The sequence below is a fragment of the Marmota flaviventris genome, chromosome 7 (genome assembly GCF_047511675.1).
Source record: "Marmota flaviventris isolate mMarFla1 chromosome 7, mMarFla1.hap1, whole genome shotgun sequence".
Taxonomy (NCBI): domain Eukaryota; kingdom Metazoa; phylum Chordata; class Mammalia; order Rodentia; family Sciuridae; genus Marmota; species Marmota flaviventris.
Window position 1 is genome coordinate 97709314 of NC_092504.1, and position 131166 is coordinate 97840479.

At 36.2% G+C, this 131166-nt stretch overlaps 2 protein-coding genes and 1 long non-coding RNA gene across 8 annotated transcripts; 2 read left to right on the forward strand and 1 right to left on the reverse strand.

The window, feature by feature from the left end:
* The first annotated feature begins 8815 nt into the window (after positions 1–8815).
* LOC114085522 (alcohol dehydrogenase class-3) lies at positions 8816–24004 on the forward strand. Its single transcript, XM_027926701.2, has 9 exons — positions 8816–8879; positions 11812–11913; positions 13606–13747; positions 14314–14401; positions 18699–18918; positions 19058–19318; positions 21243–21378; positions 23427–23565; positions 23701–24004. The coding sequence occupies exons 1-9, from the start codon at positions 8868–8870 to the stop codon at positions 23723–23725; spliced, it is 1125 nt and encodes a 374-aa protein (XP_027782502.1). The 5' UTR covers positions 8816–8867; the 3' UTR covers positions 23726–24004.
* On the reverse strand, positions 23779–83644 carry Metap1 (methionyl aminopeptidase 1). 6 transcript variants are annotated; one of them, XM_071614519.1, is made up of 13 exons: positions 83435–83644; positions 58017–58068; positions 51571–51680; positions 50281–50341; positions 46194–46285; positions 45226–45309; positions 42736–42804; positions 42485–42623; positions 41302–41331; positions 40788–40919; positions 37618–37761; positions 32950–33015; positions 23779–30731 (listed from the first exon to the last, which is right to left on the reverse strand). In XM_071614519.1, exons 1-13 carry the CDS (start codon positions 83546–83548, stop codon positions 30568–30570), a joined length of 1257 nt encoding a protein of 418 aa, XP_071470620.1. In that variant the 5' UTR covers positions 83549–83644; the 3' UTR covers positions 23779–30567. The 6 variants fall into 6 exon arrangements, with proteins under 6 accessions (XP_071470620.1, XP_071470619.1, XP_071470621.1 ...); XM_071614518.1 differs by having other exon boundaries at positions 51571–51683; XM_071614520.1 differs by lacking the exon at positions 41302–41331 and having other exon boundaries at positions 51571–51683; positions 83435–83643.
* A 276-nt stretch (positions 83645–83920) lies between these two features.
* Positions 83921–91255, forward strand: LOC114085513 (uncharacterized). The gene is made up of 3 exons (XR_003581481.2): positions 83921–84208; positions 90572–90734; positions 91098–91255. It is a non-coding gene; the product is annotated as an uncharacterized lncRNA (long non-coding RNA).
* Positions 91256–131166: the final 39911 nt, after the last annotated feature.

The window sequence follows — 131166 nt, forward strand, 5'->3', positions numbered from 1 at the left end:
ACACACACACACACAAATTCATGGTTATCTGATTTATTTAAATTATTTAATATATCCTCATTCCACTATTTGGTTTCCTATCATCTTTCAGTCAGTGCCCTAATTTTCACATAAGAGATCCAATGTTCCTGTGAATCTGACAACATTATAATCAGAAACCTACAGTATCAAACTCTTATAAAATTTGTTTTTTAGCTAGTGTAGCCTTATGGCTTCAAGAAATGGATTAATCTTCTATTATTGTCAGAGAATACCCTTAGGTTTCAGTACATACACTGAGCCAAGAATATGAAATTTTGAGCTAGCCATTCTTTCATTAAACTATCCAGAACTTTTAGAGAAAACCACCACCTCCACAGAATTTGAATGACCCATCCACTTTAATGTTCCATTGTGGCAACAAATCTATAGTCCCTAGGGCCTTACCTTCAATACTTATTTCCAGGAAATAAGTGCTGAATTTTTTTTTATTAAAGCTCCACTCCTGCATACCTAAAGCTACTCATCCTGAATCTTCTATTTCTTCAGCCTCCACCAGGTCAGGTAACTAATCACATAGTGACCCATTTCATTGATTTTCTATTTTCTCATAACACTCCTGATATTGTTTTTTAATTGATTTCATTGTAAGTCACAAAAATCAATTCTGGCTTATATAAAATAAGAAGGAATTTATTTAAAGGTTATTGGATAGGTATCAGAATTAGCAGAACTAGTGATATACATCTTGAAATTATGTCTAAACTTTGACAGTATAACTGATCTGGTCATCATTTCCCTTGCCCTTAGGCCAGAGGCTGCAGACTGAATCATCAATATCACCCTTGACACAGGATGCTACCACTAGCTGTCATCACTGCCCCATGAAGTTAATCATATTTGCAACCACAGATTTCACCAAAGATCTTCCATCTGAGGTTCACAGCTTTCATTTTGCAGTTTTAGACATGTAAGTTGCATGTGTTCATTCCTTAGTTGTAATGAAATATTTCAGACTTATGGAGAAGTTTCCAAACATAGAAAGGGCATTCTAATGTCAGGTATCAAAATAATGAAATATATCCATCACAAAATTGCTTGTGGACTCATTTGGTCTTGGTTGTGTTTTTCCTGACTTCAATGAAATCTTGGACAGATTTCATAACTCTTCCAGTGAATTTTATATATAATAAAAAAGTGTAAATAAGTCTAAAGCAATATTTCATCCAATTTAAAACTTCTCCCTCTCCCAATCCAGGTCTATCTCAAATTGAAAGCTCTGAAGTAGAGCAAGAGTAAGGGGTTCACTTCTTCTGGTTTCTCTGCTCCATCTCTTCCATCACTTGCCAGTCATTGCTTCAAGCCTCCTCCATTGTGTAACCTGCAATGGATGGGTAACTTGAAGAGATTACATTTTACAGGGACAGCAATCTAATATTAGATTACAGTTGCAACCTAATATTAGTGCTCTTCTGGTGTAGCACCTTGTAGGTACTATATTCCTTTTTGAATGGGATTTTCTGTGAGTTTCACAAGAACCCCTGCCCCATATGGCATCTGTAGCCCATGATTTCTTTATGGGAATGATTCTTTCCATAATCAACCATTCAAGACTCTGCCTTCAGCCCTTGGTCCACAACGGCCACCTTACCTGTCCAAATTATTCTCTTTGGTGAAGTTTCTTTCAAGATAATCTATAACTGTACCTTTCCAGAATCCACATCTGACCCATGGAAAACACACTTATCCTTGTCCCCACTAAACTTCAATCCACTTTATTCTGCCAGCATACAGACATATTGTTCTTAGCTAGCATCTTTCCTTTTTTTTTTTTTTTTTGCTCAGATATCAGGCCTTGAGTCTTCTAAATTCCAGAGAAAATATTTCAGGCTTTCTGAGTGGTTTTCTTCTCTTGGTTTCAGAGGAAGAGGAAGTGCTTCCACCATGATCACCATGGAAGTATAAAAGACATATACACTGACATATACACTGACAACTCTGCAAAGAAATCCTCACTTCCAAATATTTCCACCCCTCCCTGTGAATTCTTTGCCTTCCCTTATGTAACTTGGAAATAGGAATTAAGCCTATGCCGCGGAAAGAAATTTATCTCTTTGCATGTCCTACACCAGGTGGTCTAGCACCTTTCTTTACAATATGGAGGTAATTAGACACCTACATTGCTTAACCTTGAGTTCTTAACCAAAACTAAAACAATATAAAACATCTCATTTTGAGTTCCTGTTATGTTTAATCATAAAATTATTCCTTGTACAACTCTAGATTCTCAATCTTCATAGTATCAAGGAAAAGATATGTTTAGGTTACTTATAATAATGGATACCTTATAATAAATCCTCTCACCTTCTTATTCTGAGTGTTAGTCTCAAAAAGTGACAGAAAAAAATTTTACAACACTATTGAGATTTACAGCTGCAACTAGATTACATCTTCTCTCTATTCCACCTTATGTGTTTCCTAGGAAAGAGTTTGATGTGTTGCTTTGGAGCCTCTCTGTATAGAGTCTCAGTGGTTAGTTGAACTAGAAGCAACCATTTTTGGTTCCATCATGTTCAACCAATCTGTGGCTGCCTTCAGTATAGTTTCCAGTTTCAACTTATTTAAGCTATGGCAATGGCTATCTCTTCTCTCTCTGAAAGAGCATGTATGCAAGTAACGTCATCTAGAGCTAGAGAGAAAGAAACCAACCAGTTGCCCTCAAGATGAAGTAGATAATTGTCTCATAAGTTTTTCCTTCAACTCATTCAGTACTTTCCTTTTTGTGAACTTTATGAAATATGCTTCAACTTTTTGAAATCTGTTGACTGTGTGTCTAGTGTACACTACTTGACATAGTGATGAATCGCTTTCACCTGGTCCTTCAGTTCAAAATAATCTTTGCTTAAGGATCAGAATTAAGTACAAATTAGCAGATTTTCTTGTTTCCTCTTGCTTCTGCTGGATGAAATGGAAAGAGATCAGTCAAGTATTTAATAAATGGTCACTATCAAGTGGTGTCAGGAAGTTGAAGTTCCCCAACACTTCTATCTTTTGTTGCTATGCCCATTTTGTGATCTCTATATGGAAAATATAATCTCTATCATCTACCAGCTCAGGTTATTTCTACTATTGTCCACACTAGCACTGATTCACAGAAGCCTATTCTTGTATCTAAAAGTTATAGAACAACTTCAGGAAAATTTTATAATGAGATTTGTAGCCTCTGATTTCACCTTGTGTCAATTTTTCCTTCTAATAGAAAGTAGATGTGGCTAACCCATTTACTTGCAACTCCTATTTTTTTTTGCAACTCCTATTTTTAAAAAATATATATTTTTTAGTTGTACTTGGACACAATACCTTTATTTTATTTATTTTTATGTGGTGCTGAGGATCGAACCAAGGGCCTCACACACAGTAGACAAATGCTTTACCACTGAGCCACAAACCCAGCCCCACAATTCCTATTACTTTTAATAAATTTTACTTTTTTGGAGGAGTTTTGGGAAAATTTAGCATAAAGTTCAGAGCTCCTGCGTGCCCCCTGCCCCCAACACATGTATAAACTCCTCCACAATCAATATCCCATACCAGAATGATACATTTGTTACCACCAAAGAGCCTACATTAATGTATCATTGGCACCCGAAGTCCATAGTTCAGAATTCTTCACTCTTGGTATAATATATCCAATGAGTTTTGAAAAAAATGCATAATGACATGTATCTACCATTATAGTATCTCACAAAACAGTTTCAGTATCCTAAACATTTCTGTGCTCTGACTTTTCATCCCACTACCAAACTCCAGCAACCACTAATGTTTTTATTGTTTTTCTAGCTTTTCCTTTGCCAGAATTTCATATAGTTGGAATTATACAATATGTAGCCTTTTCAGATTGGCTTATTTCACTTAGTAATTTACTTCCTTAATACTTCCTTCATGTTGTTTCACAGATTGAGAGTTCATTTCTCTACCACTTCATAACACTCTGTTGTCTGGATATACCATAGTTTATCCATCTACTCATCTACTGAAGGGCATCTTTGTTTCTTCTAAGTTTTGGCAATTATGAATAAAGTTGCTACAAACATTGGTGTAGATTGTGTGGACACGTTTTCAGTTCACTTAGGCAAATACTAGGAAGCACAATTGCTGGGTCCTATAGCACAAGTATGATCAGTTTTTAAGAAACTGCCAAACTGTCTACTAAGGTGGCTGAATTATTTTGCATTCCCTCCAGCAATGAATGATTTCCTATTGCTCTACATCCTCACAGGCATTTAGTGTTGTCAGGGTTTTGGATTTGGGCTATTCTAATATGCGTGTAGTGATATCTCATTGTTTTGATTTGCTAATGGCATATGATGTTGAACATCTTTTCACATGATTATTTGACATCTCTATTTCTTCTTTAGTAAGGAGTATGTTCAAGTCTTTTGCTCATTAATAAATCAAGTTGTTAGGGTTTTTATTTTTTAGTTTTAAGAGTTCTTTGTGTGTTTTAAGGAATAGTACTTTATCAGATGTCTTTTTCAAGTACTTTCTCCCAGTCTGTGGCTTTTCTTCTTTTCTCTTGAAATTGTCTTTCACAAAACAGAAATTTTTAATTTACATTTTATTCATCTATCCACACAATATGTCTACTTTTCCCATTAAAACACTCAGCATGTTAATCACAGTTGTTAGAAATGCATGGTCTGATAATTCCAACATCCCTTCCATCTTCTGGAGTTATCAGGTGAATGGTTTCCTCAGTTCTTGTCTTCCTGAAAGATTTCAGTTGAGAAACAGAGTTAGAAAAAGCATAAAGGGTTTATTTAGTGAAATGAAAATAATGGGAAATGGCCCTCCTTCAAAGGAAGAAATCCTGGAACCTCTTTCTCATATATTATATATATTTGGGACAATTATTGTGGTTTCCCACAATGCCAGAATTTTTTCACAATAGATCATATCCATTTTCTCCAGATTGATAGGGAGCTGTCTGACCACAAGAAGGTGATCCTTAGGTGGTGTAATAGCCAGTTGGGTGCAGCCCAGGGGCAGAGACTGAGTTTCCTTTCCTCCACCTCCCTTACTCAAGTCTATCAAAGCTACCTACTTCCACACTGGGACTAGTTTTGACTCTGTCCATTTGAACTGTGTTTAACTTTCTAGAGTTACTGAAATTTTTTAATGAAAGGCAGACATAATGTACTAGGTAAAAGGAACTGCAATAAATAGGTCTTCAGTAGTAATAGCGGTAAGGTATATAAGGGAAGCAAGCATTATACAGTTTTAAGATTTGTTCTCAGTGTTTTAATGAGCCTGTGCCCCTAGGTTGTGAACTTCAGAGTGCTTCCCAGTTGATTTTCATTCTTTTTCATCTCCCTTAGGTGGTACAGGATGACTTCTCCCAGCAATGATGAATCACTGGCAAAAATCACCATAAGTTGAGCCTTGAAGGCAAACCCTGTTAAGAACAGAATGTCCTGTCATATTTAAAAATGGTTACCTTTCTACTTGCCTTTCAGGGAAAAGCAGGGAGTTTTTCTCCCTTCTTCACTGTGACATTAAAATAGAAATTTAAGGGTACAAAAAAAGAAAGATATATTGAATCTGAAAGATAAGAGCCTATAAACCATCGGACTGCAAGAAATACCCATAAACTTTGAATTACAAAACAAGCAACTCAACCCAGACTGTGTCCTTGTCCTCAAAAAGTAACATGATACAAGGGCTATTCACAAGCACTAGGAAAACTGGCATGAAACTGCATAACTCTGCCCTGCCTCCACCTCTAGTCCAGCCCTAGATACTGTCCCACTATAAATATTTAACATCTTAGACCAAGGGGTTGTTATCTCTCACTCTCAATATCTACCTTCAATGTGTATTCCTTGTTTTATCTCAAAAGATAGGTCTCTCTCTCTCTTTATAGACCATGCTCTTCCTGTATTCCTGTATTCCATGCGTATTTGTTCCTGTATCCCCAAAGATGTCTCTCTAGAGATACTCCATGTTCTTCCTTATGTGTATGACTGCTTTCCTAAATAAATCTGGCCACATGTCTGTCATGTGCTAAAATTCTTCTCCATCACATATGCCAAGGACCCCACTTGTCCTGAGCCAAGGTTCCCCTCTCTGGGAACTTCTCCTGTGACGAGAACTGTAGAGGGAAAACTCAAAAGTATGACTGCACCCCTTACCCATTACCGGATGTCCCTAGGGTTCATTAACTCTCAAACTAAATTATGAGACGCTAGCAATTCATCAATTACAGATCAGGTTTTCTTGTCCCAGTAATTGTGCCTGCAGACATGAGTTTCTACTCTGGCAAACTGATTCTGATTCTCTGTGTTCTCCTATCTGTCTCTGATTTGGAGGAAGCAGTTTTCCTTGTGACCTCACTTTCCATCTATCTACAAAGACGTTATTTTCTCCATTTGTTCAGTTTTTCACTGAACTTCTAAACACTTTACATGTCAGACCAAAAATCAGAAATCCTATTATTGTTAAACAAGCTACAACAAAAATACAAATGTCTCTTCCCAGAAGATAAATATATCTTCCATAGGGAAAAGAAAACTACAAGCTCATTTTTTTTTCACTAGAATTGCTTACTGCATTCCAAGAAGAAGCACTGACCCACACAAGGCCTAGAACCAGAAAAAAACAAATACTTTTGAACCATTTTTTTCCCAATATCCCAGATGTGGAACACCTATAAATATGTAAATTGACCTGCTTCCCAGTCCTGGGGCCACCTGTGGCTAAGAAAGCACCTAGCGATTAGCCAGAAGGCATTGCTGTGGGTTGTGATGAAGAATCAGACCACCTGTAGGATAGGCTCAGAACCCTTCTGCCCTCACAGACAGCTCAGACACCCATCTACACCTGTAGGATGGGTGTAGATGTAAATTCTTCCCACCCTGCTGACCTTTACCCTGATTGGCTCCTGTACATTATATTAGCTGTGTGTGTTTTCTCAATAAATGAGATCCTGCTTTGACTGTTAAAAAAATGTAAATTGAGCAATAACTATACCACCTATGGTAATTTTGAAATAATTATTATGTTTTTAAAGGTCTACTCTTTTGAGAAAATAGATAAATGATTAGAGTATTTGAAAATATATATATATATATCATATATATGAAAAAATACATAAAGGCTATCTGAGTTCTAAATTATGATTTCCAACGCATTTTAATGAACATGTGTCGATTTTGTTGCAAATATTCATAGAACTGAAAACTTAGGACTCAAGGGGTTAAAGAATTACAAGTGTTCCATAAGGTTGGTGTGAGACTTGCATGGCAGAGTCATGGGAAATAAGGATGCGGAGGTAAGGAGGTTAATCTGAGCCTGAATGGTCTAGCAGCAGAATTTAGATTTTATCCATCTCTTAGCCCTTGAAGATTTTTAAATAGAATAAGGACATTCATTTAAAACCCAACTTATGTTTAGGGGCAGAAAGGAAATGGCACTGATCAATTTATTTTATAAAGATCACCAAGCAGGCATTAATTTAGAAGTTCATGATTCAGGGATTCAGAGGTCTGGTATCAATGAAATAGATGGGAGGCTTTTTCAGTAACCCTGTAAGAAATAATGAGACTGAACTGAGGCAGCAACAAGGGGGTGGTGGGGGGACACATGATGTGAGAGATACTTAGGGCTTGGAGATATGCAGGGACTGAGGGAGAAAGAGAGTTGTGATTCCCAGGCTTTCTGTGGTTAGTATGGACACACAGATATATAAAGAAAAGTCCCTTTAAGGAGAAAAATACAAGATGAGTTGTGTTTTAAAGACATAAGAATCCTAATTGAGACAGACATCCAGTACATAGCTGTCCACTCAAGCCTGAAGTTTAGGGGAGCCATCCTGATTATAGATAATAATCTGATAATTATCCTTAAATATAAAGAAGTTAAAAGCCATGGTGTAGGTGGGAGGGTGGAGTGAAGGGAGGAAAGGACTTTGGAGAGAATCTTTGAGATCATCAACCTTTAAGGTATATATTCAAGAAATGAACCTTGAAAGAGACTGAAAAGCAAATAGGAAAAGGGTCTGATAGGGTGTCTGGTAGAGCCATTTTAACAAAACACAGTGTATACAACAATCAGACTGTTGTAGAGTAAACCAACAGGGCTGGGATTGTAGCTCAACGGTAGAGAGCTTGCCTAGCACGTGTGAGGCACTCGGTTTGATCTTCAGCACCACGTAAAAATAAAGTTATTGCGTCCATCTACAACTAAAATAATATGTAAACCAGCAAATACTCCAACCTTCTCTACGTTTAAAATGCATACAGGTTCTGGAAACTTTCTGCTGCCCTCGACCCTCCTTGCAAAGTCTCTCCCTATGTACTATTCCCAAAACCTACAAACCTATCAGGTGCTGCTGGAAAAAAAAAAAAAAAAAAAAAAAACCTCCAGAAGCTCCTAGAATGGGCCCCTCTCTCTTTTGTGCACCCTTCATCATTAGTCTCACAAACTTAGTTTCCTCTCTTCGTGGAGAATCCCCTGAGTCGTGGTATCTTATTCATCCAGTGTTCCCCAGGGCCCACAACGTGCCTTGAAAGAAAAGCAGCATTTGCCTACGGGGCACAAACACGCAGCAGGCCTGTCATTGTTTCTCCTTCGCTCTTTTAAGCCTTATCTACCATGACTTGCCCACATCCCACCCCAACCAAGATGCTTCGCAAAGGAGTCTGTGGCAGGACCCCTGAAGGCAGCGCACGCAACCAAGAGGAAACCCACGAACCAAACCCTCTAGTACGACGTCACCAGCAACCCCGAGAGCAGGCAGGCGCCAAGACTCAGGCACGCCCTTTCGGTTCTGGCCACGCCCCCACCCGGCCCCGGCACCGCCCATCTCCTGCGCCGACCGATCCGTGAACATGGCGAACCAGGTAACTGCGTGATTGCCGCGGGCCTTGTGCTAGGGGAAGGAAGAACGCGGGGTGGCGTCAGGCCGCTAGCAAAGGCGCGCGGCTCGGCCAGGGACGGGATCCCGCCACCGAAGCTGAATCAGAGCCTGCGGCCGCCTCGGCCGAAAAGAGAGGAAGGAAGCTTTGTTTTGGCTCCTCACTGGGGCAGTAGTTTTGCTCTCTGCTTCTGGAACCGCCAGAGGTGGATGGGGGTGGGGAGGACCGAAGAGTGGGGGCAGGGGCTGGTCGAGTGCGTGTCCTAATACAAATGGCCTTGGAGAAGCCATTGCTCTTTACAAGTCATTGCTCTTTATGCGAAATTAAATAACTTTCGTGGTGTCACGCTTGCAGGCAGACAAAGCTGCAGCCAGAGCCCTACTCCTACGTGCTAGTGCTTTATGGTTGCAATTCACGACTTGGAAAATGCTCAATTACTGTGCCACTTGAGAGTGTATTTTGGGAAGACTCTTAGGTTCCTTTCTTTTTAACATTTTTTGAGCACTTAGGCACCAAGAGATTTATGCCCTCTCATAATCCTTGTATAACACGACTGCGAGGCATTTTTTCCCTTCTCGGAGACCAAAAAATGAAGCTTAAAAAGTTGGTTGTGCTTCGTGATTACACCAAAGGTAGTGAGTCAGAAGTCCAACTCAGATCTGTCCTTGAGTGAAAAGATTCTGAAATGCATATTAAACTATATAGGCAGAAGTACATGAAAAAGATGAATTATCAATTTAAAGTCGCTGATTGTTTTGATTGTTTTAATGCTTTACAAACTTTAGACATTTTCTGGAAAGATATATGACTGTAAATGGTGAAGTTTAAAACGATAAACTCTTAACAATCTTTCAGGCTTAATATGCAGTTGTTTTTCCTTATTACCAAATATCTTCAGAGACGGTGAAATATTGTAACTCCTACATAGTTTAAATGTTGACATAGGGCAATTTCCCCTGGATTTAGAGTGGGGCTTTGTTTTGCTTTCTCAGTGAAAGGAAAAGGTTAAGCTGCTTTCAGCATTTTTTAATGGGAGAGGGATCAAACTTTGGTTCTGTATAATTATTTATCTGTTGCTTTGGATCTCTGGGTTGGGTGACTAAATTGTTAGCATTCTAATTTGATCCTTTGGGATTTTGTTTTGAGATCTGTGGTACATTAAGGTGGAAAAAGGTGCTAATGGTGTCTAAATTCTTTACTCTCTAATACCTACATTTCAATTTTTTGGGTGGAGGGGGTGAATACTAGGGATTGAACTCAGGGGCACTCGACCACATCCCCAGCCCTATTTTGTATTTTATTTAGAGAGAGAGTCTCACTGTGTTGCTTAGCACCTTGCTTTTACTGAGGCTGGTTTTGAACTCGAGATCCTCCTGCTTCAGACTCCTAAGCTGCTGGAACTACAGGTGTGCGCCATTACCCCTGGCCTTACATTTCAAATTTAAAAGCAATAATTTGCAGCTTCACTAGTTACAGTAGCCATTCCTTATATCTTTAGTTCACCTCTCCTTTTCCTCAACTCTGTTCCACTGCCACCAATAACTACCTATTTTTGCAAAGCTTCACTATGCCAAGAACTGTATTAGGAACTTCATATTGACTTCCATTTACTCATAATCATTCAATCTGTAGGTGTTTTATTTGTAATTACTTCTTTCTCATTCTTCATTAAAATTGATGCTTTCCCAAAACCACCAAGGTTACATTCTTCCTTCATTTTTTGCTTTCTATAGCCCTTTGTTCCTGTTTCTTTAAATCACATTTAAAAATTATTGATGTACACATCTGTCTGCTGTAAACACACTTCATAAGCATTTTGTGAACTGTTCAAAACCTTCCTCATTATGCTTGATTTCATGGTAATGGGGAAGCATGTGTACTGACTATAATCTCTTAACCTCCTATATATACATAATACAAGTCACATATGTAATTTAAAATTTTCCAGTAGCCACATTAAAAAAAGGAACAAATGAAATTGTTTTTTAATAGTATATGTATATGATCCAACATATTCAAAATACTATTTCAACATAATATTTTTAAAGATATTATACAGCTGGGTGCAGTTTTACACGCCTGTAATACCAACTACTCCAGAAGCTGAAATGGAAGGATTACAAATTCAAGGGTAGCCTGGGAAACTTATTGAGACCTTGTCTCAGAATGTTAAAAAAAAAGGTCTGGGGAGGTAGCTCAGTGACAGAGTTCAATTCCCAGTATCACCAAACAGAAAATATGTGTGTATATAAATATATAATATATATGTACATATATGAGATATTTTTACTTTTTTTTTGTACTAAGTCTTCAAAATTCAGGTGTATTTTACACCTATACCATATCTGAGATCAGCCTGTTTTGTTAGTACTGTGTAACCATATGTGGCAAAATGCTTGTATATTGCATTTACACATATTATGTGTCAAAGGGGCTCCTGTATTAGCACAGTTAAAAGTTGAAGTTCTCCCATTCTCATACTTCTTATCCTCCTTCCTATCCTATAGTTTTGCACTAAACTGGTGCTAATTTAACCATTCTGAGCAAAAGTTTAATACGGCATATATTAACCATATAGCCTCATAACAGATCTACTGTATCAGATTCTGTTGGGACCTATATTCTTATTCTGCTCTTTTTTAATGCATCATAGAAGGTCATTAAATGTTTGACAAATAAGACTTCGTAGCCAAAAGAGACTGTTGTATTGGATTGAGTAATCATCTCAAATCTTTTTTACTGTATACTAATTCTGTGAAATCTGAAAACAATTCTACATATCACTTAGGGGTGAATATTTATATTTCTCTGTGAATCTGTAGTATTTCTAAGATTAGCATTCTTGGTATCAGAATTGGCCACTAAATAATTAGTTTAGGAAGATAAACTGCTCATTCTCTTTTTCCCCCCATTTTAGGTTATCAAGTGCAAGGCCGCAGTTGCCTGGGAGGCTGGAAAGCCTCTCTCTATTGAGGAGGTAGAAGTAGCACCCCCAAAGGCTCATGAAGTTCGAATTAAGGTAATGATACACCTTCAGCATTGGGAGAATGAAAAAAAGACTTACAGTTAGGTCTGTGAGTAAATGAGTAGCTCTGAGGTCTATAGGGGATAAACCCCAAAGACAATTCAAGGAGAGGAAACTGAAAGTCATTCAACCTTAGCATCAACATCCTTTTACCTCTCTCACTTTTGTAGTTTAAGTTTATCTCTCTCTCAATTGTAGCTTTGGCTGGCATAGCACCATTCCTGTGGATTACTAGATTCCTGCAATATAACTTTTATAGTTTAATGTGATTTTGTAAGATCTTCCCTTTTCTGCTGATCCCATAATCTATGGTGTAACATTGGAAACGATAAATAATACCAGGTTATGTTAGAAGGGACTTCCAATGAGATTTGGAAAGAGGTTCCTGATTAACTAAAGCAATAAGCAAATAAAGTCTCCTTGCTTGCTTAGAGAGCTTCAAAATGTACTGTCCCTGATGGACCAGGCCAAGGTTCAGCAGGTTGATTAATCCAGTTCCTCTCAACCTCCACTGCAGCAGAGAGGGAAAGTTACACCTGGAGAGGGGTATATTACACAAGATAGCCAGCTGGAGCAATCTTGACATTTATAAAACTCTAACTCTCTACTTGTTTTTTATATATAAAATTAATGTTTTAAAGTAATGGCCATTAAATAATTTTTTTTCCTTTCTACAAAAATGTTACATTTTAGGAAAAGACTCGGCTTTCTTTTGCCATTATTTTAAGTATACTTCCACCACCACCATCCTACTTCCAAATATATACTGCACATACTGGCTCATGCTCCCAAGGATCATACAGATCAGGTGGGGAGAACCCACAACCAAATAACTTTTGGAGGCCCTTTTCAACTGAGACTCAGAAATCTGAAATCTTATAATAGTGTAGTATTTTTCTTCTTCAAGTTCAGAAATTAAACTGATTGTGCTTTTGCCACTGAAGAAGAGTATTTGTCCTAAATAAACAAAGATGAACTGCTTGAAGCACAGTGAGTTCAGATTTCATCCCTGAGAAACTGCTGACAGATAGCAAAGAGTATTACATTGTAAGTGAGTATGTAGGCCAGAAGCAGAGCAGCACAAATACAAATACCCCAAGAGTGTTGCTTTCTGTACTTTTTTGTGCTTTGGAAAGACAAGATACTTGAAAAACAGAGAAACGGGAATAAAAGGTTTATTTAAGTGGAAATAATGTGTGGTGGCAAAAGATTGATTCCAGTAAAATCTCATAGTTTGGGTCCAGACTCAAGCAGACTGGCATATTTCAGAAATAGTACTTTTTTAGACATTCCAGAATCTACAAGGAAGTCAAAAGTGAGATGGGGTACACTTGTTTTGCAATATGTAATGTTCCTCCCCACACCTGCAGGCACAGTGCACATAAAATTACCTTGTTTACCTTCTGCTAACATGCATTGAAAAAGAAGAAAGCCATGCCACATTTCATTGCATATAAATACACCGTTATTTTTATGTACCATGTAAAAAATGCTGCCAATTCTAATCATTAGCATGCTGTGGATTATGAACCCTTGGTGATTTAAACAAGTTAAAATAGAAAAGACTTGTATCTTAAAATCCACAAAGTATAATATTAAAGTAAATGTCATTTATTTGACTTGTACCTCACTCTGACCTGCATGCACACACACACTTCAGTGCTTTTTATTCTAACACCCTGACAGATCATTGCCACTGCACTTTGCCACACTGATGCCTATACTTTGAGTGGAGCTGATCCTGAGGGGTGTTTTCCAGTGATCTTGGGACATGAAGGTGCTGGAATTGTGGAAAGTGTTGGTGAAGGAGTTACTAAGTTTAAGGCAGGTAAGGAGAATATTTAAATTATTTATTTGATGATTTAGGCTTATATCTGTAGGGAAGTTACTTTTCTGATAAACTTCACACTGTTTATAAACTGTTTATATATAGGTTGTCACCTAAAATAAAATGTCAAAATTGATTTCATTCATCTGGGAAGCACAAATGTTTGGATCTCTCTCTCTCTCTCTTTCTCTCTCTCTCTCTCAATTTTGCAGACTGCTCTTCATCTGAAACTGTTTAAGTACATTTCCAAAGTCAATTTTGGAAAAGTCAGCAAGAATTCTTAGAATTATTCTTAGAATAATTCTTATTCTTAGAATAAGTCAGTATTTTGAAGCACATGACTTTGTTCTGCAGTTATTGTTTTAAGAGTTTCATTTAGATGAAAACTTTGAAACATACTTTTTGCATGGTCAGGCAATGTCTAGGTGACATTACATGGGTAAAGTTTTAAACCTTGAAGTTAACTTTGTAGACTACAGCAGAAAGGAATGGAATTTGCAAAGGCTGCTTTATTCATTTAGAAATAGGTACCACCTGTTTAGGATTTCTTTGTATTTGTTTCCCAGGTGATACTGTCATCCCGCTTTACATCCCACAGTGTGGAGAATGCAAATTTTGTCTAAATCCAAAAACAAACCTTTGCCAGAAGATAAGGTTAGTGGCTTTTTATTGTATTCTTAAAACAAGAGGTCATATTAATGGTAATAATCACTTAATTATGTGGCAATTAAGCAGTGCATTTTACATGAACTAATTTCATCTTTAAAGCAGTCTCACTGTCACTGTTATTAATAACCTTATTTTCAAAGATGAAAAAATGAAGATGCAAGAAATTAAGGATTTGCACAGTATCATAGGTCATTACGATATAGAACAGAATTTTATGAACCCATTCTCTTTCCATAATCCTACGCTAGATTTGCAAGGAAGGACATGTTTGTGAGATTAAGTGAAATCATTTTTATGAGCCATTTTATTGTCCATTAAAGTAATAAAACTTACCTCATAAGATTGTTGAGAAGCCTAGAAGAGATAACATAACCCCTTGACACAGAAAAGGTAAGTTATTTTATTATATGTTAATAGCACTTAAAAAACTATTTCTTTGAAGCAATGTAAGATCCCCTTTTGTTTGTTCCTTTTTTTCTTTTTTATGGAAGTAGAACATACCTATAATACTATATTTGCAGTGTACAAATCTTAAGTTTAGCCCAGTGAATATTATACACACACACACACCCCGGATGATTAGAGTCTTTACTCAGATCAAGAGGAAAGATCTCTGATAGCACCCCACAAAGTCCCTCATGTCCCTTACAAGTCAGCACTTGCCTCCATCAGAAGTAATCATTATTCTGGTGTCTTCAACTGTAGAACTTTGTATAAATAGAATCATGTAGAGTGTGCTCTTCTGTCAGATTTTTTCCATTCGTAATACCTGTGGGATACGTCCACGTTGCTGTGTGCATCTCTATTTTTTGTTCTGTCTTATTCCATTCCAGATACCACCATTTATCCATTTTCCTGTTGGTGGACACTTAAGTTTCTCCCAGCTTGTAGCTATAGGATTAATATGACCAGTGACATTTTTACACACACATGCACAACCTGCTTTGGGGTGTTTTCCTGAGATTGGTATTGCTAAGTTTTGGGCTACACATCTGCAGCTTTCAGGTGTGAACAGAGGAGTTTATGCTCCCTCCGCCATCTAATGGGAGATCCATTTGATCATACGTTTGTTTTCTTATGGCGCTGAAAAAATTAGTTTATAGCACATCAAGGTGATGGGCTTGTTAAGACTAACCAGCCTTTCAGAGAAAAAAATTCTATGAAAGATGATGTATCCCGTGTCACATTTGGTTCATGAAACTCCTCTGGTAAGAGTGACTTAACAAGCTTAAACCACTCCTTTGAAGATATACAACAATTATTTTATGTTGAGCTTTGATACTTGTTTTGTTTCTGAGTGTATTTTTTGTTTTTCTCGCAAAAGAAACATACTCTTGAATCTGGAAGCAAACCATTTTCTCAACTGCATATTTATTCATATATGTATTCCAAAGGGTTTACTTAAGAGTGTACATCAAATTAGTGTTTATAAAAAATAACAAATATTTACTAACCATACTCTGCCAGACATAACACTAATATATTAGCTACGTGATGTCTCATTAGATTTTTTTTAGGAATTTACAAGGTTTTCCATGCTTTCTAGTGAGGAAACTTAAGGCACAAAGGTTAAACTACCCAAGATCACACAGATTTGAACCAAGCAATCTGACTTTAGGGTCTGCTCTCCTAATCAAGATGTAGTACCTCTTCTGTTTTAGAATAACACAGTGATTTTTTTTTTTTTTTTTTTTGACATTTATTGTGTTGGTTGCCTGTGTGAGGTTTTTTGAGTTTTTTCCTCTATTAGTGTAACCAACTACACAGGCAGAAAGGGAAGAGGAAATATAACATGAATCCTTGAAGACAGTGAGACTTTTGAAAAGCCTCCAGACAGATCTAAATTAGTCAGTTTGGCCATCGGTTTTCATCTGTGGATCTGGATAATTGCTTGTATGCTCTACTTATATAAATACGATTTGGGCTTCCTCATTTATGAAGTTATCATTTGTTCTCAGAGTTTATGATGGATGTTTTTTTGCGGGGAGGTGGGTGCTGAGGATCAACCCCAGGGCCTCAAGCATGGTAGGCAAGCACTTTCTACTGAGCTATAGCCCCATCCCTTATGGTGGATTTTTAAAACAATTTTCTCTGATTCTTAAGTTGTGCATGTTGAATTCAGAACATCACAGTGCTCCTTTGTCCCTGCTGCTGTAGCCATGAACAGTTTAAGGAGTCAAGCACAGTGTGAAGCACAAGCACAAGCACCCACCAGTGCTTCCATCGCTGGTTTGGCGGTTTGTGGACATAGCAGAAAAAAGCCTGAAAACTCTCTTAACAATGACTGTCACCTTGAAAATGGATTTCTTATTATCAGGAAATTGAGGATTCTGAATTTTGTCAACTAAGGCTGTGAGGATAGTCATGGCATTTGATGAGGGAGACTGAGGCAGGAGGATCGCTATTTTAAGCCAACTTCAACTTAGTGAGACCCTAAAGCAACTTAGTGAGACCCTGCCTCAAAATAAAATATAAAAAGGGCAGAGGTTCAGTGTTTAAGCGCCCCTGGATTTAATCCCTTGTACACAAAAAAAGGGGGATGTGAATCCAGTTTTAATCAATACTTGGGAGTAGTTTTAGTATTACATAGTGACTAATAGTTAAGATGCTGGTGCTGAGACAGCTTTTAATGGTTCCCTGCCTTAACGAGAAGTGTCCAATTAAAATGTGGAAGGTTCAAGAACATTGACATGAACACCATTTCAGAGCTCACAGTGAAGTGCAGGAATTACAATACTTGGAGCCTATGGAAGAAGCCAGCTTTGAACCCAAATTAATGAATTAAGTCAACCTGCATACCATAAAAAAGCCAAAAGGCTGCATCTGGTTTAGATAGAGAGGAAAGGTACTTGCTTTATTTGCCTTGTTTGCCAACCCTGCCCCATAATGACTGTAACCAGGAAGACAGAATAAATTGTCATAGTTTTTGTCGTTATTTCCCTCAGCGAACTTTATGAAATACCTATTGCCCTATTACTGGATGTAATTTTATATATGCACTGAGCACAGATTTATGCTTTATAATTTAAAGGTGAAAAAAAGTGAAGATTAGCTGGGCAAAGTGGCAAATACCTAGGATCCCAGCTACTTAGGAGCTGAGGCAGGAGAATTGAAGTCCAGCCTGGGCAATTTAGCAAGATCTTATTAAAAAAGGGTAAAGATATAGATCTGTGGTAGAGCACTTCCCTAGCATGTGTGAGGCCCTGCATAAATCCCCAGTACCAAAAGAAAAAGAGAAACTAAAGATTTGTCTAGTTAGATAGTATGGGATAGCAATTAGAAACCTCCCTGGTTTCTAAAATTTATTTCCATAAGCAGTCTACACAAATGTATTCTTGTTTTAAAATTTTTTTTAAATTATAGATGACACAGTAACTTTATTTTATATGGTGCTGAGGATCGAAGCCAGTGCCTCACACATGCTAGGCAAGCACTCTGCCACTGAGCCACAACCCTAGCCCCCATAAATGTATTCTCAAAATAAATTTTAAAAGAAAGTCAGGATCAGATGGGCACTTAGAAAATCTAGAATGTCATATTTAATCCCCACAACTATCTGTCTTGAAGAATTTGGTTTAATTATTGTATGCCCAAAGATAGTATGAAAGTTGATTTACAGAAGACCTCAATTCTCTTATCTCCTCTCTACTTTACCAGTTACTCCCTGATATTACTCTGATCAGCCTTAATGTCATTTCAAAACATTCTGTATTTATATTTTCTGACTGATTAAGGTCGATTATCCAAAAGATTATAAAAGATTTTTGATTTGGCCAAGGGAGGCCATCCAACAGTCTGAAGTTAAAGTACATCTATTCTAAATTCAGAATGGTCACAAGAAAAACAGCTTTATAGGGACCCAGAGTTCAGGATGGTATATCACAAAATGGCAGAGAGAACCAGTTCTACTTCCCATATATGGCTTTTGTGCCCTGTGTCCATGTCTCCCTTTGCATTACTAAGAAATACTGTATTACCTTGTAAACCTTACTACAAGACCGTCCCATTGAGCTCTGAGGATAAACCAGTTCCAATCTCCCCCCCCCCCCAAAAAAAAAAATGAGTTTCGTGCTTTGACAATAAGTTCTGGAAAGATACCGAAGAGTATAAATTTCTTACAAGTTCACCAGTAAGGCATTTCTGAAATGTGCTAGATTATTAATGAATACAATAAAAACTAGACTTTTGATCTTAGTACACTTTTCTGAATATTTACTGGTCATTATTTTTAAAAACCAAGAAACCACATTCCATTCTGCTTTTTCCTATTTTTCTTTTTTAGAGTCACTCAAGGGAAAGGATTAATGCCAGATGGTACTAGCAGATTTACTTGCAAAGGAAAGACAATTTTACATTACATGGGAACCAGCACATTTTCTGAATACACAGTTGTGGCTGATATCTCAGTTGCTAAAATAGACCCTTCAGCACCTTTGGATAAAGTCTGCCTTCTTGGTTGCGGCATTTCAACTGGGTATGGTGCTGCGGTGAACACTGCCAAGGTGAGATCAGCCTGGGTTTTAGCTTCTGCCTTCTAATTCACTTCAGCAAAGCTTTGCTAGAAAGTGAAACTGGCCTGAAACCTACTGATGTCCTTGACCCTTGCTGAATGAGTTCCTTACAGACTGTCTTTCCTGTTAGGTAGAACCTGGCTCTACTTGTGCAGTCTTCGGCCTCGGAGGAGTTGGATTGGCAACTATCATGGGCTGTAAAGTTGCTGGTGCATCCCGGATCATTGGTGTGGACATCAATAAAGATAAATTTGCAAGGGCCATAGAATTTGGAGCCTCCGAATGTATTAATCCCCAAGACTTCAGTAAACCCATCCAGGAAGTGCTCATTGAGATGACTGATGGAGGAGTGGACTACTCCTTTGAGTGTATTGGTAATGTGAAGGTCATGGTGAGTATGCTTGTTTCATTCCTTTTTTGTTTGTAGAACTTTCTTTTTAATGTAGTTCCATTAGGATTTAAAATTGATGGATTTGTTTTTTACAAAGGAAGTCTTTTGATAACAGTTCTAATGAAAGAAGGGAAAAATAACTGGACTACAAGTAGAAAATGACACAAGAATGTCTTATGGAAAGATGAAAAGTTGTTTCTTTGCCTTTCAGTGCAACCTAAATATATGTCTCATTAAATGAAAAAGCAGAATATTGAAGTTGTAGAGAGTGTGGGCTTTGGAGTTACGTATTCATATACTTACCAGCTCAGTGACCTTGAGCCATGGACTGGTTCTCTAAACCTAGGTTTCATTATCTGTCAAATGCAGATAGTAACAACACCTGCTTGACACAAGTAGATATTGAGTGAAAAATACTGTTACTTCTGCCTACTTCTTATACTAAATTCCTTAGAACTTTGAGCTAGGATTTACTTTTTGTTTAAACCAATACATAAAAACATAAAAATTGTACATATTAATGGAGTACTATGTTAATCAGGTTAAACATTATCTCTCAAACACTTATCATTTCTTTATGGTGAACACTTCCAAAATCCATTGTTCTAGCTTTTTGAAATGTATAGTACATTACTGTTATTTGTACAACAGTATACCAAAGCCTCTTGCTTCTATCTAAATCTGACTTAATGTCCGTTGATCAACCTCTCCTCATCCCTCCTCCCACCCTACTCTAGATAGATAATCACTATTCTACTCTCAACTTCTGTGAGATCTTTTTTAGATTCCACACGGGTACTCGTCTTTCTGTGCCTTATTTCACTTAACATAATCATCTGCAGTTCCGTCCATGTTGCCACAAATGACAAAATTTTATTCTTTTTTATGGCTGAATAATATTCGATGGTATATATGTACCAATTTCTTTATCCATTCATCAATTGATGGACACTTCAGTTGTCTATTTTCTGGCTGTTGTGAATAGTGCCACAGTGAACATAGGAGTGTAGATGACTCTTCAGTAAAATGATTTCATTTTTCCTTTGGACATATACCCAGGAGTGGGATTGCTAGGTCATACAGTAGTTCTATTTTTAATTTTTTTTTTTTCTATTTTTAATTTTTTGAGGAATCTTCATACTGTTTTCCAGAATGACAAGGTTCCCCTTTTCTGCACATCCTCACTACATTTAATCATTTATCTTTTTGGTAATGGACGTTCTTACAGGGTGAGATTATATCTGATTTGCATTACCCTAATGATTAATAATGTTAAGCATTTTTTCATGTACCTGTTGAAAATTTGTGTCTTTTGAGAAACGTGTGTTTATGTCTATTGCCAATTTTTTAATTGGGTTATTTTTGTTTTTGGAGTTCTTTATAAATTCTGGATATCAACCCCTGTCACATACTTTTCCCATTCTCTAAGTTTTCTCCACACTCTTATTTGTTTCCTTTTCTGTGCAGAAGCATTTCAGTTTGATGTAATCCCATTGGTCTCTTTTTGCTTTTGTTTCCTGTGCTTTGGGGATCCAAAATTCAAAGCATTTGTTCTTTTTCCCCCCTAGGATTTTCATAGTTTCAACTCTTACCTGTTTTGAAATTTTAACTGGTAAGAGATAAGGAGTCTACCTCATTCTTCTACATGTGGACATACGATTTACTTTTAGAGTACAAAGCAAATGAAAGCTTTACATTTGTTCAATTTATGTTAATATTTATCCAGGTTAATAATTTTTAAAATACCTGTTAGAATGTAATTGTTCAATAAAATTACATGAAGTTTGGACATTAGTCGGCATTTTTTTTTTTTTAAAGCCCCGTGTCACACACACCAGGCCCACCCACATAAGTTTCCGGGAAAGAAGTTATTCTGAACAAAACGTACTGACTCTTGTGATTTGATCTTACTCTGTGCTTGCAGAGAGCAGCACTTGAGGCATGCCACAAAGGCTGGGGTGTCAGCGTGGTGGTTGGAGTAGCTGCTTCAGGTGAAGAAATCTCCACCCGTCCATTCCAGCTGGTGACAGGTCGCACATGGAAAGGCACTGCCTTTGGAGGTAATTCAGTAGATGAGTCCCTTTTCTCTCGTTACTTTCATTGACAGAGTTTTAATCCCAGACTAGTTTTCCTGTATTAATAAGAATCTTCAAGTCATGAGCTACGTTATCATAAATTTATGCGTACAAGGTTCCTTTTAAAGAAGGATTTCAAATTCAATCAGTGTTTACCCCTGGGGCTGGGAAGTTGCTCAACTCCTTAAGCACTAGCCACTTATTACCCACTTACAAAAAAAAAAAAATTCAATATTCTGTTAATGAGAAAGAAGTTGGGGTAGAACATAGGTGAGAAGTTGACTGCAGAGTAAGCAGGCAATATTGTCAGACCTGCTGTTCTCACGTTTTTACTTATATTTTCCAGAGTGCAGTGATCACTGGTTGTGATCATACTTCTTTCTGAATGGTACAGATTTTCATCAGTAACTGATTCTTAAACTGAAAATATTTGATAAATCCTCATAACAAAATTGAAAAGCTCCCAGACTGATCATTTTTCCCTTTGTGATCCTAAAAAGTATGGTTATTTGGGTTGCCTAACTACCAGTGGAAAGCTCAAATAATTTCCATCCTTTCATGATTGCTCAGTTAGGGAACAGGCATTAATTTATGTTTACATATCACAACTATTAACTATTGTGAATAGATGAAATCTAATGTTTTTATAGGCTTTTTAAAAAACATATCTTACCATCTTGTTAGGCAAAACCTTTTGAATGATGTGTGTTTAACAAAATGCCTGCCATTCTCATACCTCATATTATGCCATCTTTTTTGTAGGCCAGAAGCAAATACCATGGTACTCACCTTAGAAAATGTCACTGATCAGCCCTCCTTTCCAGAGCCCTAGATGTGTATTGTGTCTCAACAGAGCTTCCTAGAACAGGCTCTGTAAGGCACACGTGCTTCTTGGGGGCATCATTCACAGCTGAATTTGGAAGGACATTCATTCTAAGCCTGGTTGACTGGGCCAAGGGGGTCTTGGTATCGACCTCTAACTGAAGCCTCCCCCTAGCACTTGCCAGCTGGGAAATTCACTAGAGGGATGCAGCTTTGTGTTGCTAAATATGACTACCCAAAGATATAAATAGAAGTTTTGGTCTAGACAATAGGGGTAGCTATGATTGTCTCAGTTACTAGGAGATTGAAAGGAAAAATAACAGATTTCCACAAAGAGGTCTGAAATATGCTCTAAAGCATCCTTAAAATTTTGGGGGAAGATATTTTTGTTGATTTATTACTTATTTTGATATAAGTGAAACATCAAGGCCACTAATTTAAAATTTTGTTAGTTAGCTACTTTGTTCTTAATACTTTTCTGAGATGCTATTCTTACTTCATTGTTGAAGTCAAAACTCAGGGAACAAAAGTACTATATTGCATCAGTTTTTTCTACCTTGAATATTGTGATTACATAATCTTTGCTATTGTGGAATGGATCTAAATAAATTTGTTATTAAGAAATATAGAGAGCTTGCTGTCTCACATAGTTTAAAAGTCTTCATTGGCCAAACTTGAGAGATTTTAGTAAATTCTAATACAAAAGCAGGAAAAAATAACAAGTATTTAACTCTTTCATAACAAAAGATGCTGTGTCAAATTCTCTGCTTCAGGCTAATTTTGGAATTTATCATTCCTCTCGAACTCATCAAAAAAATCATTCTCTTGGCTGGGCATGGTGGCACACACCTGTAATCTTGGCAACTACAGGAGCAGATAAGAGGATCACAAGTTCAAAGCCAGCCTCAGCAATTTAGCAAGGCCCTCCTTGAGTAACTTATTAAGACCCTGTCTCAAAATAAAAAGGGGTGGGGATGTAGCTCAGTGATAAGTACCCCTGAGATTCAATCTCCAGTACCCCCCCCCCCAAAAAAAAAATCCTCTTGGCTCTATGGTAGACTGCTAACCTGGCATGTACAAGGCCCCAGCACTGCCCCCACTTTATCCCCTCCCACACAGAATTATCCTCTTAAATATCTTTTGTGTAACCAATAAGCATACTGTAGAAACTTGTTGCATGAACTAATGAATAAATGTGTGATTTCTTTTAGGTTGGAAAAGTGTAGAAAGTGTCCCAAAGTTGGTGTCTGAATATATGTCCAAAAAGATAAAAGTTGATGAATTTGTGACTGGCAATGTGTCCTTTGACCAAATTAATGAAGCTTTTGAACTTCTGCATTCAGGAAAGAGGTAAGCTTCCTCTTTAGCTCTTTATTACAGAATGTAATGATCTGGGGGTTCTAGGGGAGAACCAAAAATGATACAATTTTAGTGGTCTTAAAAGGTCACCATTTACAATCTGTTTATTGCTTCCTTCTCTTACAGCATTCGAACTGTTGTTAAGTTTTAAATTCCAAAACAGAAAAATGTATCCACCCATTCCTGAGTCTTGTGATCTGATGGAAACAGCCAGACCAGCGTCTTCCAAGCTCATAGCTTCTTGGGCCTTCAGTTAACTATTCGAGGGAATAGTGTTACTAAGGGAATAGTGTTACTAAGTATAATTCATAAGTCTGCAATCAAGGACAAGGCCAATACAGTCACAGATCTATTTTCTAGACTCTCCTTCACATAAATAATCATAGCTCATTAACAAATATTACAACATAATAAAAGTAATTTCTAGCAATTATAAGTTGTCATTTTTTTTATACTACATTCTTCATGGTTCCTCTGCATAATATCTTCATTCTGTAAAGGAAAGTTAAAAGAAACTGGGCAGTGCTGTTGTTTTTTTTTGTTTTTTTGTCTTATATTCAAGATATATGTGAATACTAATGGCAAACATTTTCATGTTCAATAATAAATGACAGAGCAGTTTTAATATATTATTATTCCAGTTCTTATAACTGGCTGATTTATTGAGCTTGCTTTTTATTTGTCATAACTAAGTACACAGTCCTAAGCCAGTCCATTAAGTTTAATATGTATTAACATTTCTTGAATGAAAGCAGTTCTCTTTCAGATTCAGTGTAACCAGTTTTGTAAGATGCTTACCATAAGAATTCCTGCATCATGGGACTCAACCATATGTATAAAAAGTTTTGGGGTTTTTTTTTTGTTGTTGTTCTTTGTTTTTTTGTTTTCTGGTAAGATTCTTTTAACATATTCTCCTGGATTGAATTTTGGATGCTGTGTATGTTTCTGAACCAAATAGTTTTGGGAACAAAATACAGATAAAGCACAGGCATAAATCTATCTTGATTGTCCTCAATTAGGATTCTACCAGTGTGAAAGGGTTGAGGAAAATTTTTGAAAATAGACAGATGAATGTCTATAATTTCAATACAAATGGATATTAATAGCCTCTGTATACTTCATGAAAGCCAGTAAAATAGATACCTCTTAAATTTAGGAATCTAAAATCTTGCAACACTAGAAACTAACTTTAAGCAAGTTTATCAGGTTTAACTGGAATACTTTCACATGCCTAGCATTTTTCAAATCTTACCTGCATTTCCATTTTTAGCCATGTTAGACTATTCTGTATTCAGTTTTAACCTACCTAGTAATATTTGCTGGAGAAAGAAACAAGCTCTTTATTACATGCACAGGAAACTAACAAAGTAGAATGTATGGGATGATGAGGAGGTCATTTGGAATGGAAATAAGGGAAAAAATGACATTACATCCAAAACACTACAGTGGAGCCAGTTAATATGTACAATCAACACCAGAAATGTATCCCAAAAAATAGTTACTTCCATTTATCTCATTGGAATGCAAGATAACACTTAGCTGATAATTCTCAAAATGTTTTGCTGGTTTGGGTAAAAAGAAACATTTTTACATGCACAGAATGCTACAGAAGCTTTCTGTTAGCTACCAATCTGCCCAGTAGGCTGATGATCAAAGTCTTGAATAACTGACAATTCTTTGGGGGCCTAGAGACACCGCTAGAAAGTCAATTCACCAGGTTTTTTGTTGTTGTTGTTGTTCTGTTTTTTATTTATTTATTTTTACCTTTTTTTTTTAGTTGTAAATGGACACAATACATATATTTTTAATTTATTTATTTTTTCACATGGTGCTGAGGATTGAACCCAGTGCCTCACGCATGCAAAACAAGTGCTCAACCACTGAACTACAACCCCAGCCCTGGTTTTAATTAACATGCAGTATCAGATTGTCAACCTATAACCCTTGAAAGTATCCCACAAATACATTTTAAAAACATTATTTTGATAATATATGCACAGAACTACACCAAGGAAATTGTGCCTTTACTAGGAGGACCGGACACAATCCTCCTACCTTATTTCTTTTAGTGGAACTTTATGGTAACAGCAGCAGAATGGGCTCTTAAGCAGATTTTTATCCAAATGGTCACTAGCAGAATTCTATGTATATAAGCTAAATATGAGCATGCTCCTTTTAAGAAAGCATGGTTTAAATGTGTACAGAAACATTCTTGCCTTGTGGAAATATCAATATTAAGAGCAGAAGGGAGCTGGGGTTATGGCTCAGCGGTAGAACACTTGTCTAGCTCTTACAAGGCCCTGGGTTCGATCCTTAGCACCACATAAAAATAAATAAAATACAAGTATAACAACAAAAAAAGAGCAGAAGGACTGGAGTTGTAGCTCAGTGGTAGAGTGCTCACCTCAAATGTGGAAGGCACTGGGTTTGATCCTCAGCACCACATAAGGTATTTTATCCATCTACAGCTAAAGAAATATTTTTTTAAAAAGAGTAGAAATGTTGTTTTACAATATTTTCATTCCCTTCCCCTGTTCTACGTTATAATACTAAGGTTCTCATCCTTGGCTTTAAAGTTTTCTCAGACTTTCCCAGGGCTCAAATACACTAAGTTTAAACAATTATACCCTAAATTATCTGGTGACCTGACCCAATTACTGAAATAAAGTAAATCTGTTATACAGTCACATTACATATAAACTGTTGCTAATTTGTGTTATTACCACACAAACAGAATCTCTGCACAGAGAAGTGTGGTGATTTGTTCTAACCATGCAATCAATTAAAAATATGTTGTTAGTTGTGTGCTCCTCTTAAGAAACCACAGTGCAAATGTGCTTACAAGTTTGGGAAAATAAGTGTCATGAGTTTCTTGTTCAGAGTGGGATGACAAAAACAGAATAATAATAAAGCTGAGGATTTTATTACTCAAGAAATCAATTTTGGGGTTGGGGTTGTGGCTCAGTGGCAGAGCGCTTGCCTCGCATGTGTGAGGCACTGGGTTCGATCCTCAGCACCACATAAAAATAAATGAAGATGTTGTGTCCATTTATTTTTTTAAAAATCAATTTTGTAACTAAAAGCTTTACAACAGTAAAAAAGGTTAGACATCATAGGAATTTCCATAAAATTACTAACTAAAACACTGAACTATTAAACACATCAATGGTAACTGAAAATCTTCATAGGAAGTCCTTGAATGCACCACATACTGATTTTTTTTTGACACATTTTAAAAATAACCACAGAATTGCCATATTGAGGCAGTTCTATTGTTGCTCAATACCCAAAATGAAAAGCAGCAGAGAGAATGCAGCCAAGGGCATTTTTGCTTTCTCTTACAAAACATTCAAATGCATTTTTCTTACTTAGCTCCAAAAAGGCAAAAAGGAAAGAATGGAGGCTGCCAAAAAGTTTTCAGAGCAGCCACTGAAGGCAACTTGACCCTCAAGGAGTCAAACAGCATGGCCCGAGTGAGAACTTCCAAAGAACAGATGGTGTGCTACCAAGCTAAACTTTCCATAGATACTCATTTTTAAAATGAGACAAAAGTTAGCCTAATGCAACCTATATCTTGAAATAAACCTAAAACATTTCTTTTTTAATGAGTTAGACAATGGGCCACATCCCCACATTACAAAATGGTATAATTTGCTCCTCTTATAGTTAGAGCTTGGTAGAAGTTAAGACCATCTCATATCATCTCATATTACCCCAGTGTTTCTAATTCCCAGATGACTTAACACCATCTCATATCATCCCAGTGTTTCTAATTCCCAGATGACTAAGATATCCTTTCTATTCCTACTATGTTTTGCCCCCAAGATTTACTGCTTTGTTTAAAAAGTAGTTCAGAATTTATAAAATTTAGAATCCAAATAAAATCAAATTATGTTCTAATAAAGAAATGCACATATTTTGTACTTAGTAGTTTATTGTTGGTGATGAGATAATTTTGAAATTTACATCTTACAGGATCAAGCAAGTAAGTATTGGTGTTGTTTGGAAGCAAGTTCTCATCAAGGGAAAATAAGATCATAAATGTAGAATAGGGAAAGAAGAGGAAGATCAGTGTTTTCATTTTGATACTTAAGAAGCATCAAAATGAATTTGACTTTTTTAAAATGTATTTGTTCCTAAAAGGGCCTAGACACAATGAGATCCCAGTAAAACACAAATCCTGATTCCCAAACACCATTCCCTGTGAAAAGAAACCAGGGGTCTTGAAGAAAGCCAATTCTTAGTCTGTGTCAGGAAAAATACATAGTAAGCCTATAATATCTTGCTATGGTACAAAGCAAAAACACACTCAGACTGATGGTTCAAAATGACCCACTGGTCAAATCTGGGACAATTATAGTAATTAAACAGAATTTTCAAAATGTTGCGATTCCACAATAATACTCAAAAAGGGGAGGGGAGACAGGGACTAGAGGGAGGAAAGTTTTTCTTTGTAGAATGTTAGTTAATAAATGTAGATGGGATGCCAGCCTTAGAAAATGCCAACTTGCAGTCATGACTATAATAAAATATTGGATTCAGGTGAAAACTGTCAGTGAAAGCTAAAACCACCAAGTGAAGAGGATATGCAGTATTTTCCAAATCTTTCTCCCAAGAATAAAAAAGAATATACTTTTACAATTTAAAAAAGCCTGACAGACTACCCTACTATCAACTTTAAAAAAATCCAATGAAAACCTCGAAGACAGACTGACAAATCAAACTAAGATGGCAAACAAATTGCTAAACCTCCTCTTGCCTATTAATTTATACACGTGGGTGGCAAGTAGTATAAATGTTGCTGAAGGGGTTCTAATTCCAACAACCTATTTTATCAGCATAAGCCACAAAAAGAAGATAAAGAGCAAACACGTTTCCCTTTTAAATTATAACTTCAAGAGAGTTGAAGACTGGCAAGAAACAAGGATTACCCTAAAAGTTAACCTAAAACAAGTAAATAAATTGATTTATAAAAAGTTGGTAGATGATGAATAGATGTTTTGGTTACCTAAATCTAATACATAATTTGATATATGTAATTAGACTAGAGCACACACTGTTCTAAGAAAACTCCCAAACCAAGGAAAGCATTATTTTATCTTTTTACCACAAAATTATCCCACAAAAATTTCCTTCCTTAAGCTTATTTTTAAATGCTATACAACAAATAAGCCCACGCTGTTAATTCCACTATCAGAACGTAAAATGCTCCCTTAAATATTCCATGTGCTCAGTCTTAAAAGCTCCCAAAAATATGACTGCCATCTCAAATGCTGCTTGCACACTCACCTGGATTAAGCACAATACTACAATTATGGTATAGCCATTAAACCTGAAAGAAGTATTTGTACCAGATGGTAGTGAGTTTTATTTTAGATTATAAAATCAGCCTCCCCATTCACACCAATTCCCTGTGACATACCAAACAAATGGAGCAAAGTTAATGACTACATGGTGGGATAATCAAACTTTTTAATCTCCCTTTACACATTATATTAACATCCATATTACAAGGCATTCCATTCACAAATATTACAAATTGATAAAAACTTCACACATACCCCCAAAAAGTCTATACCAGATTCAGTCACTTTAGTAAATCATTAAAATAATAAAAGTAATGAAAACATATCATAATTCTCTTAAAGCAATAAGGTCTGAGGCACTCTGGGAAAGATGTTCTCTTACAAGGATATGTGTCAGTGGCATCAAATTGTATTACCAGAAAGTTATCAGATACCCAGTAATCAAGTACACACTAACAAGGACTTGATGATCTGATTCCTCTTCACTGGATAAACTTCTATTTGGACAGTTGCTGAAAGGAACACAGACACTGGGCAGCTGAGGTCACTGCTAATGAGTCAACTAAGCATAGGTGAGGCGGTTTTTTTATTTTTATTTTTATTTTTTAATTCCCAGCAAACCAAGGACAGCTGCATCCCTACTGCAGGTTACAGTACTCAAAGAAGTTCCTTTCTCTTCACTGTCAGGATTACTCTCACAGCCCACCTGACTTACTGTGCTCACAGCTAGAGACATCTCAGAACTCTTTACCCATCACCCTCTACAGTGCAACCTCCACCCTTCTCTGAGTATCTTCAAGGTATGCCCTTGAAATAAAAGAGGGAAAAAAGGAGGTTTTCTACCTCCCATTTCTGACCAAATAAAGGTCTGAAAATAGTGTATTACAAATTCCTGTGCCCCGCAACAGCCAGCCACCACATGGAGCATAGCTATTTTTGTCATAAACTAGACTTTAAAAAGCCTGATAACCTTCTTCCAAAGTGAATTTTACCACATTCATTCACTGACACAGAGTCCACATTGGAGAGAGAGTCTCACTGAGTGAGTGCTTCCCTACACACAATTACCAGGATAAATAATTAGCATTAGGAAGGGAGGAGGCCAATTCCCAACTAGGAATTAAATCTCTACAAACTATAGATCCACTTATGACAGCAAAAAACCCTGTCAGAGCAGAATCAACCCAAACCAAGGTCACATAGTGTTCGGTAATTACATACATGGAATTTAAAATGTATGCATATATATTTCCATATATATATATATAATTTAAAAAATCTGGAGCAACATGTGTTGCTAAAGTTTCAAGGATTCTCATCTTCAACATTCGCCTGGAAAGCAGCTGGCTCCTGATAGCCAGTTTGTGGCAGTGATTAAAGCAACTATAGAAGCAGGTCTAAGAAAAAGTGCTCAAGGGGCAAATAAGAAAACGGGTATGCAGAGAATGGGAAGGGGGCTGGGATGGGGAGGGGGTACTGAAAGGAGTTGAACAAGGTTTCCTTTATTCTTCTCAGCTTTTTCAGACCCAAGACAAGCTCTTGAAGATACATATCAAATGCTGTGTCCTTCCTTATCTATAGTCAAAACAAAACAAGTGATAAAAAATTGCCTCATCCTTTCTGTACTCTCAATAAAATGCATAGTACAGTAAGAAGGCATTACTGAGATGTGCCATCTTAGGAGAAATTAAAATTGGGACATGAAGTGAGGCCGCGCACTATCAAGTCGCCGGGTTAGGATTTCACAGCCAGTGTCCGTTACCAGCAGCGTGTGCTCAAACTGAGCAGACCGTTTCCCGTCTCTTGTCACTGCAGTCCAACCATCTGGCCAGGTTTCATCCTGCCATCCACCTAAAACAAAAGCAATTTCTTAATTTGATTGCTCAGTCGTCTAAAAATTCTAGGTAAATACATAGAAAACTACTATGATCCCTATTTATACATGGTTTTAGCTAAAGCCTTTCCAACTTCATTTTGATCTTTAATACCCATGAAGTAATGATGATGCTGAAACTTCTTCAGGTGGGCTGCAATGTCACATTTTGTATATTTCCCCATATCAAATATTTCTGAACTAAGACACTGGACTTCAATTTAGAAAACACATTGATAATCCTCATCACATAACTATGAGTGAAGACTTGAACTAATAAATTTAGTTCTTTCCTGATACAGCTTTGGCTTCTAACTAAACTATGGCCAGTGTATACTGTGAAGGAAATAATGTAAACATTTAAATTTCCATTACAGTATTTATTTCCTGATATAATTTTTAAATGGCAGGCACAAAATCAAATGGTGCCAACTGATCATTCTATAAAATTTTTGTAGACCATACAAATGTAACCATAAAGAGGGGCAAAGAAAAAGAAATAAGGATTATCAAGAGAATAAGAAAACACTAGAAATGAATTAGAGGGGGGAGGGAACTATGAAAAGGGGAATGAAGGTTCAGAGAAAAAAGCTGAAAAACAATGACAGAAAACTCAAGGATGTGATGAAGGAAAGGCAGAAAGGTAAAGCCCCAGAGAATCAGAGGCAGAGGTGGAATGAGAAAGTCAGGCAATTCTAGACACTATTATAAAAATATGCATTTATAGAGACATTCTCATTTCAAAATTAGATGTCAAAAAAACAACACATTCTTCATTTAGGTAAAATATTATTTCTAGGCCTAACTGACTCAAACAGAAAAACTTTAGAACAAAAACTGTAGTGAAGTGTAACCTTTTCAATATTAAATTCTAGGATAAAAAGAAAATACGAGAAGGCTTTAAAAAAGTTAACCCATGCTGCATCAAAAACCAAAAGATGAGTAAACAGGAATTTCCAATATAATGACCACTACAGAACTGGATTTAAAGCAAATTATTCTGATTATACTGTGATCTGATGAAACAGGTTCTGTTGTACAGTCAAGTAAAATATACTTGGCTACTATTCTAAGGAAATATACTTTACAACTGACTGCTCATGATCAACACCTTATTCTTATTCTACAAGAATGACAAAAAAACACTACATTTGTGTGGTCTTTAATGTAATAAAGTACTTTCATTAACATAAACCAGCTCACTTAATTCTTACAACAGCCCTGGGGTAAGATAAGGGTTACAATGTTCATTTAAAGTGACCCCCACCTCTTGGTTGAGTCCTGGTGATCCCTTGAGTGTGGGCTAGATTTAGTGACTAACTTTAAAGGAAGAGAAGATGGAAGCCACTCCTAAGATTAGGTTTCAAAACAATTACAAGGACCCAGAGAAGAGGTATCCTTTAATACAGGGCTCAGAGCTCACCAGCCCTACTGTTACTGCCTCACTATGCATCCACTAAGCCCAACAAGGAGCTAGCAGAAAGCATGTTCCTGTTATTAAATGACAACTGCTCTGACACTCTCATAAAACTGAGCCTACCATCACCACCATTTGCCTATCACAGAGAGTAACATGGTGACAGAACAGCTGCCAGAGCAAAGTGTAGTTGTCCTATGTTTTCTTCACAATGCTATATGATACCACAGGACAGGGTGCAGACTCTGAAGAGCCGGACTGTTAATGAGATGAGACTCCGACAAATTCTGCCATGTAAGCAGCTAAGAAACCGAGGCAAGTTACCCTCTTCAAGGATAAGTCTGATTCTCTGTGTGAAGAGGAAAATACCTTCCTCGTAAATTGTGGGAAAATAAATCCATAACTGTCTGCCTCAAAGTAAGTGGCTCAACAAACCCTCTCCTCCTTGGTTTCTCCTTTTCCCCTTCCTCCATCAAACAAACACTTTTACATAGGTTTGATGCAGGCTTCTAATATTACAATACACATTGTGACAAGATCTTAATGAAAAGGGACCAGGATTCATGTACTTCAGTGCCTTCTGATGGCTAGAGAATTACCATGTAGGAAGTACACCTTCTTGCTAACCTTACTATGTTAATTCTCTTTGTGATAATCAAATTCAAGATGGGAAAGGGAATGAAGCTCAAAGACAGAAAGTATAACAGACTACTAATCTAAGAAGTAACAAAAGTAATAAAAACTAAATTAAAAAATGTCACAGCATCATTTTTTCTCACCTTCACAAATCATTGGCTCAATTGTAAACACATGGCCCGATTTCATCACTCCAACTGCTTTGTTTTCTGAAATTAAGGAAAAATATCCAAAGTTAAGCAACAATCAACATTGTACTATTGAAAATCTCATAAGAAAGAGTATACAGTTAATATTCTTATTGTGTATCTTAATTATTTTCTCCTGGTTCTCTTCCTTAAAATAAGTCATTCAAACAGGAAGTATACTAATAACCACCTACTTTGGAAGAGATATTGTTCTACGCACAGCTCATTTGCTTATGCTTTCTACATTAAAATATAGAGATGTCCACAGGCTAGATTTCAGGTATCATTATCACTTCTGTAAGAGGAAAGTGATACCACTTATATTACTACAGATTAGAAATGCAATCACAGAACCAAGTAGAATGCCATCACTCATCCATGTAAAAAATTTGAACAATAGTATTTAAGATCATGCAAAACGTCTCCCAACTCTCTGGGAAGAGCGAAGTGTGTGGGAGCACAGCCCACAAAAACAATCACATGAATTTCCTGAAAAGTTTTTTTATAAGTTGTCTTTTTTTCTGATCTTCAAATGGGAAGAAACCCTTTGCACATTAGCCTATTTTTTAAAATGCTGAAGAGACCTTCATTTCTATTTCAAAAAAAAACTCCATTTCTCCCTCCAAATACTTTTTTATCCAAACTCCCTAATATGAGAGTATTTTTCAGGACCTTCATGAGAAAATTATAAATTAAAATGTGTCCAGACCTGATATTCCTCAAAAAAATGCCAAAAAATAAATAAAAGTTTAGACATGCATTTTTAGACAATCTTTGACAACAATGGACACCTAACTAATCTAAATTTCAAACTAAAATACCTGAAAGGTGTCAGTTAAATAAGTGACTGCACTTACTTAGCCTGACCACCAGGTGGCAAACACCAGCTTTTGGGGTTCCTTTTCCTCTGTAAACAAGCTGCGCCATCAGGATCATTACTTAATGAATGGTGAATGTATGCACAGAAGCTCAACAACTAAATGCAACTCCTTCTAGGTGTGATCTAACCTCATCTACAGGTTTACATTCCTGCACCTTTCCTGGTGAACAGCCAGCAGTGCTGCTTTCCATTATCTCGGATTCTGTCAAAATACACTCACCAAAGGCTCCAAATCTAGTTTTTAAACTCATATAAAAAACTTAAAAGAAATTAATTTCACTTCTAATCTCACAAACTTTCTCTCATTTTAAAATGATTTATAATTTACTACATATACAGAGTCAGTCTATAGTCCCTTGGGGAATCCAAAGAAGATGTCAGAGTGTCCGTATGGTGTCACAAAAAGAAAAAAAATAAGGATCTGTGCTGTCCAATGGCAGAGCTGGCCACGTATAGCTGCTACCAGGCACCTGAAAAGTAGCTAATCCAAACTGAGTTGGGATAGTGTAAAAATATTGCAAATTTTGAAAACTAAAGCAGCATGTAGTTATATATTATTACCCAGTGTAGTGCCTATATCACCTAGCTAAGTTTCTACCCGACCTAATCTTATCTTTAATGACAGGGCTCCTGAAGGCCAGATGAACCTCTGCAGGTAGGCTAGCCAAAAACAGGCTGGATTTCTAAGGCTACCCAAGTGACCTCCAGGCAGCTTCCATACTAAGAGATACCCATACCAGCTGCAATGCCAGGAAGCACAAGACCATACAAGGAGTAAATGCAGATAAGATAATGCCTGAGTTCTGGGAAATCTCTTGCCTATTCCAGGGAAGGATATGAATATTCCTCCCCTTTATTACTTTACCCTCCCCCATTTATTTTACCCTGTATCTATGACTTTCCCACACCAACAAGTTGAGGAATTTGATTTGCGAATGTGCTTCTCCATTCTCTGGTCATTGAATAAACTTGTGCTGTTGGTACTCAGCATTTGGCCCTCGTTTTTAGCTTTCACAACACCCAAATGAAAAAGACCCTGCTCTGGGGATCTCCCCTTTTTTTAGGAGATAACAACATCTCAATAATTTTTGTTCCAATTAAAATTTTAAATGATATGTAGGATGTAATGGCATAATTATTTTAAAACACATACCTACAATGTTTTACTTTTTTAATGTGACTACTAGAAACTTATATCATTTATGTGCTTCATAATATATTTCTCTCGGACAATGCTAACACAGAAAATCTATCTTCCTTCCATATTCCATTCCTATTTCTGCCACTGATTTATTATTATTCTAGAAGTTACAACCCTTACTCATTTCTTAGAATCTTAAAGTTTCCATTTCTCAACATAGCTCACGAAACAAATACACATTATCTGTGTAACTGTACTATTGCAGAGTAGTTTTTTTAAAAACCTGAACCCGTTCTATCATCTGTATCACAGAATTATTTAAAGTACACTGTAAATGTTGGGTATTGTCATCGTTACTTTCCAACCACTAATGACTTAAAGAAGAAAACTCACCTAATGAGGACTTTTCTTACATTAGAAGGGGTGGAGAGAAGTTATTCAACAATTTCTGGTTCCTCATTCATTTGGGTCAAGATCAGTTACAAATCAAAGCTGAGATTACTTACATTTCAAATGGTATCTCTGCTATACAATTAAAAAACACCCTCAGCAGTTTCCTTTAACAATTCCCTAAGCTACCACAATATTTTTTTATTTTTGGTAGTGCTGGGGACAGAACCCAGGGCCTTATGCATGCCAAGCAAATGCTCTACCACTGAACCATGTCCCCTATCACAACATATTTTGATTTATATAAGCCCAATTTATGCTGGACTTTTCATAAACATATTGAATTTATACAATGAAGTACACTTGATCCTTGCTTCTTTATCCAACATAGTTTTTCCCATCTAATTAAATCCTTCTTATAAAACTCAGGTGGCATATCTTTCATGCCAATGACACCATTTTTATCATATTGCCACCAATGACCCTTATTGCCTTCTCCCATAAATGTTGTTTTCAGTCTCTATCCAAACCTAAACCCAAGTTTAATTGCCCTTGCATGTCCCCTTAACATTCTTACTTACACACACCCCCACCACTGTAATCACAATAGCTACTTCCTTTCCATGAAAGAAATGTACATTCAGGAGATAATACGGCCTAAGAGAAATAAAGTCAGTTACTTGTTTTCTGTTGCTTTTATTTCAAGCATGATTCACAGAATGATGCTGTTAATGAATGCTGATATACATCAGATTCTGTGCTATAGAGGATTGCTCCAGCTTCTCCTATTAGAGAGGTTTTTCATGCATTTCACTCCCTCTTCACAATATGCATGCCTAGAACTTACCACTTCATACCTGGACTCCAGAAACAACTGTCCATCATGCTGACTACACTGAGTAGCTTTCATCTGGAATATTAGATACCACTACCAAATTAGTCTTCCCCCAAATACAGGATTTATCATGTCATTTTCTGCTCCATAATGTTTCTGAAGAGTCCTAGAGATGAAGTCAGATTTCCTCAGTCTGGTATTCCTCTACCCAGCAATGCCTACTGTCAATCCTCAAAACATAATACTCATCCAAGCTTATCTTGTCTCTGTTCAGTCTCAACTTGAAGAACCTTTCCAGACTTCCCTCCACCTGGAATGTGTTATCATTTCCTTAACCAAACCAAAATCTCAACCATGCTTTACTTATCCCCCAGAACCTAGTACCAAACTGCTTCAATCCTTGCTTCAAGAGAACAGGAAGTACAGGAGAAAAGACCAACTACAGAAAGCTCAGAATACAAGTACCAATGCTCGCTCTGGCATTTGTTTACTGGATTGTGTGACTTTGAACAAACAGACTGCTTTCCACGAGTATTATGTCGCTTAATCCTCATAACAATTCTAAGATAGGTATCATTCCCTATTACACAGATGAGAATACTTAAGCACAAGGAAATCTGTGAGAGTATTTATATAATAATGGCTCAATAAGTGCATGCGTGTGTGTCTGTTGAATTTCTTTCTAGGTCACTTATGGTGGATAGCTTTCAATTCTGGCACTAAATATCAGACTTGTTGCTACACATATCTAATCTCTTTCAGAGAAAAGTTTTGTGAAAGACATTGTCTACCAGTTCCTTTTTTATTCTTCCATACAGTTGTCACTTGAGTAAAAGTACTTTGTTTATTCCCTTCTATTTATGCCAATATACTACAGTATCTGACATACTCTAACCACTCACACCAAACCAAGCAAGATGAACTGATTTCACCTAAGGAATCAGAAGAGAGATGACTACACATATGGCAGATTGTTGAACATTTCCCGGAACAGATTACTTTCAGAGTACTCAGATTACGTTTCCCAACTTCCCATGCTGTTAAGTTACAATTATGTGAAAAATTCCTGCCAATGAAAAACAAATGTGCATGATTTATGTCACTTCCAGGCTGGTTCATTAAAACTCCCAAATATACCCCTCCAAAGCTTTGTCCCTTCCACCCTATCTGTTCACTATCTGTTCACAGCGACTGTCTTAGACTGTTATGTAAGCATGACCTGAACCTGACCTATGTTTAAACAAATACACATTCCGGGGGTCTATTTGTTACAGCAAATAGATTACTCTAATGAATACAAAATAGTAGGCCCTATTATAGGTTTGAATAAATATTTCTTGAGTAAGTTGTTAGCACAAATCTTTAGACAGTACTTACTGGCATAGTGGGGTACATTGGGAGCTGTATGAAAAAGCTTGTGTATTCCATGCCCACAGTAGCTTCGAACAACTGAAAATCCATTTGCTTGAGCATGCTTCTGAATAATATTTCCCAATTCTCTGTATCGAACACCAGGTTTCACTGAAAGAAAAAGAGAAGATTCAGGACAAAGAGTAGTAATAACCAACATTTTCTAAGCGATTCGTATCTATGTGCCAGGGACCTTTGTAAATACTTTATATGTCTTCATGCCTAAATTTACAAATGAGGAAACTAAGCCACACAGAGGCCACACAGTAAATAGCAAAGCTCTGATTCAAACCAAGAGCACCTGAAGTTCCTCCTCTAACGCCAAACAGAACACCTTGGGTGCTAAAAGGGTAAGGACAGCACCATTTATTCTCTCTAATAACAGATATGGAACAACAGAATGGAAAATACATTTCCCTTTATAGGCTTTCCTAAGGTCAAGATCCATACTATTCTATTCCACTCTATTCTATTCTAAAAATCAGAGGAAATAAGGAAAGCAAGTGTACCAGAAGAAAAAGAAGTGTCCAAGAGTGTCCAAACTTGTCCCAAGTTTCATTCAGGTCAACTTCTGAAAGAAGTACTTCTCCCCTGGGCTGTTTCATTCTCTAACAGTGCTTCTCAAACTATTCATAATTGAATCTAGAAAAGGTCCCAGGGTACAGGTCCTAGGGTATACCTTTCACTATATACATACTGCCCTGTTTAATTTTTATAAATTTAGTAGTGCCTTAAGGGGAAAAGAAAAAATAATAATAAGTGGTTCTCATGTTAATAAGGCCATTCTGGCACTAAAACCCCAGGAGTGGGGCACTGCCAAATTTCTGGAACAATGAGGCAAATTCCAAGGGTCCTCTAACTCTTAGCCTACCTGATTTCCAAAGAAACATTCAGATGCAATCTACCTGCCCCCATGTAATTAATTTAACAGCTTAAGGAATCAGAATTTAATAATTTTACTTGCTCTTAACCATTCCAGCTTGATGTTTTCGGCAGAAGGAAGGTAACTTCTGATTTTGAGAAAACATGCTGACTTTCACAATGTTTTTCTTTCATTCCTATCCAGGTTCTCCAATAAGCCCTGGGTTGGAAAGCTGGGGGCTCATGCAACAAATTGCGCAGTACATAATAAAGAAAATCCCCATTCAGCAGTAATAACAGAAGGTGAGAGAGTCTTCCATAATTGTCAAACTTGAGCAATTTTGGTTCAGAGCGTGTTATCTGGAGACATATTTGGACATCACACAGGAGATGGTGGTATAACTGATATCTAGTGTGCAGACAGACACCAGAGATGCGGCTAAGCATCTTACAATGCACAGGACAAGCCCCCTGTCACAAAGCATTATCAGACCCAAAAATGTCTTTAATTCATACATTTAAACATACTACTCTAGAAAAGTTAATTTAACAACTTCACAAACTCGCTAGTACTCTACACTAGGGTGAAAAACAATTAGTATTTTTAAACTATGGGAACAAAACATATATAATATTGTTAATAGCACTTTCCAGAGTTCAAGAAATTTTTGTTCTTTCTTGACTATTGCTATCAAGACTAGTTTCTCACAGTTTCTTAAGTTCTAGTCATATGTCTTTTTGAAACAACACTGCAGCTTTCTGATTATTTCAATTACCTCACAGAGAAGAAAAAGGATATAAACACTGAATATATTATCTGACAGAAATCCTAAAAATTATTTAAAACTGAAGCTTCTACAAATGATAAGCACAGAAATTCTCATTTCACAATTCCACCTACTATATTAAAAGTTTTAAAATGATCAACAGTGAATTATAAATTTCTAAAACCTTCAGATATTGATACATGAAAATATTGTCTTTCATTTTCACACATCCAACATTATATAAATTAGTAAAAACTTCATCATCTTCCATGCCTGTTAAAGAGTAACTAAAAACGATAAAAATAACAAACCAATGTTATTACAGATAACTATCTATGTGTTAAATAACTCTGTCCTGTTCAATACTCTGAAGAAGTGGGGGAGTGGTAGCAATAATACATTGAATAATACAGTTCAAACACTATGGATTTTAACAGAAAACAATTTGTCCTCAAACTATCCTTTTATTAGCAATGTGTTAACAACTTCAACAAGACTTTCCTTTTCTTCTCCCATTCCCAGAAAGTACTGAGTAAACCAAAAAAAGGATAAGCTGCTGTCATGAAGACACCATGGAAAAGATCCTACAGATATGCACATATTTCCACTCAGTACTACAACAGAAAGATATCTAGAGACCACCAAAATCCAGTAGGAGAATAGTTACAGAAATTTAGATACTGTGAAATATAATCTGTATCTATTAAAAGAACGGGGTGGCAGGTGCAGTGGCACACGCCTGTAATCCCAGAGGCTCGGGAGACTGAGTCAGGAGAATCACAAGGGTTCAAAGCCAGCCTTAGCAATGGTGAGATGCTAAGCAACTCACTGAGGCCCTGTCTCTAAATAAAATAGAAAACAGGGCTGGGGATGGGACTCAGCGATTGAGGCCCCCGAGTTCAATCCCCAATACCAAAAAAAAAGAAAAATGGGGTAGATCTGCTACTTTAAAAGATCCCTAAGATTTAACTGAACAACTGTCAAATTATAGAAAATTACAAATATTATGATTCCATTTAACCTAATTAAACCCATACACATATCTATATGTCAAGACATAGAAGAGAGGGGAGAAAAACCTAAATGTTAACAATGGATACCTCTAGATAGAAAAGAGATGAAAAGTGAAGTGGGGAGGCAAATGCAAAGAAGGATCATTCATTCTCCTCACAAAATCGTCAGGCTTGTTTCAATTTTCTGTAATAGAAACTAATACTAATGTAGTTGAAAGAAAAAAAAGTAGAAATAAAAACTACACAAAAGAATCACCCACACACTCCTCTTTTAAAAGAAAAAAATATCAGAAGAGACAGAGGATCATAAGTAATCACCTGGTCCATTTGCATCAAGACATTCCCACATCATCTTTAAACACATTAACCATTAAACACTAAGCTAACTCAGGTAGGGCAATGGAAAAGCTGTTAGGTACAAGAAACGCACAACAATGCAGTGATAAAATGCGTCACTGGCAAAGCAGTGCCAATGGGGCCCAGCACTGAAGCTGACCTGCATCGATGGCTTGCATAAGACACTCGTATGTGGTCTGAACTAATTTCCGTGCTCCCTCATCCACATCTCCAACAAAAAAGGTCTCATTCAGGTCCCCATGATAACCATTGCGATAAAGAGTGATGTCCACTGCAAAAAAAAATGTGTAAATATTAAGACATATTTATTTTCATTCCACAATAGAACTTAGTTTTTCCAATGTGACAGCATCAAGTAATTTAATGGAAAAGATGACTTTTGCATTGTCAAATTAGACACCAGTGAATGTGTAGTTACTCCCTAACAAAAATTCCTTGAGGGTAATTAAACTAAACTCACTGTGGAAAACAGATATACGGCTTACAGCACAAGCCAGATGGTGGGTTTTTATATTCTTATAGTAATTAGATAATTTGTGGCAGAGGAAAAAGTTATATGGGATACAATCATGCAAGATAAACATCCAGGGTTAGTAACATTAAACTGAGGACTCTGGTAAATTTTTCCATTAAATAAAAAATGCTATTTTCACTTGTCATCTTTAATGAGTTTCTTCCTTCTCCTAAAAAAAAAAAAAATATGTAAATAGCAAAACTTAAGATAATCTCTACACCCCAATACTCTCTTGACCACCACCCCGCCACAGGACTGAGGATAGAACCCAGGGCCTTGGGTGTCCTATGCAAATGCTCTACCACTGAGCTAAACTCCCAACCTTTTTAATTAATTAATCTTTCATTTATTTGTGAATACTCATCCTTCTCTTCATTTCCATGCTGTAAGAACACAGATTACTAATATGTCACTATCGTAACATAAATGACTATCTAGAGAACATATTGAATGTACATTTTTACTGTGGATTTCAACCAATCTCCAACATCACAGTACAGGTGTTTCAACTCCAGCACAAAGTACACATGTATAAAAAAATCTCACACATTTTACACATAATAAAAATAGCAAGTTTTACATAAAAACAGATGCAAAATCTGTGGAACTTTATAAACACATCATCTAACTAAAGCAATAACAACCATAATAAAAATATTATCACAATTAAATCTCTATTCTCATTCTTGACCAGCATCACAGTTGGTCTATTCTGTGCAGTCTTCAACCCTGGGACTCATGTTTCCTTGGATTCCTTTAATATCCTAAACAGAATAATTTCATTAATACTAAAAGTACCATCAAGGAGATGCTTCTTCATTAACACTTATTTAATCCCAGAGGAAAATGCCTTTGGAGCTTCTTCTCTACACCTGCAGCTTCCTAAGATAACACAACACAGAGGTCCTTAAAGGCACTCCATTCAAGTAAGGCACTTCTGTGAAATTTTTAGCTTTTTTTTTAAAGTCTTCATTTATTACTAAGGATTTTTCTTACCTGTTAAGAAAGCCTATTCTGATCTCTTAAAACCCACTGAGGGACTTAAATGTAAAAACTGCACTATACTCAACACTGCTTCCATATTACACTGACATCTGTCACTTATTTACCAGTCACATATGAATTAAGCACCAAACAAATGCATAATATAAATATTTAAGACACATCTAATATGATGTGTTTTAAAAGAACATGCACAAAATTGTAAAAAAAAAAAAAGAGGCTTCCACAGACTTTCAAATAATACTAAGTTTTAAACAGGAAAAAGCATAAATATAGAAAGCAAGTCAAGAAAACAAAACTCACACTAACATATTTCTTACCATTAACAATATCACCTTCTTGCAAAGGTCGTCTGTCTGGAATTCCATGGCAAATGACTTCATTCACTGAAGTACAACAAGACTTTGGGAAATTATAGTAATTCAGGGGAGAAGGATAGCAATTTCTTGCAATGCATGCCTATAATACATTAAAATAAAATAAAATAGTTTGGAATGTGCAAAGAGGAAAAATCTGCATGCATAAGATTTTAAAAGGGCTGGGGATGTGGCTCAAGCGGTAGCGCGCTTGCCTGGCATGCGTGCGGCCCGGGTTCAATCCTCAGCACCACAACAAACAAAGATGTTGTGTCCGCCGAGAACTAAAAAATAAATATTAAAAAAATTCTCGCTCTCTCCCTCTCTCACTCTCTCTTTAAAAAAAAAAAAGATTTTAAAATCTGAAGTTGGACAAATGCTAATGTAAATAACTTATTTAATATTTTATCTTTAAAACAGTAGTGGATATTATGTCTTCCTTTTAAATGAGATCACACAAGGTTGCCCAGGTTGTCCTGAATTCACAGGCTCAAGTGATCTTCCTGTCTCAGCCTCTCGAGAAGCTGTGACTATGCCCCACCATGCCTGGCCGGTGGATATAATTTTAAAGAGCATACAACAAGTTTTATGCCAGTCAGATATGCTGTATGCAAACCAGCTTTATTGGTACTTGTGTAAAGAAAAACCAAATTCACATTCTACAAATATATACAATTGCTACTATGTGAAGACTCTACTTTAGAATTTACTCCTTGTGAAAAAAATATTTAAAATAAGTAATAAGTATTTTTATGTGATTACAATTTCTTATATAGAAATAAGCCTCTATCCCTATGACCAAAAAATGAATAATAGTGTAATTAAGAAATGATAAACAACTCCCTGAGACATTTTCACCATTCACTACATTCATTTCATTTTCATTGTTTACTTCGTACCAGTGAACAACAAGAAATCTTAGAAAATGGTCTGGTTTCCAAAACAAATTTTACCATGGATGTTTTTACACAATCGTAATCACAGCATACATCATTTGTTTCCATACTGACACACAAGTCTTCAAGCTAATAATTTTCTAATACTTGCATAAAATATCATTTGTGGAATATATCATAATTTTACCAGAAATTCTACCATTATTGGAAATCTAAATAAACTTAAAATTTTCTCAATTATAAAAAAAAAAGCTTACAACTAATAACTACATCCCTTTGGCTTTTCCCTTATTTAAAATATGCTTCTATATTTCACAGAGCATTTTAAATAGCAGTTTAGAGAATAATGAATTCAGAACATTCTGACTGAAAATGCCAACTCCATCATCATTTACAAGTTGTATAACCTTGGACAACTTAATTAACCTCTCTCCTCAGTTTACTTTTCTATAAAATAGAGATGATAACAGCATTTACCTCAAAGGGCTATTGGGGAGATTAAATGAGTTTATTTGAAAGAAAATACTTTTTAGGAGTTCCTGGCTCACAAGAAGCCCTCAAAATGCTTAATGCATACTAGACATTTTATGCTAACATACGTAACAATAGCCCAAAATCAAGATATAAAAATCTGAATAAAAATATTTATAAACATCTTATAAACATATTATCAAATTCTTTCACAAAGGTTGTCTCCATTTATAATATCATCACCAAGTAAAAAGAGTACCAGAGTACCAATTTCATCCTCACCACACTATAATAAATATTAACATCTTTAAAATACTTACCATAAATTTACTATGTCTTTATAATTCACATTAATCTGATTACCAGAATAATTTTAATACACATTCCATGTTTTAACTGGACAACACTTCTTTTATGAACAATTTAATCATATAATGCACGCACATACCTACTAGATTAAGGTCTCTCTGACAGGCAATTTTTATTTAAAAGAAAAAAAAAGATCCCTGTATCATATTTACTACAAATACTTATCTGTTTGTTGCCTTTTTTTGCAAGATATAAAAGACAATATTGATTTCAACCAATCTAGCTTCAGAAGTCATATTGTTCATGTCAGAATATTGGGTGTAAGACATTTAAAAACATTGATAAAATTTATCATTTTGTAAAAGCACTACTGAAATGCTGAGGCTTCTAAAATACCATATTTCAAGCTCATCTCAGACCTCAGTACAACAAATACAGTCATTCATCTGCATCAATGGGGGACTAATTCTAAGATAAGCCCGCACCTAATGGGTACCGAAATCTGTAGATGCTCAAGTTGTTTATATAAATAGTGTAGAGTTTGCATATAACTCACAAAAATCCTCCCACACACTTTAAATCATCTCTACATTACTTATAATACTAATACAATGTAAATGTTACATGAATAGTTATTACACTGCATTGTTCAGGAAATAATGACAAAGAAAAAGATCCGTACATGTTCAATACAGATGCCATTTTTTCCCCAAATATTTTCAATCCAGAGTTAGTTGAAACTATGGATGCCCATGATCCAGAAGGCAGACTTAAACACTGGCATAATGATTGCTGAATGCTTTCTATATTTGAAACAAAGCAAAAATTAGCTTTCAACTCAGCTTAATAAGGTTATTGTAGACATTCTGAACATAAGTCAAAAACACCTAATAATGTCATTCCCCCCCCCCCACCCCCAAGTGCTGGGAATCAAATCCTGGGCTTCACACATGCTAGCATGTGCTTTACTATTGAGCTACATCCCAAATTCTAAAAGTTTTCCAAAATAAAAAAAAGTAAGGTTCTTACTAAGTGTACAGCATGATCTATTTCTTCAGTAGTTACACCTGGTTTAATCATCCCAGCAGCAATATCCAGCACTTCTCTAGCAAGCTGTAAAAGAGGAACACTTGGTACATTGAAAGAGAAATTTAAAAAAAAAAAAAAAATAGAAATCTGTATCCTTTGTACTATCTTAGATGTTTTTGGGAAAACTGATGAAATGAATTTCCCATTCAATATAACTTTATATAAAATATAAAAATATTTAATATAAAGATGCAAACAAATTTATATAAAAATTGAGCTTATTTACTAAGTAAGCTTGACTGATTTCTACATGAAAATGTACATTCTAGGTTTATCTGAACAATAATCAACTGACAGAGGTTGGGTCTTCTCACACTTCTATAATGAAGAAGGGTGGAGGGAAATAAAATAGACAAATGAATTTCCTCTAACAATCTTAGTAACTAAGTAAAAGGAATATGAATTTCTCCAGATTATCAAAACAAAGTAGTATCAAACGACTTTTAAAGTGCTGCATAAAAACCTAAATAAACACTATCAATGTATCAATTATTTTTCTTTAGAAAAATATAAATATGCGATTTTACCTTGTTAATATCAACCACTATCATACATCATAGGTATTTCACAATAGGACCTTTAGTTTATCTTGTCTTAGGACATTAGTGAAAATAAAATGACAAAAACCTAGTTCTTAAAACACACACACACACACACACACAGAATATAGAGAAAAAAAAATTGCAAGCAAATATAGATTACTTGCCATACTAATTTTCATACTATTTAAATAGAGATTAACTGTTGTATTAAATGATACAGTAGCAATAGTTTAATGAAAAGTGTGGCTAAGTCAGTCTTAACAAAGTAATAATATTGGAGACCTTTATAAATCCAGCAAATCACTGACTTCCTGTCCAAGCAATGCTCAAACATATCTTACCCTAAAGGGAAAAAATAATTCTTACCCTACATACAAGTCGCATCCCTTCTATGTCTTCAGATGAGAGTAATTTAATTTGAGAAGTACCTTTAAGAGCCTGTTCAGATTCAGACATTCCTGTAACAAAAAAAATAAGTAAAATTAAAATGAATAGAAAGACGTAGAATTCATTAGCATAATAATAGTCAAGTCTTCCTAAATCACACAATATTTCATTTTGAGAGGTACAGGTTAATTTATTTAAAAGACATTTTTTAATATGTAAAAGCAATTTGCTAAACAAATTGATGAATTCTACAGAATAAATTTTCAGATATATTAGAAATCAGTCAATATTTATAGAGTACTTATTATATGCCAGGCAGTGTGCTAATAAGCTCAGTAAACAATTCACATTTGGATAATAACATACAATTTACAAATTGCTTTCATGATCATTGTCTCATGAAGCAGTTATATACAAACAATTGATGAATCAATTACACTATTTTTCTGAAACAAAAACCCAAGTCAATGTTTTTTAAACTGTAGTTTTTGATCTTTCAGTGGGCTATAAGTACTTTTTTGAAAGTGAAAAAGGGAATAAAAATTACTAGGTTCTATTACACAGACTAAGGTAAGTGCTGCTGTGAAATGTTTGACTGCTAACTTATGTATACATACCTGGACCAATCATGATATAAAATTCATTTCTCACTCTGGGTCACAATCAAAAAGTCTGAAAACTTTATCGCCCTAGTAGACTTCACTAATAAAATTTGTCTAATTCAAGTTTCACATATATTTAAAAGAAACAGACATTATAGCAATTATTTCAAAATTCTGAAAAAATAATGTAATGAATGAATTACCAGCCAATCTTGTTTATAAGCACTAGTGAGAAAAACTCCAAATACTGCAAACAGAATTTGAAAGAAAGAAAGGGGGGGGGGGGAGGGAGGGAGGGAGGGAGGGAAGGAAGGAAGGAAGGAAGGAAGAAAGGAAGGAAGCCAGCCAGCCCGCCCGCCCGCCCGCCCGCCCGCCCGCCCGCCCGCCCCAACTTAAGGGAGATTCATACCAAAAAGGCTGAGATAGTTCAGTATTAGCAATTCTATTAATCTAATTCATCAAAGACAGATTAAGGAAAGAAAAATAAATGACCATCTAGAAGATAATTCTGATAACATGGCCAGCTACCATCTTATTATGACAAATAAATCTCTGGCCAAGAACCATCCTTACAGAATGCCCACTATCAACACTATTATTTAAGACTGTTCTGGTGATACTAGCAGATTTGAGAGAAAGAAATAAGACATATGAAATGAAAAAGAAAGGACAAAATCTTTTAACAATTTCAGACATGATTACATATCCCTAGAACAAATGAATCATATGAAAAATTACTAATAATAAAAATTCAGCAAGTTGACACACTGTATAGCGAATATATCAAAATCAGGAACTTTCCCATATACAAACAAAAGCTAAAAAATACAAAACATACTATTCACCCAAAAAAATAAAAATTAATTAATTAATTAAAAAACACTTTAAAATGCTGAGCTTGCTTACAGGTGCACACCTGTAATCTCAGCAACTCTGGAGGCTGAGGCATGAGATCACAAATTCAAGTCCAATCTTAGCCATTTACCAAGACCTTGTCTCAAAATCAAAAATAAAAAGAGCCAAGTATATAGCTCAATAATACAGCACCCCTGGGTTCAATTCCCAGTATCACAAAAATAAACAAATAACTAAAGTACCCAGAATTTTCAATAAAAGCCCTACAGGAAGAAAATCTGAAAATATCATCAAAAAACATAAGAGGTAACAAGTAATACAGGAAAAAAAATACCCTGTTCTTAGATAGAAGGCTCTATATTGTCAAGGTATAAATTCTTCTAAAATTAATGTACTAATTTTAATACTACCCCATTAAAAATTACAAGATATTTTTAGAAATCAAGCTGATTATAAATTTTACATAGAAAAACAAACATACAAGAATGGCCAGAAAAATGCTCAAAAAGAAGAAAGGTAGGGGCAACAAGGCCTACCAAACATGAATACGTTATGTAGCTACAACACTTAGAGTTTGTCAATGGTACGTAATTAGACAAATGGGTCAATGAAGCATAACAGAATCAAAAACAAACCCCTAAACATGTGAGAATTAAAGGATGCATTTCAAATATAATACAGGTTACATTTATTTTACTATTTAAGAATGTTTCGTTTATCACAAATGTAGATAGTCAATTGGTGAAAAAATTAACACATCAAAGGAGTATTTTCCTTAACAAAACAATTATAAATGAGGTTAAAAAAATAAAAGTAATGAAACGGGAAAAGGGATAAAGATATGAATACACAGTTCAAAAGGAAAAAAATACAAATAACTGAACATATGAAAAGAATCTTCCTCATAATTTAAAAATGCAAACTAAAATAATAGCAAACTATCAATTTCATCTTTCAGATTAGCAAAGATCATCACGCTTGATTACCCAATGTAAGAGAAAAGAGACTCCGGTGTTTTTCAAATGGGAATACTAATTGGCAAAAAGCTCTGAAATTTTTAAGATCCCTCCAAATAAAAAATGTATGTATCCTTTGATCTAAAACTATTTTACTTTAGGCAATTAACCTACAGAAATACTATCACATGTGGACAAAGATGTAAACACAAGAATAGTTACTACAGTCAAATGGGTAGAAGCAAAAACTTGGAAATAATCTAAACATTGATTAGTAGGGGCCTGCTTTAATAAATTATAACATATCCACACACTGAAATCCTTACACACTAAAATGAAAGCAGTGGCTTTATATGGACTCACATGAAGTATTTCCAAGATACCTTAACATATTAGAAAGCATAAAAAGGTAAAAGGATGTACATGATGTATTTCTTTTTTGTTTATCAGTGGGTAAAAAGGTTAATGTACACATACACAGATTATCTTGGATAATTCTACAAGAAAACGGTAAACAGTGGCTACCTTTAAAGAGTAGAACTTACTTTTTACTGCATAACATTTTATTCTGTTAGAATTTATCTTTTCTACACATATTTTTAAAAATATAAACTAGTATTATATTCATAATATTAAATAGAGAATAATTAAGTCACACATCCTCAGCAGTATTCTATAATTCAGACTGTCTTTTCCTTCAATGGGTTTAACTGAATTTTAGAATTATATAGAGAAGAACTTAACATAGGTCCCTACATCTTAAAGAACAAAGCAAAGGCAGCTTGGCTTATATTAAACCATGTGAAATTGCTGATATGGAACTATTTTTGACACACATAAAAACTTCAATAATTTCACATAGTCCAATTTTAGTTATATTGTACAAGCCTTAAGGTCAGAGACTACTCCACTGATCTGTGCTGCAAATTACTCTGGATGTCTATCAGTATCTATAAAATAGAGAAGACAACAGAACCTACCTCAGGAATGTTGAAAGTATTAAATGGAGTAACACGTGCAAAGAACTTAGCACAGTGCCTGACATACAGTTAAGCAAAAATAAATATAAGTTACTATTACAAAATCAGAAACAACACCATCACCATTATCACCACGATTACTATTTCTTATTGTTACAGTCTTTAGTCAACCTGAGGTCTCCACAATCTGTTTCTGCCTTAACTTAGGTAGAAGGACATATTAAATAAAATCTAAACTATTCTTTTCTTCCATCTAGAAACTGGTATAACCCACAAAATACAGTATTATTCTGTGTGTAGTCTTTAGCAGTTACATAAACAATGTTTTCTGAACTGCATAGATTTCTAGTGGTGGCAAAGAATTTTTAATTCTCTTAAATGATCTACTATGGCTTGAAAAAGCAATGTTTAGGGCCCGGGGATGTAGTTCAATGGTAGAGTGCTTGTGAAAGGCCCTGGGTTTGATCCCCAGCACACACACACCACACACACACACACACACACACACCACACACACACACACACACACAGAAAAAAAATGTTTTGTTTAACAGTAATGTTAACACTTATTAGAAATACAGCATTAAAAACTCTCTATAAGAAAAGCACTCCTTCCTTTGCAGTAGTCATCAAGCCCACAACCTGAAAAATGAAAAACCAGCACAGAACTTACCTAAGGGATGATCAGCATAATCCGGTCTTTGAATATAACTTGGCACTGGCCTTGTTGGCATCTAAAAACATCAAAGAAGTTAGTTAAAGCATATTACCTAGAAAATAAAACTGGAAAAACATTATTAAGTTCAAGCAAAAGTTTTTAAATGAAAATATCTTTAAGTGACATCTTAATTATCATATCTACTTTGTTAAGACTAAGGTTCACTTGCTTAGTGTTAACGCTACCCCCTTTCACAGATATTTAAGAATGGGGAAAGTGGCCAAGGCTACCAATGATTTAAGATTAGATACAGACCACAAGTTACCATGTTGTTCCAAACAAACTCATAAGCTGACAGTGACAATAAAATAATGTCTCAAAGTAAACATATGCTTATATGTTCCTAGTTATTAGCTCTGGGAAGTAGGATTAAAGACTTTCTTATATATTTAATATTTTTCAGATTTAAAAAAAATTAATAAAATCTCTTAATAATAGAAAATCATCAGGGCTGGGGATGTGGCTCAAGCAGTAGCGCGCTCGCCTGGCATGCGTGCGGCCTGGATTCGATCCTCAGCACCACATACAAATAAAGATATTGTGTCCGCCAAAAACTAAAAATATTAAAAAAAATTCTCTCTCTCTAAAAAAAATAGAAAATCATCAATAAAAATAATTTAAATATCTGAAGATAGCAAACAGATTTCAACTTAAATGAATTCCTATATTAAAACTCCACAGAAGGGGGCTGGAGTTATGGCCCAATTGGCAAAAAGCTCTGAAATTTTTAAGATCCCTCCAAATAAAAATGTATGTATCCTTTGATCTATCAAGTGTAAGGCACTGGGTTTGATCCTCAGCACCACATAAAAATAAAATTAAGATATTGTGTCCATCTACTATTTAAAAAATAAAAAATAAAAACCTCTACAGACAGGATACAAATGGCAGAAAAGCTGCAGCTATTAAGGTAGGAATATATTATATTTTAAAATATTTTAGAAAAGTATAAATATACACTACTTATAGTGCCAGCCAGAAAATATTAAGTCTACCTTACCCTACTCTTTTTATAAATTAATATCTTTAGTCCTTTTCATCTAATTTTTCTCCACTTCCTCCAATTATCCCAACTAGCTCCCAAATAATGTACCATAAGAGCTAAACAGTTAGAAAACAAGTTCCTTTGTAAACTTAATTCTGTCTACATAGTTAACTGTTGTAATACAAAATTATAACTACTACTTCTAGGACACTGAAATTGGTTTAAAACAACGTTGAATTCTTATTACCTTAGTTACTCACCAGTGGATAATGTGGTCTGAGTTTACCAGTATATCGATAACCTGCCCAGGGGTCAGTGTTTATATCACCTTCTACAGTCCAGGAAGACACTTCCCGCTTTGCCTTTTCATCTTCTGGGAGACAGACAGATGGAAAGACATGAAAGGTACAGGAAGGAGAAAGAAAGGAAAGCTTAGAGACCAAGTTCATGAGGAGCACATATTTCAATTCTCTCTTGTTTACAAAACAGCCAGAGCAACTCAGGAGGCTGAGGCAAAGGATCACAAGTTCAAAGCCAGCAACAGCAACCAAGAGAGGGCCTAAGGAACTCAGTGAGAATCTGTCTCAAAATAAAAAATAAAAAAGGGCTGGATATGTGGCTCAGTGGTTAAGCACCTCTGGGTTCAATCCCTGATACCAAAAAAAAAAAAATTATGACCATCATTTGCCTCTTTTTAGAAGGGTTTCTAAAGGAGGCAGGAGAGACAAAGGGAAGGAAATAATCTGTTTGAAGTTACCAAATTTTAGTAGAAAACTTAAGAATCATATACACACCTAATAATGTGATTTGTTAATATATAATGCTGTGTATAATGAAATGCACCTAAGAATCCTTTTCAAACAGAGTAGAGAGATCCTCTATAGTATCTCATTTCAGCAGACTAGAGGCACCTCTTATCCATTAAGCAAAATGAAGACGCTAACCCTGGGACTTGAAATACCAGGAATTCAAGTCACTCCTAGACCAAGAATTGACCCATACACTTCCCGTTACACACAGATCTTTCCCTGATTACTGTCATGTATCACAGGCTTTGAAATTCAGGTTTCATTAGAAGTATATAAGAAATTGAAGGATATCTAAGTTAGTTCCCCAGTTTGACTATTGTGAATTGTGCTGTTATAAATACTGATGTGGCTGTAACACTGTAGCATGCTGTTTTTAAGTCCTTGGGGTATAGATAAAGGAGTGGAATAGCTGGATCAAATGGTGGTTCCATTCCAAGTTTTCTAAGGAATCACCATACTGCTTTCCAGATTGGCTGTACCGATTTGCAGTCCCACCAGCAATGTATGAGTGTGCCTTTTCCCCCACATCCTTGCCAACATTTACTGTTGCTTGTATTCTTGATAACTGCCATTCTGACTGAAGTAAGATGAAATCTTAAGAGTAATTCTGATTTGCATTTCTCTAATTACTAGAGATGTTGAACATTTTTTCATATATTTGTTGATCGACTGTATATCTTCTTCTGAGAAGTGTCTGTTCAGCTCCTCAGCATATTTATTGATTGTGTTGTTTCACAATGAAATATTACTCTGCATTAAAAGAGAATAAAATTACGGCATCTGCAGGTAAATGGATGGAGTTAGAGAATATCATGCTAAGGGAAGTAAGCTCCCAAAAAACCAAAGGCTGAATGTTTTCTCTGACAAGTGGAGGCTAATCCATAATGGGAGGACCATAGGATGAGTGGAGGAACTTTGGATGGGCCAAAGATGGACATCATTACCCTAGGTACATGTGTGCTTGCACAAATGGTGTGATCCTACTTTATGTACAACCAGAGAAGTAAAAACAATGGTGCTCCATCTTGTACAATGAATCGAAGAGCATTCTGCTGTCATGCATAACTGATTAGAATAAATAAATAGATAGATAAATAAATAAAATGGTAATTTACATTGTGTGCATTTCACCTAATAAAAAATTATAGCTTGCATTTTTATAAGAACTCATGTGTATAATGGCATCATCAAAATTATTTTTGTTTTTTAATGAAGCAAAAAATGTATATAATGTGTTTTTAGTGCATATCAATAACAGTAGCTATTTTGTGAAAAAAAAAAGAATAAAAAGAAGAAATAGTAGTAGTAGTAGATGAGAAAAATAAACTTCCCTCCTTAAAAAATCTATTCAAAATATAAAATGATGCATGAGGCCCTGGGTTCAATTCCCTGAATAAACAGATAAATAAATAAATAAACATGAAAAGAGGGAGAGCAGGGTCTGGGGATGTGGATCAGTGGTAAAGTGTTCACCTAGCATGCATGAGGCCCTGGGTTCAATCCCCAGTGCCAAAAAAAAAAAAAAAATAGGAGAGTAGAAGGAATCATGATGTTAAGCTAAAGAAGATCTTAAAGGATCTAATTTCCTCCTTTTGCAAACCAGGAAACTAAGATGTATTTCATATGGGCAGTGAGGCAAGAATACAGGTGCTCAATCCAATAATTCTCCAGAGAGCAAGGGGTCACCTGTGGGATGAAGGCCCTTTGAGGCACAACTGACAAGAATGCAAAAACATAGTCATTTTAAAAAATAAATAAACTTTTTTTAAAAAAACACAGCCAATCCATCCATATTACTTTGAAAGAGAATACATTTATACTAATCACATAAGCAGAAGAAAAGAAGATTTTATTATGCAACTAATTTTAAATACCTTTCTCCTCTCCAGAATTCAAGAAACCAATGTAAATATTAATAACAGAACAACAAATATTTATCATCCCAGAATAAAAATGGACTCAATTCATTGTCACTTGGATTAAACATTATAGATAATTGTTCAAAATGCAGGCCAACTAATGACTGCATCAGCTGTCTTATCAAGTGATTTTTGCCGGAAACATGCACCTCAAGAATAATTTTCTCCTAAATCCTAAGACAGAATATCAATCAAGATTCAGGCTTTCTTTAACATACTTCTGGGGAGGAAGCAGAAAGAAGGGAAATATGTAAAATTTTTCAAAGCTTCCTGCTGATCTGAATTTCTCCCCCTTCCACATTCTATTTTCAAAAAAGAACTGAAAGCAGACTTCGAACAACATCTACACAAATCAGGCTGAAATATGGCAATTTCTTTTTTAATCTCGAAGCATAACTTACTTAAGGTTTTTACACTTGAAAAGTTAAGTTTATATTTTGGAGTCAATCTGATCTCAGCCCTGATGCTAGCTAGACACATCGCAGATACTCATTAAATCTGAACTGAGCTGAGACTGGTAGCAAAACTGTATGATAATTTGTTTGTTTGTTTAATGACTGTGAAAGCACAGGATGCTATTAACAAAACCTATAAGCTTTCTTTCAAACATCTCAAGGCAATAGGCCCAGGGAACACAAAGTAGTGCCAATGAGATATCTGATTCATGCAAGGTCTGACCCAAAGTATATCACATCCAGGCTTTGTTCTGTAAAAGGTTCCATCAGGATGCCTCATCCAGTTAGTTGACATAAAATAACCATACATGTATAAGCTTTCTTTAGGATGGGATTTTTGATCAAAATTCTGACTCAGTTCTTCACAGATATGGCATGGACTTGCTTGTATCTAGGCCTCACAACAAACCTGATTCCAGCATTCTGGAGATGAGGCTCACAGTAATCCATGGTCACAAAGATTGGTGAAACCAGTTCTGAAACATTATATAACTTTCTCTCTACAAGCCCAAAACTCAAGCATGCTAGTGTGGAAGGTTAGGATAGAAGAAAAAAGTATTATTGAGTTATTTTTTTAAATAGGGTTTCTAGTATCATATTTTAGGTGGTCAAATTCTTCCACCTTTTAATTCAGAAAAATGAGAGGCAAACATACTGAACAGTTTTTTTGTTTGTTTGTTTTTAATACTGAGGATTGAACCAGAGGTGTTTTACAGTTGAGCTAAATCGCCAGTCCTTTTCATTTTGAGACAGTTTTGCTAAGGTTGTTGAGGCTGGCCTCAAACTTGTAAACTTTCTGCCTCAGCCTCTCAAGTCACTGGGAGTACACATGTGTGCCAATGTATCTGGCTAAAGTACAGTTTAGAGATGTGAAGTTCTACAACTTTTATAGATTAGATTAAAAGTAACTTCTCTTAAGTTTACTCTGGTAGGGCTGAGGTTGTGGCTCAGAGGTAGAGCGCTTGTCTAGCATGTGTGAGGCACTGGGTTCGATCCTGAGCACCACATAAAATAAAAAATAAAGATATTGTGTCCACCTGTAACTAAAAAATAAATATTTTCTTAAAAAGTTTACTCTAGTAGAAGATAACATTATAGAAAATGCACACACAAACATCAGCAATATATCTTTGAACTAAGGGCTTGGCTTAGTTCAAAGATATATTGACTGGTCCTCTCTGATACACAAAAAAATATATTCTGTGCCTGAGTCACTTACTTAACTCACATTTGAAAGTTTGCTAAGCCCACTGAAAAGAACTGAGCTTCCACAATTAATACAACCCTGGGTCCAGATGTTTTACTGGTGAATTCCATCAAACATTTAAGAAGAAATAATGCCAAGTCGACATAATCTCTTTCAGAAAAAAGGAGGAAATATTTCCCATTTTGTGAGACCAGAATTGCTCAAATACCAAAATCAGTTAAAGATATTAAAAGCAAATTGTGGACTAAAATTCAACATGAACTTAGATATAAAACAGGTATCTTTATTCAGAAACCAACATACAGCCTAGCATGACTGTGCACGCTTATAATCCCAACACTTTTTCACTGATTCTTTTCTCAATGCCTCCTGAGCTCTAGAGATCACAGTTTCCCACCGTTCCCTCCTCCAGGAGAGTCAACTACAACTGCATACCTGAGGTCAATTTGTTAAGATGTGAAAGATACAGGTCTGGCCAGCTGAGAGCTATCTCCAACCAACACAGCCAAAGCGGATTGAGAACACTGGGCACATCCACTGAAGAAAACTACCCTGAAAGGCGTTACCTAAATGATGGCACCATATTAAATACCAGAAGTATAAGTAAACTCTCAACAGCTTATGTCCAATGCTGCAATAATTATGTTCTTTTTTATGTAGGGAACACCTGCTGTTTAGTCCCCTGTGGTGAAGGGCAAAATAACTCCACTCTTAGAAATCCAGTACTGATGAAATGGGTATACTTCAATCATTTAGCAAACCTCAGGGTAGAGAACCATTCTAAGCTTTTTTACTACATACTATTTAACTTCAGCACTTTATACTTCCCTATGCTTTAACTTCCTAAGCATAAAATTTCAATAACTGGCTCAAAGAAATCTTCAAAATTTCTATTACATTATAATTCAGTATGTAAGAATGAAAACCATTAAATGACCTTATTTAAACTTTCTCTATACTTTGAGGTAACACATCCAAATCAACAAACCCTGCCTTTTGTACTTTGACAAACTTTCATGTATTCATATCATTTTCCCTCACTCTAACCACATTTCCTCCCTAAACAGTCTAGGATTTCCATTAAACATAGTCACTTTATACAACCAAAAAAAATATCTACCTTTTTTAAATTTTTATTTCCTTTTCCTTCAGAGATGATTTGGCTGACCTCAGATTTTGGTAAAAATAATCTATCAAACTCCACTAAATAACTAACTCCTAAAAAAACACATGGAAATGAACACAAGATCAGTAAATTAAAACAAAAACCTATACCAAGAATTATGTGCCACCTGCCAAGCCTTCATCCATCAGGACACAATGATGTAAAAGCCCTTGTCTGTTCCAAAGTAATTATGATGGGGCCATCTTAAACCAGCCACACCAATCACATAAATCTATGAGTAGATGAAGCAGAAAGCCTATGTGAATAGCAGGTATATCAGTATAGCTAACAGCAAGAGCTGAAAAGCAGGCAATAGTTTTATTTTGTGGTGTCACATGAAGTAACTTCAAAAGTAAAATTAAATATCAGGCTATGAATAATAGCAGTAAAAAGAAGTAAAGTAAAAAAAGCATAGTCATCCCTCAGTATCCCCAGGGGGTTGGTTCAAGGACACCCCTCACCCAGATGCTCCATTCTCTACTATGAAATGATGTAGTATTTGCATATAGCTTCTATACCTCTTCTCATATACTTTATATTATTTGTAGATTACTTACAATATCTAATACTATGTAAATGGTGTATAAACAGTTATACTGTATCGTTTAGAAAATGACCAAAAAAAGTACATGCTCAATAGATACATTTTTTTAATACTTTCAATATGCAGTTGGTTGAATCTGTGGATATGGAACATACACAGACATGAACCTCAAAGATAATGAAGGCTGACTGTACTATAACTCTCTTGAGTAGAAAAGCAATATGAACTAAAATTAAACAAAAGCAAAAGGTGCCTGGCTCATGTATCCTCTCTGCCTACAATATGCAAACACTTCTAGCAAATGTAAGAGAGTAACAAAAGATTTGGGTACTACCAGTATCAGTCAAGCAAGATCCCATCAATCCCAGCTAAGATCTCATGTTTTCATGTTAAAAACATGAAACAAGATTAACAAAGATATTATTCAGCCATGTTTTTTTTTTATCTTGAATACATATATTACAAAGAATAAAAAAGCATGTTATAATTCTAGCTATCAGGATTACTCTCAGAACATTTAAATACACGTGTTCATAACTAGAAGAATCCCTGTCTTCTGGCACAAAAGCCACTTCTAAGCCAAATAAGAATAAGTAATTTTACTTACTTGCTTTCTTATGTAGTAACTTGTGCGTAGCCCAACTTCCTTTAAAACATTCCTAAAACAACAAACAGGGAAATTAGTGTCAAGCCTTCCTTAATTAGAAACATCTTTACAGAGCGTTATTTATAAGAAATAGCTACTGGGCTGGGGCTGGGGCTCAGCGGTAAAGCACTCGCCTCGCACGTGCGAGACCCTGAGTTCGATCCTCAGCACCACATAAAAATAAATAAGTGAAATAAGGTATTGTGTCCACCAACAACTAAAAAATAAATATTAAAAAAAAAATAAATAGTTACTGAAAAATTCTTGTAAGAAACAAAAATTATGGGAAAAGCTTAAGAAATGACACCTACTCAAAATTTCACTTCAAAAAGCAATCTAAACTTTACTTCAAATAAGCAAAACTAACCTATATATAAACTGAAATACATAGTTGTATTTCAACTTCATCTCACAAAATTATTTTAATTTTTATTTTGTTTGCAGTACTGGGGATTGAACCCAGGGCATCAGGCATGCTAGGAAAGTATTCCTCCTACCTCATTCTCATGAGTAGCTGGAACTTCAGATATGTGCCACCATACCTAGTTTTTGCCAAGTTATTTTAAAGTATGTGAAAAGACCCCCTAGCCAATTAATCAAACTAGAAAAAAATAACAAGGATAATTTCCAGATTCTTCCACTATTTATAGCAGAAGCCAAATCAGTCATTATACACATTAAGTAACCCAACTGAGCAGTTGTGTTCACTATATGACATCAGCCCTCAGACAACAAGCCTTGCAAAGGAAGGGACTGTATTAAAGTTCACCAGTACTTGTAGGTTTCAGTAAGCACTTGTTGACTAACTGATCAGAAAGGATGAATGAAACAGAAAGACAAAACTTCTCATTTAGGAAAATGGTACATGTTTCAGATACCAGTAAGAAGTAACACATTGTGAAAATGGAGTAATAAATTGAATTCAAGTAAAGAACTTAAGTAATTAAAAAATAATTCAACAAGACATAGACCTTATTTATTCTTCAATTTTTATCGTCTCTTCTAACTTTAACTTTGTAAAGTTACTTAAGTCATTAAAAACACTAAGAAAATTCACAAATTCCAACAAATGTTTTATCTTTGAAACATGAACAAGAGAAAAGCCAAGAAAGACTCCTTACAATATGTAGTAATCAAAAAACATTACAGCAGTGATACTAAGGCTGTCCTTTCTAAAACACTGATGGAGGTCCTCTGTAGGTCAATTTCTCTCTCCTGCAAAACTTGCAATGGAACCACCATTTGACCCAGTTATCCCACTCCTCGGTTTTTATAAAAATTAGCATACTATAGTTACACAGCTATATCAATGTACAGCAGCTCAATTCACAATAGCTAAAATTATGAAACCAACCTAGGTACTCTCCAACAGATGAATGGACAAAGAAATTGTGGCATAAATACACAATGGAATATTATTCAGCCATAAATAAGAATGAAATCATGGCATTTGCTGGCAACTGGATGGAACTAGAGATTATCATGCTAAGCCAATCCCAAAGACCAAAGGCCAAATGTTTTCTCTGATATGCAGATGCTCACAACAAAGGAGGGTAGGAAGGGGAAGAATAAGAGTTCATTGAATTTAAAAGGGGAATTAAGGGAAGGGAGGGGAGATGGGAATAGGAAAGGCAGTAGATAACTTTCATATGTTCACGTATGTGTGCACAACCAGTATAACTCCACATCATGTACAACCACAAGAATGGGAAGTTATACTCCATGTATGTACGATATGTCAAAATACACTCTACTGCCATGTATATCTAAAAGAACAAATAAAAATAAGAATGCTATAGGACTTTATGCATCTAACTAAGGTTTATACAGAGTGAAGTGGATACTCAACATGAATGGTATTATCCAATATTAAAGATGTTTATTTTCTAGTTTCAAATTGCAGTTGGATATCTGGACATATAAGTTATCACTTGCTATTATGTACATGCACTATAAATTGTTACATTCTAGAACATGAAATTAATGTTACAAATGAGTGTGTAAATTTTATTAATATAGTGTTTAAGTGATTTAGTTTTAGTATATGATTTATATAGTGTGGTAGTAGAGTAGAGCTGCTGCGGTATGGGACACTGGCAGCCTGGCAAACTTCGTCTTATAAAGTTGTACATTTCTAGTTTTAAAAATCTTTGTTTTCCTTTTAAGATTCTGTATTGATTTTTATTAGATACTAATTCATATTTTAAGCTTAAGTATTTCTAGTTGGACATCTACATACATTTTTAAATCTATTTTATGTTGTATTGAATCTTAATTCACAATAAGAGTTTAAATGTTTCTTGATTTGTTTGCTATTCTAATATCATAGATGCAAAATGTCTGTTGTTAGTTAATAATGTTTTTGTAACTTTAACACTAAATCAAGTTATTTCACATACCTGGTCAATTGCTTCTAGCTTAGAAATCCTTTTTCCCCTTTTTTATTTCCAAATACTAACAATTTTCTTTGATTATTTACTCATTTATTTCAACACTCTCACAGTTGTACAAAACTCCTGTTGATAGTTTTATGTACATTGGGCATTTTGTCAATTTCATCTTAGAACTTTCTCTGAGAGCTCTCTGACTTCCTCTAGTCAGAATTTCTTGATTTCCTGGAAGTCATCCTTAAAGTCTTCTTTAAGCATCATCTTTGAGAGTCCATTTATTTTTCTTGTCATGTCTTATTTAAATTGATCTCCCTCTTTGTTAATTCTCTTGTTTTTGTGTAATGTTTCCTCCAGTAGCTTCCTGAGAAAGATTTTTGAGATTCTGCATAAATGAAAATGTCTTGTGATAGTCTTGACACTTGAAGTTTAGCCAGATATAGAATTCTAGATTGGAAATTATTTCCTCAAATTTTAATGCTATTGCTCCTTAACCTTTTAGTCTCTGGTGTTAACAATTCTGATGCCATTGGGATTCATAATCTTTTGTACAGTGTAATTTCATTGTCACTTAACATTTCTTTGCTGCACTTTCATCTTTGTTGGTCAGTTCTTCCTTGTGATTGATTATCCAATAGTAAGCTTATGATTGGGAAACAAGGCGGCAACACAACTACAAGCTTTTCTGTCTGCATGTGAACTGAGTGGTAAATACACAATGACCAGTCACTCACAGGCTTTCAAAGAAGTGAAGGGACTAATCAATGACTAAGATGAACATCTATTAGTTTACATAGTGATTTACAGACAGAAAAGCTAACAGCAAAGTCTATTTTATGTAATAATTACTTCACATTAATGTGCTATGGTAACTGCCATCTGTATTACTGTTAGAGGACTGGTTTTAAGTAAATCATGAAAACTAAGTTCAGGCATATCAAAACTACACAAAATGAGATCTGTTTTTATACAGTTAGCAACTTGACACAACTCATTTATGAAACTTTTCTAAATAGGTTATGTGAACATAATATTTTTTCATAACCCAGCATTGTTTTATTCTCACAGAACTGATACACCTTTCCTTAAATAAAGCTCAATTCTATCCCAGATGACTCATTTAGAGAACACAGGAGTTTTACATACCAATTTAAATTTTAAAAGGAGAATGTAGGAACCATCAGGGAGAAATGGAAAAAGATACATTTAAAATGTTACAGAGGCTGGGGATGTAGCTCAGGGGCAGAGCACTTACCTTCCACGCACAAAACCCTGGGTTCAATCCCTAGTACAGCCAAAACAAGCAAGCAAACAAACCACAAAATGTTACAAAAATAAATATGTCTACCTAACTTATACCATGTCAGAGAAGAAAAGCCTACTGGATAGAGGTATTTGAGCACTGCGTATAACCAAGGTTTGCAGATACAAAAGCAATCCTTAAGAAAATTGCTCTATGGGGCCGGGGTTATAGCTCAGTGGTAGAGCACTTGCCTTGCATGCGTGAGGCCATGGGTTCAATCCTCAGCATCACATAAAAAAATAAATAAAGATTAAAAAAAAAAGTTTGGCACATGACTTGATGTGATGTATATACTTTAAAAAACTGTTCTAAAAATTAAAAATAAATAAACTCAGTGAGCAGAGATATCAGTGGACACACACGACAAAGGAGACAGACATCACAGATTTAGTCCAACTGTAAAATCTGAAGAGAATACGAGGATCAACTTTTGAAAGCTCAGAAAAATAAATAATGGCAGGCAGATTAGGGAAATGCAAAAATCAAAGTACCACTGAACTGGTAATGAGTTTAGTATGTCCCTGGCTTTGAAACCCTGTGGGCAGCATTAAATGACCACTGAAATACAAAATGCTCAGAAGAAACCCTACAATTCTTTCTCAAGGAAAGAGAAATTTCCATGCTCAGAGAGTACAGAAATTTATCTTCCTTTCTGTTCTCTCACATCTCAGCCCCCGCACAATCCTAAGGTGCTGCCCACAAAAGCTTGTATGAACCAAAATTCTGAGGGATGGGCATTTTCCACAGTGATGCTGTGGTCCAAGGAAGGTGAAGCAAAAACCAATTGCTTTTTCCACTCTCCACCTCCTGCCACTTAGCCCCAGACATGGGCACAGTCATGAAAGGGCACAACAATACAGGTAACTAAAACCCCAGTTTTCTGGACAGAGAACCAAAACAAGGATCCCCAAGGAGCCTAGAAATACCTCATGAAGTTGTTCTGATGCTTGTGAGAACAGAGCTAACAAATAGCCTATCATCTCCATTTCAGGTTGAGCTCTGGGACAGATGTGGAAGTACTGCAAAAGCCTTGAAAAATGAACTTACATGTGAACCACAGTCCACAGAACTTGCAACCTAAATCCAACCAGATTAGTAGCCTGCTAAACAAAAATAACAATATTCAAAGAATTTATATAAGACCCAAGATCTCATAACACAGTTACTTGTCCTGCAGTATCCGGGGATGATTCCAGGACCCTTCCACAGACACCAAATATGTGGATGCCCACGTCCCTTTATAAAAAGGCATAATATTTGCATATAACCTACGCACAACCTCCTTTTTACTTTAAATCGTCTCTAGATTACTTATAACCCCCAATTTAAAGCAAATGCCATGTAAATAGATGTTGTACTGTATTGTTCAGGGAATAACAAGAAAAAAGTCTATATGCGTTCAATACAGAGATAATCATTATAGGTCCAACTGCATAGTACATAACAAGACTCAAGGCAAACAATGCTTAAGCAATGAGTGGTGGAGCAAGATGACTTGTGAAATGGTGAGAGACTATAACACAGTATGCCTACATGTCACTTCATGTAGGTAGATTCCACATAGCATAAATTCCACATAGTACAAATTCCAGATTGGCTTTTGGGAACTCTCTGGAATTTTCCCCTCAAATATCATCAGCTGGATGAATCTGTGGATGTAGAACCCGTGGAATATAGAGGTATCACAAGTTATACCAGGCAGAACCTAGCTGCCTTCAAGGGCTAAGAAGCTCAGTACATCTCAAATACACCTTTCATCCATTCTCAGCACACCTATGCATACCAGAAAGAGGTTCCGACTAACACATACCTCGTATTAGCAAAATTAATAGTTTGGCAATTATAATTGATGAATTACATATTCCAACCAGTGCCATAATAAATATATATACTCTATTAAAATTAAGTGTTGAAAATGCGGCCAGTTCCTACCAAATAATGATAGTCACTCTTAAAGTGCAAGGACCTAGGTTTGATCCTCATCACCACACTAAAATAAAGGTATTGTGCTGGTCTGGGGTTGTGGCTCAGTGGTAGAGCACTCGCCTCACACATGTGAGACTGTGGGTTCAATCCTCAGCACCACAAAAAAATAAATAAGTGAAATAAAGGTACTGTGTCCAACTACAAACTAAAAAATAAATTTTTTTTAAAAAAAAGGTATTGTGTCCAACTACAGCTAAAAAAGAGAAGATTCATAGAAAAATCACTATTTATAAACTGTAATAAGCACTAGAAGAATAGGACACAATGTTATAAAGGCTCAGAAGACCAAGATCAGATTCTGACACAGAATCAGAAGGAAGACGTATTTGAGCTGCAACTTTCAAGGAAAGGCAAATTCTGTATAAATGAGGCTATTACTTCACAAAGCAAGGAGAGGTGCATTCAGAAACAGAACTTTGCCTAACACTTGACAACTTTGCCTGCAAGCTCTGCTCCTAGATACTATATAAGCCAAAATCATTGAAAATCTTTTTCCTCTAACTTGGACTTGCACAACCTCAGATGGAGCCAATCCTGCTTCGGTAATTTTGCAAGATTTCCATAAAACCAGTCCCCGTTCAGTAAAGTCAGTAATAGTACATCACCAGAATCCAAGAGCTTGAAAAGGAGAGACTTGGGTTTTGACTTAAGAGCAATACTTGTCCTTGGGTAAATTTTTTTGCTGCACTAATAAGTATTTAATAATACCACCCTCATAGGGTTGCTCAGAGGATTTAACCAACAAGACTCTGGATGTGAAGAATCTGGCACACCAGTAGAGGTGCTGAACACACACAAGTTCCTTTCCATTCTTGTGAGGAGAGAAAACAGAGGCAATATTTTCAAAGGGACTGTTCATTTACATATACCCATTAATACACCTACACCATCACTCAGTCTCCCTCTCTCTCAGCTCATTACAGCAAAGGTTAAAGGAGTCTTTGAGAATGCCATGGACCTATTTTAACAAAGATGCAGTAGACCTGTCCAAAAGTGTCTCCTTATCGACAAAGCAAACAGACTTCCAATTTCTGTTAATTTTACTTACTGAGCAGCTCTCAAATCATCCATCCTTACCATCTTTGTATGAATCAGCCCAGTCCCTTCACTAGCATACAGCAGCAACATTTCTATAGCCAACAAGGCTCTGGGCAACCTGGCCACAGGTTTATTTCCCCATCTATTTAGCACCACCCACACTCCCCCTTTTCTCTGTCCATTCCCGATGCTTCTCTCTGGCTCCTCACCTGTTCATCCCAGTAACCTGTCAAATCTCAGCTCAGATATCACTTCCTCTATGAGGCCTTCTCTGACCAGCATCCAACCACCTCTTCAACGAATTACGTGCCTTTTTTACCTGCAGTTTCTCACAAGTACCAGACACTGCTTTTCCTTTGTTGTACTTATCATTCATACTATCTGTGATTATTTAATGTAGCTCTCCTTGAAGACTGCAGACCCTCTGGGACAAAGCCCATTTTTCTCTTACTGTTTTATCCCCAGCACTTAGTATAGTGCCTGGAATATAATATGGTAGGCACTTAAATTTGACAAATTCAGGAAAGGATGATACAGCTTTATGAAATACCTACAAGTAAACCCATCATCTAAGAAGCCCCAGACTGCAAAAGAAGGTTCACTAAATGCCACCATCACGTGCTATCACAGGACCAAAGCAAGGTACTAAAACCTCTAAAACGATGAGCCAAAATAAACCTTTACTCTTTATAGGGTGATTAGTTCCTGATTATAGTGACAGAAAGCTAAAACACCTTGAGACAATAACAAAACCACCAAACATCCAGGTTTGTGGGATGCAGCAAAAACAATGTTAAGAGGAAAGTTGATCACTATAAACATGTTACAAAACAAAGATCTCAATCAAATTCACAGCCAAACTTTACACCTCAGGGAACCAGAAGCAGAAATAAAAACAAAAAGCTAGCAAGGGCTGGAGCTGGAGCTCAGTGGTAGAGCACATGCCTAGTACACGTGAGGCACTGAGTTCAAACCTCAGCACCACATAAAAAAATAATAAAGATATTGTATCCATCTATAACTAAAAATTAATTATTTTTTTAAAGCTAGCAGAAGGAAGATAATAATACATGTTGGAGAACAACAAACAAAAATTTCAATGAAACTAATTTTTTTTAAGATCAGCATAAGTGACGAACTTTCCATTAACTAAGAAAAAAAGAGAAAAGCAATCCCTATCAAAATACCAATGATATTCTTTAAAGAAATAAATAATCCTAAAATTTATATAGTACCACAAAAGAACCAGAATAGACCAAAGCAACAGTGAGTAAAAAGAAAAAAGCCAAAGATGTCATAATACCTGACTTCAAAACATACTATAAGCCACAGCAACCAAAACAGCATGTTACTGGCATTCTGACACACAGGCAGGGCCTCATGGTGTATACCTGTAATCCCAGCAACTCAAGAGGCTGAAGCAAGAGGATCACAAGTTTGAGTCCAGCCTCAGCAACTTAAAAATGCCCTAAGCAATTTAGTGAAATCCTGTCTTAAAATAAAAAATAAAAAGGCTGGTTCAGTGGTAAAGTGCCTCTGGGTTCAATTCCCAATATTAAAAAAAAAAAAAGACACACAAACCAATGGACAGAATGGAGAACTCAGAAATAAATCCATATCTACAGGCAACTGCCTATTGACAAAGACACCAAAAACTCACACTGGAGAAAAGATAGTCTCTTCAAAAAATGGTGCTGGAAAACCTGCACATTCATATGCACAACAAAACTTAGATTAGACCCCCCCCATCACTCACCATATACAAAAGTCATCTCAAAATGGCTTAAAGACTTAAATGTAAGAAAGACATGAAACTATCAAAAGGAAACAGTAGAAATACTTCAGAGTATTGGTATGACAGACTTTCTTGAATAAGACTTTCTCAAAAACACAGGAAACAAAAAGCAAAAATAGAAAAACAGGACTATATCAAATTTTAAAAATTTTGAACAGCAAAGCAAACAAGAAAGTGAAAAGATGGCACGTAGAATGGGAGAAACAATGTAAACTTCATCCAACAAGAGATTAATATCCAGAATACATTAAAAACTCAAATCAATAGCAAAAAACAAGTAATCCAATTTTAAAACAGAAAATGACCTGAATAAAACTTCTCAAAAGATATGAAAATATCCAACAAATATATGAAAAAATGCTCAACATCACTACTCATCAGGGAAATGCAAATCAAGACCACAACAACAAACCCCTACATCATCTCACCCCACTGAGACTAGAAAGACAAAAAAAGTAACTAATACTGGAGAAGATGCACAGAAAGGCTGTAGGTGAAAATGTGAATTAGTACAGTCAATATGGAGATTCTGCAAAAAATAAAAATAAAATTAACGTATGATCAAGCAATACTACTACTGGATATATTACCAAAAGAAAGGAAGAGATAGCTGCACTCTCATGCTTACAGCAGCACTCCCTGTAATAGCAAATTTATAGAATCAACCTAAGTGTCAACAGATGAAGGAAGAAAGAAAATGTAGTATAAACACACAGTGGAACATTATTAAGCCATAAATATAATAAAATCCTGTCACCATTTGACCCAGCTATTCCCCTTCTTGGTCTATTCCCTAAAGACCTAAAAAGAGCATGCTACAGGGACACTGCTACATCGATGTTCATAGCAGCACAATTCACAATAGCAAGACTGTGGAACCAACCTAGATGCCATTCAATAGACGAATGGATAAAAAAAAAATGTGGCATTTATACACAATGGAGTATTACTCTGTATTAAAAAATGACAAAATCATAGAATTTGCAGGGAAATGGATGGCATTAGAGCAGATTATGCTAAGTGAAGCTAGCCAATCCCTAAAAAACAAATGCCAAATGTCTTCTTTGATATAAGGAGAGTAACTAAGAACAGAGTAGGGACGAAAAGCATGAGAAGAAGATTAACATTTAACAGGGATGAGAGGTGGGAGGGAAAGGGAGAGAGAAGGGAAATTGCATGGAAATGGAAGGAGACCCTCAGGGTTATACAGTGGAGGGGGTAGAGAGAGAGGAGGGGAGGGGAGGGGAGAGGTGGGGAGGGGGGAGGGTGGAGGATGGGAAAGGCAGGGGAGCACAACAGACACTAGTATGGCAATATGTAAATCAATGGATGTGTAACTGATGTGATTCTGCAATCTGTGTATGGGGGTAAGGTGGGAGTTCATAACCCACTTGAATCAAAGTGTGGAATATGATATGTCAAGAAATTTGTAATGTTTTGAACAACCAACAATAAAAAATTAAAAAAAAGTAAATAAATAAAATAAAATCCTGTCATTTGTGACAACACAAATAAGCCTAGAGAACATGATATTAAGCAAGGCACAGAAAGGCAAATACTGTGTTCTTACTCATGTGAAAGTTAAAAATTGATCTCACAGATATTAAGAATGAACTAATGTTTACTGTAAGTTGGGAAGCGGGGGGAGGAGAGGACAGACAGAGGTTCATTAACAGCTACAAAATTATAATTTGGTACAAGGAATATGTTCTTAAGTTCTACAGCAGGGTAGGGAGATTACAGTTAATAATTTATCCTGTTTCAAAACATCTAGAAGATAGGATTTTAAATGTTACCAACAAAGAAATGATAAATGTTTGAGGTAATGAATATGCTAACTGATCATTACACAATATATCACAAACAAAATACTATACTGTACACCACAAAAATGTACATTATGTATCAAAAATTTTTTAACTATATTAATCTTTTTTTGTACATTACACACACACACACACACACACACACACACACACACACGTTACCAGTAAAAAGAGAGAAGACTCAACAACAAAGATGAGGGGAAACTTCCAAGATCATTCTATGAAGTCAACATTACCCTGTGACCAAATCCAACTGAAGACACTAATAAACACACTCACACACACACACACACACACACCCCAACATTCCTTATGAACACGAAAGCAAACTACCCCAACAAATACTAACAGAACAGATTAAAAAGGATTATATTCCATGACTAAGTGAAATTCACTCCTGAATTCAGGGGTAAATAGTTCAACGTACAAACATGTAATATACACACATATATATACACATATACACACATTATAGATTATATATTCAATGTAACATCGTATTATGTGTATTAAATATATAAATACATAGTCATTAACTGAATGAAGAACAAAATCACTTAATCATCTCAATTGAGGGAAAAAAAGAAAGATTATTGATATAGGAATAAAAGTAAACTGGGCTGGGGATGTGGCTCAGTGGTGGAGCACTTGCCTCGCACATGTGAGGCACTGGATTTGATCCTCAGAACCACATAAAACAAATAAAGGTATTACGTTTATCTATAACAAAAAAAGTATTTAAAAAAAAAAGTAAACTACTTCAGCATAATAAAGGTCATATACTAACAGCCACAGCTAACATCAAATTCAATGATAAAAAACTAAAAGCTTTTCCTCTGTGACTAAATAAAACAAGCATACCAGCTCTCACCACTTCTATTCAACATTGTTTTCAAAGTCCTAGCCAGGACAGTCAGGCATGAAAATGAAATAAAAAGCATCCAAAAAGGAAGTAACTTGATCCTGTATTTTAAAAGCTATAAAGATTCCACATACACACACACAAAAAAATAGACACCTGTTAGAGCTAATAAAACCAATGCAGCAAAGTTGCAGATACAAAAATCAACGAGCAAAAATCATACATTTTACACACTAATAAGTAACAAACAGAAAAGTAAATTAAGAAGACAATTCAATTCACAATAGCATTAAGAAGAATAAAATAATGCCAGGCACAGAGACACACGCCTGAAATCCCAGCGGCTCAGAAGGCTGAGGCAGGAGGATCTCAAGTTCAGAGCCAACCTCAGCAAGGCCCTAAGCAACTCAGCAAGGCCCTAAGCAACTCATCAAGGCTCTGTCTCTAAATAAAATATTTAAAAGGGCTGGGGATGTGGCTCAGTGGTTAAGCACCCCTGAGTTTAATCCCTGGTATCCCGCCCCCCAAAAAGGGCATGTTTTGTAGAAACTGAAAATATTCTCAAACAACATTTTTCAAAAAAAAGAGCAAAGTTGGAAGACTCACATATCCTGATTTCAAATTTCCATTATGCAGGGGCTGGGGATGTGGTTCAAGCGGTAGCGCGCTTGCCTGGCATGCGTGCGGCCTGGGTTCGATCCTCAGCACCACATACAAACAAAGATGTTGTGTCCGCCAAAAACTAAAAAATAAATATTAAAATTCTCTCTCTCTTAAAAAAAAAAAAAAACATTATGCAGCCACAGTCATCAAAACAATATGGTCCTGACATAAGAACACATACATGGACCATGGAACAGAATAGTGGTCACAAACAAACCTCTGCAAATAGCTGATTGATCCTTGATAAGGATGCCCAGATAACTAAAAGACAGTCTCTTCAACAAATGGTACTGGAAAACTAGATATCCACATGCAAAATTAACTTAGAACGGATTAAAGATCTAAATGTCAGAATCAAAACTATAAAACTCTCAAATAAACATAAAGATTTGACACTGATTTCACAATGATTTCTTGGAATTAACACCAAAAGCACAGGCAACAAAAGCAAAACTGAACCAGTGGGAATTCATCAAATGCTAACTTGTTCATCAAAGGACATAGGCAATATAAAGAAAAGACAACCTACAAAAGGAAGGCAAGGATTTACAAATCTCATAAGATGACACAGGGTTCATATTTACATTGTTTTTAAAAAACTCTTACAAATTAACATAAAAAAACAAATAATCCAATTAAAAACTAGGTAAAGGACTTGAGACATTTTCCCAAAGATGATATACAAATAGCCAACAACTGTATGAAAAGGTGCTAATATAATTAATCATCAGGGAAATACAAATCAAAACTACAATGAGATATCACTTCATAGCCATTAGGGTGATTACTACAAAAAGAAAAGAAAATAGCAAGTGTTCACCGGGATGTGGTGCAACCAGAACCCGGGTACGCTATGGGAACTGTAAAATAATTCAGTCACTATAGAAAACAGTGCAGCAGTTCCTCAAATAATAAAAATCGAGCTATCATATGATCCAGCATCCCACTTCTGAGTATGTATCTACAAGAACTGAAAGCAGATGCTCAGAGATTTTTGCATGTCCATGTTTATAAGCACCATTCATAATAATCAAGAGGTTGAAACAATCCAAATTCCCATTAAAGAAAGAACAAGATAAACAAATAAAGCATGATACATATAAACAATGAAATAGTATGTAGCCTTAAAAAGGAAAGTTATCCTGTCAGATGCCACAAAAATGAATTAACCTTGTCAAGCAAATAACAAAAGGAAATATGGTATCATTCCATTTTAAGGTAGGTGCAGTAGTCAAATTCACGGACATAAAAAATAGAATGGTGGTTACCAGGGGATGGGGGGAGAGGGGCAAAGAGGAGGTATTTAATGATACAGAATTTCAGTTATGCAAGATGAAAAAGTTCTGGAAGTCTGTTTCACAACAATGGAGGGGGGGCATGGGAAGAATGAAGGAACTTTGGGTTGGGCAAAGGAGGTGAAGGGGAGGGGACATGGGGGTAGATAAGAAGATGGAATGAGATGGATATCATTACCCTAGGGACATGTATGATTGCACAAATGGTGGGACTCTGCACCATGAAAAACCAGAGAAATGAAATGCTGTGCTCCACTTGTGTACAATGAAATGCATTCTGCTATCATGTATAACTAATTAGAAAAAAATAAAAATAAATGTTTTTTAATGGAAATGCCCTAAACACTATTGTACTGAATCCTTAAAAATGGTTAAGATGATAATAGTTACACTTTTTGAAGAAGATATCAAAAAATGACTGTATATAATTTACAGCAGTGATTCTATTTTTATTTGGAAAGAATGAAAACAAAAGCTAACATGTGTTTACCATATAGCAAATACTAACTTAAGGATTTACCATTTATTAACTGTTAATCCTCACAATAAATCTAAGAGGTAGTACTATTATTACAGATATTCCATTCTAAAGATAAGAAACCTGCAGTACAGATTAATTATCATGTCCAGAAAACACACAGCTAATTAATGACAAAGCTATGCAGACCCTCTTGACACAGTACCAATGTTTTTAAGCTCCATACAACACATATTCAAAAGTCTGGACAAATAATAAACCAAACTAAGATGCTTTTAAGATGTTGAGATTATGATAGTTTTCAACTTTATATACTACTATGTTAAATTTTGCAAAGATAATGTACTGTATCTTATAATGAAAAACAATAAAATATTTACATTTTGGAAAAAAATAAAGTTTTCAATGGAACAACAAGGCCTCTATTCCCACTAACAATCCTTTCAATTCCTTATGTTTCTACATTTCTATTACTTGTGCTCTTCACTCAAGTCACGATTTTCTACTTGCCACACACAAGACTCAACTTGCTCCTTCCTACTTCCATAAACACATCCATCCCCTGGAGAGAATGTTCTCTCCTCCACCTCAATACATGCCTTTTTATTTATCTACCTATTTATTTTATTCACATACCTACTTTACTCTCAAAATCCAGTTCTTAACTCATCTCCTTCTGGAGGTCTTTAAGAATCTATCATTACCTATCCCATTTTTTGACTATTTACTGTGACACTTGAACAACTATCCTTTTGGCCTGTCTTGTGTTCTCCACATCTGAAAAGTTCCTTAGAATGTCATTTCCCTTCTCCTAGAGGCAAGGATATTCCAATAGCAATATATTCATTTTTTAAATAAAATTAATAATTTTTATTGCTACACAAAGGACATACTTAAGTGAAACTGGCTTCATTACTACATAGCAATAGAGAATACAACACTGGCACAGTATGTAGCTACTGCTTGATTTATGCTAAGAAACCAACAGTTTTATCCATCACTTTCACAAAACAACAACAAAATATATATACTTCTAATAAACATTACTACCAGAAACCAGGGACTTTTTAGAAATAGATTTATTACAGATCTGGGGTAGGAAAAGTATAAGGTAAATCAGATTTGTCTTGTGCCAAAAAGAGAAGCAATCAGAAACTAATGGAGAAGGCTAAGAAGAAGCCAATTTAAGGTAGTATCACTGAACAAATGAGACAATTTGAATATCAAAAAGAAAAAGTCACTAACCTGAAAGATTTTTTAAAAAATTTGTAATCACTGAAGTAACTAGGAAACTACCATTACCTGTGTTTCTAGTGGTAACATTAACACTACCATTTTAGGTGGAGCACACTTATTTTATCAATTGATTAGAAAGTTCTACCTTACTGCAGGGGGAAAAAAATTCAGTTATTAAATGACAGAACTGGAGGGAAATCACCTCTTGCAGCCCACATGAAATAATTATCAGGCAAGGAACATCAAAGATGCTAACACCACTTTAAGAAAGATTACTAGGGCCGGGGTTGTAGCTCTTGTCTCACATGTGTGAGGCACTGGGTTTGATTCTCAGCACCACATATACATAAATAAAATAAAGGTTAAAAAAAAAAGAAAGATTACTGAAGAAACACATATTTCCATAGTGCCAGAGTATCCTTCCATTGATTATGTACAAAGTAAAAAATGTAAACTTACAATGATTTGCCAGCAACCTTTTAGCCAAGTGATCAAATTTAGAACCATTAGGACTGGAATAAACCAGGCATTCTATGACTGCTGACACGACACAATATGAAATACACAATATCACCTATGGATCTCATCAGTGTTTCACTAGAATCTAACTGGACATTTGGACTTAATTCCTAGTTTACAGAAAATGCAAGAGAGACAGCCATATATGGCGTTGCACAATCATGTACCCAGGGACTACAGATACAGGAGACAGGAAGATGGAAAATTTGAGGCCAGCCGTGGCAACTTAGTGAGATCATCTGAAAATAAAATATAAAAAGGGCTGGGGATCCAGCTCAGTAGTAGGCCACCTCGGTTCAATCCTCAGTACCACAAAAGGCGAGGAAGGCTAAAAGAACAAAACATTATGAAAAAATAATCAGATAACCCAAAATGCGTAACATTCATTTGGACACAGCAGTACACACCTGTAATCCCACACCTACTCTAAAGGTTAAGGCAGGAGGATTACAAATTCAAAGCTATCTTTGGTAAAGACTATTTGTAAGCTTGTAACTTTGGTAAAGAAGACTCTCTGTGCCTACTAGAAGAAAAATGTAGGCCCAAATCTCCATCATGTTGGCTTAGGAACCAAATTCCTTAACAACACTCCCAGAATAAAGAAATAAAATCAAGTATCAATAAACAGGATTTTATCAAACTAAAAAGCTCCTTCACAGCAAAGGAAACAATCAAAAATGTGAAAAGAGAGCCTACAGGATGGGAGAAAAATCTTTGCCACCTGCACCTCAGATAAAGCATTACTCCCCAGGATATATAAAAAAGTTAACACCGAAAAAACAAATAACCCAATTAATAAATGGACAAAAGAAATAAAAAGACACTTCACAGAAGAAATACAATCAATCAACAAATATATGAAAAATGTTCAACATCACCAGCAATTAGAGAAATGCAAATTAAAACTACACTGAGATTTCACCTCATTCCAGTCAAAATGGCAATGATCAAGAATACAAGTAACAATAAATGCTAGTGAAGATGTGGGGGGAAAGGCACAGTCATGTAATGCTGGTGGGACTGCAAATTGGTGCAACCACTCTGGAAAGCAGTATAGAGATTTCTCAGAAAACCTAGAATGGAACCACCATTTGACCCAGTTATCCCACTCCTCAGCATATACCCAAAGGACTTAAAACCAGCATATTATAGTGATGCAGCCACATCAATGTTCATAGTAACTCAATTCACAACAGCTAAGCTATGGAACCAATCTAGGTGCCCTTCAACAAAAATGGGTAAGGAAAATGTGATACATATACACAATGGAATATTGCTCAGCCATAAATAAGAATGAAATTATGGCATTTGCTGGTAAGTAGATGGAACTTGAGACTATCATGCTAAGTAAAATAAGTCAAACCCAAAACACCAAAGGCGAAATGGTTTCTCTGATATGTGGATGCTGACTCATAATAGGCAGGGGGGAGGGAGGAGTGGAGGTTCATGGAACTGGAGGGGGATGGGGGGAATGGGGGAAGGAAGGGAGTAATGGGGGAAGGAAGAGGGTAATGGGAGACGGAAGGGGAGAATGGGGGAAGGAAGGGAATGGAAAACAATAGAATGAACCAGACACAACTTTTGTTTATATATGAATACATGACCAGTATAACTCCATATCATGTACAACCATAAGAATGGGAAGTTATACTCCATGTATTATGATATGTCAAAATACATTCTACTGTCATGTATAACTAAAAAGAATTTTTAAAAAAAATTTAAAAAGGCCCCTGTCTCAGGCTGTGGCTGTGGCTCAATGGTAGAATGCTCACCTAGCATGTGTGAGGCACTGGGTTCAGTCCTCAGAACCACATAAAAATAAACAAATAAACTCCTTGTGTTCATCTACAACTAAAGAAAAATAATTTTTAAAACAATAGCCCCCCCGGTCTCAAAATAAAACAGACTGGCAATGTAACTCAGTGCTTATCTAGCTGGGTTCAATCCCCAGTAGTGGGGGAAGGTGGGGGGGGGACGCTAATGTGCACCATTCTACAAACAAATGACTACTGTCTTCAAAAAGTTAGCATCATGAAATACAGATAAGATTGTTCTCAATTTTAAAAGACTAATAAGCAACATGACAACCAAGTTCTATGAGAACTGATAAGATTCTGATTTTTTAAAATAATAATCCTTTTATAAAAGATGCTTGGATATTTGAAAAGGACTGGCTGTTAGACAATATTAGGGAATTAATATTGTTAATTTTCTTAGGTGTAATAATATTAATATAGTCTGGAAAGAATGCCCTTGCCTTGAGAAGATGCATGCTAAATATTTAATGAATGCAATGCCATGCAATCGGTGGAATTCTCCAATGTATCTCAACAAACACACACATACAAGTATACATAAATTAAACAAACAAAGCAAAGTGGTACTTTTAGGCAATGCATACTAATTGTATAATGCAATTAGTTACACAAGTTGAGTAGTACCCCCTTATTCAAACAGTCTGGGAACAGTGTGGTAACATTTGCTCAGACTTTACCAGATGAACATCCCTAATCCAGAAATCCAAAATGTGAAAGGCTCTAAACTCTGAAATTTTTGAGCATCATGCTGACACTAAGCTTCAGATTTCAGATTTGAATTAAGGATGCTCAACTTGTATTATTCTTCAAACTTTCCTATTTGTGTGAAATTTTTCACAAGCCACTCAAGAAACTCAATAGTACATTTTTTAAAATTCAGGAAAAAACTCCATAATTATAACTTTGACTAGCACTTTGTTGGCATTTATTTAAGTATTTCCTATCCATACAAGTATAGCTCCTTAATGATACAAAAACTTAAGTGTTTCCAAGATAATGAATATGAAAATAGCCCAATAAATGCTGCTATTCCTAAGTAACACAAATTCTGTATTAATCAAAAAACCCAGGATAGGAAACTATAATAATATATTAATATAAATATTATACATTACAGAATATATAATATAAACTTACAGATGATGGGAATATATATATAACCACTTGGAAAACAATTTGTCATCATCAAAGTAAAACTGAAAATATATCCTGTGGCCCAAGAATTTTTTTTCCTACATGTATACCTAAGAGAAACTTGCACACAGGCTATCAAGAATTAGCTGCAATCATATTTAGGGCAGCACTGTTAATAATAGCAAAACTTGGAACAGCAAAAATCTATATTAACAGAAGAACAACTAAAGTATAACGTATTAATTCATTGGAATACCAAATGGCAATGCAGTGATTTCATTTATAAAATTTTTAAAACATAAAAACTGTAATAACACATTATTTAAGGACTCAAACATGGAAAAGCAAATGAAAGATAAACACAAAATTCAGGATATGGAGTACCCGACACATAAGAAGAAAGGGACAATAGGTAAGGAACATACAGGAGCCTTCTATTTTTACTTGTTTTCCTGATGACTTTTTTTTTTTTTTTTAAATAAGTTATTGTAGGAATACAGGCATTTACTACAGCATGTTTCTTTACAGGCTAGAATGAATTACTAATTTTTTAAATTCTTCTCAACACCAAAAATTTTAGAATATACATAGATCCTGACTTTAAGTACTTAAGACCTCAATTCAAAAGCATACTAAATGACTTGTGTAATAACTTAATATGTGTTTTTTCTACATTTGTTTAGTCACAAACAGTACAAAGTTTTCAGTATTCAAATGGCCAAACCAGTTAACAAAATCAGAGGAAAAAAGTCATGTCATTTCTAAAATGTATGACCCACATATTTACCTATCTTACTGACTGATTTAAGTTCGAAACTTTGATGGAAAAGACTTGGTTACCTTCATAATCTGATACAAAGGGCTGCCTTTGGCATTTACGTCAGAATAATATAATACAGCACTACAATTTGGAGAAGTCGTCTTTGTTACCTACCATTTTATGATGGCAAGGGAAATTGCTATATTCTTTTTTTTTGGTGGGGGGGGCGGGTAGGGGTAATCAGGATTGAACCCAGGGGCACTTAACCACCAAGACACATCCCTAGCCCTTTTTATTTTTAATTTTGAGACAGGGTCTCTATAAGTTCTGAGGCTAGTTCTGAACCTGTCATCCTCCCTGCTTCAGCCTCTCAAGCCACTAGAATTACAGGCATGCCACCACACCCAGCTTACAGTCATAAATTTATTTACTATTTATACTGAACCTCTCTAGAGAGGATTGAGCATATGATCCAGATAAATGCACACTAGCTGACAGCAGACCCCAGCTGATTAGGTTTTGGAGAATGCTTTCCAAGATATTTGTACCAGCTCTGGCATAGCAGGATGAAAGTCTCTACTAAGCCTTGCAATGAAACAGATTCCTGGAGACAAAACTAGGAGAAAACTTACTACAATATATAATACAGTGGATATTTCACAGAGTCTCTTGCACAGATTTAACTACAGCTACCAAACATAGGAAAGCATGCCTGACTCATAGAGTATTCTGAATTATTGTTTATTCAAAACCAGAGGTAAGACTGGTACTAATCAATCAAAATAAGCAAAATAAGCAATCAAAATAAAATGACATAACTGTTGGACTGTGAGCACTACATACCCAAGCATGAAAAGAATGCTTCAAATTAAAACTGTGAGGACAGAAGTGGTTCAGGATCAAGCAGAAAAAGTCACAATCATACTTAAATCCTATTAAAGGATCATTCTGAAGAGAAGCCCAGTGGTTATTCTATAAAGTACTCACACCTATGTTACAAGTTTATTATCAACACTAAAGAAAATCCCTCATCAATACAGAAGCAATCACCATGCCAGTGCTTCTCCTTCTTAATGTCTAAAGTTGGGTAGCACTTCAAGCTCATCCATGCACTTACATTTGTCATTCTACCAAGCTTAAAATTCTGCAAACATGCCAAACCCGAAAAACACTCACCTAAAAAAACCTGTGACTAAAACCTTTTCAATCCACAATCTAAGTGAACAATAGAAGGTTGTTTCCATTTCTAATAGCCTTCCAATTTCCAAAAAGGTAACTCAAAAGTTAACACTTGTGGGGCTGGGGTTGTGGCTCAGTGGTAAAGCACTTGCCTAGCATGTGTGAGGCACTGGGTTGGAGTCTCAGCACCACATACAAATAAATAAAGGTCTACCAACAACTAATAAAACATTTTTTAAAAAGTTAAGACTTGTCTGATTCCTACCAACAAAAATAATGTTCACTATTTACAAGTTCTATGATAAGAATAAGTCATGCCAAAACCCCACTGACTACAAGAAAGCTCTTGCACCAACTATTCTGTGAGAACTGTGTGCTTGATAAGGACATAGACTCAGTTTGGAGTTGTTCCATCTGGGTTCATGCATCAGTTCTATTATTCTACACTCAATAAATAAATATTACTTAAATTTTACAAGAACTTATTGAAGAGTAAATAGCATTTTAAAAAAAGTGGAAAAAACTCAAGTCAATAATCAGTGAATAAATGACAGTTTATGAATAACAATTTACCTCATCCTTTACAGAAGATAACATAAATTTAACCACAACATGATACTCCCAATATATTGGTTAAGATATAAGGATGAAAAAAATCCCCTACAATTATGTACATCATGGCATAATTTCTGTAAAAACATATATAAACATAAGCATACAAATGTGTGTAACAATATACAAACATGTTCATAAGGATAAAAACTAAAAAGTTCCCAGAAATTATCTCTGCATAATTGTTAACCTACATTTTCTATTTTTATGCAATAAACAATTAGTAAAATTATTTGCTTAAAAAATAAAACAATCCTTCTATACCTTGTCCTGTGCTTTTATTTAAACTCTTGACAGTTGTACCCAAATTCGCCTAACTTGCAGCATTATCTAGGAACGTGAGGAATTTAAAGAAAATGCCTAGAAATTTAAAAAGCACAATATGTAATATTTCTATTGATGATAAAGACAAGTTCCAGAAATACTCTGCATTGTCAGGAACTTTGTTGCTGAAAAAGAAACAGTTTCAGAGGGCTGGGCTACATTTCAAAGCTGCTGCATGTTGGCTTCCTGGAGAGTTAATTAATCACATTACTTTACCACCTCTTCTTTCAAAGAACTTGAAACAAGAATTTGTCCAAATATTCATAAATAAATAATACTTCCCTTCAAACATCTTTGATACCTTCTTTAGGTATAAAATTAACTGATTTAATAATGTATGAGGCTGTAGGCATAATAAAATAATTTATGGAACACTGTGCTAGGCACTTAGCATGCTCCCTCTTACTCACCCCTCCCCTCAACTCCAAGAATAGGACACTCCAATAAACCTCTCTTACAAATCAGGAGATATCTCAACCAAGGACATGAGAGTAAAGATTCCAAAATTACATTATATTTACTATCTTCTTTCTTTCTTCCCTTTTTTTGGGGGGCTGGGGGGGGGGGGGGGTTGCGTCTCTCACTATGCTACTCAGGTCTCTAATTCCTGGGCTCAAACAACCCCTTCCACCCAAGCCTCCCAAGCCCCTGGTACTACAGGTGTGTGCCCACCTTTACTATCCCTTTTCTATTAAGCATAAATGGTTACATATCACTCAGGTCCTTTCCAACTGATCCTTTAACTCAGAACAAGACAGCAAGCATCATCACAGGACAGTTGCTAAATTAAGCAGCAGCTAAAAAATTTAAAAGAAATTAAATTCAATCACAAGTAAATAAATGACAGTACATTCTTAACCCAGTATTTTATTGTCTGTATAATGGATAATGTAAATGCAGAATTCTTTGCTTTCCATAGCAAGTCAATTGTTTTTTTGGTTTTTGTTTTTTACTTAATGAACTGTGAACCTACTATGCTCAAAATGCTTCAGAAAATACAAAAATGAGCAAAGCACAGACTTTATCTCCAAAAAACCTTATATATAACTAAAAATATATAACTACTATTAATTTAATAAGAATGAACATTTCAAGAAACACAATCAAACATAAGGAACTTTTGGAAAGTTCAATTTCAAGTGAAACATGTTTTACTCATATAAGTTTTTCTTAAAATTAAGCCCTTATATATCTCTATCTTCTTAAACATAAAACCCAGTATAACAATAAAATGCTAATATTTATCAAGTTTGTGTGTTAAGTGCTTTACATGCTTAGCATTTAGTCTTTACCAAAACCCTAAGTACTGCTGATGGTTCCATTTTAAAAAGAAAATATAAAAACAAATTTTATTTGCCCAAAGTCATCTAGCTAGTAAAGGGTGGAGCTGTAACTCAAATAGCAGTCTACCCTCTATTCTATTCTGCTTAACACTTTTATTCATTGATTCAATCAAACATATGTTGACCACTTGTTACACACGGAGTATCATTAGGAAATGAGCATAGGATAATAAACAAGATAGCTTATTCATGAAGTTCACCTTTTGATTGAAAGACATTCATATCTGTTTTCTAATAAGATAATTACAGACTATAAAATGTTACAAAGGAAATAAAAAGATGATTTGACAAAGTAACTGGAAAAGGTTTACATATCTTATGGTGTTAAAGGCATCTTATAGTTGTTTTCTATTTACTGCCAAAGACGGGCCAGGCAGGATAGGGACAAAGAGAAGATAGGCCACTTCTAGTGAAAATGATCAGAGAAGTGGCAAGGGAAAGTCTTGGTTTCATCACAGATGTGGAAACAAGCTTAAGAAAAGTTACAGTGACTTGACTGATCAAGATCTCAAGCTAGGACTGAATTAACTATAATATCAGATGACAAATGATATTTTGGATAAGATAAGACTACAAAGATATCCCCTGACTGGCACAAGGAAATAAGGCTAGACACAGGAGGTACCTTAATGGTGGGAACAAAATCCTGAAAGCAATGGGAACTCTATTATGAAGATAAACACAATCAGACTGTGGGGAAAATAACTTCTATACAAAAGTCTTGTTTGGGTTGGTTGTTTTTGTTGTTGTTTGTTTTCTTTTGGAGTGTGTTTGCAAGGTGAGGAATTACAGCAGAGAAATTAATGAAGAGGCTACAACAACTGACTTTGTGACAAATTTTAAAAACTGACTATAGGAGGTGGTAATAAGAATGAATAAAGCTGAGAGCCACTCTGGATATGAGATAGAATAGTGGTACCAGAAATACACATGCAGAATCCAATATGGAGTTCCCCCAATCCTACAATACAAATAAGTCCTTCCTGCTTTCACCAATGTGTCTGGCATTTTTCCACAAATGATTCAATGTTCTTTCTGACAACTAGTTACACTTGATAAATATGGCTTCCTAGTATCTTTTTAAATTTCTAACAGAGAAGTGTCAGTACATATTAATTAATTTATCATCACAAACATGTCACCAAATTTAATCATGTTGTAAACCACATTATTCTACACACATAGTACACAAATTGTCCAAAGCAAACTATTGTTTTTGTTTTGTTTTGTTTGTTTTGTTTTAAGTCCATATCCCACACAAGCCTCAACTAATTAGAGAACCTTAAAGAATCAAGAGGACCTGTGGCAGGTTTAGCATGTTGAGTAGCCCCAATGCTATTTTTAGCTCAAGCAACACTTCTCCTTGTGCAAGTTTTTCCAAACGATACCAACAAGGTCAAGGATCATATCCTATCTAAAAACAAGACCTACATAACAGCTAAGATCTCTCAGAATGGCTTATCTAACAAGTGTTATGACCTTAAGGATTTTATTTGTATTTTTATTTTTACATATATCTTTGGTTTTTATATATTTTATATTTGAAAATACTCACTTATATTAATACATTGTTTTCATTCTTATTTACACTTTATATATGGCAGTGTTAAATTCTACTTATCATCCTTTTAAAAACGAAAAGCCTTACTTTGTACCCAGCACTTCACGTTCAAAGGGATAATCTAGGTCTCCGAACAACTATCATCCACTCTATATAGACAAACGCTGGAACTCAGAAAGATTAATTAAAATTAAGTTCACTAATTCAAGATCGCACAGAAATTGTTAAGGACAGCGCCAATATCAGGCCTCTGAACTCTGACCCACTCTTCTCCACCCAGGAAACTACCAATTTAATATTTGAATATTCATGTGCCTCTCTTCAACAAACCTAGACTCTAACTTAGAACCAAAACTATTGCCGCCCTGAGTCTCGAAATACAGCAGAAACACTAGCATTCCTCCGTAAACACAAACACTGGAACACACGCTTCAGTCGGTACCCCCATGCAAAGCTGGGTGTGCTCCGCTGCACAAAACTTAGTAAAATACACTATGGCCTTAAAGCAAAACCCTCACCTGAGCTATCCTCCTCACTCCGTGGGAAATTGTCATGGAGAAGTGAGTCATCCCGTTAAGGTTTTCTAAATTAATAATTTTGGATGCCTAAAGAATGAATTACACAAACCCCTTTCTACCCTCACCCCGAAGTTGCTTGAGTGTCAAAACGCGGTAGATTACTACACAAAGAAGTGGGGCTGGGTCTAGCTCTGCCCCTCTCCACCGCTCCAGCGGTCCTGAGGCAACCCACTCCCCCAAGCCCAGCGGGTCGCTCCCGCCCCTTAACCCGGACGACACCAGACACAGCCGGCCCGAAGCCCCCACGCCCCTGACCGGAGCCCTGCGGGAATGCGGCTTAACCACTTCGGGCTGCCCCTTTTCCCCCTACCTGCGCGGGGCAGCCGAGCTGCCCACACCTGGCGTCACCGACCCCGCGGAGGATGCGCGGCCGGAACCGGCCCCTAAACGCGTCGCCCTGGGGCTGCCGGGCCACCCGGGGCAAGTCGGCTTCCGCCCTCAGCTTGCATGGCCGCGGCTGACCGCGTCCCCGCCCCCGCCTGCGTCCGGAGTCCCCAGGGCCCCGGACCCTGAGAACCCAGAGGGGGCGGCGGCGGGCGGCGGGGGTGGGGTAAGAGGAAACGCAGCCGCGGGAAGAGGAGGAGCGCGACCCGAACCACCGCGAGGGCGCGAGGGGAGACGAAGGCAGAGGAGGAAAGGGGTCCGCAGAGCAGGCAGCGCTCTGGGGGAGCGGGGTCTACCTGCGAGCAGAAGTACGAGCCCTGGATGCCCAGCTTGATGCAGGTGGGACACTGGAGCTTGGCCTCGCTGCTGCAGCCGTCCGTCTCGCAGACCCGCGTCTCCACGGCCGCCATGCTGCCTGCCTGCCGGAGGAGCGCCTCACCGAGGAAGAGGAGGGAGGGAAGGAGGAACGGCAGGGCAAAGGGGAGGAGAGAGCGACCGAGTCGGGGGAGGAGCTCGGCCCGCTGCGGGCCTGGGCGCGGAAGGGGGAGGAGCGCAGGCCGGGCCCGGATCACGCTGCGCGCCCCGCCCTCGCCCCGCGCGCGCAGCTGGCGCCCCGCCCTCTCCTCCCCACCCCTCCCCGCGCCTTCCCACCCCTCCCCGCGCCTTCCCACCCCTCCCCGCGCCTTCCCACCCCTCCCCGCGCCTTCCCACCCCTCCCCGCGCCTTCCCACCCCTCCCCGCGCCTTCCCACCCCTCCCCGCGCCTTCCCCCGCCTCCGGGGCTGTGCGCACGTGGGGGAGGCTGGGGAGTCCAGCCTCGATTTTCGCCGGGTCTGCGCAGTTCTGCGTTTGCACGCTGCTATCCCAACCTCGCGGCTCGGGGCGGTGTCGGCCAGGTGGGGTCAGCGAAGAGAGGTGGTCACGCCGCGCCCTTTCTCGGTGCCCTGGAGACCCATACTCGGACGTCCTTACGCACCAAGGCTCTAGAGCCCTGCACGTCTCCAAACCCAGAGGCAGATGAAAAGGGCGCTCCGCTCTTCTGCTTTGGTTCTACCGGCCGCTCCGTGGAAAGTAATTTCCTTTTCTATTTCTCACCGGTAGTGTTTGTTCTGAGGCCTAAGGACCACCGCTTGCCACTGAAAGGAGGATCACTGAGCTGTCAATGGGGCGGCGAGCTGGGGTTTGCATCTGTCCTCCCTATTTTCTTTTTTTTTTTTTTTTTTTTTTACTTTTACACACACCACCGCACGCCGTTCAAAATGTATGATGCTAATAACACAAATACCACATATTAATACACTCAATTCTTATATTATCCTAGTTGACTATCTAAGAAGAGGGGAAAATTGTGTTAATTATGAAAAAAGTTTTAAGGGTTATAAGCTGCAAACCTGTTGCCTTAAAACGTCAACTACATTCCAGATCTGCCATTTTCTAAGTTGTGCTTGAATATCTGTCACTCGAAAAGATAAACTGGTATTTATTGATCACCAACTAATGCCGTGAACTTTGTTATTTTTTTAACTTTCATGTTTAATACGCCAGAAAAGCTTATATTACTTTTTAATAACTTTGTTTTGCTCTATAAGCGTTATATATAAGAATGAAATCAAACAATAAAAATATTCATATACACATAAGCAAAAACTCAATAACTGTGTGTATATACATGTAGGTAAATAACATTTATATGTATATATAAAATATTTTTTCTTAAAAATTGAACCATGCCATGAATGAGTATTATTCCCAAATACTCTTTTTAATATTTAAATTTTAGTTATAGGTGTACACAATATATTTTATTTTTATGTGGTGCTGAGGATCGAACTCAGGGCCTCACGCATGTGAGGCAAGCACTTTACCACTGAGCCACAATCCCAGCCCCCTAAATACTCTTTTATCACATAATTTTAATGGCTGCATAATATTGGATATTACTGAACCAAATCCACTAATAATAGAAACTTGGCATTATTTTTAATAATTATTTACCATAAGGCTTCAATGAATATAATTTTAGCTAGATCTCTGCATACATCCTTACTTAAGATATATACTTAAAAAAGTGGAATTGCCGCATCAGAGGATTTTTACTGTCTATTGTTCTTTATATGGTTTGCCTTTTTTTTCCATAGCTCATTGTAATTCCCTAAAGAACATTTATCAATTAATAAGGAAAGATAAGTTTACAGTGGAGAAACCTACCAGATACTCTTGTAACAATGTTATCAAAGTGAAAATCACCAATGAAGAGCAAATTTATTTCATACCCCCTCCTTATATAAATCACAGAAGAATGCAGTATGTCTTTTGTGGCATTTCTACCAAAAATGCATAATGGATTCTAATCATGAGGATATATCTGAAAGACCATACTGAAGAGTCTACAGTATAATTGACCTGGGCTCTTCAAAATGCTAGTATTCTAAAAGCTGTTCCAGATCCAAGGAGACTAAAGAGACATGACTAGATGCAACCTGTGATCATGGGTTGGAATTTATACCAGGAGGAAAAAATAACTGTTTCTGCTAGAAAGAAAATTAGTTTGTAGTGTATCCTTATCATCTTCTGACTTGTACATTATGGTGTAGTTAAGTATACATTGTGTGTGCTTATAATGGGAGAGAGAAAATGAATAAAATGAATGTGATAGAGGTGAGGTACTTCCTAGATGTTCATCACCTGTAAATCCAAACCAAATTGGGTCTAACCCTGGCTTACCTCAGCCTCTACTCTCGCTATTCTTTATGTCTAGGCCTTATGTCTAACCCCCTAGCAATAGCTAACTGCTCCTGGTTTCCTGAACTCATAGTGCTGTTTCATTCTTTCATGTACTTGCACATGCTATTCCCTTTACCTGGACTGCCTTTTCCCATTTGATCTTTGGATAAAATTACTGTTCCTTTACAATCCAGCTCCAACACCACTTTACCCATTAAACTTTTGCTGACCTCAACTCTAGTTATAATCAGTGTCACCTCTGTGCTACCTCTAAACTCAGTACAAAGTGCTAATTAACAACAATTTTTGCTAACGTTTGTTAATTTATTAAGGATTTAAGATATCCCAGGATTGGGCTGGGGATGTGGCTCAAGTGGTAGCGCGCTCGCCTGCCATGCACGGGGTGCTGGGTTCAATCCTCAGCACCACATAAAAAATAAAATAAAGATGTTGTGTCCACCGGAAACTAGAAAATAAATATTTAAAAAATTCTGTCTCTCTCTCCTCAAAAAAAAAAAGAAAAAAAAAAAAAGATATCCCAGGATATAGTAAGATGAAAAACTATGTTTCTTTTATTTTGAGACCGGGACAGGGTCTCACTAAGTTGTGAGGTTGACTTTGGACTCACAATCCTCCTGCCTCAGCCTCCCCAGCCGCTAGGATTACAAGTATTACAGGCATAGCCACCACACCTGGCAGTGGTTTTATTTTTAACCCTTACAACTACACTATTGCCGCAGTCTGGCTGGGCACAAAATCACGAGCCACTCAAACAGGAACAAACTTTATTTTTTAAACTCCCGCCAATGCCCTGTATGCTCCCAGGAAAATATGCCGACCCACACACACTGCCTTCTCCCGGGCCACACTACCCCAACAGCAAATCCCTCCTCCGGAATTCCCTCCTACTGCACTTTCCCAACCAATGGGAACGCTTTGGGAGTCCTGCTAGAGCTCCAAAGTAGCAGGCTGAGGTGGACAGCAGGGGTCTAATATCCATTTGAATGCAGATCTTAACATAATCATATCATCTCAATGGCTTGCTGGCGTCACCTTTCAACCAAAAATGCATTACTATTTGGCTATGGCTCTTAGCACACCATGAGAAAGGTAGCAGTATTAATCCCATTTTTAACTTTTGTAACTCAGGGTCAAGTAACTAGGAGGTGACAGCCTGAACTTGAGCTCAGCTCTGTCTGGCTAGAAATTCCATGGGTTTGGTTTCTTTTTTATTTTGACATGGAGTCCCACTAAGTTGCCCAGGCTGGGCCCTCCTCCCTCAACCTCCCCAGTAGCTGAGATTGTAGGTGCACATCACCGTGCCCTGCTCACACCCCGTGTTCTTAACCACTGTAGTTCATTCCTTTTTTATTTTTTTTTTAACCTTTCTATCTTACAATACTGTAACTTCATGTAATGACAGACTTAATTTGTTTTCCACTCTATCCCTAACCTTTAACCAAACCATGGTGCTTGAAATAAAATAGGTACTCAATAAAAGTTTTTTCCTTCTTGATTTTCAGATTATGAATTATTTCAAAATGTGAAGAGAAAAAAGATTTGTTTTTAGAGAGAAAAAGAGAAAGGGAGAGAGTATTTATTCTATTAATCAGAACCCAGAAAGAAAGAGATGAACTATTGAGCTCGATTACTTAGGGAGTAAAGAGTTTAATAAAGTGACAATAAATCAAGGCATGGGCAGAATCTAAAAAGCATAAGGAGGGCTGGGGTTGTAGCTCAGTGGCAGAGCACTTGCCTCACACATGTGAGGTACTGGGTTCGATCTTCAGCACCACATAAATAAATAAAGATATTATGTCCATCTACAACTAAAAATATATTTTTAAAAAAGCATAAGATATATATCCCCCATAAGAAGGGCTGGGGATATAGCTCAGTTGGTAGAGTGCTTGCCTTGCATGCACAAGGCCCTGGGTTCAATCCCCAGCAACACACATGCACACACACACAAAACATAGGGAATGATCCAATAAATTAATGTTAACAATGAGGTAACATCTCCATTCTTAGATCTGAAAGAATGAGGGAACTGGGCAATTACCAAGATCTTCAGAGAGCTAGGTAGAGGCCTCCTAACAGGAGTTATGACCTTTGGTTAAGAAACCTTACCAGTCCAAGGCCACCATAATGTTAGGACCTCATTCTTCCCCCAATTTCCAGTCTTCTGAAAACTAGAACAAGGAGCCCATTCATCTATAGTAGACCACACAAGATAGCTTCCCTGGGCATAATGCAGAATTCAGAAGGGCGGGAAATGAATTCAGACAGCCAAATGCCAGAAAATCCAGAATAATGTGGCACCCTCATCCAATTTAAGAAATGCAATATAGGCAATACAGTTGAAGTCCCCAGCATACTCACCCCAATTGTACCCCCTTGCCTTCCCCAGAAATGGGAGTTATTTTCCTAAATTTTGTATTTAACATTCCCATAAATATCTTAAACTTCACAAGTGACATTATAACTGTATGCAGTCTTACCTTCATCATTCTTGATCATGATCAGAAGATTCACCCTTTTTTAAATTTTTTTTAGTTTTACATGGACACTAAATACCTTTATTTTATTTATTTATTTTTATGTGGTACTGAGGATCGAACTCAGTGCTTCGTGCCAGGCACTGAGTCACAACTCTCGCCCAGAGAATTCATCCTTACTGACACTTATAGCTCTAATTGGTTTTATTTTCCCTACCATATAACATTGTATTATCTGAATATACCACAATGTATATATTCCCATTCTCCTGTTGATGGACATCTACTTTGGGTTTCATATTTTGCTCTTACAGTTAGTGTTGCCACAGGGATCCTCATACCTCTGCATAATACCTTATTTTAAAAAATAAAATTGAACTGGGCATAATTGAAGTGATGCACACCTGTAATCCCAGCAACTGTGGAGGCTGAGCCTGGAAGATATTGAATTCAAGATCAGCCTGGGAAATTTAGTGAGTCCCTATCTCAAAAAAGAAAAAGGACTGGGGATATGGCCCTGTGGTAGAGCACTCCTGGGTTCAATCCCCAGTATCATAAAAATTAAAAAATTTTTAATGAAACCTTCTGACAAGGTCTAGAGTTTTCATTGCTCTTGTCTTGTCTTCATATTTGAGAAGCATCCTGGTTCAGGGGTATGAACAATGGGTTGTGAGTGAAGAAAACGGAGTCATATGTCTCTTTCCTGTTTGATGAAAGATGCTTAGGCTCTTTGAACTTTTGTTTCCTCATCTGTGAAATATTGTTATAAAAGCCAAATGAATTGGTGCCTATGAGAATACTTTATAAACTGTAAAACACCATAAAAATGTAAGTTCTTACTACTTATCACCAGCCTCGCCTGGTATAAAGTATGACCTCCTGGAATAGAAATCCTATACAAGTCTCTCTTGTTTGCCATTGTATCCCTAGTATTCAAAATGAGAGTTGACACAGAACAGGCATTGCATTTGCATTGATTAGGAAAGACTAACTGCTGTTTTGTTTTGTTTTATTAAATAATAAATTGCAAAAAAGGAGCTTAAGCAAATGAAAGTTTGGTTCTCTTATGGCAGAGTCAAGCTGAGGCCAGCCAGGAAAGCCCTGCTGTATCAGTCTATCAAAAATCTGAGCTCCATCCTTAAGCCCCTCCACCTCCAAAGTTCTTGGAATCCCCTTTTGATTAGCCTGGCACATGGGAGTGGAAGATCACACATGAGATTTAATAGGTCAAATTTGGGAATGGAGTATTCCACTCAATCTCATTGGCCAGAGCTCATTCATTGTTCACATCTTATGCCAAGGGATGCTAAAAAAAAAAATATGGTTCATCTGTGGTCTCAAGAATGAAAGAAGGGGCTGGGGCTATGGCTCAGCTGTAGAGCACTTGTCTTGCACATGTGAGGCACTGGGTTCGATTTTCAACACTACCTAAAAATAAACAAACAAAATAAAGGTATTGTGTCCATCTACAACTATATATATAAAGAATGAAAGAAAATTGGCCAGGCGCAGTGGTGCACAACTTAAATCCCAGAAGCTTGTGAGGCTGAGGCGGGAGGATGATGAGTTCAAAGGCAGCTTCAGCAAAAGCAAGTCGCTAAGCAAGTCTGTGAGATCCTATCTCTAAATAAAATACAAAATAGGACTGGGGATGTGACTTAGTGGTTGAATGCCCATGAGTTCAATCCCTGGTATCTGCCCCCCCAAAAAAAACAAGAATGAAAAAAAATCGTTTGATCCTCACCTAGTCAGTCTTTGCTATAGCAATAAAAAAAAAAGTATAAATACATCAATAAATGAATGAAATGTACATATCCAAATGCAGCTTAATTCCCACTTATCATTTTAACTTCTCAATAATGCCTTAAGGTTGAATTTATGTCAATTAAAATGTTTAATTAATAATGTCAATTAAAATGTCTAAATAATTTCATAATTGTGCTTCCTGTAAAGGCCCCTTGAGAACCTCATAATTTCTCAAGAGTTCCATTTTCATGAAAGATTTGGAGAGAGATTAACCACTAAATGCTGTTGTTGTCCCATTATTAGACCCATAATAACATTTAATAGCATTGTGGTAACATCTGCCTTCTTTACAAAACAGAGCCAAAAGCCCTTTTTCTCTGAAATCTTGTTTCCAAAATCTCACTTGGATGATTTGTAATATGGACCTGCTAGCCAAGAAACTAACTAAGTTTCTATTCCATTCCAGAGCAAACATGGTTATAGTTGAAGATTTGTTTCTTCTCCATCTCGGTCTTCTCAGATGGGTGCCCCTGAATCAGGTGAAAGTCAACACTTCTGCAGTCAATCCTTGATGGAACTGTAGCTTCAACTTTTTTTGAACACTCCTTTCAGCACCATAAAGTTTTAAGGTATTTATAGGAATGATAAACACCAAACTTAGTGTAATGGCTAATTGAATAGTTGACTTGATTGGATTAAGAGAAGCTAAGGATTAAGAAATTTATGGGTGTGTCTATGAGGGTGCATCTAGGAATGATTGACGTGTAGGATAGCCAACTAAAATGGAACCCTCCCTAAATGTGGGCAGCATCAGCCAATAGGCTCATGGCTTGGATGGAATAAAACTTGGAAGGAAAAAAAAGCCTCAGCAGATGCAAGCTCCATTCTTTTTGAAGGGGTTCTTGATTGCTGCTGCGATCTTCTGAGGCTATTAGATTATCACTTCTTCATTCTTCCAAACCTGGACTCTGCCAATGATTCTTCCGTTTCAGACAAGGGCAACACAGTTGATCCCTCTTGTTCTGGAGCTTCAACCTCTTGGACTGCCCATCTGCCGGTTCTCCCAGCTCTCCAGCCTGCAGATGGCCATTGTGGACTATTGAGCTTCTGGTCGCATAAGGCAAACTAATAAATGCCCTTTTTATAATTATACTTCCTGTTGGTTCTGTTCCTCTAGAAAACCCTGACTAATACACTTAGGATAATGACTCCTTTTTCTGGAGAGGAAGAATGGGGGTGCAATTGGGAAGAGTACACTGGCGATGTCAACTGTATTGGCCATATTGCATTTCTTAAACTGGATGGGGGTGCCACATTATTCTGGATTATCTTCCATTTGCCCCAATTACCATATAATTAGCTATTTTGAGGCTTTGGTAGGAGACACATTTCTTTTCTTTTTTTTTTTTTTCTATGTGGGGAATTACATAAAAATTGATTTTGGAGGGATAGTAGCTCTAAATATTAAAGGAAAAATGTGGCTCCTGGATAGTAACATTGTAAAATACCTTTATGACTTTGTGGAAGACAATGACTTCTTAAAGAGAACAGAAATTTTTCATTTATTGCAATCTACTCTATCCCTTTGCTCTGCATGCCATCTTAGTCTTATATCAAATGCCTTGATACTGTATATCCACTTTTTTTTTTTTTTTTTTTTTTGGTGGTGCTGCTGCTGGGGATTGAACCCAGGGTCTTGTGCATGCAAGGTGAGCACTTTATCAACTGAGCTATATGCCCAGTCCCCTGTACATCCTTTACTGTAGCTTTATAATAAGTTTTGATGTCTAAAAGAGCAAGTCTTGGGACTGGGGTCGTGGCTCAGCAGTAGAGCGCTTGCCTAGCACGGGCGAGGCCCTGGGTTCAATTCTCAGCGCCACATAAAAATAAATAAGTAAAATGAAGGTTTTGTGTCCAACTACAACTAAAAAATAAAAATATTTTTTAAAAAGAGCAAGTCTTCCCATTTAGGTTTTTTTTTTTTTTTTAAGAGAGTCTCAGTCCTTAATGCCAAGCAGGGTGAAGATATAAGAGCACAAGAGTGGGGAGGAAAAGGCTCATGCAGGGGTGGCATCTATGAGGTCAGAATAGAGCATCAAATCCTACACAAGTTGTAGAGGGGGTCCATGCAAAGAGGCAGTTCAGCTCTGAAGCCAAGCATCAGAGCCTGACACACGCATCCCACTCAGTCTCTGATACCCACACTACCCTGCCTTCTTTTGGGGAGTCCCTTTCCATCATGGTCAGGCTTTAACATTTAGTGTGAAAAGGATGTCCCTAAAGGAAATAGCCTAGAGTACAATGTCAGAACCCCAGCACAGTCATGAGGATACCTCTGCAGAGTGACGGCCCAGGCTGAGGTATCATACGATGAACAGGGTGAGAAAGGCATCCCCACGGAGAGGCAGCCTGGTGAGAGGAGTTAGCCCCTGAATGTGAGGAGGACAGTGTCTACAAGGGAAGGCAGCTCAGCATGGAAAGGCAAATCCTAATGGGGGTCAGCAGGATGTCTCCCAGGGGTGAACCGGCATGGGGAGTCAGAACCTGAACACTGTGAGATGTTGGAGTCTAGCCAGGTAAAGAAGTCATCATATAGAAAGGGGATACCAAAGTGCAGTGTTGGAGCCCAAGGATGGTAAAAATAAAATGTGCACAGAGAGGGCAGCAGCAGCAGCATGGAGAATGGTTTTGTACAGGAGGATTGACAAATAAATATGTCAAGGATAATTGAAGTCTATTTTGTTATATTCAGAGAAGGGAGTTGCAAATATGGAAAGGAAGAAAATGAAAACAACCCCTGTAATGTTAAACTGGAATTGCAAGCAATAGTTTTCAATATATAAGTGGATAGAGATAAATATAGATATGAATGTGTAAGTATAGTGTGTACATGAACATATATATATATATACTCCCTAACTCTGTCCACTGAGCAAGTCTGATATCCCAATAGTGAGGAACATCCTAGGGCCCAAATCTGACCTTCTTAATATCAGGCTCTGCTTAAAGGATCCAGGATACATTGGAGAAATGACTGGTCCCCTAGCTGGGATGAGGAAAATACAAAATCTGAAAATATCTTATGCCAGAAATCAAGGGAGCTCTCAAAGAATGGTGGAGACGTGTACAATAAAGAAACAAAAACAAAACAGAAAAGTCTGCTTGAAGAGGTTCCAACCGACTGGCCAATCAGAGGTAATATTAACATCAAAATAAATAATGACAACAATAAATTTTAGCCCATCAAAATAGGCTATGATTTCATACTGATGGAAAATGGTGAGTCATACTGATATAAAATAAGTAAATAAATTGACAATTTAATGAGAAACAGATTATTTATATGATTTCAAAGTATTTCCCCACAAAATGTTTATTGATTATAAAAGGGAAAATTAACTTCAGAGTTGACAAGTAAAGCAGATATCATCTTCACCAAGTAATCAAAGTAAACAACATCAGCAAGGGGACAAATGTAAACTGTGCTCTCCACCTGACAGGATGCAGTGACATGACTGTGACATCACTTCTGTAGTGTCCCTTCCAAATGCATAACCTGAATTATGAAAACACATCAGAAAAAACTAAAATTGAGGAACATTATATAAATAACTGCCCTGTAATTGTCAACAACTAATGTCATGAAAATAATGGAAAGACAAGGAAATGTTTTGGACTCGTTATGAACCAAATATTGTGTCCAAAATGTGTATGTAGAAATCCTAAATTTCAATGTGATCATACTGGAGGAGGGTTTGCAAAGTAATCAAGTCATGTGATAGAAGCCCTCATGAATGGTATTAGTGCCTTCCTAAGAGACAAGACTTGCTTCCCATCTGTCTCTTTTCCCACCATGTCTCTAGAACTATGAGAAATAAATGTTTATTGTTCAAGCAGCTTAGTCTGAACTAAGATAAGACTGAAGGAGACAAAGAGACATGGCAACTAAAAGTTAACTCATGATTCCAAAATGGGTCTTCTTGCTCAGAAGGACATTATACTAACATTTGGCCAAATTTGAATGGGATCTGAAGATTCAGTGGTAGAAATGTATCAAATAGTAATTTCCAGACTTTTATGGTAGTGCACCGGTTATGTAGGAGAATGTTCCAGTTGTAGAAAGTACATTCTCAAATTTTAGTGGGTAATGGGACAAGGTTGACAATTTACTCTCAGATAGTTTAAGAAAATAATTTTTGTACTATACGTACTACTTTTCTATAAGTTTGAGATTGTTTCAAGAATCAGCCTCATCCCATACAAATATACAAGAAATTTATAAAATAATATTTTATGTATATTAGTATATTAGTTAATGTACTCATGTATTATTTTCTTCCTTTCTTTCTTTCTTTTTTCCCTTGGTACTGCAGGATATTTAACCACCTCAGCCCTTTTTATTTTGAGACAGGCTCTCACTAAGTTGCTCAGGGTCTCCCTAAGTTGCTGAGGCTCGCTTCAAACTTGCAACCCTCTTGCCTTAGCCTCCCAAGCATCATTAATGCATTTTTTAGTGCATAGTACGATAAATATTTTTTAAATTATGGGCCAAGCTAGTGCTTAACTCACAGACAGTGTGAAAATTGCATGACCTACTTTGAAGAGATTTCTTGAGCTTGATTGAAATACCTTTCATTTTGCACATATTTTCATTCTACCAGAAAATGTTTGTTGGTTTACTAATTTGTTGGGATTCTTTTTATTGTCGGTGTGCTCTTTTGCAGTGCTGGCAATCAAACATAGGGCCTCATACATACTAGGTAAATACTCTATCACTGAGCCATATTCCCAGTCAAATATGTTTTTTTAACATTAATACTATATGTGTACAGAGTAACAAAAAATTCAAAAATGAAATCACATGACTGGATATTTTAGCTATGAACTACATAAAACATACCTGTAAGTATGTACATCCAATATCCATGGATTTATTAGACAATGGATATGGTCAATTGTATCTCCAATAATGATTTTTACCTATGCATTTCAAAAGAATCAGCATGTTTGCTAAAACCTTACCAAAAGGCAGTTATTTCCTTTACTGTATTGCCATAAAATACAATTGCAATATACTTTAAATTTTCTTTAAAAAAAAACGTTTATCATAGACTATTTACAATTCTGAGCAATGACATTTTGTTCTTTTTATTACATTGTAAAGAACTGAATCCATTTTAATAGCAACTTTGATCAAATTCTATGAATAACAAAATTTCTGTTGGTCTCAATTTACCACTGTTTATAAGGAAACATCACAGGGGTAAAAATTCCCAAATGCTTGTAAAATATTTAAAAGATGGCATTTGAAAACAATAAAACTAATTCCAAGGGGCTGTATAGATCAGTGGTAGAGCACTTGCCTAGCATATGTGAAGCCATGAATTTGATTCCCAGCACTGCAAAAATAAATGAGTAAGTAAATAAATAATGGCATTTTTATTTAAAATCATATACAAAGTGGATACTCAGTAAATATTAGCTGATATGCATCTATGTTAGTCAGCTTTTCATCACTGTGACCAAAATGCCTGACAATAAAAACTTAGAGGAAGAAAAGTTTATTTTGGCTCATGATTTTGGAAGTTTCAGTCCATAGTCAGCCAACTCCATTGCGCTGGGCCTGAAGTGAGACTTCATGGCAGAGGATCGTGGTGGAGAAAAGCGGCTCAATTCATGGCAACCAGGAAGAAGGGAGAGAGACAGAGCACAAGGAGCCAGGGACAAGATGTAATCCCCAAGAGCACATCCCAGTGACCTACTTCCTCCAGTCCTGTCCTACCTGCTTAGAGTTACTACCCAGGTATCCATTCAAAATTATTAATTATAATTAATATTATATGTGTACTGATTAACAGAAAACACAACAACGGGATCATGTAAATGCATACTTTAACCATGAACTACATGAAAAATACCCCTGTGTATCTAGATTCAATATCCATGGGTTCATAAGACAATGGATATGGTAAATCATATTCTCAATAATGGTTTTCACCCATGCAATGCAATAGAATTAGCATGTTTTGCTAAAATACTCTTAGAGTATTTCTTTTATTGTACTGCCGTTTAGTATAATTCCAATATACTGACCCCACTCAAGTTTGGCCAAATGTTTGAATAATGCCCTTTTTGTAGCAAAAGAATTCATTTCAGAATCATGGGTTATTTTAGTTGGCATATCTCTTTAGTCTCCTCCAGTCTTGTCTTAGTTCAGACGAGGCAGCATGAATAATAAATATTTATTTCTCACAGTTCTGGAGACTAGGAAGTTCCAGATCAAGGTGCCCACAAACAATGAGGTTATAGTTCTCATAATCTATTTTACCTATGAACATTTCTGCATTGCCTAACATGAGCTTTGCAGGGGACATCTCATATCCAAACCATAGCAACACCTTTTAGTGTTTTTAAGAGGGTTATTTTACCAACAATATCTACTACATATAACCTAAAAAATATAACAAAAATATTTGTAATAACAATTTTTAAAAAAGCAACAAGAACTGAATGAAGAAATTTAGAAAAATTTGAGACTTAAATAAGGAGAAAGACACATATTTATATATAAAAGGAGAATTTTTTAAAAAAATGTTAGTTTGTTCCAAGTTAATATATAGTTAGTTATAATTACAATGTTAGTGAGATACATTATTATTGTTTTGGGGGGGGTTCTTTTTTCTTTCTTTTTTTTTTTCTTGGTACTGGGGATTGAACCCAGAGGTGCTTAACCACTGAATCACATCCCTGTCCCTCTTTAAAAATATTTTATTAGAGACGGGGTCTTATGAAGTTATGAAGTTACTGAGGGCCTTGCTAAGTTGCTGAGGCTGGTTTTGAACTCTAGATCCTACTGCCTCAGCCTCCTGAGCCACTGGGATAAGAGGCATGTGCCATGACACCCAGCCATTATTATTGTTTTGTTGACTATTATGTATCTGATTTTAAATTTTATTTATTTTTTAAACAAGCAATGAAAGGGTGGTGGTATAACTTAGTGGCAGAGCACTTGTCTAGTATATGCAAGGTTTTGGGTTCAATCCCTGGCACTGCAAAAATAAATAAATAAAAATTTCAGGCAAAGATAACCACAAAATTATGGAAGAAAAATAATAAAACAAATCAGAAGCCTAATTCTGGCATGTATAAAAATATAGATGCCACCATAATAATAATATAATACCATGGGACAACATAGTCTAAAAAGCACAATAATAAAGTAGAAAAAAAGTGGGTATATCTGAGTTCAAATTCTGATTCATCTCCTTTGTACCTAGTTTCTCCTCATCCCTTTCCCATATATGAGAATTTACTCATATACTCTTGTCTTAATCCAATTTCTGTTGCTAATAACAAAATCTCAAAAAGGAAGTTGTAAAGAGGTTTATTTGGCTCACAGTTTGGTTCAAGGTCAAGGGGCTACATCTGGTTATGGTCTTAAAAAAAATTTTTTTTTTCAATGCTGGAGACTGAACACATAGCTTTGTGCATGCTAGAATAGCCCCTAAGCCATATCCCCAGCCCTGGTGATGGTCTTCTTGACTGCAGAGTCCTGAGGCAATATGTACAAGAGACAGGAAAACCACATTTATTTCTCCCTTTCACCTTATTAAGCCACCAATATTAAGCGTTGGTGATCCAGTCTGATGACCTCTTCTAATCCTGACATCTCTCAAAGACCCCACCTCTAAAGACTACAGTTGGATTAAGTTTCCACCTTTTCAATACTTCACAATGTTGTTAAATACAACTGAGGGGACAAACCATATTCAAACCGTGGCAATTATGTACGATAAAAATATTGCAGGCAGGGCTGAGGTTATAGCTCAGTGGTAGAGTACTTGCCTAGCACATGTGAGGCACTGGGTTCAATCCTCAGCACCACATAAAAATAAATAAATGAAATAAAGGTTCTGTCCACCTACAACTAAAATTATATATATAAAACATTTTCAGGGAACACATATTCTATTTTATGGAATGAAATGTTGTCCAATCTAGAATGAAAAATAAAGAGAATTAAGATCTTTAAAATATTACAAATTAATACAAAACAGAAGAATGATTAAATAAATATCCTTAGGAAAATTCAGTAGCAATTTGGGGGAAAATTTTTTTAATAATAAACTAAAGTGCAAAATAAGAACTAAAGGTCATAACGCTAGTCAAAGTATGATCCAATGAAATAAAATTGGATATTCAGAAAACCTTTAGAGGTTTTTCTAAAATTCTATTTTTAAAAATTATTAAAAACAATTATATGTCCAAAATTCAACCTTATATATATTTTTAAACACCTACCATATTCTAAAGCACTGTTAGGTTCTCAGGATACACAGGTGAACAAAAAAACAAAATAGACTTTGTAGTCTGGAAGATCTGACAATTAACAAATAGAAAGGTGTAGATAACATTAACAAGAAAAAGAAAAAAACATTGTACTGACTTACAGACAGGTAGATATAAATCAATGTAATAGAATCCAGAGTTGGGGGGCTGGGGATGTGGCTCAAGCGGTAGCGCGCTCGCCTGGCATGCGTGAGGCCTGGGTTCGATCCTCAGCACCACATACAAACAAAGATGTTGTGTCCGCCGAAAAAACTAAAAAATAAATATTAAAATTCTCTCTCTCTCTCTCTCTTTAAAAAAAAAATTATATGTTAGAATCCAGAGTTGGGAAATAGACCTAAACATTTACTTTCCAAAAAAGATGGAAATGAGTATCTATATTTGTGTCCTCACAAAATTCAAATGTTGAAACTTAATCTTCAATGCAAGAGTATTAAGAATACTCTTAATATTCCTGTAGGAAGTGATTAAGTCTCAAAGGTTTAGATCTCATGGGTGCCTTTAGAGGTGGGAGGGAGCTTATTCACAACTTCTGCCATCTGAGGACACATAGAAAGAACCATGTATGAGGAAGAGGCCCTTCCCAGACATTAACTCTGTTGGCACCTTGATCATGGACTTTCCAGCATGGGCTTCCCAGCTGTGAGCTATAAATTTCTATTTATAAACTACTAGCCTAAAGTATTTTGTTATAGCAGTCCAAAAAGAGTAAAACACAACCCAAATGTCCATCAACTATCAAGTGCATATATTTGAAAATATATTGAGCTGGGGGTATTGTTCAGTGGTAGAATGTGTGCTTAGCATGAGCAAAGCCCTGGATTTGATCCCCAGTACAAAAAATTAAAAAATTTTTAAAAAGTATTAAAAATCCCAATAGCTCATAATTCAGCTATAAAAAGGAACAAGTACATGCTAAAATATGGATGGTCCTCAAAAACATTATACTTAGTGAGAGAAGTAAAATATAAAAAGCCACATATGATATGATTCCATTTATATAAAATGTCCAGAATAGGCAAATCCATAGATACAAAAAGTAAAATAGTGGTTTCTAGGAGAAAGTGGGGACTTGCTAAGGGTTTCTTTTTGGGTAATAAATTCTAGGATAAAATGTCCTAGAATTGGGTTCTCTCTTTCTGAATCTTACCACCATAGAAGTTGACATCTACCATAACAAGGACCAAATGTTGGAGTGCAAGGAGCCCAAGAGCCAGGACATCTACCTAAGTTGCTGATAAACTGCACAGGTTTCTCACCAGGCAAAACAATTTCATTTTTAACCAAGCTGTGCTGAAGAGATTGCTTATGAGATACACCAACAAGGCATCTCTGTCCCTTTCCCACATTGATCCATAAAATGAAGCTTCCTGATTGGGGAAAAACAAACAAACAAACAAAAATGGCTGTGATTGTGTGCCACAGTCTGGCTGGGCACAAATGCCGCAGTCTGGCTGGGCACACAATCACGAGCCACCACACAGCTTGTAGATTCAAACAGCAACTCTTTATTCCCGAACTCACACCAGCCGTCTACAATCACGTTCTCTGCCCAAATCCACGTTCTCTGCCCAAATCCACCTCCACTGGGCTTCTATCTCCAAAATATACTGTCTAAATCCCGTTCAGGCAGCAGGATACGCCCTATTCCCAGCAGGAATAATCTTAAACCTTAAACCTGGAACTTAAACTGGGAACGCCCTAAACAGGATTATCTTAAAACCGGGAACACCCTAATCTGCCTTGGTCCTTGAGCAAGGTCACCTACATTCAATGTCGCTGCAACATGTCAGCAACATGGGGTACGCTGGCAAGGAAATTGTCATACCTACTTGGCTAATGGCTCCCAGCATCTCCCCCCTTCTGATTAATTAAACAACAAGCAATGTGGCTTAAGGACCGTGCCTGGTAGGTTGTCCAATTCAACATATGGTTCTTACCCGTCATCGGAAAACTGACCTTTAGGCGTCAGCCTCCTGTCTTAGGTTGATACCACTGCAATTGAATCATACCCGTCACTGACTACCGGTCCAGCATACAGCCATACTTGTGGATAGGTCTATGCACCAGTGGGGGGGTGAGGTTCTTTGCCTCACCTCTGTTGGCCCCCAAATTTGGCCTTGGTGCCAGTGGGGGAGTGAGGTTAATGTGGCTTATGGACCGTGCCTGGTAGGTTGTCCAATTCAACATATGGTTCTTACCCGTCATCGGAAAACTGACCTTTAGGCGTCAGCCTCCTGTCTTAGGTTGATACCACTGCAATTGGATCATACCCGTCACTGACTACCGGTCCAGCATAAGCCATTGGCCCCCAAATTTTAGACCATCACTAGCAGAAGGGAGGAGGATACAGAAATGCCACGACACCAAGCCAATTGACGGCTCCTTGGGAAAAAATTGCATCACTGGTGACACCATCAGCAAAGATATGTCAGCACTACCACAATTAACATGGGGTGCGCTGGCAAGGAAATAAAAATTGCATCACTAGTGACACCATCAGCAAAGATATGCCAGCATTACCACAATTCGCTGCACCAAACGATAGTTACATAGTCCAGGCAACTTCTGCAAGCAGTTCAAAGCAGAGGAATCTATCAATATGTCCATTTCCTCCCAAAATCCGTTTCCTCCCAAAGTAAGTTGACTCTTTGATTGAGCATTACTTGTTGAGTTCTTCACCGGCACTGGGATGGAGATGGGAATTCTGGCAATGATGCTAAAAAGACATTATCCTGAAAAGAATTATCAAATATAATGAAAAGGAAAGGTGAAAGTAAACAAACAGATCTGTTAACCTACTTTAAAAACGATCCTTAACAGCTGTTTACCTAATTTAAATTAGTAAACAAACAGATCTGTTAACCTCCTTTAAAAACAATCTTTAACAGCTGTTTACCTAATTTAAATTAAACCATTTAAATCACGTGAATAAAAATAATAATAATTCGGATCCATTTTTTCATGAGCGCTCCTCATATAAGAAATATGGACATACGCACATACAGACATACAACACAAAACACAAGAGTGTACACAAACGTACAACACATAAGAAAATAGTAAAGGCCTTGTAGCTTTACCTGGGTGAAATCTCCATTGCAATGTTTAAAAACTCCAGTCAAAAAATAAAACTGATCAGAAAAACATTAACCTAGGTTTGTATGAGCTCAAAAAATAAAAATAGAACCTTATGATGTGGAAAAATGCAATAATAAAATAGCTATTGAAAAAAAGCATCCTGGTTAATCACTGTCGCAGATGTAAGAATGGCCAAGCTGGAGTTCTGGATATCAGCTGTTATGGATTTGAGTCAAATCATCTTCTTTTCAATCTGTAGAGACTGTTTTAGTTAATCTCTCTGGAATCCAAATGGGCTGCTGTTCTCCCTGTGGAAAAACACAAACAGACCCCCGACTCCAGACAATCACTGGGTCAGGACCTTTCCATTGTCCTGTTAGAATATCTTTCCAAAGTACTTTAGGCTTATGTACATTTTTTGGATACATATGTCTTTCTGCAGCACTAAGTCCTGATGAATCCAAATTTAAAAAGTTTAGAGTAAAAAGCGTTATTTTAAGTTTATCTTTGGGGGATATATACCCCTTTCCAATTCCCTCTTTTTGCTTTAATAAGTATGTTTTAATAGTTTGATGAGCTCTTTCAACTATGCCTTGTCCCTGTGGATTGTATGGGATTCCTGTTATATGAGTAATACCAAATGATGAGCAAAATTGTTTAAAAGAGGTAGAGGTATAGCCAGGACCATTATCGGTTTTTAACTGTTTAGGAACGCCCACAGTGGCAAAATTTTGTAAGCAATGAGCTATAACATCTTTAGTTTTTTCTCCGGCATGAAGGGAGCCCATCAAAAATCCAGAAGAAGTATCGACTGTAACGTGTAAATATTTTAATTTTCCAAATTCTGGCAAGTGTGTGACGTCCATCTGCCAAATATGGTTAGGTATCAGTCCTCTAGGATTGACTCCAAGATTAACTTGTGGTAAAAATGTCACACAATTTTGACATTGTTTTATTATATGTCTGGCTTGTTCCTTAGTTATTTTAAAACGCTTTTGTAAAGTATTAGCATTAACATGAAACCTTTTATGAAAATTTGTAGCTTCTTCAAATGTAGAGAAAATATGTATGTCATGTGTAGTTTTATCTGCTAAATCATTGCCTAAACTAAGGGCTCCAGGCAATCCTGTATGTGCCCTAATATGTCCTATGAAGAATGGATCTTTTCTGTCCCAGATTAGACTTTGTATAGTGGAAAACAAAGAGAAAACAGTAGAAGAAGGGGAAATCCTACCAGCATCTTCAAGAGATACTATAGCATTAACTACATACTGACTATCAGAAAATAAATTAAATACAGAATCTTTAAACATCAAAAAAGCTTGTAAAACTGCATTAAGCTCTACCTTTTGAGCTGATTGTTTGGGTACTAAAAATGTAAAAGTTTGATCTGGGGTAACTACTGCTGCTGTACCATTATTAGACCCATCAGTGAATATATTTGGAGCATTCATGATAGGTGTTTTTCTTGTCATTTTAGGAAAAACTACAGGATGCTTAGACCAAAAAGACAACAAAGGATTAGATGGTAAATGATTATCAAATGAAATATTAGATTTACACATGATTATTGCCCAAGTATTTAACTCATTAGCTAACTCATCAATTTGATCCATAGTATATGGAGTAATAATTTTATTGGGAGAAATTCCAAACACTCCCTTCGCTGCTTTTATTCCTTTGAGTATTAATTGTCCTACAGCCTCAGGATACCTAGTAAGAATAGTGTTAGGAGAATAAGATAAATGTATCCACAATAATGGACCTTCTTGCCAAAATACTCCTGTAGGAATATTTTTTGTTGGTAGTACAATAAATAATAAAGGCAAACTTATATCAATTCTATCCAAATGCATATTTTCCATATATGTTTCAATAATTTTTAATGCCTTTCTTGCTTTAGGAGTTAACATGCGGGGTGAATTTGGATCTGATGGACCTTTTAGAATATCAAATAAAGGTCCCAACTCTCCTGTTGGTATACCTAGATAAGGCCTTATCCAATTTATGTCTCCCAATAACTTTTGAAAGTAGTTAAGTGATTTGAGTTGATCTACTTGTATTTGAATTTTTGGTGGACGGACCATGGTTGAGGATAATAGAACTCCTAAATAATTAATTGGAAAATTTAATTGTACTTTATCTATTGCTATCTCTAGATTATAATTTTTTAATAAGTTTGTAAGTGTGGCATAACATTCCAGCAATATGTTTTTATCTTTATGTGCCAATAATACATCATCCATATAGTGAAATATTTGTAGTTCAGGATTTTGATTTCTAAGTGGCTGGATTGCTTTGTTAACATATATTTGGCACATAGTTGGACTGTTAGCCATCCCTTGAGGGAGTACTTTCCATTCATATCTCTGATCAGGACCTTCATGATTTAATGCAGGGATAGTAAATGCAAAACGTGGACTATCCTCGGGATGAATTGGAATTGAAAAAAAACAATCTTTAATATCTATAGCTAAAACATGCCAGGTTTTTGGCAAAGCAGACAATTGAGGAATCCCTGATTGAGCAGGTCCCATAATAACCATCTCATTATTAATGGCTCTTAAATCTTGCAATAATCTCCATTTACCAGATTTCTTTTTGATGACAAAAATGGGAGTATTATGGGGAGATATGGAAGGTTGTATATGTCCTTCCGCTAATTGTTGTTTGACCAGATCATGGGCTACTTGTGTCTTTTCTTTAGTCAGGGGCCACTGAGGAACCCACACTGGTCTTTCTGATTTCCAAGTAATTTTGATTGTCTCAGTGGCCCTTTCTGAAAATCCAACCCATGTCTGTCTGTTCCTTGATCTATTTGTACTGGTGCTGCTATACCTTGCCCTTGTTTTCCTAATCTTTTTTCTTTCCTAAAGCCTTGTCTAGCCCTAGTAGTGGGCGCATTAGGATTGATGTTATTTATTAACATCAAACCTAATTGATCTAGGACATCTCGTCCCCATAAATTTATAGGAAGATGATCCAATACATATGGCTGTATAGTTCCTTCACATCCTTCAGGATCCTTCCAATCTAATATCATAGAACTTCTATGGGGATTAGTCGCCACTCCTAGGCCTCGAAGCGTTTGAGTGGCTTGTTGTAATGGCCAATGTTTTGGCCATTCTTGATGAGATATGATGCTAAGGTCAGTTCCTGTGTCCAGTAGCCCATTAAACTCATGACCTTGAATATTTAGTTTTAGCATTGGGCGAGAATCTAAATTTAAAGACAACATAGCCCAATCTACACCTGTGGAGCCTAATCCCCTGGAACCTCTTTCTACACTATGACTAGGAAATTTATTATGTAGGCTGGGTATTATTAACAACTGTGCTATTCTATCTCCAGGTGAAATTACTGATATACCTCTTGGAGAACTAGCTATAATTTTTATTTCACCTACATAATTGGGATCAATTACCCCAGGACTTATCATAAGTCCTTTTAATGTAGATGAACTACGTCCCAATAATAAGCCTACTGTTCCTTGGGGAAGAGGTCCTTTTACTCCTGTGGGAATGATTTGAACTCCCATCTCTGGAGTTAATACTGCTCTGGCAGAGGCGCAGATGTCCAACCCTGCGCTCCCTCGGGTTTGTCTGATGAGGGATTTAATGGACAATGTGTCCTGGGCACTACCCTGATGGTGTTGCTGGGATCCTCCACTGCCCCGTATATTTGTGGTTGTGGGCCCCGGAGCATTGGGCCCCCCTGTCCGTTTTTTGGCAATGGAGCCTGATGCCTTTCTCCACGATATCTTGGATAAATACCTGGTCTTTGTTCGTTTTTTGATAAGGGAGTACCTTCTATGGTGGTTTGAGAACGGCATTCATTAGCCCAATGTCTCCCTCTACGGCATCGTGGGCAAATACCCGGTATTCTATTCCTTTGATACCTACTTTTGTTAAACCCTCCTCCTATGGGGCAATTCCTTTTAAAATGTCCTGTTTGTTCACAATCATAGCATGTTTTTGGCCTGGCATCTAAAGCCTGTTGTACTGCAGCTGCCAAGACTTGCCCTTGTTCATTAATATCTCTACATAATTTAATATATGTGTTTAAATCTTCATGTCTCCATGGTCTAATAACCTCTCTGCAGCAACGATTTGCTTGGTCATAAGCCAGTTGTTTTATTAATGGCATTGCTTGTTCTGTATCCCCAAAAATTTTGGCAGCCGTTTGAATTAGCCTATCTACAAAGTCAGCGTAAGGTTCATTAGCTCTCTGTATTACCTTAGATAGCTGACCTTGTAAATCTCCATGTCCTTGTAAAGTCTTCCATGCCCTAACTGCGTCTGCAGCAATTTGTGCATATATAGCAGGATCATATTCAATTTGTTGCCGTTGACCCTCATAAGGTCCTTTTCCTAACAACATATCTAGATTTCTTTGAGGGTAACCGGCTGCTGCATTTCGCCTAGCTGTCTCCGTGCAAAATTCCTCATTGGCAACCTTCCATAACAAATATTGTCCTCCATTTAGTACAGATTTACACATGCTAGCCCAATCTGCTGGCGTCATGTCCAAGTTAGTAATGGACTCAACCATGCTTACCGTGAAGGGAGCTTGGGGACCATAGGTTGTTACAGCCTCCTTTAACTGCTTCACTGTTTTAAAATCTAATGCACGGTGAATTCGCTGCCCTCCTGCCTGTTCAAGTACAGGGCATGCTAATCTTTGAGGTCCTGTCTCAGGATCCCATTTATCAACTACGGGGTTTGAGGGCCACTCAGCTGTCTCCATCGGTGGGGCTGTTGGTTGAATTACGCCCTCTTGTGATAAAACGGAGTTAGTAACAGCCTCCTGTTGTGGCCTTTTTCCTAACAACCCCTTTTCCTTTAAATTTTCTTCCTCTGTCTGACTAGCTCGAGAGACCTTCTCTTTTGCTTGATCTAAAATGTCTTTCTCCATGGTCTGAACCTCTAACAATTTACTTAACATCTTTTCAGTTTGTTTTTTACTTATTTCTAATCTACTATAAAGATAACGCAACCCAATAAGATAGCACAAAACAAAGCCGAAATTGAATGAAACAAAAACGGAATAAAAAATCATTGTATCAATTTTCTCTTCCTCAGGGCCGACAAACTTCAAACCTTTAGTCAACCATTTTTTCCAGTTTGCCTGAGAAATTTCTAGGGATAGGCAGCTTGAAACAAAAACAAGATAAATCAAAACAATAACACATTGTTTTTTGAATTGGTCACCCATTCTTTCGCTCTTCCTCAGGGGCGAGCAATTTCACTTACCTCCAAGCTTCAGAAGTTCCCCGTACGAGCCGCCAAATGCCACAGTCTGGCTGGGCACAAATGCCGCAGTCTGGCTGGGCACACAATCACGAGCCACCACACAGCTTGTAGATTCAAACAGCAACTCTTTATTCCCGAACTCACACCAGCCGTCTACAATCACGTTCTCTGCCCAAATCCACGTTCTCTGCCCAAATCCACCTCCACCGGGCTTCTATCTCCAAAATATACTGTCTAAATCCCGTTCAGGCAGCAGGATATGCCCTATTCCCAGCAGGAATAATCTTAAACCTTAAACCTGGAACTTAAACTGGGAACGCCCTAAACAGGATTATCTTAAAACCGGGAACACCCTAATCTGCCTTGGTCCTTGAGCAAGGTCACCTACATTCAATGTCGCTGCAACATGTCAGCAACATGGGGTACGCTGGCAAGGAAATTGTCATACCTACTTGGCTAATGGCTCCCAGCAATTGTGGGGAATGCAGGAATGATGTGTGGGTTCAGGAAGTGTCCAAACAAAAGTGTGTACTCTGCAAGTGATTAACCCAGCGGCAGCCACATCATCAATGCAGAGGACAAGATAGTTACCTTAGAGCAGCTGTCTCTGGACTCCCCCAAGGGCTGTGGCACGGTACTGCCCTATGATCCTCAGAAGGACACAGAGGTTTACCAGGCATTTCAGCAAGGCCCTTGGGAGACCCACACAGCCACACCAAACCCTGTGTCTGCACCAAAGGCAGGAAGTTTCAGGGCCAACCTCAGCTACAAAAACTAACACCAGATCATTTCCTGTCATTAAAAAATTTTTGGATGCTAAAAAATAAAATAAAACCCAGAAGTCCTACAATTAGACAGTAGTGATGGTTGTACAGCCTTGTAAATATACTAAAAACCACTGAACTGTACATTTTTAAATGCTGGATTTTATAATAGATTAGTTATATCTCAATTTTTAAAAAATTTACTTTGATAAGAAAAGAGAGAGAGAAAGGAAGAAAGAGAAAGAAAGACATTGGTATCAATAATAATAATAATAATAATAATAGTAGTAATAGTAGTAGTAGTAGGCGGTGGCAAAGGATCTGACACACATTTCTCAAAAGGCATACAAATGACCCACAGAAATATGACAAAATGATCAACATCACTAATCTTTAAGGAAATGCAAATTAAAATCACAATGATATATCATCTCAAACCTGTCAGAATGCTGTTATTTCATCAAAAAGATACAAGTAACAATTGTTGGTAAGGATGTAGAGAAAAGGGAACCCTTTACACTGTTGGGTTGTAGTGTAAATTAGTACAGCCATTAAGGAAAACTTCAAAAAATCTAAATATTGAATCATCATATGCTCAAAGAGTCCATTAGTGCGTCTTTATCTAAGAGATTTGAAATCAGTGTATTAAAGAAATGTCTGCACTCCAGTGCTCATTGCAGCACTATTCACAATAACCAGATTATAGAATCAACGTAAATGACCATCAACAGACGAATTAAAAAAAATGTACATATACTCAGTGGAATACTACTCAGCCTTATAAAAAGAAATTATTGTAATTTGCAACAACATGGATGGAACTGGAGAATATAAGTGAATATATCAGGCACAGAAAGAGAAACCCGTCTGCTCTCACTTATATAAGTAGAATCTTAAACAATCAATCATACTCTTAGACACAGAGAAGAAAATAATGGTTACAGAGACCTGGGCATTGGGGGCAAATTGGAAGATAATGGTCAAAGTGTATAAAATCTTAGGAGGAATTTCTTTTTAGATCTATTGCACAGCACGGTGAATATAGTTAATAATATTGTATTGTATATTTTAATATTGTATTGTATATTTTAATAATATTGTATTGTATATTTTAAAATTGAAAATTTCAAACGTTCTTACCACAAAAAAAAATAAGTATTTGAGGTGGTAAGTCAATTAGCTTGATTTAATTATTTCATGTTGTACTCATAAAACAAATAGCACTTTGCACTCCATACATACATCTGCAGTTGTAAATTGTCAATTTACAATAAAATACAAACTTTAAATGAATAAATTCCTATTATACCTATATTCAATTTTCTCTAGGCCCCATATGGTTCTCTATGTCCTTTTCCATATTTTTTTATCATCTCTTCAAAGTTTCCATTTGAATATTTCAGACAAAAAGTCAGTTCTTTTGTTGGAATGCTGAAATATTATTATGTGGTGGTCTTTTCTTCTAATATTATAATTCAAGAAAATAATTCTGCTGACTCCTGTCAAGAAGGAATATGTCTGATGACCTGTATTCTTATAAAGGAGGTTTGGGAGTCCTGGCAGGAGTTTTTCTATTTTTCACTGAATTCTCTTAATAAACTCCTAGTTTCACAGCTTTCTCTGCTCCATATATCATGTTTTCATTCCCATTTTCTTTTCTTTTTTAAAATTTTTATTTTTTATTTCTTACATACATGACAATAGTGGAATGCATTACAATCATAATTATCCATTCACAGCACAATTTTTGTAACTCTGTATATAAAGTATATATACCAAATTATGCCATTATACATGAGCTCTCCTCCTCCTCCTCCTCCTCCTCCTCCTTCTTCTTCTTTTCTTCTCTCCTCCTCCTCCTCCTCCTCCTCCTCCTCCTCCTCCTCCTCCTCCTCCTCCTCCTCCTCCTCCTTCTTCTTCTTGCATTACAATTCTTAACACACCTTTATACCACAATTTATCATATCTCTGTTTGTATACAAGGTATGTTGACACAAAATTCACATCTTCAAACATGTATTTTGTATAATGATGAGGGTCATTCCCATTTTCTTTGACTTTATGAGTCTGCACATATGTTTTATTCTTTTTCTGCCTCTTTGGTAAAGCTTTGAGAATAAGAGAAATAGGAAATCACATATAGACATATATGATACTGTCCAATACTAAGAGGAGTGCCACAAAACACTGTTACAGTTTTCTGACAATAGTCTTCCCCCACCCCATGCTGGGCATGGAACTCAGAGCCTTGTGTTGCCAGGCAAGTGCTCTACCCTGAGCTATGCTCCCAACCCTGACAGTTTGGGCTCAAATTACACAAAATGATTTTTCATGTTCTTCCAAGTGGATAGCAGAATAGATAACTACATTATACCAATCAGTTCAAAAACAAGCATCCATTGGCTCTATAAATTAATTGACTCAAATTTTGTGTTAAAGTAAGTAGTATCTTACTTTAAAAGTCTTTAAATCTGAGGCTGGGGTTGTGGCTCAATGGTAGAGCGCTTGCTTAGCATGCTTGAGCACTGGGATTGATCCTCAGCACCACATAAATGTAAAATAAAGATATTATGTTCACCTAAAACTAAAAAATAAATATAAAAAAGGCCTTTAAACCTGATTTCCTTCTGAGAAAAAAAGCCTAAATAAATCATTCCTAAATGCAATTAAGAATATTTTCCATGCATAAAAGATACAGTAACATCCTTTATGAGAGAGTAAATTTAGATCAGCCTAAATTTCTAATTATCTAGGACTAAACAAGTGAACTGTTAGTCTATGTGTAAAGAAAAATATTACTATCCTTTAAAGTTTTGTGTAAAGGTAAATATTAGCATAGAGAAAATATTTTTATATAGTGTTAACTGAAAAGATAAGAATAAGTAACTTTTATTAAAACAAAAATAACTCAAAATAGAAGCATGTAAAAAGTACAGAGGAAATATACCCCCCTAATAGGTAATATCTATCTTTGGGGGATGATGACAAATTTTTTTCTGTATATTTTTCTCTATTTTCCAGTATCTTTTAAAGAATATGTGCTTTCTTAAAATGAAGGGAGAAAGCTCTTCACCGAAGGAGAAACATTATTTCACAAAAAGAGAATACATTATTTATAACAATCTAAAATCCACATTATTTGTCCAAAAGTTTCTATTTCTTTTCAATTTATTACAAGTTACAGGTTTCAGTTCAATTATAAAGATGGGGGATTTTACATTGAAATATATGTGTGTGTGTGTGTGTGTGTGTGTGTGTGTATATATATATATATATATATATATATATATATATATATATATATATATATAATTTTTTTTCCCTAAAGAAGAGTTCTAGATTCACAATCTTAAAAACTCCTGGGACCATCTTCTCATCTTTTTCATAGAAAACATGTTTCATTCTACAATTCAGCCTCAAAATTAATTGACTCAAATTTTGTGTTAATGCATTCTATCGTCTAAAATGCAATGTCTCCTATAAATATCAACCAAGCACTACAAAATTTAATTGGAAATATGTGTTCCACATCTGGTTTTTCTGATTACCATTTAACAAATTAAAATGGCAAGTAGCATCATCTGCTATCCCTGTGCGGTTAGCAAGAGATACTGAAGAGCTGCTTGAATTTATTTGTGCTGACATATCCCACAATGTATTACAAAACTGTTCTTGCACAGGCAAATTGGACTAAAAGTAATTTTGTAAAAAGTGGGTTTGAAAATGTGGTATAAAATAAGCATTGTTCAGGATTTTTGTCTTGAGTGCTTCTGATAAATTTAAAAGAAGTGGAAACTTAAGTAATTATAGTTAGATGAATATCCATAAATTGTGGAATACTTGACAATTTAGGGATATTCATAAATGTTAAGGCATAAATAACATGCCTTAACACCACAGCCTTATTACAAATTTTGAACTTTCTCATTTGAACTGTGAAAGTAATGCACCATGTCCAGGCTAGCAGGAAATAAAAGATGCATACTTGATTTCCTGAGAACATACATTTATATGTGAGGAAATAGCAGTTTATATTCTGCTTATGTTCACAGCAACCCTTTCAGCAAAGAGAGGCCCAGGAAAGATGCAAGGGGAAGTTTAATTTTTTCATAGCTTCCAGTTTGGGCTCAAATTACACAAAATGATTTTTCATGTTCTTCCAAGTGGATAGCAGAATAGATAACTACATTATACCAATCAGTTCAAAAACAAGCATCCATTGGCTCTATAAATTTATCACCTTCCTAAGAACCTCTCTCCAGCATCCTCTTTACACTGCATGGTGGTGCACTCACATAAGTGAGCTTACTGATTTCTCTTGCTTTCTTTCTTAGCAAAAAAAAAAAAAAAAAAGGCCTTTTATGTCAGTGCTTTCTGGTTATTCTATTTGCATAGCTTTATGTCTCTTAAAGGAACACACACCATGTAGCATATAAAATAGGAATTTTATAGTATCCATTCATAGCCATTGATTTATGGCAAGACTCCACTTCAGCCCTACTCTGGGCATGTTTGAAGGCGGTACAAAAGGTAAGATCAATAGGGGCTGGCAGAGAGGGCTCAAAGGAGAGGTCAGACACACTACTAAGGTCAAAATGCCTTTGTGAGAATTCTACTTCCTGCAGTTATGAGTGCTGCTGCTGTTGTGAGCATGGCCACCACAACTGTGATGCTCTTTAATCTAGCATCTTGGTAACTCAAAATGTGGAAATGTGCAAAGGGGATTACATAAGCCATCTACTTTGCTTTATTCCAGTCTCATGAACATCAAAATGAAAAATGCAACTGAATAATGCAATTTAGCCTCTTACTTTATAGTGAAATTATATCTCTTCTCAAAGCACTTGCTACATTTAGGCAATTTTTTTCAATAATACTCCATACTACAAGAATATTAGTAATGTATCTCTAGGGATTCTCAAATAATTTCATGTGCATTACTGTTTATTCCATGTATTCTGGCAGGTTTTATAAAGATGAACAGGGTGGTCTTCCAAGTGCTAACATCATTTCATCTTATTTGAAGCATCAGTGTATCTATAAATACTTAATCCTATAATTTCTTTTTTTTAGTTGTAGTCGGACACAATACCTTTATTTTATTTATTTTTATGTGGTGCTGAGGATCGAACCCAGTGTCTAACACGTGCTAGGCGAGCGCCCCTTAACCTATAATTTCTAAAAGCTGAATAGGATGTGATAATAACATACTTTTGGAGGATTCTGAAAGGTTTGATATTAGTGAAACTGCTCTTCTAAGGCTTCCATTCTCTTTGAAAAAAAAAAAAAGACAAACAGACCTTGTTATGCTCTTTATAGTTTGGAATACTGAACACTTTTACAAGAAAATATTTACCATATTAAAAACATTCTTTTCCATTCTACTTAGCAAGGAAGCATTTGATGAATTTGTGGAATTACAAGAATCTTCCTTTCTAACACTGTTAGTGATATGCAAAGATTGAAATACAATCAACAGCTTAGTAGGGATATTCCTGACTTAATTGAAGAGCTGGATTATCTATCTCAGAAAATAAAGGAACAGCTCCTAATATAAAAGTATTTCATAGGATACAAGCAGAGTGCTCTTGCTAATGGAATTAGTAAAACAAAACAAAACAAAAAGTTTGTGTTCATACATTTAGATGTTGGCTAAGATATAAAGAATCCTGCCAATACTCTACGAGATTAGATTTGTGGTGAGTTAGAAGATTTAAAGATTCAGGATATTCTGAGGGACAAAGGGCCTTTAAGGTTTATTAGTTTGCTATGTTTGCCATAACAAAATGCCAGAGGCTGGGTGGCTTAAACAATAGAAGTTTATTTTCTTACAGTTCTGGAAGCTAAAAGTCTAAGATCAAGGTGTTGGCAGGTTTGGTTTCTCTTGAGTCTCTCTCCTTGGCTTGTGGATGGTCACTTTCTTGCTGTATCCTTTCACAATCATGCATCCATACGTGCTGAGTCTTAATCTGTTCTCATAAGGACATCAATCATATTGGATTAGGTCCATTCAAATTACTTTGTTATACCTTACTTACCTCATTAAGGCCCTCCAAATACATCCCCATCCTAGGCTCTGAAGATTAGGACTTCAATTTATTACCAAAAAACCAAGTACTTTCCACTTCAAAAAACTGCCATTAAATAGGTGGGTTCTAAATTTTCCATGGAAAGGGAATGGACCATGAGGAAGGCACAGCCTTGATTTGGAGGTGAACATATCAGTTCTGCTCACCGGGGCTAGGCCCAGTCATATGTTCCTACTTACACTCTAAGGGACTGAAAAATGTATAGTCAGTCCTTGCTTGGGTAGATTCTTCCTAGTAACACCTTCAAATGGTGAACAAAGAATTGAAGTCTTTGGTAGTTAGCTAGCCCACAGAATTCTGCTACACACAAAAACTCCAACAGCAGTTTTTTGAAGTTCAGTCCCATTGGAAAGGCAGTGGTTAAAAGCCATACTGCCTGGCTAGAATTCTAGTGCTGCTAACAACTGGCTGTGTTACCCTGGAAATATTGCTCCTCACTAACTACCTTAGCTTCGTCATCTATAAAATGGGAATATTATTTGATAAAGCACCTGGAAAAATGTCTGTCCGGGTTAACATCCTATAAGTGTTAGCTGCTATGGTTACTATTATTATCATTATCATCCCTCTGAATCTGCACAACCTCATCTTCTTGTAAGGTAGGCTAAGAAAGGTAGGGGAGCCCTTGGCCCTGGATGTAGCTTGGTCCAGGTATAAGTGAATGATCTGGGGTGACAGCTCTGTACTATAGAGGTGGCCATAATTGAGCGAATAGACCAATATTCCCTCTTGCAAAGCTGAGTGTATCACACACAGATTAAGTCAGCAGTTTGTTGTGGGGGTAGAATTCTAAAAATGAAAAGAACAAAGCCATCCAACACCCAGAGAATAGGCAATGTTCAGAAGCTATGAGACAATAAAAATCAAGAGTAGTCAGAAACTATGAATGGCAAAAGCTAAGGAATACAATGGAGAGAAGTCAGTTCATTGCTCAGTAGCAGGAACAACAGCTGCAGAGAGTAGAGAGTGGCTGAGTCACCAGAAAGGTATAGGACAGCAATAGGGATCCACAGCAGCAAGAGATGACAATGGTAAGAACTGTTAATTTCCCAAATGGTCTTCCAGATTCATTTTAGTGGAGAGTGGGACAGGCTATAATCCACATATTTGTCTTCTTTTCTTTACTTTAGACTCCATTAGGTAAGATTGTCCTAACATAACATTTTTGTTTGTGACTTAAAAGAGCCTGTCATTGCAGCCACTGTGATTCATTTGAAACTCAGAAGCAAGGTTGATTCTTTTCTCTTTTCTGATAATGCAAATATAATAATGGATGTGAATCTCATATAGATGCAGAAAAAAATGTTCTATATCCTGATTCTTGGTACCACACATCCAGCAATTCTACCAGGTATACGGAAATCAGAACTTGTTTACTCTTGGAGCTTCAACAAGGGTTCTTCATGGTTCTGAAATCCTATGGGCTACCAGAGCATCAAGGATACAGAGAAGAGGCAGCCCTGCTGGTCCTTGGTCATCTCTTCAGAGCCTTGAACATGCTCTGTTTGCATTATCCTTTCAAGTGGCTTTTAGTTGTTTCTTTATGAGATTTGCTGCACAGATATTGTCAAGGCTGAGAATTCTGTGCTTAGGATCTCATGTAACCTGTAGCCATTCATTTCTGTGATCAGCCTTTCTTTCTTTCTTTTCTATTTTTTTCCCAGTGCCAGGGATCAAACCAGGGACCTTATACATACTAGGCAAGCACTCTCCCACTGAGCTTCACCACCCTCAGCCCCTGGGGTCAGTCTTGTTAACTGTGAGAAAGCATGATTCAATTCCCCATGTCCAAACCCAAGTTCCTCTGGCCTTCATTGAGCCTATAGAATCTTTTTTTCCCCCATAAACTGAGTGAACTCCTTTCACTTCAACTTTCTGTTTGGCATTTGTCACTACCTGTATACTCTCCTATTTGTTGAGGCATATCTTTTGAAATAAAAGCCAGAAAGGTTCTCCAGCAACTTCAATATCCATCCTTACTACAGACTTCACCTTGAAGAAGAAAGCAAACACTTACCTACTTATATCAGAGGAAAGGAAAGAGAGAAATAAAGATAAACTAGGGCTGGAAGTGTAGCAACTCATTGCAACAGTATGGAGGGAATCTATACGCTACAAAACTAGAGATTACACATACTGTCAGAAATCAAGGGAACAGAGCATGACTAGAGAATTGGAAGTTTCATGATGTCCAACAGTTCTTGCAGTTGAGTAAGCTTCCCCTGACTCTAATGTATGCTCTACCTTAATGGAGACTTGACTATTCTCAGATTATTCTGCTCTAGATGCCACTAAAAAACTGACTCTTTTTTCACTCAACATACTGGCATCTGCTATTTTAACTTCTCTCTTTTCTGTCTTCATCTTTCCATTTTCGTCTGTGCTACCAGCAAACACCTTCCAAAGAAGTTACCTTGATCTAATTAGGTTCAATTATCCCCATAGAGTTTCATGATAGCTTTGTAGGTTACTGATTAAACAATGGGTTGGATCAGATAATTGTTCTTGTTCATATCAACTTTAGTTAAGATGATTGAGTCACTTTATGCAAGAAGAAAATTATATACAAAGTAACGCTCTAGAAGAGGATCATGGGGATGAAATGTTGTTAGAAAGGTCTGTGGGCAACTATATGATTGGACAAAAAGCATAAGATCTAATGTATTAACATTAGACTTAGTGGGAAAATGCAGCAGGGTCTGTCCTTCCTTGCAGGTATGGGGCAGGACCCCTTCTGAAATGGAGGTCTTATCAATTACTATCAAAGTAAGTCAGAGGGGCTGGGGTTATGGCTCAGCAGTAGAGTGTTCACCTAGTACATGTGAGGCCCTGGGTTCGATCCTCAGCACCCCATAAAAATAAATAAATTAAAGATATTGTGCCCATGTATAACTAAAAAAATTTTAAAAAAAAAGAAAAAGAAAAGTAGGTCAGAGACTTTCTTTATGACTAACTACAATACAGGTGGGGAGATTAGCATTTCTATGACCTATCTTGTAGAGACAAAATACCTGGGACTGGGTAATGTGTAAATAAAATTAATTTGTTTTTCATAGTTCTGAATACTGGAAAATCCAAAACCAGTTCCATATCTTAACATAATCCACCCAAAGCAACTACCCATGGTTTATGTTTACTGTGTGCCAGGCCCTCTGCTAAGATACTTTACATGCATTATTTTTGTTCTTCTTATAAAAAATAGCAGCAAAGCCAAGTGAAAACCAAATCATAAAACATATTCTAGATGACAATACATTCTAGGTTTCCCACAAGAAGGTGATTTTATTTTATACCACAGATTGAACTCAGAGGCACTTAACCACTAAGCCACATTTCCAGCCCTTTTTATATTTTATTTTTACACAAGGGCTCGCTAAGTTGCTGAGGTTGGCTTTGAACTGATGATCCTCCTGCCTTAGCCTCCTGAGTCACTGGGATTACAGGTGTGTACCACTGCACCTGGAAAGAAAGTGATTTTTCCCCCTACTTATTTTCCAAGTCCTCTTGAAGCTACTCATTGCCCTTTTTTGGCTAAATTTTTACTTTCACATCAATTAGTAATTGTTGAGCATTTACCAACATTGACTTAGGAACCAGTTTCTTCAACTATAAAGTGAGAGAGTAGAATTAGATGTTTCTGGAACATTTTCTAGCTCTGAAATGGCTTGATTCTCAGTACTATGACAGGTGGATTTGTGTGTCTTCAGGGTGAAGATACAAAGGATTGTAAAACATTCCTTACCACCCAAGGGTTTATATCAGTGAAAATATATAGACAGTTCTTTTTATAGAAAGTATAAAATTTAAATATTTTGAGTAGAATTTCATGGAGACACATTGGAGGACAAATAAATTTTAAAAAGTCAGAGAAGGCCTCATTGAGAAGATGGGAATTAAGCCGGGCTTGAAGGCTAAATAAATGACAAAAGAGTAAATATATAGATACTTGGAGAGTTAATCTATGATTTAAGATGGAAAATAAACAGAAATGGAAGATGTGCCAGAGAAGTTCGTGTGGCCCTTTGGATCCCCTCTTCATTGTGATGTACTCTTGTTCCTTTGTGCTCTGTGCCCTGGGAATTGACCTGTATTGGTCATCCTTTGGCTTTTGAAGCTAAGTTGTAGATAGGAGAGTTGGGGGAGAGTGGAGTAGGGTCATCTATTTCCCAGGTCCCCTCACTGCCAAGTTTCCATAGCTTAGCCCCTTTACTGAAGGCCACTGCACCTATCTAGAGTCTCTTTCATACACTCCTCTTCATAGTGTCTAATAATGTTTCTCTCTTCACCCCTTTGGACATAGAAGTTGTAATATATCTCTATCCATCCTAAAGCTAGCCTTGGGATGCAGCTCTGTGTCCTATTTGCTCCCCAAGCTTTGTCCATTTCTTGTCAATAGTGTCCTTAGGAAAATCTTCTTTACGCAGTCTAATATGCCATCAATTTCTTGCTGTTACCCTAACACTGTATCTGTGATTATAGAATCATTTAACATACCTTTACATTAAAAAATATTTTCTAGTTGCCAATGGAGTTTTTACTTTATTTGTTTATTTATATGTGGTGCTGAGGATCAACCCCAGGTCCTCACACATGCCAGGTGAGCGCTCTACCACCGAGCCACAACCCCAGTCTCACCTTTACATTTTAATACTTGTGAAATCTTAATTTAATACTTGTATCTTACTGGTGATGTATAGGTTCTATTCTACCCCCTTGGTCCCTGATCCAAAAGCTGTTATTAAATCAGTGCTATGTCTTATGGTCAATGGCATCTTTGAACTGAAGAAATATAGTATGTAGTAAAAGATACTCTAATACAGGGCTGAAAAAGCCCACCTCAGATTCTGTGGGAAAAAGGCAATTTGAGTTTTACTCTATAGGCAACTGAGAATAACTGTTAGGCTTCTGAATAGAGTGCCATAATTAGGCTAGCAATATAAGAAGAATACACTTCCAACAGGGTGAAGCAAGGACTGAATGTAGATGTCTGAATACAGGAAGGCCAATTAGGCTGCTGTTGAGATAATTTAGATGAAAAGCAATAAAGGTCCAAAGTATGGCAATTAGAGTGGAAATAAACAGGATGAGATAGACATAACAGGCTGTTATAGTTGCAATAAAAAAGTAGCTAAATCAGGATGACTTAAGGATTGGGTTTAAGATATACAGGAAAGCAGAAAGGATAGATACAGGCTCACAGAGCTTCCAGGGATGGCCATTATCTATGTGGATACCAGGGGAAACTGTTCAACCTCACTCATACCAAGAATTTCAAAGCCCATAAGGATACAACAGGTACAGCTGGGTTATGAGTAAATGAGGACTACTATTATTTTTATGACTTTTGTATGATTTTTGGAATTTTCCACATTAAAAAATTAGTATTTTAACTTTATAAAGTATTTCCCAAATAGAGTATAATTTGGACTAATTGAAGAAAAAATAGGCAAAAACATAAGGGGTTAAGAACACAATCTCTAGGGGTTGTTTTCAGGACTGAAGGAGCAAATCTATATAGAGCACTAAGGACAGATAACTATTTCTAACATTTTTTTGGATCACTGCCATGTTAAAAACAAAACAAAACAAAACACAATCTCCAAGCAAGATTCTCCGAGATCATTTCTAAATCAAATGCCAAGACCCACAAAACTTTCAAGCTCCCAGAGCCTCAGCCCTCTTTTTCCCTCTCCCAAACTTGGGAGGGTAATCATAATAATAGCCCCTCTTGCAGGGGTTGACTATGTGCCAAGCACAATTTTATGCCCATTATAAGCATTAACTTATTTAATCCTAACAATAATTTCATTTTACAGATAAGAAAACTGAGCCACAGAGGAGTTAAGAAGCCCAAGGGCACACAACTAAGCAACAGATGCAACCAGACATTCTGGTTTCAAGAAGCTGGGTTCAGACACTCTGCAGATCACTGTATGGTGTAGTGGTTATTATGACAACGAAAGGTACCCATTCGTATCTTATGGAACAGTTTATAGCTTCTAGTCAAAGAGAATGGGCAATCAAGTAGAATTTACCAACAGTATTTTGTGGACAAAAAACAAATTTTTCTAGATTTGATCATAGATGCAATCATAGAAAAAAATCTACCTTAATAAATAAATATACAAACTAGAAGTTGCAATCATATAACAGAAAAAAACATATTATACCAAAAATATTTTTAAATAATCCAATGGTTTAAAACTTGATATAGCAATATGAAACCACACAGAAGAGAGTTCAAAAAAAAACACAAGGAGTCAGACTTCTAGTTTGATTTCTAGGTATGAAATCAAACTAGAAGTTATAAAAGACTAAGAAAATGAATCACATGTAATGTTTAAATTTTTTTTTTGCATGAGAAAACCATTAAAAGTTAAGAAAAATAACAAGCAATAATTGTAAAAGAAATTTGCAATTCATGGCACAAAGAGATAACTTTCTTAATTGATGAAGAGCTTCTAAAGTTAATAAAATGATGTAATAACTCAATAGAAAAATGGGCAAAGAAAGTAAAACATCCCCACAAATAAAGAAATCAAGACATGGAGAGAAAAAGAAAAGAAAAATGGGCAAAGATACAAATAAACAAATCATAAAACAAGAAATTACATATGGTTCTTAAACATAGGAAGAAGAATTTAACAAAAAATACATATGAAACTAAAATGACATTATAATACTAAATTTCATGAAATTACTAAAGGATAAAAATTTTGATAACTCACACTGTCAGAGCATGGGATAGTAGGCACTGCCATATGTTGCTAATTATGGTGTTAATTTGTTCAGTCTTTGCCCAGGACATTTTACATTATCACATACACACATGCACTTTCACCTAATAATTTCTCTTTTGAAGTCTCCCTCTCCTTCTATCCTGTCTCTCCCTCTCCCCTCCCCCTCCCCTTCTTCTCCTCCCTCCATCCCCCTTCCTCTCTCCCCCTCCTTTTTTTTTTTTTCTTCCTAGTACTAGGAATTGAATCTAGGGGTGCTCTACCACTGAGCCACCATGTCCAACACCATGCTGGGCTGTATGTGTTTTGTTTTATTTCAATTCAGCTTGGCACAGTCTGGCAATTCCAGTGTCTCAGGAGACTGAAGCACAAGGATCTCAAGTTCAAAGCCAGCCTCAGCAACTAGACCCCGTCTCAAAACAAAAAAGAAAAAGAAAAAGAAAAAAAGAAAAGGGCTGGGGATGTGGCTAAGTGGTAGAGCACGCCTAGGTTCAATCCCTATTACCACAAAATAAAAATGAATACATTTTAAAAAGAAAGAAAGACACACGCGCTCACACACACACACACACACACAGAAGAATCCAAGAAAGTGGTTAAAGAAATTATTTCTTCTTCTATAAAATGGAATCATTCATAGTTAATGAAAAGGAGAAGGCAGGTCTCTATACTTTTTATACATACATCTCCTGCAAACATTATATAAAAAAAAAGTAATATAGGGATCGGAGGCGGGGGAAGGGGAAAGTGCTAGGGAGTGATACGGCCAAATTATATTGTTACATTGTGTGCATGTACAAATATGCACCCAAAAATCCCATCGTTATGTATAACTACAATGCATTAATAAAAAGTAAAAATGTGGAAGAGAAAAAAATAAAAAATAAAAAAGTTGCAGATTACAAAACGAAATATAGCTAAGAGTATACATCATATACTTACATTTAGGCACATGGTTTTTTTTTTGAGTATACATATATATGTATATATTTATGTATATTTATATATACATATTTGACTAGATGTATAGATAAAACAAACAGTAGGGCAGAGATGAAATTGCTGTAGGTACATTCAGGGAAATCATCAACTTGATACATAGGGATATTAATGTATTCTATTTCCTACCTTACATTCCTATATTTCTCCATTTCTCCCTCCATATTTGCCTTTATCCTAAAGCTTTCTCCCTAATGGTCACAAAATGGCTGTAGCGGTTTAAGTAGTCCATACAGACAAAACTTCTGCAGTGTCAGTCTTTCAGTCTCACTTCAGGTTCACTTTCTTAAGTGTGAGGAAATCTTCCCAGAAGCCCTCTAGTGGACATCCCCTTAATGCCACATTGGCAAATTTTGGGAAACCCATCCAGTCCTAAACCTACCACTGGAAAAATGAAGGGGTTACCACAGGTAACTTATAACAGTGATTCTCAACCTGGAGTGATTTTTCCCTTCAGAGGGTATTTGGAAATATTGGGAGATATTTTTAGTTGTCACAACCTAGAGTAAGTGTGGTATAATAGTAATGCCTGTAATCCCAGTGACTCAGGAGAGGTGGGAGGATTGCAAGTTTGAGGCTAGTCTCAGCAATCTAGTAAGGCCCTAAGAAACTTAGAGAAACTCTGTCACAAAATAAAAAATCAAAAGAGCTGGAATGTAGCTCAGTAGTAAAGATCCCTAGGATCAATCCCTAGTACCAAAAGGAAAGGAAGGAAGGAAGAAATTAAGTGTGGTACTGACGTATAATGACTAGCAAGTAGGGATACTGATAAAAGTCCTATGATGCACAGAACAGTCCCTACAACCAAGAATTATCTGACCCCACATGTTAATAGTACAGCAGCTTTTTGGCACACACTAATCATTTGGTGAGGAACTCATTTTGGGAAGTCGTCCACCATGACCATTACAGTAACCTTGACTTGCATCCACCTAGTTTTAACTTTCTTAGTTAAAATCACAATTCAATTGTGCTTCCCTAAAATTGTAACTAAGTTATATTTATTGAATTTTGATGATTTCTACTTATTATTGAAGGAATCGTCTCTATTTTAGCATTTCCCATTGAATTATTAAAAAACCTAGAAACTTAGCAGTTCCAAAGGAGTCTGTTTAATTCCAGGTTATTTAGTTGTTGAATAGAGAAGTAGAGAAGTAGACCATCCCACTAGCAGCTCTAGCCTAGGGTCATTGTTTTTGTCTACTGCAACCACGATAGCCTGACTGATTCAAAAGAATTATAGGTCATCCCAATTTTGGACCCCAAACCTATAGTATTTTAACTTATATTTGAGGACATGTTCTCCAAGGTAAGTAAGACATGAGATAGAGAGGTGAAAAGCTTTTTGTCAACCATGCAACTTCAGCTATGCAACTTCTGGCTGGGCTACTCCTCTCCAGATGCCACCCTTTCCTCAGGATTAATTCCTGATGGCTTTAGTGTTCTTTTCCACCCAAGGACATCAGTTGAGTTGACAGATTCTAATACATTTGAATATCACAAAAGATAAGGTCAAGGTCTTGCTTGGTTCCTTTCCACTAAGAGGTTCCTTGCTTTTTGTGAAAATATACATATCAAGAGGTATTAGGATAGGGGAAAAAAAAAAAAAAGAGGCTTCCTAAGAAGGTAGACTTTGCCAGACACAAAATAAAAAGCAAAGGGTCCCTAAGTTCTTACATTTACATTATAAAAAGCAGTCACCCCAGTGATTCTACTTGGTGGGGGTGGGGGCCCAGGGAGTCTGCTCTAAAGTGAAATTCTGTCTCTATTTGGAATTGCATCTGACAGTTTAAAAAACTTTAAAACAAATATCAATTTTCACCTGACCAGCCAATATATTTACACTTATTCATTCCATTCTCATTTTGGATCATATGTTGCATTTAGCTCTGTGAACTACTTAAATTTAACTCTCCCTATTTTTGTGATTATTATTTGAATTATTTGCTACAGACCTATCTGAACAACATGAGCCTTAAAAATAAATGAACTATCTCTAGTCAATTTTCCCTTGACCTCAGAGTGTTCTAATCACTTTTTCTTTTTTATCTAGAATTTGAATGTACTTTGTGATCTCATATTAGTACCTTAGCAATTTTGTCAACTTGGATGTTGTTTCTTTTGCAGGTGCTCCTCTTCCAGAGAGAACACCACTTATTCTTTATTTCAAATCTATAGAATTGGTGGCCATTACATTCTATAGATTATGGTGTATTTTTCATTGTATATGACACATCTGTTCATTTGCCAGTATATAAAATTCCTCTATAACTGTTGCTTATGAGACTTTCAAGGATTTGGGGTCTTCTATGTTTATTTGCTTTGATATTACTTCAAAGCATATATCTATGCATAAAATCTTAGATTTTGTATACATATATATACATGTAGACACATATATTCGTAAAATTTTCAAGCACACAGAAGCATAAAAAGCAAAAATTTATTTGTCCACCCTTACATTACCCCATAGATCACCATCATTGGTATGTATCCTTCTGGATGTCTTCATATTATGGCTCTTTGAAAATGTGCTTTAATTTTTAATGCTATTCTTGTTTGAACTTATTCATATTATACTGTTGAGGCTGGTCAATCTGGATAATTACTCATCTGTGTATGATCTTAAGCTCTTGACCCAGTTTTTCTTCTGTAATAAACACTCTTTTCTTGGCAGCATATCACTCCTTCCCTTTCTTATAACCTGCTCCTCCTTCTCTTCCAACTCTCTGACTCATGCAGAAGGTTTTAAATTGTACAAATGTCTTCTCTCACCCCCAGGCATAGTAGAGTGGTCCTTACAATTAAAGACCATATAATCCAAGTTTGCCCAATCATAACAGCCCATCCCTGATGCACTTCGTTAATTGGACTGGAATGTCAGCACCTAAGCTAGAACTTTTTCTTCCCTGGGATTCCTTTGACATGGAACCATGGTCCATGTGAATCAATACTGTTATGGTGCCAAAGCCTTTAAGATGTCAGTGAAGTTCAGAGGTTTTTTTTTTTTTAATTTTTGTTTTAATTGGTTATACATAACAGTAGAAAGCATTTATGCAATTTGATATATCATACATAGACAGGATATAATTTCTCATTTTTCTGAGTGTACATGTTGCAGAATCATATTGGTCATGTAGTCACATATATACATAAAGTAAAAATGTCTGTTTCATTCTACTATCTTTTCTATCCCTACATTCCCTCCCCTCTCCTCCCATCACTTCCCTCTACCTAATCTATTCTTCCCTAGTGCCCCTGAATTAGCATCCACATAGTAGAGAAAACATGTGACCTTTGATTTTGTGGGATTGGCTTATTTTGCTTAGCATAATACTCTTCAACTCCAACCATTTACTGACAAATGCCATAATTTCCCTCTCCTTTAAAGCTGAGTAATATTTCATTGAGTATATATACCACATATTCTTTATCCATTCATCTATTGAGGGACACCTAGGTTGGTTCCATAGCCTAGCTATTGTGAATTAAGCTGCTATAAATATTGAAGTGGCTAAATTACTATAGTATGCTAATTTTAAGTACTTTGGGTATAAACCAAGGAGTGGGATAGCTGGGTCAAATGGTGGTTCCATTTCTAATTTTCTGAGGAAACTCCATACTGTTTTCCATAGGGTTGCACCACTTTGCAGTTCCACCAGCAATGTATAAGTGGACCTTTCTCACCACATCCTTGCCAACATTTATTGTTGCCTGTATTCTTGATGATTGCCATTCTGAAAATGGGATGGATTCAAATTAAAAAGCTTCTTTTCAGCAAAGGAAACAATACAATGAGGAGAGAGCCTACAGATTGGGAGAAAATCTTTACCACATGCACCTCCAATAAAGCATTAAGGATATATAAAGAACTCAAAAAACTCAACACCAAAAACACAAACATCTCAATAAATGGGCTAAGGAACTGAACAGACACTTCAAAGAAGAAGAAATACAATTAATTGATCAACAAATATATGAAAAAGTATTCACTATCTTCAGCAATTCTAGAAATGCAAATCAAAACTACTCTTAAGAGTTCATCTCACTCCTGTAATTTTTTGGTGACCATGTTTCCTAAGCATTGAGGAAAACCAGTTTTCAGTGTGAGAGAATGAAATGGACATGCAGAACACAGCTAAGAGAGAAGTTTTGGGGTCACTCTTTGTTCCTGAGACCTAGTTGCTCTCATCTTTCCCAAGTTCTAATTAAGGGACTCAAGAGTAATTCCCCTCTTTTTGCTTATGTTAGGTTCTTAAATAACATATCATCTTTAGTTTAAGGAGGCTCTATTTCATTCCTCCCATCTCTGAAATATTACTTTGTTTGGGTGGGACAAAAAATTTTGCAATAAGTCATTAAAGTTACACAGATTGTTCTGAACTTTATTTTTGTTTAACTGGATCCTTAAAAATTATAAATACAGGATGTTATTTCTTAGGGAGTGCCATGAAGAATCAGTTGGATTAGACTACCAATACTTTTTCCTTGTTACCAAGGAAACAAGGACAATACATAGTGTATAGTTGGCAATATGTAGGGAACAGATTCACAGTCAGGACTATATTATGTGCTTTGTTCTAGAAATTATCAACACTAAGTAAGAGTCACACAAACACATTCCATCTTATACGATTGTTAAATTTTCATAGTTTAAAGCATATCTTCATCAATTCTGTTTATAATATCTGAATGAGTTATATGTCATTTATTTCATTTATTCTATGGAAAGTTTTGACAAGGTATCTCAACATTAATTTCTTAAAAAAAATTCCTGAAGTGGCAAATAACAATCATTTTAAATCAGAGAAGATTGCTAACCCTTCTAAGTTATATTTGACCAATAAAATGTAAAATGATTTTTAAAGATTCATTGTTAGGAAGGATTCCTTAGGACTATGGGGAAGAATTAGAGGGAAATATAATCTATAAAAGGAGTTGCCACAATATCTGTACACCTTTTTTTTTTTTAAATAAAACATCTGGTTGACATTAGAGAAGGATGAATAAGTATGTTAAACTGGTGAAACCCCAGATATTATTTTTAGATGCATATTCTAGTGTCACTTAGTGAGAGGTTCTTGTCTTAGTAGGCAGGGGATAGAATGGGGACAGAAGATAATAGGGTCAATTTCTCTGATTATTTTTTTTTACCTGTTTCAAACCAAGCAAAAGTAGCAGGAACATTATAAATCACATAAAAGTATAATGTCAAGATTTTAAGATTTCCAAACATAGAAATGAGTAAGCTATCTCTAACTATAATGACATTTAACAAAATTACATTATTGCAAATAGAAAAAAATAAGCCTTTTGAGGGTCTAGGGATATGGTTCAGTGGGCAAGCACTTGCTTGGCATAAGGCCATATGTTTCAGCTCCAACACTACTAAAACAAACAAGCATAAAAACAACAACAACAACAACAAAAAACTATATAAGAACAAATTTTGCAGTGTGTGGTGCCACAGGTTTATAGTTCTAGCTACCTGGGAGGCTGAGGCAGGAAAATCGTTTGAGCCCACCAAATTAAAGACCAGTCTGGGCAACCCAGTCTCAAAAATAAAATAATAAAATGAAAAATAAAAATTATAAAACAAGCCTTTAGGTTATGACATATGAATTCTTGATATAATAGTTTAGAAAAATAATATGGAAATTACAGTTTAAGTTGCCAGATATATCACATTGCAACTTAAAATCTTTCACTTTGATTTGCAAATTCAGCTTAATATATGTACTCAAAGTTTTATGACATTATATCATTATATATTTTCCCATTTATTAATATATAACAATTTAATCAATAACTTTTCCAGGTCAGTTCAAAGTATATTAGTATTATTATTATTATTAGTAGTAGTAGTACTAATAGTAATAGTATTGGTCTGGGGATTGAACCAAGGGGCACACTATCACTGAACTACATCTCCACCCCTTTTTATTTTGAGACAGTTTCCATAAGTTGCCAGGAATTAGCCTTGAACTTGTGATCCTCCTGCCTGAGCCTCCCAGGTAGCTGTAATAATAATCATGTGGTACTTCTCTGGTCTCTGACTCCAACTATTAACACATTTCTTTCTTTAGACAAGTGTGATGCAGACACTTACTCATGTATGTAACAGTGAAAATCCATATGGGCCTCCCTGGAGTTTCACTCAAATCTCTGATTAAATTTTGGGTGTTTAAATAAAAATTACAGGGGTTATTGATTTGAATAAGGCTCCTACACTGAGCCCCAACAACTAAAAATCAAAATGGAGTCACTCATGCTAAAGTTCCACACTACTAAGAAAAAATTAAGCATTTTATCTGAACTTTGGAGAAATCAAGATTAAAGAGATAACACCCAAATTTTCCAAAAGACCAGTTTTAATTGGTATGATAATTAAATTCCCTCTACCTTCATTCTTATACTAAAAGAATCCTAAAATATACTGATACCAACTAGTTATTTTCCTGTCTCAGAATGAAAGCAACTCTGTATTTGTGATATTGTGACCCAGGGCCTTAGTGCATGCAAGACAAGGATTCTACCAACTAAGCTAAATACGCAGCCCAGGAAAGCAACTTTGAAATGACTGATTGCTTTTTTTGTTTCTGCTTTCTTTAGTTCTTCTCTATGAAACCAATCTCCTTGTTCTACTTCGTAAATTCAAGTATTGCCTGATTCTAGAATTGAAAATATGGCCAATTAAGTACTTTAAACTAAATTGTTGTAATTTTGTCCTTTGACAGGTGTTTCCAATCTTATTTCCAAAGGTTATTGGTTTTATTTCACACGTTTTAATTTTTTTCCAGATTTTAATCTTATAAAGGTAAATTAAGTTCATTTTGGTCAAACATAGCATTTAACATGAATTTTCACATACTCTCTGCAGATTATTTCCTTAGCATTTTTCAGAGAATGATCTTTTTTATTAGTGGTCGAATTACAATCTAGTCAATATTATAGATTGGTTTAGAACTCTTCCTTATCTGAAAAATCAGATATATCTACTACAGAATGTTGTTTTAAGATAAACAAAGCACTGTAAGTCCATACTTAACATAGCACCTAGTATATACCATAGTAATTTTCCTATTGGTCATTTTATTGGTGCTGAAGCTAGACTTTTGGGGAAAAAATATTTTTTGTTTTCCTCAAATATTTGTTACCAATCTACCTAGAAATCATCAAGGAGCTACTATTTTAGTAGTAGAGGCAATCAACAGTTAAATAATGTTTACTATAATATCAAGTTTAGAGTGAGAGTTATGAAATGGATTAAAGAAAAATGAAGCAGAGTAAGGGGATGCTAATTTAGGGTGGTCAAGGACAAGGAAGACATGTCCCTCTAGAGATGACACACAGACCTGAAAGAAATGAGGGAAGGAATTATGTGACTGTGTCATTCATTACGTGCATGAGTGCTCCTCATGGGGCTTATTAGCTGCATCCTTTGGGTTCTTAGTCACACTTCTTTATATGGCTGCAGAACTATTTTTATTTCTATGACTTAGTATACCAACCGGATTTTACAATCCAGGAAGGAAGTGCCTATGCTTCCTGTGTCCTTTAAATATCCTTCAATGAGTACTTCTTGGATGTAAGGGAACCTGGAATGAGAAGTATTTTGAAAAGAAATAGGCATTGGAAGAAAGCATACCATATGAAGAAAGCAGCTGCAGCGTGGTGAAAGAACAAATCTTGGAATTAAGAAAATTGGGTTTGGATTCCAGCTCACCAGTTTCTTGTATGGACTTGAAGTCTGTCTCTTAACATTAATTACTGAATCTATTTACCTATCTGTGAAATGGAAATAGTAGTATTAATTCATAAATTGTTGAAATAGTCAAATGAAGTAATCAGTATGAAAAACACTTGGAATATTATAGAAAATCAATGTTAGTCGAATTTTGAGTATGTGGAAGCTTGGAATATCCTTAAAGATAATAGGCTTGGGTAACAGAAATAAGAAATTTAGTAAATACAATATTTCATCATGCTAATGATAGGTAACATTGAGTGCTTTCTGTATTCTAAGAACTATTTTAAGCATGCCACATGAATTAACTCAATTTCTTGCCCTAACCATACAAGATAAAAATTATTAGTTTTCCCATCTTACTAATGAGAAAGATGAGGCACAAAAAAGCTAAATAATCTGCTTATGGTTACACAATGAGTAGTAGAGTTGGGATCAAGATAGTTTGACACCAGTGCTCATGTTCTTTCAACTACATAAGACTATTTATGCTCTTAGAAGTCATTATCTTAAGCTTTTCCTAAAGAAAAATCATTATAGAAAATGACATTAACAATTAAAAAAGAGTATAAATTAAAGTACAGGTATAACCCAGTTTTAAAAAGTAAGATTGAAACATGTTAACCAGGAGTTTAGACTTTATCTAAAGTTAGCACCCAACATTACAATATAAAAATGATTATTTTATTATGCAATTTTGCATCTTTTGTCTCAAAAATTACTTATTTTAAGAAAAATGGTTGCTTTGCATTGATTAGAGATTTTAAAAATTACCTAATCAGTAGTAACTTTGGATAGATCATGGCAGAAATGATCAGTTTCAACCACAGTTGAAAGCCCAGCAAAACTACGATTTTGGTTACCTAGAAAACTGAATAAAATTCCAATAATAAAGAGTTAATTATATAACAAAAGCAAATGATGTGTTCTAATTATTTAATCTTTTGCCATGAGTTAAATCTATAAAGACCAGTAACATAGCAGCTTGAGGAATACATTATACAGAGAAAAGATCATGAGGAAAGATCATTATTTACAGATACTTAACAATATCCAATTATTTCAGGCTTATAAATAGTAGTTATGGTGAGGCTAGGTTGGGCCATATGTGTAAAGAAAATAACTCAATCACATACCATATCTCATTTTACAAATCTAATATTTTAATTCAATGTTTTTTTTTCTTTAAATGCCTAAGCATGAATGTGGTACTAATACATGTATTTTGGGGAATTAATAGAGAAATAAAATATAAAGTTTATCTATGTATATTTAAGATTAACATGGAGCATATTAATCCATAGATTAACATGGACTATGTGGCACACTTATAGTCCCAGTTATCTTGCAGAATGAGGCAAGAGGATCACTTGAGCCCAGGAGTGTGAGACCAGCCTGGGAAACATAGTGAGACCCTACTCACAAACAAAAACAAAACAAGACAAAAAGCAAAAATGAAACTAATCAACCACATACAACCTACATAAAAATCTAATCATCTAATCTTTGACACAGTTGGGTTTCAATATCAGTATTAGGCAAAGACATGTGGTATAAATATTAATGTGCGACAAGACACATGCAACAAAAGCATATACAAAATGGAGACAAATTAATCTGTAAATAATGGATGCATATGTAAATATCATTAAGTATGAGTCTTCATTGACTAGAGTAGGGAGTTTCTGATCAAAAGAAAACAAACAAACAAAAAAAAAGAAGCTATTTTTTTAAAAAGTTTTAAGAACATCATGGCTTTCAGTCCTATGTGGGTATTTCCTTGCCAATCTGGTTTACTTTTTGCTCTGCTATCTAGTAGCTACATGAAAATAGTACATCTATGCTGCCTCTTCAAAAAAGTTAACCAATAACTTTTGACCAGCAGAAAATATTAATAAGATTAACTGTGATTACTTTGGATGGTGTAAGTAATAATTTCTTATTTATCTGTTAATTTTTTAATAATCTTATCTCCTTTAGAACCTACTGGAGCTAAGATGTCTAGACAACAGCTTTCATTAATCACCTATGCCAACCAGGTAA

Coding starts and splice junctions, on each gene's coding strand:
- Metap1 (XM_071614518.1), bottom strand. CDS start 83,548: ATGGCGGCCGTGGAGACGCGGGTCTGCGAGACGGACGGCTGCAGCAGC. Junction 58,069..83,434: donor GCTCGTACTTCTGCTCGCAG/GTAGACCCCGCT, acceptor TTGTTGTTTTAG/GAATGTTTTAAAGGAAGTTG. Junction 41,332..42,484: donor AGAAGGTGATATTGTTAATG/GTAAGAAATATG, acceptor TTTTTTTTTTAG/GAGAAGGAAGAAACTCATTA.
- LOC114085522 (XM_027926701.2), top strand. Junction 11,914..13,605: donor CTCATGAAGTTCGAATTAAG/GTAATGATACAC, acceptor ACACCCTGACAG/ATCATTGCCACTGCACTTTG. Junction 13,748..14,313: donor AGTTACTAAGTTTAAGGCAG/GTAAGGAGAATA, acceptor TTTGTTTCCCAG/GTGATACTGTCATCCCGCTT.